Source organism: Desmodus rotundus, chromosome 2, assembly GCF_022682495.2.
Source record: "Desmodus rotundus isolate HL8 chromosome 2, HLdesRot8A.1, whole genome shotgun sequence".
NCBI classification, from domain to species: Eukaryota; Metazoa; Chordata; class Mammalia; order Chiroptera; family Phyllostomidae; genus Desmodus; species Desmodus rotundus.
Genome location: NC_071388.1, coordinates 65,211,128 through 65,355,306, shown reverse-complemented (window position 1 = coordinate 65,355,306; position 144,179 = coordinate 65,211,128).

Sequence of the window (144,179 nt, the reverse complement as noted above, 5' to 3'; positions counted from 1 at the left end):
ATCAGGAAATATCTTGGTGGAACTTGGTGGAGTCCCTGTCATTTTAGTTTACAAGAGGATTTCTCTTTCTACAAAATTAAAGGTCAGAAAAAAGCATGCTGAACGGCTTTAAGTTCATACATATTAAGATCCAGCTCTTCTAATTTTTAAGGTAGCTGCTTGTAATGATGATGTACTGAAGTGTTTTTTCACAAATACCATATTTCACATTGCCAGTCACCATAGGCCTGCCTCACTGTAAATCTCTTGTGCCAATTTGCATTACTAATGGGCCTGCAAAAAGAGAAACTGTAAAAATAAAATGTGACAATTAATAGCAAATGCTTGACATATTATGACATTACCAGCACCCTTAACTTGATTTATATGTCTCCTGTCAATATTCAGAAATAAAATATTTCATAGTTTCTTAGTTTGCAAAATAAAAATGATTCCCAGGGCATTGTCATTGGTAGCATTTTTTTCACGGTAGCGTTTTAAAAACATATCCCATGTTTTATAATCAGTACACCCATATTTTAGCTTCTACCATTTTAATATGTTTATATTATTTGGAATCGCCTTGCATTTTCAATAATAAAATCAGGTGCTGTTTTATTTAAGTAAGTGAAGTACAGGCGTATCTAAATATTTCCTGGATTTATATCAAAATAGTGCACAAAAGAAGGTTTTCCTGCCAGAAGTATGTGTAAATTTTCCTCGGTGGCGGGGGGTTGGGGGGATGTTCTTTTTAAAGCCTTTGTATTTTCAAAGCCACTCTCACAGACAATTAAAAGCAAATATGAAATGATAGATCACATGACAGGAGTTTAAATATGAGGGGTTTTTCCTCGGTTAAACATCGCAGCAAGCATTACAATACCAGAGGTAACGAATCAATTAAATCCATTTTCCCCTCCGCGCCTCCAAAGCTGCGTGCGTAGTGTTGCTGTTACTTTAGGGCTGAGCAGTAGGACCCAGGGGCCTCCGCTGCCACCAATAGTAGCGCGCACTTGGACCTATTTGCATGCAATGCCGTCTGCTCTGCGCATTAATAGTAATACAGATAACGGGTTTGAAAGAATTCTGTACTGAAGAAGGCTTGGGTTTTTCCAGCGTGCTGATACTGAGAAGAATCGCGACTTCACTCTCTCCCTATTTCCCCATTCTTACATTTATAAGTCTCAGACCGCTTTCGCCTGCTTTAAACTCGGGAAGGTCTCTGTGCACAGCAAAGTTGGAGGGCTGCGCCTGCACCACCGAGCCGCTAGATTTCTGAAGACAGTCTTAGCGAAGGGTAAGTCGCCCAAATGTTTGTAAAGGATGCGAGAGCCGGCTTTAGAATTGTCCAAAGGCACAGGCTTGGTTGTATGGCCGTGGTTGTTGGGGTGTAGAATGGGTGCGGGAAGGACTCTGGCACTTGTCAAAAATTGTGCCTGGTGCATTGGGTATTTTCGTGAAGAATCAAAAACCTTCAGGCTAGACCGGAAATTGCAGCCCCACGCTTGGGCTGAAATCAACAAGTTTCCCTGCAGGGTTGAGACGTTTATTTCTTTGCAAGTTATGCTGAGTGTCTGTTCTGGGTGGGCTGAGCCAATTTCATAAAGAAGTTTCGGAATTTGGGTCTGTTGCTTAAGGCTGATTTAATCTTTTTGGAGGAGGTTATGCAGCACCTTGGGGCTTCCCGCGGACATTCTTAGGATGCTCCGGTCACCAGCAGCCTGCTGGGTTTGTGCTGAGCAACTTTGCCGCGTAATCCCGAAGTCTTGGACCGTGCTGGGGCTCGGGATGTGGACTGAAGCGCAGAAACCACCAATTCACAGGCCATTTGCGCCTGCAAACTTTGAAAGCGTTCTCCAAGGAGGATGAGAATGGAGCTTAGAAAAGAAGCATCACTAGATGCGTTTTGTAAACTCTTGGTGATATATATGCGATGAGGGTTTTCAAGACATGCGTTTCTATCGTGCACCTTTTTTGCTGGGAAAGGTAGAGCTGTTATGGAGAAGGTGTAGTGCTGATGTGGAGACAGGGTGGACTTGCTCTGAGGGAGAGGCAGGGGAAAAGAGAGAGAAGATAGATGAATGAACAAGGCGCGTGCCATCTTCCACACGCAAAAACCACACGCGTGGGACGTGACAGGAAGCTCTCCAGTTGGTGGCGTTTAGCTGCAAAACGTGATGCAGGGAGGTCCAGGATCCTCTGAATTACTGCTGAAGCGCCATGACCTTTTGGGGTCTCTTCTTGCTCCTTCTCCCTGCCCCCTCTTCCGTCCTTCCCTCCTCGAGCTCCGGGGTTGGCGCGGGTGCGGTGGCGCGCGCCACTTAGTCCCGCAGTGCTGCGGACACAATGGGGAGAGGGAGGCAGAGCCCTGCGGGCGGGCGGAGCTGGGCGCTCTGCTTGGCAATCCCACTCACTGCCGCAGCCCCAGTTGCCTTTCCGCCCGTGGCTGCAGCGCTGCGGAGGCCGCTTGAGCTCGGTGTCTAAGCGCGTGGACATGTCAGAGGACGCCCACACCTGGCCGCAGAGGTCCCGGGCTATTCCCTCTAGGAGCCACTGTGCTGCAGGCAGACAGGTGGGATGGGCAGATGGAATGCTGAGGCATTCCATTCCAGCCTTGGGTCTCAGAGGCTACCGCTACCCAAAAATCCCTAGGGTGCATCCCAAATGTTTTAGGAGACCTGCATCCCCAAAGGGGAAAGGGGAAGAAGGGAAATGCTGATAAGGCTGAAAGAGGAAGAAGCTAGCAAGTAATGTGGGCCAGTTCTGGTCATCTGCCAGGCTTTCCGTGGATCTTTTAAGTGGGCTGCTTTAGATGCGTCTTTGAAATGCGCTTCCTGGCCTCTCTGCGGCACCGAAGGGGCAGGCTTCCAGACGCAGGAGCTCACTAGAGACTCCTACAGATAAAGGAGACTGCAGGGCAGGGGTCTTCATTTCAGTGTCATTGAACCCTGACCTCAACACCTCCCACCTATTCAGGCTCTCACCGGGGAGTGCCCTGACCTTGCAAACTCCTCTGGATTATCTGTCCTGTTTCTTTTTAAGTGGTTTTTATCACACCGTGTGTTTGTTACAAAGGTCTGTTGAGGATGATTTGTGTAGTCCCAAGTAGTGACGGGCCATCATTTAATTTGAAGGTGGATTACCAACCCTGCACAGAGCATTTGGAGAAAGGCTCATAGATGCAGGACCATATGGAATGGTCTACTTGGGGATGCTGGTTGCTTAAAGGGGACCTTTCAGAGGAAATATACCCCTCTAAGCATAAGGAGAAGACAATATCATTGCATTCTTTTCCCAGTTTCCATTTTCCCCTTCATTGTGGGAACTAGGATGTAATATTAAACAGAACATATTTTGAGTGTCCACCTCTTTATTAGGAGGCCAACTAGAAGCCGGGCAACTAGGTTTTTAGGTGTAAACTTAGGAGATCCTCAGACCTATTATTTAGAGAGACTCAGTTTACCACCCCAAGACGTGCATCTATTTTGTATCTTGAAGAGGCACAGGTAGCTCTTTTGAAAGCATTCTGGAAGGCATGCAGCATGTTGATTTTATTAAAGGGGATTATTAAAAGATTGATGGATGTTTATCAAAACTCTTCTCTCCCGCAAAGGCGGGGGGAACACCAGACACAGCAACAGCAGCAACCCAGAATAAATAAATATCCAGTTGGTAGGAGGACTTTGTTTCTTAGGAATCATGTGCCTCCCAATGGGAGGGGAGAGTAAAGCTGAGAAGGATACATTGAAGGAATGAGGGCATCCACCTCATATTGTTGCCATGGATTTTGGACTTCCTTTAACGTTTCTCCATGCATCTCCCTTCTCCTGGGTCTTCCCATTCAGCCCTGGATGATCTGCAACACTGAAGCACAATGACACAGCTGCAGTTTCCTGCTGGAAGCTTGCTCCAGCAAACAGCTGTTAATCACATGTTTGCTGTATTTCCCCACTTATTTCCTTTTACTTCCCTTCCCTTCTCTTGAACCAGTGTTACCATTTTTTAGGCTGTATCCTGGGAAGGGTTAGTGATTTCTAGTGATAGCGTACATTGCTGAGTGTGGGAGGAGGGCAACGTGTCAGTAGCTGCCTAGGGAGTCTCACAGGCCTAAAGCTGACTTTCTCTCAGACTGTTCTGCACAAAATAAAGATAAGTATCCTAATATCTCCCCAAAGAGAACTGTGTTGGTCTATATAATTGTCTTACTTTATGTTTTAATAGAATCAAATCAAATGCAAAATAACTTTGGTCAGAGATGAAAGGGAAGCTAAGCACTTGCAACAATTTGGAAACTAGTGTATTCAGCTGTGAAAGCTCACCTTTTGACATCCATCTATACTTGATACATTAAGAGCTCTTTTTTTATTTCAGTGAGATTTAATATGTTACTTTCATTAAGAGGCTGAGCAACTCAAGGCATGGTAAAGATGTGACTTGTAAAAGAAAAAAAAAGGAAGCAAAGAGAACCTTTGGCAGATTGATGAATGAGCAAGTGCAACACACCATTTGAAATGTAACTTAAAGAAGAGGTTCCCACTAATCCACTAGAAAATGAGAAAATTAGTGTCTCCTTATCACCCAGAAAACTCACCTGACTGACCTCTCTCTCTCTCTCTTTCTCTCTCTCTCTCTCTACCTACCTATCTATATATCTATCTATGTCTATGTCTATGTCTATGTCTATGTCTATGTCTATGTCTATCTCTATCTCTATCTCTGTATCTCTGAGTTCAGAAACAAAATCGTAATAGCATACAGTAGAATACAATTATGGCCTGGTCACATAATCATTTTTCTCTCTAAACTTGCTGTTGAAGTGAGTGAGTAATATTAGTATTCTTGTACTCCTGGTTGTGCGTACAAATATTAGTGCTAAGTGAGCCAGCCAATGCTCCCAATTCTACAGGAAATAGAGGTCCTAGAAGAGGGACTGACATATCCAAGGCCACAGAGGAGAAAATAGTAGACACAGTGTCAGGTGCCTTACTCACAATAGATATTTCACTCCATCCTCACATCACGTGTTTGGAGTAAGGCCTCATTAGATTTCTTTAATGTATGAAGCTGAATATACATAGCTATTCAGCAAATAAGGGGCAGACTCACAGCTGTAAACAAGGTCTTGCTCGTGACAATGCATGTTTTTCCAGATGACATGGACCTATTTTCCCCTCATATTTAAGTATAGATTTTATAATTTTTTGAATTTTGTTTGAATATTCATAAGTTTTGAATCTCCTAAATGCCCTTTTCACATCTAAATCGTTCTTTTCATTTCCCCACACTGATCTTCTATAAACAGTGACTCTCCAAGGATGATAGAACAGCCTCACCTCTAACCACCACACTAGTTGCATCAACACCTTTGGGGGTCAAAGAAGAGGGGGTGAAACTTAGGGCCTTTGTCACTTGTTTTTCAGGTTGGACCACGTTGCCAGGGAGACTGGGAAGACTCCATCATGTTACTCTCCTACAGAAGTTCCCTTTACAGTATACATTTACATCACATTTCTATGCACATGACTTATCTGATTTGGACATTTCTCCTCTTTAATGGCAAAAGCCCTCCTTCTGTCTAGACTGGTTCATGTTCCTCCCTCCACCATGAAATTTCTCTCACTACCCTAATCCTCATAGTTTTTATACACCTCTGAAATTTCCAGTCGATTATAACTTCTGCCATTTAATTTGGTCTTTATTTGGAGGTTAAGAGGAGTAAGCTAACTTTTCTTGAGGATGATCTCTATATTCAATCATTTTACATATATTATTTGTCAAATTCAATGTTCTATTTGTTAATTATATTTCTTCATTTACCCATTATTGTCTTCTTACTCTTGTCAGTTACGCCAGATGATATATTTCCAGAATTTCAGCAATGGAATCCAAATTAGATATCTGTAGTCCCTACATTGCTCCTGAATATCACACATATTTCTAAAGGACTTCTTGACATCTTTCCCTAGAAATATATTGCAAATATTTTAAAGGGAAATATAGTAAAGGAAAGTGTTCAAAGCCATATGCATATTTTTTTCTGCCAAACTTACTCTTCTACAATCCTTGGATTTCCAAGTCATCAATAGCCATCATTCATCCAGGCAAGTTCACTTTTGACATATTCCTCTGCCTCATCCGCTCTAGTCAAGCAATGGGGAAAAAAAATATAGTGTTAATTTTATTTTTCTTGAGCCTAGCTTCTTCGCACAGACAGACCGGCCCCCAACTCCTACTTCTGTTTTGTGGGATCACCCTTCTAAACCATCACCTCACCTGCATTTTCACCCACTTGAATTCACATACATCATGTCTGCCAGAGACTTTTTCCTGGAGGACAAATACTGGAGTCCAAATTCCTTATCATGCCATTCAACGTGCTCTATCATTTGGACCCAAATTTCCTTTCTTCCATCTTCAGCTTTATCAGTTACCATGAAAATCTACCTGTATTTTCTCAAATATTCCATGGAATATTTCATTCCTCCTCTTTTTGTTGTTTATTTTAGAACTTCTCCTCAGAATAGTTCTTATTTCTTGACCTTTGGGTGACCTTCAGAGCACAAAACAGATGTCACTTCTATGAAAACCTTTATGTGAAGCTAATAAGTTTAAACATTTCTCCCTCTGAACTTATATGTACAGCCCATGGTCATGAACTAAAGGGAGGGAATTGGGGTTGGGAGGGGGCGGGCAGGGTGGAGGAGACTAAAGGGGTGGGGAATGGGACAACTGTAATAGCATAATCAATAAAATATATTAAAAAATAAATAAAATAAATAAACAAATAAATATTTCTCCTGATCTTTTCATTTTTTTTTATTGTTGGTCACTTAGAGTTGTCCACATTTCCCCCCCATTGCTCTCTCCTGCCCTGCTCACCCCCTCACAATTCTCACTCCCCCATTGTCCTTGTCCACGGGTCTTTGTACTTGTTCCTTGACTTGACCCTTCCCCTTCTATCCTTTATTATCCCCCTCCCTCGCCCCTTCTGGTCACTATCAGATTGTTCTTTTCTTAATACAATAATATCTCTGAAATTCCATTGCCTTTATTTATTCATTTCTACTGTGATACTATGAATTTTTGAAGCAATATTTCTCAAACTTTGGTCATTGAACCAAGGAAAGCCCCCAAATCAACAAAAATAACACTGACGATCACACTCCCTGGACCCCTTCCCCCCAATAAAACATTAGAATATGTTGGGGGAGTCTGAAGACCACATTTTGTCAAGCAATTCAGGTATAACCAGGCCCTTGGAACTTATCACAACAGTTGCTTCCCAACTCAGCCAGGCCAATCTGGAGCTTAATTTGGCAGTGTAAGGGAGTAGCCATTAGCATCGTTTCTTACATCTCACTGAGAGCTGTGAGCATGTCTTCCTTGATTACTGTGCTTCAAAGGAAGATTTGATCTTCAGACTACAGCAAGTTCAATCACACAGTTCATTTACTGACGAGAGAGAGGTCTGCATCAGAAAGCCACGTGTGTCAAGAGCACAATTTTGACAATCACATAGAAAATGGCTTTTCGATTTGAGGTGCTGCTGGACTTGGAGCTTTTAATGACTCTGACTTTGTAATATCATGGTGCGTTTATTTGGCAAAGATAGAAAAATTAGTGGGATAAATGTCTAAATTACCACCCAAATTAAGTAAGAATATGTTAAACAAAATTGAAGCCCTCTTTGTATTCTTCCAGATTGCGTCTCCTTCCAAGAGGTGACCAGTGTTTTAAATTTGCTATTAGGATTCCCATGTATTTCCTGTTGATTTTTACCATGTACATGTACACTTCTCAATCATGTGTAGCGTTGTATTAAATAACTATACCATTTTTATAAATTGTAACATCTTATGTGCATTCTTGGGACTATTATTTCTATATGATTTATTCAAGCTGGTTCAGAATGATTTACTTCATTTATTTTCATACTGTTTAGTATTCCATTATATGAATCTACTAAAATTTAGTCTTTCCTTTCTCATTAATAGGCATTTCCTGTTTCTCCCTGTGGCAATGATTGTTTTTTTTGCATACGCATCACTGTGCTCATATCCAGTATCTTTTTAGATACATGTCTAGGATGGAAATTGATGAATTATGTGGAATTGACTTCTTTCTGTTTTTCAGGTATTGCCTAAACCCCACACCGTGCTTGCAGCATTTATAGTTTCCAAGCACATTCGTGAGAGCTACCATTCTATCTATCCTTGTCAACATTGAATATTGGCACGTTTATTTATTTTACCAAGTCAATGGTTTTCATTTGTCTTTTCTGATTATATGTTCAGTGAGTATCCGTTCATTGAGAATTCAGGTTTCCTCTACTGTTAATTGCTTAAACAAATATTTTACTCGTTTTTCTACTGAGACACTTACCTTTTTGTTACAGATTTATGGAACTCCTTTATATATTCTTCACCCTAATTCGTTTTTGGTGTATGCATTGCAAATAATTTTTGTAGGCTGTATTCTTTAGCTTTTTTTCTTAAAACAATGTCTTTTTTTAAAAAAAATTATATTGTGTTTCATTAAAAGTAATACAACTTTTTCATTATGGCTCCTCTTTTTTAGATCTTGTTTTAGAAGTCATTCCCTATGTTGAAATCATAAAATATTCTCATATATTTTTCCTAAAAGTTTTTACATTTTACTTCATATAATTAGGTCTTTGATCTATCTGGAATTGATTTCATTTTGTGTGTGTGTGTGTGTGTGTGTGCGCGCTGAGAAATGTGACTGTTCCACATGTGGGTGGATTGCTTCTTTTTTTTTTTTTCTTTTTCCTGTAAGAATACTTGGCATCTGTCCTCATCTGAAACATGACTTTCTGGCCATTATGGACCTTGCCTGGTTAATATGTGGACCATCATCTCATCGAACCGTCACGATGTTAATGAACCAGAGTGAAAGCATCAATTAAGAGTTTAACCCAAATAGGTTTATATTTAACCAGAATAAAAGATCAATGCTTTTTATGACAAACTGTATATAATCTCTTTAAATGGTATGTGAGTTGCGTTCATGTATAATGAGTCTTTAGCTCTGCCTAATGTCATTACCTTCATTTTAGTTCTTCACAGAGAATATTAGCAAATGTCCCAAAGACACACTTAGCTTTTTTATAGAACTTAGGAAGGGTAAACCTGAGAAATGAATTTCAATAGATCAAAGGAAGAATTATGACTCACTCTAGGAGTGAAACATAATGACCACTTGCCAGGTGAATTATAACCCTTGGGCAGAACAACATTTCAGCATAGAGGCCAACAGCTTCTGATCAATGTATAACCCTTGAGCAAGCACTCCAACATATTAATCCAATCACCAAAAGTTTAAAAAGGAAATTTGTGTTTCAGTATGACTTACATATACTACCTTTTATTTTAAGTAATATTTATGTGTCACTTCTATTGATGGTGCTTTAACTAGGACAAAGATCATGAGCAATTTCTCAGTGTACCCACCTGAATTTATACTAACACTCTAACCACTGCTTGTATCTGTGTCTTGAGCACCCAAAATATAGTTAGTATGACAGAGGTATCGAATGTCTAATTATATGTGCATTTAATTATTTTAACTTCCAATTTATTTTGTGACATTTTTATTTCATTATTCTATTTTTCAGTTATAGTTTACATTCAATGTTATTTTATATTTCAGGTTTACAGCATAGTTGTTAAACAATCATATACTTTACAAAGTGTTCCCTCTGATGTTTCCAGAAACCAAATGACACCAACATATTTATACAGTATTATTGACCATATTTCTTATGCTGTACTTTGTAACCCCATGACTATTTTGTAACTACCTATACTTCTCAATCCCTTTGAATTTTTCACCCAGTCCCGCAACCACACACTCACATTGGTAACCATCAGTTTGTTCTCTGTCTCTAGGAGTCTGCTTCTCTTTTCTTTGTTCATTTATATTGTTCTTTAGATTCCACATACAAGTGAGATCATATGGTATTTGTTTTTCACCCACTGGCTTATTTCACTTGACATAATAATCTCTAGGTCCATCCATGCTGTCACAAATTGTAAGATTTCATTCTTTTTTAATGACTGAGTAATATTCCATTGCATATACATACCTCTATTTTTTATCCACTCTGTTGATGGGCACTTGGGTTGCTTCCATGTTTGGGCTATTGTAAGCAACACTGCAAGGACCACAGAGGTGCACATATTCTTTCAAATTACTATTCTGGGTTTCTTCAGATATAAACCCAGAAGTAGGATTCCTGGGTGGTAGGCAGTTCCATTTTGAATTTTTTGAGGAACCTCCATACTGTATGTACAGTGGCTGCACCAGTCTGCATTCCACCAACAGTGCATGAGGGTCCCCTTTTCTCCACATCCTCACCAGCACCTGTTGTTTATTGTTTTATGGATGATAGTCATTCTGGCAGCTGTGAGGCAATATCTCATTGTGGTGTTACTTTGCATTTCTCTGAAGATTAGTGATGTTGAACATCTTTTCATATGTCTATTGGCCACCTGTATGTCCTCTTCAGAGAAGTATCTACTTAGGTACTTTGTCTAGTTTTTAATTGGATTGTTTTGTTGTTGTTGTTGAGTTACATGGTTTCTTCATAAATTTGGGGTAGTAACTCCTTGTCAGATGTATTGTCAAGTGTGTTCTCCTATTCAGTAGTCTGTCTTTTCATTCTGTTGTGCAAAGAACTTTGTTTGATATAGTCTCCTTTGTTTAATTTTTGTTTTCCTTGCCCAAAGTGATATATCAGAAAAATGTTACTCAAATAAATTCTTTGAGATTTTACTACATATGATTTATTTAAGGATTTTTATGGTTTCAAGTGTTACATTTAAGTCTGTAATCCATTTTGAATTTATTCTTGCATATGGTGTGAGAAGGTAACCTAACTTAATTTTTTGCTTTTATCTGTCTAATTTTCTCAATACCATTTATTGAAGAGACTTCTTTACCCTGTTGTATGTTCTTGGCTCCTTTGTCAAATATTAATTGACCATATAGATGTGGATTTATTTCTGGGCTCTCTGTTCTGTTCTATTGATCTATACATCTGTTTTTTGCCTGTATCCTGCTGTTTTCATTACTATGGCCTTGTAGAATAGTTTGATGTTAGGTAGCATAATTTCTTCAATTTTGTTTTTCTTCTCAAGATTGTTGTGCTTATTTGAGATCTTCATTGTTCCATATAATTTTTTGGATTGTTTGATAGGAATTGCATTGAATCTATTGATTGCTTTGGGTAGTATAGACATTTTAACAATATTAATTCTTCCTATCTGTGGGCATGGTATAAGCTTTCATTTATTTGTAACTTCTTCAATTTCTTTCTTCAGTGTCTTATAATTTTCCAAGTACATACTTTTCTCTGCTTGGTTAAATTTATTTCTAAGTATTTTTGATGCAGTTATAGGTGGAATTGTTTTCTTAATTTTCATTTCTGGTTATTCTTTACTGGTATATAAGAATTCATCTGATTTCTGGATATGTATTTTGTATTTTTGAGTCAGGATGTCTACGACAAAGGGGCCTTGCGGTGGTGATGGTGAGAACACTGATTTGTCTTGGTACTGGAAACAAAGAAGCAAAAGTCCCACCCTCCCCTCCTACATTTTCTTTCTTTAGTGTAATGATTTACTTTCTGACATAATATTGCCTTAACCCATCCTCCTACTCCATTACCACCAAATTTTCTAGGCAGATACACTTTGGCATCTTATAGATAACTCTTCAAGGATGATGATCTATCAGACTTAAAAAGTGCCCTGAAATCTACTACTCTTTGTATGTTACACAAAGATAAGCCTGTTCATGTCCATGCTAAGGACATGAGCTGTGAATTGTTTGTTTGTTTTTTTCCAAGAGGGTAATACAGTGGGTTGTCTTGGCCATGCTCTTTTACCTGATGATGCAGGTGTTTTTCCACTGAATTAAAAGCAATGTAATAAGTTCAAGAATGTGGAAAGATGACTCTAAATGTATTAGTTCATTAGAAAATGTTTTAACTAAACAAGTTGATTAATCACTTTCATTCTAAGCATTGTAGAAGAATATGGAAGTATGAAAAACTATTATTGAAATGGCATGAGGGGATGAAAATTTGGGAAGAAGTAGAGGAAAATATTAATACAGAATTTGCTTATTTTTACTTTTTTCTAGAGCTGTAGCTATAGCTAATATACTAATGAAAATATTCTTTATTTTGACTTTGTTGCAACTTCCAGAGCAGCAAAAGAATGCTTTTGTCAGAAAAATGTAAAACATTGCCTGTCCTTCTACAGTCCAGGGAGTTTGTTTGTTTGTTTATTTATTTATTTATTTATTTATTCCTATTGAGATATAATTGATATGTAAATATCATTGTGTCAGTTTAAGGTGTACAAAATGTTGATGTGAAACATTTCTATATGCAAATGGTTAACACCTTGATCATGTCACAAAATTAATTGTGTGTGTGGTGAGAACATTTAAGATTTACTCTCTTAGGAAGTTGCAAATATATAATACTGTACTATTAGCTATAAATACCATCCTGTATATTAGATCTCCACCAGACATTTTCTTTCATCTTTTCTTCTTCCCCATTATTCTTTCTCCATCAATTTCCTTCCGTGTTCCTGGGAGGGGGAGGAATGTAAGAGAACATAAAGAAGATATAGAGCTATGTGCTACTGATATGTCCCTGTGTTCACAGGCTCTTCCCTTCAGGTTCTATAGTTTTTCCTTGATTTCCTGTGACATTCTTGTCTTCCATTACTTACTCTCCCAGAACAAGAGTGGTTTCTGATATGAAAGTCACAGTTGACTTCATCAGGCATATATGAAATGTCAGTCTCTTTATAAGAGAGTGCTAGACACTGGAAGCATGGAAGTGAATATAAGTGGTCTCCTCCTTCAGGAAATTCAGGTTACAACATAGCATGTCTCCAGTCCAGCATTAGCTGTGAGGTTCTCTCTCTGCTTCCCTCTCCACTTCTCACACACTCCTATCTCAGAAATATCACTGTTTCTTCTCTTCTGAGATGAACATTTTCATTGGGGCCATAGCTCATTAGTTTTCCTCTTCTATATCTTCAACCTCTTCATTAACTAGCTCCTTTACTTATTTTTATAATTATTTCTGCTATAGAAAAAAAGTACTTCAAATTTTCCATCATACTTCTTTCTCTTCAAGTATCCACTTGAATCATCTGCTAACCCCCATTAAAAAAAACAAACTTCTTGAAATAGTCTCCTTCTCTTGCTTTCCCTTGACTGCCCCTAATTATTCACCATCAGACAGTGATAGATTTGTTCAGCCTTAATCTGATCAAATTTAGACCCTGCAGATTTGGAATTTACCAAATCAATAGACAAGATGTAGACTTCATCCTACTTCAAATATTTGTGACATTTGAAATTTATCTCATAAATTCCAAGACACCAATCTCCTCTAGATCTCTTTCAAACATTTGACCTTTCTACTTTCTCCTTTAATGCCTCCTTCTCCTCTACCAGTCTTTAAATGCTGCATATTCCCCAGATTCTGCCCATAGAGCATTTTCCTTTATATTTTGTGAATTTTTTCCTGCCATCTCCTTTCGTCCTATGACTTCAACCTTTACATAATGGAGAATTAGATGATATTATATTAATAATAATAATTGATGATACTTACAGATGAATATATTTATAGATGCTCGTTCCACATCCTGAGAAGCACCGTTATACTTTTTTTTTTTATTTTTTGCATGCAATCCTACAAATCATTGAGTAGATCCTGCCTTGCCGATAAGGAATTTGTAACTTTCATGTGCATGGTTTATTAAAAAATAAACTTGGCTAAATTGGCAGAACTTGCATTCAAACACTGTTCTGTTTGACTTCAGAATCCAGGCTTCTAATATTAAAAGACCTCATGCACATATGTCCCTTGATGGCAGAGGTTTTCAATTTGGCTGCATATTAGAATCACATGGGGAAAATTTTAATCCTTCTGTCCAGCCTGCACCACAAATCACTGAAGTTGAAATCTCTGGGGATATGAAACAGGCTTTGATGTTTTTTAATTGATTTAAGTGATTATACTGGGCAGCAAAGATGAGAACCATTGCTGTAGTAGATATTTTGATAACACTCAAGCATATTTCTCCAGCACAGGTCCCTCTCTCCAGCATTAAACACATGTTGCCCAGGGTTTATCTTTTCATTTGTCTGTTCTCGTTCCCACCCACCATGGGAGTTCTCATTTTCCAGAATGAACTCTTCCTCGTTTGATCACCCTCAAATCTTTGCCTTCTAGATCCCCAACATTCTTCAGTTCTTCCCCGCTCCTAACGGCCCCAGGTCATTTAAGTGAAACCTGTGGTGAATCCTCTCAGTTTAGGACTTCTCTCATGCCTCATATCTGAGAATCTCTTATTTTTCTTTGAATTTCAGAAACGTCTCTCCAATATTCTCTCTTCTCTTCATCACCTCTGTAAAGTATTACTCAGGCTACCCTCATCTCTCATGTGCAATTTTGCACTAGACTCTGTTTCTATAAATTTTAGTTTCTTTTTGATTTTTTCTTGTTTTATACTTGCAGTGCTACCTTTCTAGTAGAGCAATCCATTGTGCCACTTTTTGATCACAAAATTCTCTTCATTGCCTGCAGAATCAGTCCAAACACCTTAATTTATGAGACCTTTACCTCCTGGACGTACCTATCCCCTAACCAGATTTCTGTTCCCTTGACTGAAATACATTCTACAAGCTTCCCCTGTGCTCCCATGGCATCCGTGCTTTCTTTTTTTAAGAAAAGATTTATCATGATTATCCAATGCCTGTTTGTCCTACTAGGTTGTCAGCAAGAGTGGCGGCGGGGGAAAGCTGGGCATCTGTATGGCAATGTTTTCCTCACTGCTAGCAGAGTGCTTTGCAACATAGGAGTTACTCCAAAGATGTGTGTTAAGTGTGTACGTGAAAGGACGTGTGCAGGAACTTTTCATAGTTCACCCATGTTCCTCTCTGAGTGAGATGACTAAATAATCTGCCTCTCTCTTCTTGACCTGGTACAGTGATAATTTTTTATGTAACACACATGAGAAATATTTCTAAAGTTTACCAGACAGAAATAGTAGATTTCTCCTTTTTGGTTTACAATGCTTTGTTTCTAAAACTATAATAGAAGTTATGTTAAGAATTAATGTATTGGCTTTTTTCTCCCTTCTAAATTAATACTGAAAAATTGGATTTACATATTATTTCTATCTGTTACCTCTGAACATATCATAGTACCTGGCATACAGTTGATACTTAAATTCTTTGTTGAATGGATGTCTGTTTTCATATATTATTGAGTGTATTCAAGGATTCTGGTCAGTGGTATTCTATCTTGTTTTAATGGTAAGCTTGCACGTATTTCTTCTGCAAAAAATATAGCAGTATCTAACACTTTGTGATCATTCTTTAATAATTCTATGAGTAAGAAAAATTGTTGAATTTTTAACTGAAAGATTGGATTTTCGATGCTTTGGAAGTCCTTGTTTCTATTATTGTAGACAAATTTTCAGGTTAATGAAGTGTGATTGGTGTCCTTAACTATTACAGAAGAGTCTCCAGCTTCCCTCTTGAGAGAGGAATTATTTTTATTCTTTGTTTATACCTTTAAGAATATATAACAGTCCTTTACAGACCTCAGGATATTGTAGACATATACTTTATTTAATGGCCTTTAATTTGTGCCCCTGAATACCTTTTAGGTTTTTTTTTCATTTTAGTATATATCATACACACAACATTTTGCTCTTCTATATATAATTTATAATACAGGGTCTGGCAGAAATAGTGCCTTTTTATTACATAAAAATCTTTTATTACAAAATCATAAGCATGTAATTCTGTAACATGATACTATCACACACACACCATGTGACATTTTAGGTGAAATGTTCAAATTGCTGTCCATCTCGTGTGAGACATTCACATACCCTACTAACCACACTCATAGGTGTTACTTCTGTGGGACCCTACATTTTTACATAATAACACAGCTAAATTATCAAACACACATAAGGGATTTTAACTATTGAATTTACTAATAATTTTCTTTCACTTCAATGATGACATACTGAAAAAATGAAATGTTATGTTGCTAGTAGATAATAAATTGAATATTTTATATTTAGGTGGTAGAGCTATAGGATTATATTTTAATGTGCAAACACCTTTGTATCTAATAGTGAATTAAATTCTGCAGCAATAGAATGACTAAATTCACATATAATTTGAGAATGAAAGACAACATGAATAATGAACAATCTATAAAATTTGTATGTACGGAGAATTGCTGACCAGCTTAGTTTCTCCTTGTGTACTCAGCTATAAGATATTGAATGAATTCAAAGAAAATACTACAGTATTTAGATTTAACAGCAAGAGGCATTTTCACGTGATGAAAACTATAAAACCAGCACACTGCTCAGGGCACAGTATATTTTATTTGCCCTTCCTCTCGTGCACGGAAGATAAAACCAGTCCCACACTTGTGTCTTCTGTCCTGTCAGCCAGTGTTTCTGGGCAGAAAGAAGAAATATCCCAAGGCTTAGACCATACACCTACATACGAAAACTCATCAGAAATTCATTTATTAGTGGTACTCTAGAACAATTGAATATATGGCACAGTGAATTGATCATTTCAGCCACATAATTTTTGATACGGTGCACAAGTAGTTTTATAATGCCTGAATGTTACAGTAGCCCTAATACCCAGAAAATGCAGATATTTTAAGAAATCAGAAAAAGACCTGAAAAAAAATGCAAACCTTTGCCATTCAGCAACATATCTATTATTTCAAACTAAAATTTTGGAATAAGATCAATTATATTTAAATAACATAATTTAAACATGCATGTGGAACCATACTAATAATATAATCCCACATGTAATGACTACAAGTCCTAATAATCGATCTCTTCCATGTATACAGATAATAAAATTATGTTTTTATGATATGAGATCTATTTTTAAAAATATTTGTAACAATATATTGTTTCTTTTTTATACACTACTGTTTTATAAACTTTGAATCTAAATATTCAAAACATAATTTTGCTAAGTGCATAACTTACTATCAGATAACTATTTCTTGAAATCATTTTAACATAATTTGAAGATCTATTTAAATTTATACTATTTGTTTATTTGAAATAATTCATGTAGGTAAATTTATACATTAAATTTTAAAAATTGAAGTACTAATACACTTGAATCTAAGAAAATCTGTGATAGTATACAGCAGGTCCTCAAATAACATCATTTTGTTCAAAATTGTTTCTTTATAACATTGATGAGATTCTGTAGGAACTTAACTCTTGCTCATATCAAAGAGCCTATTGTAAAATTGGTTTTGTAATATGTTGCTTGGTTTAATGTCATAGAACCTACCAATGACATTATGTGAGGACTTGACTCTTCATGGTTATTGAACAGCTACATATTTAATGAGTATTCAGAAACCCAAGTAATAAAGTAAAAGTAAAAACAGAGGACAAAATCAAGGGAGAGGGTGGAGGCGGGGGAGGGAGGTGGGTTTGGCTGGGGTGGGGTGGGGAGGGGTGGGGAGAAAATTCGGACAACTATAATTGAATAACAATAAAAATTTTAAAAAATAGAGGACAGTTTTTCTAAACGTATTATCAATAATTTTACTTAGTGTTCATAGTTTTCCTAATACTGATAATTTAATATTACTTCATCTGTTTTTCTTACTATTTTTCTTTATAGTGATATTACCATTTATCCTGTCTTCAGTTTCTGTCCTATTATTTGCCTCTAACTGGTAGATTTTATTTTTTTCCTGAAACAAACTGCAATGTGCCTTGCACATTTCTGAAATATTAGTTCAGTTTGACATTTAGTTATTTTTATTATTCTCAGTTTTTCTTGGATATCTTTTGGGTTTTGAGCTGATGATGAATGAATAGATTACTCTATCTGTGGCAGTGAAGAATATCCTACTGAGCGGAACTATGATCCAGGATTCCATGATCCCCCTGTTAAACGTTATGAACTTGGCCTTGTCTTTCTGTCATAATATATGCACTATCAATTTGTACTTTTTCAGTTTTAGCTCCCTGAGATTTGTTTCCTCCGTTTCTTCCTTCTGTTACATATTTTGGCTTTTGCTTAGTTGTGTAATGTTTACATGTAGATAAATCATAAAGTTTTCCCTATAAAAATATGCTCTAATTTCTCCATGTTTGTTAATATAGTGTTTTAAAATCTGTATGTGTTTATATACACATACAGAAAAGTAAAGAATCCCTTTATTTCCATGTCCATACTCCTTGTATGAGTCCCAATATCCTATATAAGTCCAAATAAACATATTTCCTAAATAAATGAAATTAAAGGACCGAATGCTCTAAAATTCCTTGAGCACAGTTTGTATCCAGCTCACAATCTCTCTAATCAAACACTGATGTCTAGAAATGCATATGCAAGAGAAACATACTATGTTAAAAAAACAAATTTGTAGAATAGAAGTGAGTTTATTTTTTCATACTTAGCACTGTATGATTTATGGGCTTGAGTACTCCTTTGTATTAAGATAATAATGCTTAATATGTAACAGAAATTAAATAACTATTTATTTTATAAATAAACTTCTTTATTTAGGAAAGTATAAGTGATGGGCCAAAATACTGCTTCGCATAAAGGAAATAATATGAAAGTAATTCATAAATTAGAATTTATGTAATTTATCTAGGATTCTGTATGATCATCAACTATGCCTTATGCAAATATAAGCTATCAGAGCTACAAATGTGTATTTATTGAAGTTAATACTTCAGGCTATTTCCAACTTTTGTGAAAACATTAAAGCTGGAAGAGAATCTGTGTTGTATTCTTTTGTTGTCCAGTTGCAGTTGTCCTGCCTTTTCCCCCATTGCTCTCCTCTACCCCTTCCCCCCACTCCCACAGTTAATGCTGTTTGTCCATGCCCATGAGTCCTCTACTCCTGTTCCATATTTTGCCCCTTCCCTTTCTTCTCCCATTATTCCAATTCCCTCACCCCTCTGGTCACTGTCAGTTCTTTATTTCCAAGTCTCTGGTTCTATTTTGATTATCTGTTTGTTTTGTTGACTAGTAGTAATATGATCTGACCACTTATAGGTCAGATCATACGGTATTTGTCTATCACTGCTTAGCTTATTTCCTTAGTATGATGCTCTCCAGTTCCATCCATGCTGTTGTGAAGGGTAGGAGCACTTCCTTTCTTTCAGCTGCATAGTATTCCATTGTGTAAAGTACCACAGTCTTTTGATCCATTCATTTACTGGTGGGCACTTACGCTGTTTCTAGCACTTGGCTGTTGTAAATGGTGCTGCTATGAACATTGGGGTGCATAGGTTCTTTTGAATTGGTGACTCAAGATTCTTAGGTCATAGTTCTAGCAGTGGGATTACTGGGTTGAAAAGCAGTTCCATCTTTACTTTTTTCAGTAAGTTCCGCACTGTTTTCCACAGTGGCTGCACCAGTCCTCACTCCCACCAACAGTGCACTAGGGTTCCCTTTTCTCCACAGCCTCGCTAGTACTTGTTGTTTCTTGATTTATTAATGAAGACCATTAGTTTATATATTAGAAACTAGAGGCCCATAAATTGCAAGTGACATCAAGGGAGGAAAACTGAAGTAGAAATTGATGTGATATAAGCATAAATGTATATTCTGTACATTGATGACTGAAATGATGTTTGTTTTGAAAATATCTTCTATAAACATGTTCTTTTAGGAGTAGATGTTGGAAGAATTCCAAATTGAAAGATGGACTGTAAAAATTTGTGGTTTAGTATTAAAGCTGTAAAGTGGCCAGGATTTGACATTTTTATCACAAGTTAGTTATTTGTATTTTTCAGTAAGCCATATTAAAGCAGCCTATTGTTTTCTTTCCAAAACTAAATGTAGATTTTTCTAACCTTTTAGCCCCAAAATGTTAGTATTTTCAAGGATTGAAGGGAATATATGAATTGCATCTACATTATACAAAAATGTACAATTTCATTTCTGGATGAATGGATAAGTGTAGATTTGAAATTTTTTTTTCATAAAGTTAAGCCATGATAAACACTAAAAAGGGTGAGTACAACCAAATGTTCCACTTTCTTTAGAAATAGTAAAAAATTATATGGATTGTCTCGATTGTTTGCAAATATTTTCTTTTTAAAAATATTTCATTTATTTTTAGAGAAGGGAAAGGGAAGGTGAAAGTGAGAGAGATAAACACCAATGTGAGAGAAACACATTGTGTTTCGATCTGTCACCTCTAAAATGAACCTCAACTGGGGATAGAACCTGCAACCTGGGTATGTGCCCTGACCAGGAATCGAACAAGCCACCATTTGCTTTATGGGACAACGTCCAACCAACCGAGCCACATTGGTCAGAGCAAAACGTGTTTTTGAATTGTATTGCCAGTGCATCCATATAGTAGAAAAGCAAACCTGAAGCAATTTATAATATTGTGCCCTTATATCAATTACAACTATGTAAAGAAAAACATCTAATAACTAATAGAAGAATGCATGGATTCACAGTCAAAAGCATTTTTAAGAGGAAAAAATGCCATAGATGAAGAAACAAATCAGACAAGCTTGACCTTAAGCCAGTTATATGCAAGTATACTTTTGAGATATTGCAGATTCAGTGCCAGGCCACCACAAATATCGAAAAAAGCGAGTCACATGAAATTTTAGTTTTCCTAGTGCATGTTAAAGTTATACTGTAGTCTATTAAGTGTGAAATGCATTATGACTAATAAGCATCATCTGAATCTTCAGCCAGTCATCTCTTTGCTCAGGGTGGTGAGTGCTGAAGGCTGGGGTGGCTGTGGCAATTTCTTAAAGTAAGACTGCAGTGAGGTTTTCAGCACCCATTGCCTCTTCCTTTCATGGACAATTTCTCTGGAGCATGCAGTGCCGTTTGATAACATTTACCCATATTAGAGCTTCTTTCAAAATGCAGTTAATCTTCTCAGCTAACCCTGCTGCTGCTTTATCAAAACTCAATTTTTGTAATATTCTAAATCCTTTGTTGTCATTTAATCATTCTTCACAGCATCTTCACCAGGAATAGATTCCATCTCAAGAAACCACTTTCTGTGTTCATCAGTGAAAATTTTATCATGAGATTGTAGCAATTCAGTCACACTTCAGGGTGTACTACTAATTATAGTTCTCTTGCTACTTCCATATCTGCAGTTACTTCCTCCACTGAGGTCTTGCACCCCTTAAAAAGTCATCCATGAAAGTTGAAGTCGACTTCCTGTAAATCCCTGATAATGTTGATATTTTGACCTTTTTTTCTTGAGTCACAAATATTCTTAGTGGCATCTAGAATGGTGAATTCTTCTCCAAAGCAATTTACTTTGCCCATATCAATCAGAAGAAGCACTATCTATAGCAGCTATAACCTTATGAAATATAGTCCTTAAGTAAGAATTAAAAGCTGAAATTACTTGATCAGTGGGCTGCAAAATGAACATTGTGTTAGCAGGCATGAAAACAACATAACCTTGTTGTATATTATCAGAGCTCTTGGGTGACCCGGTGCTTTGTCAATGAGCAGCAATATTTTGAAAGGAATCATTTTTGTTTTGAGCAGTAGGTCTTCATTTGGACTTCAAATGCCAGTAAAGCATGTTGTAAACAGATGTGCCGTCATCCAGACTTTGTTGGCCCATGCACACAGTCTCATTTTTACAGACCTCACATGCAGCGTACATTTAACAATTCTTAAGGCCCCTAGGATTTTCAGAATGGTAAATAAGCATTGATTTCTCAAACTCGAGTCACCAGCTGCATTAGCCCCTAACAAGAGATTCAGCCCATCCTTTGAAGCTTTGGAGCCAAACATTGACTTCTCCCTTCTACAGAGGAAGTCCCAGATGACATCTTATTCCAATATAAGGCTGTTTAGTGTGCCTACCTTCATTAATTATCTTAGGTAGATCTTGATAACTTGATGCAGCTTCTACATCAGCGGTCGCTGCTTCTCCTGAACATTTATGTTGTGCAAATGGCTTCTTTCCTTAAACCTCGTGAGCCCAGCTCTGCTAATTTCCAACTTTTCTTCTGCAAATTCCTCACCTCTCTCAGCCTTCACGAAACTGAGGATAGTTGGGGGCTTGCTCTGGATTAAGCTTTGGCTTTAAAAAAAAATGGCTGATTTGATCTTCTATCAGGCACCTAAAACTTTCTCCATGTCAATAATAAGGTTCTTTTGTTTTCTTGTTGTATGGGTGTTCACTGGAGTAGACATTTAGTGTCCTTCAGGTTCTGGGGTTTTTTTGTGTGTGGTGTTTCTTTGGGTTTTTTGTTTTTTTTTGTTTTTTTTTTTTTGCATTTACAACTTGGCTAACGTTTCCCTCAAAAAGCCCCGCTTTTATCCTGTCTCAACTTTTGACATGCGCTTCTCACTAAGCTTAATCATTTCTACCTTTTAATTTAAATGGACTCTTCCTTTCATTTGAATACTTAGAAGCCATTGTGTCATAATTAATTGGCCTAATTTTAATACTGTGTCTCAGGGGAACGGGAGGCCCCAGGAGAGTGCGAGGGATGGGGGGGATGGCCAGTCAGTGGAACAGTGAGGACACATACATTTATTGAATGATTTTGCCACCTTAATTGGCACAGTTCATGGTGTAACAAGACAATTACGATAGTAACATCAGTGAGCACTGTTCTCAAGTCACCATAACAAATATAATAATGATGAAAAAGTTTGAAATGTTACAAGAATTACCAAAGTGTGACATGGACACACAAAGTGATCAAATGTTGTTGGAGAAAGTGGCATCGATAGACTTTCCTTGACACAGCGTTGCCACAAACCTTGAACTGGTAAAAAAAACTCAATATCTGTGAAGTGCAATAAAGTGAAACATGAAAATGAGGTTTGCTTGTACATATGCACTTCCAATGGACCTTAATGGACTAACCTATTTCTTTATAATTGTAATGATATTCTAATTAACTATATATATATATACACATGTATATGTGTATATATAATGTTAAAAAAGCAGAAGGCACATGACGTTTGTTGGACTCTTGCTGTTTTGCGCAAAGGTTTCTACAGTTACCTTATTGAATTTTTTCCTAGGCTGGTAGAATGGATATTATTTCACTCATTGTGAAATATAAAGAAACAAAGGTGTACAAATGCAACCTATAAGAAGCACAGGTGGCTCTGTTCCTACCTCTGTCTTGCTCTGAATTCTCTATGCCAGACGCCTTTGTATTGCTTCCATCGACAGTGAACTGGTCTACTTCACAGACTGCTCTGACACATTGGGCTGTCAGAAACAACTGTTATAAGAACTGAAGAATTACATGAACGTTTTTAGGATGTTTAAAAAAACAATAACATAAAACAAGAACCAGCTCTTATTTTTTTCCAGAGTTGGTAACTGATAATAATGTACATGAATAAATTAATGACATTATTTTCCTTTTTAAAAAGAAACGTCTTATAAGGAGTATTCTAGTTACAAGTTATATGTCATAGATGCCAATGTGGTGATTGAAGAATTTGGTCTCATCTAGAATATTCTGAAGCAGAGCAGTGAAAACCCATGACAGTGGGGCGATAAGTACCATCTCTGTGACTGACTGTTTGGGACGATGGACAGAAGCTGTATTCAAAGAAAAAAACACTCGGAACATTTGCAGGGCCTCCTTTTATCTTCCCAAACCACAAGGACCTTTGACTAACGTCCTCCTGGATGAAACAGAAGGTTTGAACAGGAACAACTGTTGTACAATTTACACCCTGGGGGAGGAGATATATATATATATATTTCAAGAATAATATAATTTTTTCTTATTGATTATTCAAAAAGCTAGTAGGAGGTTTAAGATGTAGCAATTGTATACATTTTTAAATAAATGCCTCCTTGCTAATAGTTATTTTTGTCCATGTGCAACTCATTTTCTTTTGGAAACAGAGAATGTAAATTTTCCTTGAGGATGGAATTTAATTCTTGTCAGCCTTTGAATACCCATCACCTCACACATGTACCTGCTCCCAATAAGTACTTCGTATATTGTTCTGTTAAACAGACACATGGGTGGAAGGATGGTAGCAATGAAACACAACTCTACCTCAGGAAGAAAAATTTACTTTGGGGGAAAATACTTGCTGAAAACATGAAACAACAGTGAAATCAAGAGATTTTTAGTACCAGGGAGTTTTCTTGATTCTGCTTGACCCTAAAAATACCATTGCCAAGGGTGGGAGGCAGGGATGGGTGGGGTAGGGGGGAGTAGTGAGGGGAAAATGGAGATGACTGAACTTGAACAACAAAAATATGTGAAAAAAATAAATAAAGTCACTTGGTATCCTTTAGCACTCATCCCCAAACCCAGCAATCACTCAATGGTTTTTCTGTCATCAGTGCTTAGGATAGAGAGCACTTCACCAAGCACAATTGCTTTTGAAAGAAACTCTTGTAAGTTCTCCTGCTAGTGTTGCAATAATAATTAGAGAAGGAAATAGCAAAGGAATCACAGAAATAGTTGCCGAATTCGGCAACACTCAGAGAATTTACTGTTTACAGGCTTTTTTTTTTTTTTTAAATAACTAGGGAACAAATCTGAAATCTGATAACAGGAAGCAACCAGTTTGGTTTGGGACAGAAGATAAAAAAGAAAAGAAAATCCTGATCAGAGACACAGAATTAAAGAGAGTTAATTAGAAGATCTGGATAGAGATGTAGCAGGAGGAGAAACCCTCTATAGCCGTACCCCACTAAGGTTTGCCAGTACGCATACGAAGCGAGTTTGACCTTTCATACCAGAACTACTGAACTGCTGATGGGTGGGGCAGACCCATCATGCATCTTTAAAAAGAGGATTTAAGAAAGGGAGGAGATTACTAGGTCTAAAGGAGTGCCATAAATGGATGTAGGACCTCCGCAAGTTCATTCAATTTTAGAATTTTTTGCAATTTACTATTTTTATATCAAAGTTAGTGATTAGGACTATTGTAGATGTTAGAAATGTTTTGTCATAAGGGAGAGAAATAATTTAAATCATGTAATTGGTCTTAGAGTTATTGGCGCTGTCGTTCTGAACTAGACATATCCCCCCCTCCCCCCCACATAAAGCTAATTTCCATCTGAAGGACTAATCTGAAAACCTGAAATCATTAAAGTTGAGTGGCTTCGATAATACCCCTGATTTGATTATGGGTGCGTTGCTGTAGCCATCTGTCCTAGGAAAACGATTCACGTGCCCTGGGCGGCGGGCCTCCCGCGGCGGGTACGACAGACACAGCGCACTCCATCTCCAGGGCTTTGAAGAACAGATACACTCCACAGGGTTTCCTCGAACATCTTCCAGAAAAATTATCTTATCTTTTCCTTACTTTTCTCTCTTTTTACCGAAGTCTTTTTGTTTTTCGATTTTGTCTTTTCTATACTCAAAATTAATTAATGTGGAGTGACCTCAGTTTTTCAATTGAATTATTTTATTTTGAGTTTTGTGGCAGTTCATTATATTAACGTCATTCACCTACTATTTCTATTGACTTGCTTATAATTTCTTTGAGTCCTGGAAACTTGCACTCCCTCTATGAACTCAAACTCCAATGGAGACCATATACAAGGACAAGTTAACAAGGGGGCAGTGTTTGCAGAACTCGCTTCAGGACCGCCATGCTGAGAGCACGTGCTTTATTCCATCTCCTTGTCTCCACCATCAAGCTTAACCCTTCTCTACACATACTGATTAGGTGCTCTGGCGTTGGCCTCACTAACAATTGACTATTTTAGCAGTCTTGACTTTAAAGTCTGTTGATCATCTCATACATGTGACACACATACAGACAAATGAGCTTAAAACTTCAGGGAAAAGTTAATGTTTCTTATGCTTATGTTTTCCTTATAAAACCTCATATTTTCCTGCTTTGATTTTATAAAGTTTCAGTCACCAAACCATCCTACTAACAAACTTACATCTATCTGCATAAATTTATTTTCCTAAATGCTGTGTGACTGTGAGAAAACCAGAAACAATTTGTGGGCAACCCGTGAAGCCACCCCATATAGGTGGTCTCCGGTGCATTTACACAGACGTCCTGAGTAAACCGGGACATAATTAGTTGTGTTCCAGTAGTGGCTGGTGCATGTCATTTTATACCATGTGTTCCCTTGTACTGACCCTACCTATTTGGGGAGTCTGTCTCCTCCGGCAAACATGAGTCACTTGTGTTTGGTAGGAAATAAGGAAGGGAATTTATTTCTCAGGATGTATTCTGCCAGAGATTGCTTACAAGTGAATGAATGAAAATTCTAAATGATAATGAAGATAAAATGTAAGAGCTTTACTCTTTTATTAGAAAACTCTGGCAAAATATCATGTCATATTTCCTTTGAATAATTCCCTCCATTTTTACTCAAAACAGAAAAATAAAATTAGCCAAACTTGTGAATAGATATCCTGCTAGTCACAAACTGTTTGCTGTTTCTAACGCTGAAGAAAATGATTGCAATTCTCACACCTATACCTTTTTCCTCTGAGTGTAAGTACACCTGCAGACCTTTTATTATTTTCTAACTGGAGGGCTGGCGAATAGGCTCAGCATGGCTGAGCAGATAATGTTGGGGGATAATTGGATCTGCAGGCTAAGGTGGTGGGAATATTAAAGATTTTCTGTGCAGGATTTATTTGTATCAAAGACTAAATTATATTTGAGAAAATTCAGATTCATTGTGGCATTTCCATTTTAGATTTTAAACCACTAGTTAATTCCTAATGCCTTTCTAGAGTCCCTCACCTCACATTCTTTAAATCTTGATAACATATTTCTTTTCCTTGTGGGGACATCATTTATCATAGATGCTGGGATTTTGAAATACTGCACTACTGAATTGAAAGGAGAAACCACCTCATCATTTTTTTTGGCATTAAACTTAATTATTCTAGAGAGTCTGCTGAAAAAAATAAAATTGGCCTTGCAAAACTTTTGAGCATTCCCCAGGATCAACAGTACCCTCTGGCTTATTTGAAAAAATAAATTGTCAGTCCTCAAAGGGATCCTAGGTCATCTTTGACCAAGTAGATGGCTAACAGGCTTTTTTTCCAGTGGAGTGTGGAAATTGGAGGGAATGAGATATAGAGATAGGTGGCAAAAGGTATATTAATTCAAGCCATCAAAGGAAGAAAAAAGATCCTAAAAAACATCCTTAGTATTGTAGAAAGACTCCAGGGATAATTAATTAAAGCAGGTTTATTCCCTATGACATTCATCATTTGGTGAGCTGGGAGCCCTGACAGCCCCATCATATGTGCTTCATGTGCTTAACTCTGTCAGGTGATTTTATGAATCACTTATTTTGTGACCGACCTGTTCAAAAAACTATAGAGTGTCCCATAGGTGGAATGTGTTGATAGAACAAAGAACATCTGTTACATTTTTACATTTCTGCCTTTAAACAATGAACTAGGAAAAAGAAGTGACTCTTTGTCTATTGTCTGCCTTCCCTCCTCCCATGCCCTCAGGAAGTTTTTTTTTATTAAGATTTTATTTATTTTTAGAGAGGGGTAAGGGAAGGACAAAGAGAGGGAGAGAAACATCCATGTGTGGTTGCCTCTCACGCACCCCCATTTGGGGACCTGGCCCACAACACAGGCATGTGCTCTGACTGGGAATCGAACTGGTGACTCTTTGGTTCACAGGCCCACACTCATTCCACTGAGCTACACCAGCCCAGCCAGGGTGCAGGAAGTATTTCTATCGCTCACTTCTGTTTTCAGTTACTAGTGTCCAGTATGTGGCAGGTGCTCACTATATGTGTAAATAATATATGAGTTAATTTTTGTCTCTGCTCCTGCTTCAACACAGGTATCAGCCATCTGACTAGTTGTGGGTTGTCATGTGTATATTTAGAAACTGTGCATGGTGCCACAATATCTTTCAATTCTGGTATTGTATTCTTTCTGTCTCGTTTGCTCTCTTCCTTTGTCTCGTTTATTATTTACTTCACAATTGAAAGTCTCCTTTCTATAGGGAGCCTTCCCTAGATATCTTTGTGTCACATACACTCCCAAAGCACTATGTGTGCCCCTATTGCATTTGGTTGAGACTGTATTCTGGGTTTATCCTCTTTGTCAACGGTAAGATCTGTGAAGATTATCATGTATGTGATCTTGGTCACTGAATTTTCTTTAGTATTTAGTTTGGTATCTGGATATAATAGCTAATTAATAAGTGGTTTTAAATGAACAGTGTAATAGTATTTTTAAAACAAATTGATTTTTAAGACTGGAAGCAAAGAAAATATTATATATATATATATACATATATATATATATATTCAGTCAACAATTACAATGAATATATGTTGCTTAAACAGCTCTACAAATTACTTGTGAATGAAATTAATTAATAATTCTGGGACGTTGCCATTAGTGTAATGCCTGCTGAGTCACAAAGACTGAACTATATATTTAGAGAAACATTTTGAGCTCCACTATAAATCACCCAGCAATTATTAGGGCATGACTGTATTTTAGTCTGTTTTTATGGTAGTTTCTCATAAGTAGATCATGTGAAGGAAACTTGGATGACTCCACGAGGAGTCTGATACGAAACATCACTGACCTGCTGGACGATAAGTCATTTGTCACCTCGAAGAGGTACTTCCAGGGAGCACACAATGAAAGACAGACATTGAAAGTTAGCATTTCCTGCTTGTCTAAGTTATCATCATTTCTCACTTGTACGGTTATAGATAATAATGTTATCTATAACATTATTATAGATAATGAGAAATGATGATAACTTCCGAACTGGCTCTAGTGTTTCCATTCGGGCTCCTCCCCACTGTAGTCAATTCTAACTGCAGCCAGTACGATTTCTTAATAATGAAAATAAGATCATATCTTAATTGAAATGCTCATGTCTCTCCTTTTCAATTAGGATAAAACGCAAACCCTTAACCATTTTCTCTGAACCCCAAATGATGTGGGTTCTTCCCAACCCTCCAGGCTCACTCCCACTACACTCTCCTCTCATATGCTATCCGTCCCGGGGCCACACCAGGCTCACTTGTGCTTCAGAGGCTTTGTGATCACTCTGATGTCTACCTAGAGTGCTGCTCCACAGATTTTTCAAAGAGGTGATTATTTTCCATATCATTTATCTCAAAAAGGATTTTATTGAATTCTATTTGTAAATTAGATTCTCACACTCCAAAGTCTTATGTATCCCCTTATGTTATTATGGACACATACACATACACATGACTGCGAGCACTATGAAGTCTTTTTTTTTTTTTTAAAGATTTTATTTATTTACTTTTAGAGAGAGGAGAAGGGAAGGAGAAAGAGGGAGAGAAACATCAATGTGGAGTTGCCTCTCACATGCCCCCTACTGGGGACCTGGCCCGCAACGCGGGCATGTGCCCTGACTGGGAATCAAACCAGTGACCCTTTGGATCACAGGCTGGTGCTCATTCCACTGTGTTTTCCAGCCAGGGCAGGGAACACAGTCTTGTTTTTCTTTTAAACATCTGTTAACTTAATTGTAACATTAAGTGCTCACTCAACAATTGTTGGATGATTAAATAACTGAATGGACCTATGGACCTTCAATATGTATCAGGCATTTTTACAAAAGTTCTCATTTAAATTCACAAGATATCCACAAGTATCTATTCCCTTTAAAGTTAAGGAAAGTAATGTGCACAAGGTGGTTGACTTTCTCAGAATAATAGAGCAAAGCAATTGATTTGAATTCAGGTATGTCTGCCTTGAACACTCATGCTCTCTCAGCTACACAACGCTCCCTCCTCACTATTTCAGTAGGAATCAGCAGGCATTATAACAAGAAAAAGGAATAATTTGCATAGTATGTTACATACACCTAGACGAAATTAGTAAAGGAGTGACTAATTAGGCTACTAAAGTTATTGCCTTTTACCTTGATATTATTTTATATTTTAAACACTTCTCCAAATAAGGCATAAGTTACAAGATAAGTAAGTTCTGGTGATACAATGTATGGCATGATGACTATAGTTACAGTGCTTCTCAAGCTTTGCTGTGTATTAGATTCACCTGGGGAGTATTAACAATTCCAGATAAGTAGGATCCACCCAGACCAATGAAATCAGTGCCCAGGGAGTGCTGTTCTTAAAACTCGCAAGGTATCCCAAGACACCTTGGGATCCACAGACCAGCAGTTTTGGCATGGGAGTTTGTTAGAAAAGCGCAATCTCAGGCCTGAACCCAGACCCACTGAGGGCATTGCTACAGTTCAGCAAGAAACCAGGTGATTTGTGTGTACTTTAAAATTGGAGATTTAAAGTGTATGCTTTAAAATACTGATTTAGAGCAATATGTTTTTGTTTGTTGGTTGGTTTACCAAGCTCTATTCCCAGGCATAAATAGTGATGCAAGAATCCAGTGGAGCTTCTTTATGTTTATTATATGAGAGAGCTGTATGACCCATAGCCAAAATACTGAATGCAAATGCTCACTGTGTTGCCAATGGTAGTCATGACTTTCTGCAAACTGGCACAGTGTTTGAGTGGAAATGAAATTACAGTCAGAGAAATATTCGACGTAAGCCAATATAAATAGAACCAGATAATTAAAATTCTCAGGAGACTTAGCAGGTTGGTGGTACAGATTGGGCACTGGGTTGTGTGTTTTCTTTTGTTTCTAAGTTTTTAAATGAGAGAGACGTATATATTTGAAACTAAGTAGATGGGGTCAGAAAAAAATGATTAAAAGTCGAATGGAAGGATTAAATGATAGTGATGATGGGATCTTATCGTGAGGTGATTAACCAGTACTGTAGTGCTAAGAAAGGGGAGGGGAATCTAAAAACTGGGCACAGGTATGAACAAGATAGTCATGGATTCTGCTTAATGGGGAATACGAAATGCGGGGAAACACTGTAAAAACAGAGGCAATCACACAGCAGTGCGGTAAGTAATATAATGGGGTAAGTACAGAGAATGTGATAATACAGAAAAAGCAGTTTTATAGCATGATTGGGATTGGTTAAGGAGGTTGTCTGCAAGAAGTGAGGTCAAAATCTACACTGGAAGTGAAGAGGATGATGGGAAGGAGGGATGCAACCAGAGAAATGCATAAGGAAGTGGTCTGGAAGTGAGAAAGAAGGACTTGCACTAAAGGATTGGAATCCGATTCAGCCCACCTTTAGCACTGAGTGCCTAAATGGGTGAGGGAAGAGAGGGCCAAAAAGGGAGAGGAGGTGGGTATGGTGAAGGATTAAACTGAAAACAAGTGAGTGTATGGGGAATTCTTCAAAGTGACTAAGTATTTGGGTATTTCTCTTCAGGAAAAATTTTGTCGTGCTTCTCCCTGGACAAAAGCATCTTAATAGCAGTGGAAGTAAGAGTATATTTGCATATGAGAAAGTGTTTGTAAGGGTAAGGTTATTTCCATGTGAAATACAGATGATAAAGAGAAAATCTGAGTTCTGCAGTAATTTGGGCAAAGGTCAGGATAGCCTACACTAGGTGGTGGTGCAAGCTGGGAAGATGATGAAATGATTTCAGAAGGTTAGGAAGTAGAAACATAGCCCTTGTAAATGGATGGATGGGGGGGAGGATTCAAGAATGACAGGTGTCTAAATCGACACATGGAATACCATACACAGAACTTTGAGTTCATTTGTTTGGTTATTTGGGGAACTGGCAGGGTGGTACAGATAATTTGATTTCTGGAAATAATGGCATTCAGTGGGTAGTAACATGTATGCTCTGAAGTTCATCACAGAGAAATGGGAAAGAGAAACAGATTATGAGTCTTCAGCATAAATATAGCTGTTTAAACCATGAAAATGGAAGCACTAACCCAGGAGGAACACGTAAATAGAGAGAGAAAAAAAAGTAGAAATAGGATAAGGCCTAGAGCAAGATCTTTAGGAATATCACTTTTAAGAGATGACTAAAATTGTAAATTGAGTGGAGGAAAGTAGAAGGAAAACATAGATAACAGTGTCATAGTCAAAGAAAAAGTTTGTCAGCATATTGAAATGTGAAATCTAAAATGTGAAATAAAAATAATAAATAAGTATTTATTATTCTTATTTAAAATTGACTTTTAAATAAAGGAAGTTCTTGACCAGAGACAGAGATTTTCAGAGAGCAGTGAGAGCAAGGACGATGAGATGGATTCGCGTCTGCAACTTGTGGACCCTAAAAGTGGAAAACTTTTTGCCGTGTTGTGCCTAACAGGGAGAGTGAGAATGGAGGTTTGGGAGGGTGTGCGTTCATGGGAGAACAGCCTAGGGCATTGCTTTGGCCCCTTTTGTGTGTCTATCATTTTTTTAAAAACTAATATTACATAAAAAATATTTCAATATTTATTTTATGTTAATGTAATTTATATAATTTTATATATGATATTTATATTTAAATAGTTCTTCCAGTCAGATTTTAAATATTTGTTTTGGTTTCTCTTCATCCACCCCCCTTAGGGATTTCCTAAGATTATGAATCTTATTTCATTCACATATTTGTTTTCTAAACAGCTGAACAGATATATTTTATACTTCTGCAGGGCTGAATTTTACTGAAAACAGACATATTAGAAACCCTTTAGGCAGAGTTTATAATTACTGTGTTGTGTGGGTGTACTAGCTGCTACATCTATATTATATTATTATATAACAATGTAGCTTGTAGCATAGGTCTGGCTAATATTTGTTTCCTAGATATGTAGTGGTTTTTTATTGGTTTCTGTTTGCAGCAGAGATTACAGACTGTGCAGTGACTAGGATGCTTCAAGATGGAATGTGTTGAGTAATTTTATTTGCATCATCTCTCCCTTACTTTAATACAGTGCCTTCTAACCGGGGGTCAGCATCCAAATCACATAGTCAGGCTTTTTAAAATTTAAGTCCCTGGACCTTATCTGAGCCTTGGAGGATTAGTTAGTAGGTCTAAGGAGACCAGGGACATACTTCAGATGCTTTACAGATGATTCTGATGCATATCTTTTGTTGCAAAACAGGAAGATTCCCTTAAAATACCATACAATTAAGTATCTTGTATCTTTCTAAGCATTTGATTGTAGAATAACAGAAATCATGAGCATTTAAACATTCTCATTGCCCTTCCCACATGCACTTTTTAAGATATCACTTTCTTTCATTAGTACCTGATGTCACAACTTTATTTCACAAGGGACAAAGACATATTAAAGAGGAAACATTATATAAAATGAATATTACTGGCTTTTTAAAATTCACCAGTGTAGCATGTTTTCTGATTGTAAAATGTGGAAGAGGAAATGACCTAACCTTGAATATAGGAAACAGATATTTTCACATTGATTACAAATCATATTTTTAACTGCTAGTCTTTGGAAAATAGAAGTTTTGATACATGTTTCTGCCAGATGTTAGAGATTTGATCATTTAATTTCTGAAGAAATTAAGTGTGTTTTGAAGAAAGCATTTTTAGATCAAACGTGTCTACCTCTTGGCTCTTTTTGTACCGATATATACATTCCATGTTAAATTTCCCTATTGGCCACAATAGGTGGGATGGTGGGGTAGCGAAACTTGCTTTGTAGATATCACAAGAGGAAATGAATGCCAAATTCAAATATAAATTGTTTATGTGTAATTGGTAATTTCAATTATATGCATCTGTTTTGTTGCATTGGAATGATCAGTGGGTGGCTATAGAATTACATAGGAAGTACATATCTTTGATTTTGACACAGTTTCCTCTCTTGTTGATTCTTAATTATCAAGTCTAATAGAAGATGAAAAAGCAATGATAATTGAGAAGGGTGTACTCTCTAAATCATGTCTCCCCTCGCCTCCTTTAGATAATATGATTGTAAGAAAATATATGTGTTTATATACACCCTAGAGGAAAAAGTATAGAATTTCCTGGATTATGGTATATATGATAATGTATATATGTATAGAAGATATATATTAGGAAGACTTTTCAGAACCATGATGGCTGGGGAATGATCCTTAATACACACTAGGTAAAAGAGCAAAAATGTGAATTTTGGATTAACTAGAGAATCATCAATGTAGATAATACACAGGCAAATGTTTATTAATTTGCTATTTAATTGTCTCTCTAATGAATTTGGCAAAATATAGCATTATATAAAGGGCAGTGGTTAGCAAGCTCTCTCACAGAGATATCATTGGTCATAAAATATGTTTCTGGGAGGTGCTACCACTTTATTAATTTCAATCACTCCATAATTAAATGTACACATGCAGCAGTAAAATCTACCAAATCATCACCTGATGCTTACTTAGCCTCTGGACTCAGTGACATTTAATTAGTTAGCAGACCACCAAATGCCCACCTTTCTTTTCCAGTGGCAGACGTTTCTTCTTCACAATCTCTCTCTCATATAATAAAACGACATAATTTCGACAATGATGCAACACAAAATGAAAAGCAAGTTATAAGTAAAACTCTGAACAATCGAACGTGAGAAAAATGCAGAGGCGATACATGGATATAAACATAAAATAGCCTTCTGAATTTTCTCTAATTTGCTGAAACACTGTTATTGGAAGCAGTCAATATGAAACTAATAAGCATTTTTCTTAGCAAGACTGTTTTTCTCAAAGACATGTATTAACAAGTGTTAAGTGACCTTTTACCTCATATGGGGTCTTTAATTAATTTTATAGGAATTTCCATACTCTCTAATTCATGAAGAGCTCAGGAAAATTATGTCAGTGTGGCCTTTGATACTGGCTTTTACTCACAGCCTTCACTCTCCCTCAGTCACAGGCCGAAGACTCTCCCAGCAGGAGCCCAGGCAATGTTGTTCGAATGAGGGCGAAAGGAGAGGGCTACCAGACTCCCTGTTAAAACTTAGTTCTAACAAGCAAAATGTTAGTATTTCTTGAAGAATTGATAAAAACAAAAGAAGATTAATTTAGAAATGAAAATAACAGCAGCATTCAAAGCTAAGAACACTGCATCATTATTAATTAAAAAGTAAAATTTAAAAAATTCCCATATAAAATGCACTGTGCAGGGAATGTGATGAAAATCAGAAATATATCTGATATGTAAAAGGTTTCACTTTTTCTATGGCTATGAGTTGAGTACATACAGGGTGGGGCAAGAGTATGTTGTGAGTACACGAAACACAGTTTATTTTTGTATTATTATTTATTAATTATCCTATTATTTTCCATACAAACAACTGTAAACAACTTTGCTCCACCCTATATTTCTTATATACTTTGACATTTTACCCGATTTTGTAAAATTTCCAAAATAATAACAGCTGACACTATTTCCTATTACACTTTTACATAATCTAGGAAGCTTTTCAGTCAGAAATAAAGAAAATCACAACAAATTATGGTGCATTATTGGGAGAGAACTTGCTATATAAAGATTTTAATTCAATCTGAATATAGAATTTAGAAGAAATCAGTAAAATCATGTCTTTTAACCAGAAACAATTTGAAGTGAGTAACATTAAATTTTTTAAAGGTAGATGTTATTGAAATGTGATTAAAGAAATTAGAGTGTATGGGAATTTTGTGTATACAGGTTTTTTATACCAAATGAGGAAATGCAGTCATATTTTAGAGGTAATATTACTCTGATAATGAGTAATTATCCATATTAAAATTTGGTTTATTTTTTAATGTTTTTAGGTTTTTTAAATTGTACTTATTGGGGTAACATTAGTTAAAAAATTATACAGGTTTCAGGTATACAGTTCTACAATTTATCATCATATATGTATATTGTATTGTGTGTTTACCACTCTGAGTCCAGTCTCCTTTCATCACCCTTTATCCCACTTTGCTTCTACCTCCCCTGACCTCCCTTCCCTCTGGCAGTCACCATGTTGCTGTCTGTGTCTGTGAGTCTCTCTTTCCTGCTTGTTTTTCTTAATGCCCCCACCCTTCTCACCCAGCCCCCATCCTCCTCCCCTCTGACCGCTGTCAGTCTGTTCCATATACTCGTACCCCCTGTTCTATTTTGTTCATAGGCTTATTTTGTTCTTTAGATTTCACACATATGTGAGATCATTACGGTATTTATCTTTCTCTGACTGGCTTCTTTCACTTAGCATAATAATCTCCAGGTTCATCCATGCTTTAGCGTAAGGTAAGAATTCCTTCTTTTTTCACAGCTGCATAGTATTACATTGTGTAAATGTACTACAGCTTTTTATCCATTCATCTACTAACCCGTTCATCCTGCTTGCTTTATAATGTTTTTACCTTTTTAATTATAATTTTATACCTTTTTAATCTCCCTCAGTTTGTAACAGTAAAGGATAACATTAAAGTCATAGATAATACAATGAAATAAAGAAATATAGATGAAATGTGAATAGAGGATGAAAATAATTTAGAATTTTCTAAGATGTGACATTAGGTGTGTTTGTATTTCTTATTAAGTGACAACCCAGTATAGGCATGTTTTCTAGCTTTTGACATAGCTGATTCCTCATAAATGTAACTGTATAAACATGATAAGAACTTGAGGTGTAATTACTCTTTTTTCATTTTGAAGTCACTGAAAAGTCTTGTGAAACACTAGCCTAGCAGTGGCTCAGCAATTTTAAAATATGTTTGAAACTAAAAGTTGGCTACAATATAGAGAGCTTTGCTTTACCTAAAAATATGTTACTATATTTTTGTGGATAACATGTGTCTGTCTCTAAAATGTGTTTTGAAAAGTATGGTTATTTTCTTTGTAATAGGAGTTGCGTGTTGCATATTAGTTATGTTAGTAGAAGGAATCACGGCCAGTATTTTATCCTTTCCTGAGATGTGGAAGAAAGGAGTCGGGGGTATAAGGGATTATTTCCCAGGATGAAGGATTAAAATACATTTATTTGTGTGTGTATATATATATATATATATATATATATATATATTTAATGGAAAAGGTTTTTTTTATATCTTGTTACTGAGGCAGGTTGTAGAAAATCCTTTTACCTATCTGTGTAGTTAGTTGATGTTTATTTAAAAAAACAAAATGACTAAAATTCCTTACAGACATAGAAACACAGTTTCCTTTTTCGGAGTAAGCACTTAATAAATATGTGGTCCTTGATGAGTAATATTTACATACTGGTTGAATTTGAATTTTAGTTTTCTAAGTGATACCTGGCCAAGTATGAGCTGCTTAGAAAAACTCTACTTAAAAACCATGTGTTTTCATTGTAATTTCAATAATGCCATTTCTGTTTAAAATTATATAAAACTAATTATATTACCTACACAGATATAATTAAAAACTCAAAACTAATATTCCACCTACTTTAGGTAAAAATGTCTGAATGTAGTAGGCAATTAATGGAGCTGCAATTCCTAGCTTTTCTACCTGGTTTATTGATTGGCTTCAATGAATGTTTCCCATCAAGTAAATTAACATAACACCTGAGGCATAATTCTCTAGTGGATTGTGGATGCTGAGGTCTTTCCATCCTTGCTGGTTTAACTCCTCCTGAGCACATTGCTAGTAGGTACATTTTAATTCAATCGAGATGCGGACATTACCTTGATTTTAATGACAGGTCCTTTACAGCAAACTCATGTTTCAATGCAGAGATGTCTCCTTAAGTGACATCTTATCAATAGCAATTCAATTAGTCAACCTTAAGACTATGAGATGGAACTTACATTGTGTTACAAAGCTCTCTTGCAATTTGCATTTGAAATGACCTTATTAGTCTTATTTTCCCCTGCATATAAAAATAAATACTAAAGTTTTAAATACAGACAACCCCTGTGTGTATTTTACTCATTTCCTATACTTTCTTGTCATAAAAATAGATATCACAGAAAAATATAGTTTGTCAGAAATATAAACACAAATTATTTTGCTTGATTAAAAACAACATCAAAACCTTGATGTTGTCAAATAGAATGGAATATTGTGAAAGGTCATTTTTCCAGCCATATATCAACAAAACAATTTTAAAGTAAAATACATGAGAATGATAAGGTACAGAGTTAGTGTATAGTAAAATTGACTTTATCATTTCTTATTTAGTGGAAATTTGGAATTTGGACAATGCCATAATCATAATGGGCTAACATAAAGCTTACTCTTTTTCATCTTTCAGTACCAAGTATTTGTTAAAATCCTACTATGTGTTAGGGGATTATATTATAGATTAGCATCCTTATCCAATGTTGTTACAAAATGTACTTTTGGAAAAGATGGCTGTATGAAAGAATTTTATACATAGCCTGAGCCTGAGAATAGCCAGGGGTGTCCACCCTGCGTCCTGCAGGTCACATGCAGCCCAGGATGTCTGTGAATGAGGCCCAACAGAAAATGTAAATTTACTTAGAACATTATGAGATTGTTTGTGGTTATGGGTCACAGTGTATTTAATGGGTGGTCCAAGACAACTCTTCTTCTTCCAGTGTGATGCAGAGACGCCAAAGTTTGGATTGGACACCCCTGGAAGAATGTTCCACTGTTACAGGTTTTGTCAGAGATAGATCAATGGATTGGAGGATGGGGTAGAAAGTGTAGCTGAGAAACTAGGGGATTAACAACCAGAACACTGTTTTACGGCTCTGTCTCAAGAAAGATTTAAATCTGAGTGCCTGAGGGCACCTCTTGTCTACAATGAATTGACTTACCTCCTGGCCTGGCAATAGTGCAATACCTAAGTACCACCATCATCCACAGAATTAATGCAGTGGTCATTCACATCACATTCTGTATTCTGAAATTCAGATGAAGAGCCAGTTAAGAAAGGCTGTTAGATTCTTGTTTGAGTTTAGCCTACCATTCCTGTTTTGATTACATGAGATTTTCTTAAAGTTCCAGAGGTCAAGTATTTTAGTGCCAGATATAATTTTGAGGTTTTAAGAAAAAAATTAAATACGAGTATCTGTATGTGAGCTTGGTTGTATTAAGCGGTGTCATAAAGGCATGGTACCTGCCTTACTTTTACTCTGTCTTGGTACCTGAAAAGAAACTGCATATTTTCAGTATCAGTTAAGTCATATATGCTAGCAAGTATATTAGTGCAGTTATAGAACACCCCTATAAAATTAACTTAATTGTGGCACACAAAAAAATTCTGGAAGCATGATGATTCTAGAATGCTTACTTTAGTGACATTACAAAATCGTAAGTATGATATTCATCTTTTTCGCTACTCTCGAAATAACAATAGCTCTGTTTCATTTGAATGATGGCTGCATCAGCCGCAGGTATGAGTGAGAAGAGAGGTGTTTCTTCCTGCACATCTTTTTCATTGTTTTGGCACACCATTCCTGTAAGCTCTCTAGTGGACTTACACGTAGATTTCATTGGCAAAGATCGGTCCGAACACCAGTAACTGGTCACTGGCAGGGAAACACAACCTACCCACTATGAAAGGGTTCCACCCCTGCAGTGTAGGACTGTAGAAACACTTCAGGCTTTTGAGAAGGGAGAGTAATGCTAAGTAAATAAAGTCTAAGAAAGTATATTACTTGTTCACTGATGCATAACAAATCACCCTAAACCTAGAGGCGTAATACACATTTATTTGTCTCTTACTCTCTGGGTGTTCTGGGCATATAGGCCTGACCTTTTGGTCCTCTGTGTCTTGTCTCCATGAGGCTGCAATCAAGGGGTCTGCTGAGACTGGGGTCTCATCTGAAGCCTGAACTTCTAAGCTAACTCATGTAGTTGTTGGCAGGTATTAGTATATTGGACTGACAGCTTCAGTTTCTTGTTGGCTGTTGGCCAGAGGCTCTCAATTCCTTGCTGTATGCACCTCTCTAGCGTGGCTGAATGCCTCACCACAGATACAAGCCAAGAAGGCAATAAAGACAGTCTGCTAGCAAGACCTAAGTCCCAATCTTATGTAACTCAGTCCTGGGCATGCTACCTCAACCTTGCTCCATTTAGTTGATTAGAAGCAAGTTATTCAAGGGCAGAGAACAGTAAAAGGCCAGGAAAAATGGAGGCAGTCATCATTGGGGGCTATTTTAGATGCTGCCTAAAATGCTTTGTGTAGAAACAGATAATAGTTTAGAATAGAAAGACATAATAAACTAAAAGGAGTTTTGGGTCTTTTGGTTGCCTATGATTTAGTGCATTAACTATGAAAATAAAATTAAAAAAGTTTAAAATGATTTTTAATAGTTTTAATGTTCTGTGCTTTAACTATAATCAAGGAGATGAAATAAGAGGAATTTCAAATACTATTATAAGCACAGAAGGCCAGAATTAAGCCTTAGAAATAATATCAAATGTTAGTGACATGCTAAAGAAAAAGTGAGAAATGGAGAACTGTGAAAGATGAATTTAGACCTAGGGCAATTATATTTTAAACCAAGATTCCTTATTACTACAATTCATTAAAAAATAAGCATCACTAGAGACATCTTATAAAAACACAACATAGGTTGTGGGTTCAATCCCTGGTCGAGGCATATACAAAAGGCAATTGACTGATGTTTCTCTCTCAAATTGATGTCTCTCTCTCTCCAAAATCAATAAAACATATCCTTAGGTGAGGATAAAGGGCAGTTAAGTGCTCTTTGTCTGTGTTTCTGAGTGTTGAAGTGACTTACATCATATTTCTCATATAATAATTTAATTCTAAACTGAATATGGTTTATAACGCAAAAGATTAAACTTAATATTTATCACTGAAAATAAACCTCATAGAAAGACATTTAAATTACTTTTAAAGTTTTAATTAAATTTCATATTATGGAGGGTTGTTTTGTCTTTTGGTTTTTTTGCTTCTCGCTGTGTAATTACATGAAGTAATTGTTATTCATGTGATTTTGATATAATATTATTGTCTTAGATGCCGAAGTATCAAATACCTAAAATAATGCAGCTCGATATGACCTATACATTATCTACATGTGAAATCTACAAAGGGTTGAAACATATGAAGCACAGTATATCCAATTCTCTTAAGTTGGAAAGGCCTCTTTTTAGAGGGCAGAGGGCTAATTACATTTACCTAATTGCATTTTCCATTATCTTAAGGATCTGGTAATTATCAAACACATCTGATCTTCCTTCATATTGTCTGTGACGTATTGTCAGTGCATTTTGTCATTCCAGGATTCTTTTTTTTGTTGAAGTGAATCTAATTAAAACATAATTTCAAGGGAACATCAACTCACATTTCAAAATCATCATATGATGCAGAAGAAACGTGGCAGAGGGGAGGGGTCCTGCCTGAGAGCAAAGAGTTAGCATGGAAAGTAAGTTCACCTTTGATCCCAAGGGAAAGAAAGATGCCTTTAGGTCATAAGTAAGAAGATGTCCACAACACATTCCATCAGTTTAATCCCCGTACATCCCAGGAAATGGTGGGGGTAGTGGCATTGGTATAGATGGGCTTTATAATGAATAGGAAAACTAATAATACTAATTATATTTTCCCCCACATAGCTATGGTTGGTTGTTAAAAAATATTAATTATTGCCCATTAAGTATCACTATTTTTAAAAGTATATTGACTGCATCTCAAATACAGTATTGTGAGCGGCACCTGTGATGATTATAAACAGAACCGCTGGCTCTTGTTCTCCCAACTCAGAGCACAGGTGACCTCCGCTTGGCATTGACGGTCATCCAGACCCAAGTGGCTGCATACTGTTGCTCAGGCAGGAACGATATGAGCCATCCAAACACTACGGCGATGAACCAAAAAAACTGTGAAGTAGAGAGAAAAGGAGACCACATAATTTAACGAAAATCAGCTGCTGATTAAATTGCTTTGATTCGTTTGTTACTAATGCTTCTGAAAGCTTAAGGAAGTTATCTCTGACCAGGTAAAGGGTTGAGTTGGGGCTTTGACTTTGCAGCAGGAGCTTTTTCTGAAAATGGTGATAATTAACTTGAATGATCAGTCACTCGGGGAAAACAAAATATTGGCTAAAAGCAACAGTTGGCACTTAAACTGTGATGTCTTCATTAATGCCTGTGGACCTCTAGAGTAAATCATTAAGTAAAATTTATTTGGTAAACTCTTTTTGTGCACAAGGCATCATTGCTTTTAACTCTATATCATGGTCAATTGGGAATGAAACATTTGATAAAGTGATAGTTAAGAAACTTGGGAATTGGGGAAAATAAGAGAGAATGAATTTATTTCTTTGACAGCAAAATTAGATTATTGAAATTGCCAGAGAGGTCATTTTATTTCACAGTTTTCCCTTAGATACTTGATCTTCTAATATATACCAATGGATTCGATTTCATCTATAACTTTTAAAATTTTGAATTAATTCTCTAAAGATATCTCATTCTCTTTGTTTCTTGAAATATGCTGCCATGTTACTTAAAAAATACATGTTTCCTATAGTTCAATATCCTAATGGATAACAATAAAAATAAGTTCTCTCTTGGCCACTGATTTAACCTAATTTTAAATCCTCTTCTGTAAAGATTATGAGTTTGTATGTGTTTTGATGAAAAGGTTGTAGAGGGAATACTAGAATCACTGTTTACTCACAGTCTGTTTTCAATGACATCTTAAGCTAGCCTTACCTTGATAATTTTTTGTGTTGGAGGGACATTAATTTTCATATTTTTAAACAATGGAAATTTTGTGAAAGCTTCTACCCTTTGCCCTTCCAATACACATGGAAAATACTGATGGTTCAAGCTGTTATTCTTTCCTGGGACTCTGATTTAGTCTTTACACCCTTAACATATATTTTTAGATTGATACCACTAATCAGATTCAGCACTAAAGAACCATACTTTTTTCATCATGCAGCTAAACTATGTAGGGGAAAAAAGGTTACACACGTGGGAGGATAGAGATGAAGATGTTGTATCACTTAATATTTTCAGGGAAATATTTTAGTAAAATTTGAAAGTGGACATAGAAAAATATGGGCATATGCTAATCATATGGATTTTGTTATTAAGGTTGGTGACAGTAATGTGTCAACCTAGAACTTTTGATATTTAACTATTTCTGAAGTAAATATTTGAACTGCTAATACATTAATTATCCCAGACCTTTTGATGGAGGATTTATCATAAAAGTTCATATTGATACATTGTATAACTTTTAGATTTTTTTAAGTCATATACAGTAGTCTCATAGTTTGTTTTTACATTTGGATCAATTATACTACTGCAATTGTTTCTCCATTTAAAAGGCAATGCCTATGTAATGAGTAAGAGTAATCCCTTTCAATATCATAGCATCACAAAACAAAGTTTTAGCAAAGGTGTTGTTAACTTGGAATCCGTAATCAAGCTTAGGATTCCAGAGAATCTGTGAGCTTAGATAAAGAGGAGAAAAACTCATCTTTATTTCCAAAAATGTCTGAATAAATTAAGCATTTTATTAATTATTTATGTAAACAATAAATATCTGTGACTTTAGTTTAAATGGAAATCTCAGATAAGTCCAAAGAACACTACAGACATAATAAAAATCTTGAATATTTTTATGCTCATCACTGATTTGAAATTTCTGAGGTTATTAGATATTGCATGGTCTTATTACTTAGTGTATTAAGAAACACTTCTCCAGTTATGTATGGCTGTCAAATAAATCACTCAAGAATTCAGTAGCTTAAAACAGTTCATCATTTCTCCTACTTTTGTGGTTTGACTAGATTTGGTTTTTCTCGTGGATAGCCCATGAGGCCCCAGTGAGATCTCAACTGGGGATCCAGAGGCTCTCCTGGACTGGACGTCAGCTGACGTTACCGACAGTAGGCTGGTCGCTCATCTGGTGCTGACAACCAGAGCACCTACACGTAGTTTCTCTTGGCCTCATTTTAACTGAACGCAGTTCCAGCTGCCCACCGCTTCGAAAGCCAATACTCTAGAGGCAGGTGCTGATGGAAATAAAGGAAAGTGTTTTTATTCAGGTGTGGGTCACCTGGAATATGGGGGACTCTTGTCATCTCAAAGCCTATCTTAACATTTCAGGGCAGGCAGGGAATTTTATAAGGAGTTAGAGGGGTGAGGAGAGCAAAGAAATCAGGGGAAGGGCTGTGGACGTGCAGGCAGTATCCTCGCTGGTCCGGATATGGATCCTTAATGTCAGCATCCTGCAGCTGGTCAGTGCCAGCCAAGTCCCTGCAGTTGGATGATATGCATCACCCGACGTTGTGGCCACAGCCCATTTGTGTACCAGCAGAAACTGGAACTGCTGGCACTTGCAATGTGCTTACAAAGAAACTGTCAGTCTGTGAGTTCTTTTCATCAGTTTGTTAGTACATTTTATTCTATTTCTATTGTATGGTATGTCAGAGTAGTATGAAGTGTTTTTTCCCTGTTACACCATGGTGTTTCAGTTCCAAGAGGTTCCTTGGTCCAGGAAACCAAGGTTAGAAGCTGCAAAATTTCTTATGACCCAACCTTGTTATTTCCACTAGTCCAGATTCAACGTAGGGGGAGTCTACACAAGGGTGTAAAGATTGGGAAGTGCGATCAACTGAGGGCCTTATTTGAAGAACAGCTAGTGGAGATTATATTAGTATAGCACAATTAAAAAAATTGAAAACTGTATTTTGATGTTGCTTTCTTTGCAATGTTATTTTTTAAATATTATATATTTATTAAGTTTATTAACTTGTCAGAATAAAGTTAATCCAACTGTTAAAGGAACCTGTGCTCTCCCTTAAATATTAAGAAGTCCAGTTTTAACAGAAATATGTTTCAATAATACAGTATTGCTTTCTTTCTGAGTTGTACACTAGAAAAGCTCATATCAAAGTCATTTCAGTAATTTTTAATAATCCACAAGTATACATTTTATTTAATATCCATCTAGTGATCACTTGATTCGTATAATGCTTTTGACAAATGTTAATTATTATGTTAAACTGTTTTTCCTTTTGAAGGAAATGTACAATAAATTCTTAGCATTATAGTTAACAAATTTTTTTCTCTTAGTTAACAAATTTTTTTCTCTCTATGAGTTCATGTGTCTTTTAAATATGATATGACAGCAACATAAGCTCAAATCTTCATATGCCCTTTATTACTTTGGCTGCTAGAGAAGTTAGACCTATATGTCATGGTCAATTGCAATGACCATCTCCAGACGTATGCTGAATAACTCTTCTATATTAACATTATATGTACTATAATGTTTACACGTTTTATAGAACATTTATTCCTTCACAAAAGTTGTGTTATTGCAAAATTGCATTACTAAAAATTAACTCTGTCTTCTGTCTTCACATTTATTGCATGAATAAATATTTCAGAAAAAATTTGTCTGACCCAGGGAGATTTAATTATTTTAGCCTATCATATCAGTGGGATGTGACTTAACTTTGTCCAAATAGTTTTCATGAAGAAACACTTTTTAAATACTTTTTTAAGATTTTATTTATTTATTTTTAGAGAGAGGGGAAGGGAAAGACAAAGAGAGGCAGAGAAACATCAATGTATGGTTGCCTGTAGTGTGCCCCCTACTGGGGACCTGGCTCACAACACAGTCATGTGCTCTGACTGGGAATCGAGCCAGCAACCCTTTGGTTCACAGGCCCATGCTCAATCCACTGAGCTACACCAGCCAGGGCTGATAAAGAAACATTTTATTAAAATGGAACTAAATTACTGTTTTTGAATAGTAGAATGCTTAGGCATAATTGTGCATGTGTAGATAGTCTCACTTAAAAGGAATTAGAATTTTTCTACTCTTAGTCATGTGGCCCCAACTAATTCATTTTAGACTAGTTCCTTAGAATGCCCCTTAAACTCTTAAGCCCATAAATCATCTCTTTTTGATATTTCTTGCCAAAAACCATTCTGGAACTGCCATTGATTATAAATAATATCTCCATTTTCCACACACATTCAGCAAGACACTCTTATTTATGCTTGCTGCGGTGGCTATCAATATTCTTTCTCTCACAGATACCTTCTGCTTCAGCATTTCTTTTAATTCAACAAGTAACCAATAAAAATTTAATGGAGATCTAGCTTAAAGAATCTTTTAGCTGAAATTACATTGGAAGAAATATTAACAACATCTTGGAGTTTTAGCCATAAATATAAAATTTCATTAGCTCCCCTCATGAAATGCAACATTATCATTTAAGACAAATGGCATTATTTTTCTTGTACTGTTTAATAAGAATATTTCTATGTTTTACTTTTAACCTCTTTCAGTAAATAAGGAATATTTTATTGCCATGACTATCTAATATAAGTGGTTCAGGTTATTTAGCATCCTTCACTTATTCAACTAATTTTTTCTTTTATTCCTTAGATACAGTATAGAGGAGACAAATAATTACACAGTGGTTTATAACTGTGTCTGATAATGATTATAAACTACAATAGTATAATTAATGAAGAGAAAAAATATAAAAAGTGGGAACACATCCTATTGTAGCTTGTTAGAACATTCTTTCTTGGGTATAGTTTATGATTATTTATCCCCTGGCACAACTTAACACTCCCAATGTCAAAGCTAAATGTAGGAAATTATTTTTTATGCTTCTATGGAAATTTTCTGCAGATAGATTTAGTTTGTCTGAGGTCACAAAAGGAAAGAAAAATTCCATGTTTTCTCTGATGATTCTCTTATTTAACAGAGTTTAAAATATCTTAAAGCTGGATACATTTTAGGATGGGTAACAATGTTGGAAAATATTCTATTTTAATGCTTAAATTGTGTTGGTAAAGATTTGTAACATATCTCTACTTAATAGTAATTATATTATTGACTTAAAACAGCTTCTGGTTTTTATAGGTAATAAAATTTAAATGCATTTAAGAGGAAGGCAGTTTTCTGAATATCAGAATTTCTTTTTATACAATAAATTGAAATTAGTAATAAAGTAGTGTTATTAGAGACTTTTGTAAGAAGCTTGTTTGCTGTTGACCATCAGGACCTCCCTTTTGCCTGCCGATCACCTATTCTCTGGCACTCCTTGACTTCTCCATTTCTCCCAACTTATTATTGTCTTTGTTTTGTCTCTTTTTGAAGTTCTACTTTATCCTTTCAGGTACAGTGCTTCTTTAAGAATTGGTGGGACTGCCTAAATGTCAAAGGGCATTTAAATATGTTCTTCTCCCTTTATTTTCCCACTCTAACTCACAGAACAAACACAAACGCACACACAGGCACACAAATGCACTCACATGCAAACACACAGTCTGGTGTAATTATCTGCTATTTTTTCTTTAAACTTCTGCAATAGAGTACTACTACAACGAGGAAAAAGTTAACATATATTCCAAATATATGGGCATTATGTAACATGTACTAAATAGCTGTTGACAGAAAATTTTGTAGAACAGGTACGGTATTTTTCAGACTATAAGACACACTGGACCATAAGAGGTACCTAGGCTTTAGAAGAGGAAAATAGGAAAAAAAAACCCGCTCCACTGCCGCTCACCCCCACCCCCAGTGAGGCAGGTAAGCTACATTCGGACTATAAGATGCACCCCCATTTTCCTCCCAAATTTGGGGGGGAAAGTGCATCTTATAGTTCGAAAAATATGGTAATACCTTTGCCACTGATGCCACCATTTCTTGAGTATACAAAGTTGTATAAAACATATGAGAAATAAATATTATATAGTATCTTTCTGAATATGTGCCTTTTCATTTCAATGAGAGTTTGAAAGTAAAATCAGTCAAACATGCTTGCCCACTTAATGTTTATTTTCTGAGCAATATGTTTTCCCAGTTCATTGATGTTTTTCAGGGTTTACAGATGGTTTTAAACGTTTTCATCAGAGAAAGACAAAACTACATGATTTCGCATATGCAAATAATTAAAAGTACCATTTATTGAGTGCTACTAAATGTCAAACACACCTGGCCAGGTTGTGCAGTTGGTTGAAGTGTTGTGCCATACACCAAAGGGTTGCTGGCTTGGCTCCTAGGCGGAGCACAAACAAGGTTACGGGCTCGGTCCCTGGTCAGGGTGCATATAAGAGGCAACCAATGAATGTTCCTCTTTCTCTCCCTTCCTCTCTCTCTAAAATCAATAAATATATCCTTGGATGAGGATCAAAATAAAAATAAATGTCAAGTACCATGTTAGGCACCTAACCTATTTTGTTTCTAAGCTATACAACCATATATGATCTGAGATATATAGTACTATCTTAAATTTTTAATTTTTTTATTCTTTTAATTTTATTTTCCAGTTATGGTTTCATTACTTTTCTCATCAGAGTACAAACAAAATGTTTTATTACTATTTTAAAAAATGATTTCTCAGATAAAATTATCTTTACATATAATCTGTGTGTATAATAATAGTGCTTTACTTACTTAATGTCTTCAGTGCTTTTATAACTTCCTAAACTTTTTTGTGTACATCAGTTCATTAGCTTTTTCATAATAACAACTTCATGAAAAACCAAGCTTAGCTACCTAGTACCCTGTATTATGGACAAGAAAACGGAGACATGGAGAAGTTCAGTTACTTCCATTGCAGAGGTATAAATGAATTCCACGTCTTCAGAGGTCAAGCTGAGTGCAAGACCCACTATGCCCACAAGTAAATTACAGACATTCTATACATTTTTACATAAAGTAAATGAAGCAATCTTATTCTCAATGGTTTTATAAACAAATTACTGACTTGTGTGGTAATACAGGAATGCCCTTAGTGTCCATCCACTTTATTCACTCATCAGTTCAGTGATCTCATTTATAAGCCATCACCAGGTACTATTTCTCAGGGTTGAGGAGTCAAACTGCTTTCACACTTGGGCTGCCTTTACCTAGTTCAAAGTCCAGAGAAGGAAATATTGATTTGTTATAGAGGCGATATTTGTAATAACTTTATAAGATTTACTCACATTACTGTTATAAACATACCAGTTTATAATACAGAGGAGTAGATCCATTAACAGCTATACCAAATATCCACTGTTGAATATATACCTTAAGACATTTCACCTAAAATTCTATGTAAGTATTACCTAGTTTTTAATTTTATATCTTTTAACACAACCATAGGTATCATTATAATAATATCTCACACATACAATATTTCTTTAGTTTTATTTAAATATTAACTGATTCCTTGGTACATGAACATTCTATCTTAAACTTTTCTTCAGGGTCATATTCCTTCATTACAAGCATATCTTTAAAGGTTTCCTTTAGGTTGTCTTGGGGTGGCAGTGCTTCCACTTTTTGTTTATTTGCAAAAATATTCATTTTGCTTTATTTCTGAAAAATAGTTTTTCTGGAAATATAGTTTGATTAGACTGCTTTTTTGCTTTCATTTTTACCATTGAGTAGTAGGCTGACATTTATATATAAGGTGACCTTAATTTCTGCTTTAAGGTTGTGTGTGTACGCACTGTAAATTTCACTACAAGATATGTAAGTATGGATTTTTTTTAACCCCATGACTGGATCAATAGGTATGCCAGTTTAGAAAAATGCTACACTATCACGTCCTTTGCTTCTTATTAGGTCTCTGCTAGGGTTTCCTCAAGCTATCTTCCTTATCCCTTTTCCTTTCTGTACTATCTTTCATCTCCTTGCCTCTCTGCTATTCTCTGAATTTCTTCAGTTCTAACCGATTCATACATTTTTATTTCAGTTCTAAGTTGATTAAACCATCTATTTTTATTTCTAAGATTGTATTGTTATGTTTTACAACTGTGTATTCTTTTGTAATATGCCTGTTGACAACTGTGTCCATGTGTGATTTATCACTCTCAGCTCTTTTGCATGTGGTGTTTTCATTAGCTCCTATTTCATGTCTTGGCTTTTCCTTTGATTTCGCTGATTTAGTAGAGAATTTTCTTACTCCTATGGGTGAGCAAAGCCAACGAAAGGGTTTTAAGGAAAATCTATTTATTATGGAGTTGGAGTATCTAGTAAAAGTAGATTTCTGATCCACTGGTAGTTCACATTTCTTCAAATATGTATCTTTATTATATTAATGGCATTTTCATGTGTGTATATATCACTAACCTTGTTCCTGAAGCATTAATAATTTTTAATTTTTAAAATTCTTTCTTTCACTGTATTTCATATCCAAATGAAGACTATTTGTTCAAATACTTGCTCAAATAATTATGTTGCTGCCAATTTCTCTGTTCTAAACCCTGATATATTTTTGGAAGGTAATGCTTATATATTAGATTATATTTATATAATCTCTAAAAATTAGTCTCCAACAAGTTTACAGTTTTTCAGCTATAATGCAATGGGTTGAACCATTTGGGGGAAAGAAGATCTCAGGAACCGATTAGATAGGACACACTGACATAGGACAGTTGTTCCCACGTATCAGTCACACGTGAGCTACTGCTCTGCATTTATCCACTGTACATTGTTTAATTTAATTTTTATATAAAGTTAAAATTTATCTATTTTGCCTATTACTGATTTCTAACTCTTTTATGTTAAAAGGATTCTTTTCTCTGTGTGTTTCAATGTAAATCCTTCATTAATTTCCCCATTTATCTTTGGTCTATTTATATAAATTACTAGAGTTTTGACTGGCCCAGGGGATTTCAGCAATAAAAAATTCTTTTAAAAATATAAACATGGTTTAAAAAAATATAAATGGCTTAATGCTATTTATAAAAGCCACCTACGGGTGGTAAGGAAAAGACTACAAAAATTATGATTGCAGGTGTCACCATGCACAACAATAAAACTGGCCAACACAAAAATATTTGCTGAAAAACACCATCTATTCAAGTCTCTTTATCAAAGCTCCTCTTTGGACTAAGAATTTCAGTAACATAAGGAATGTTTTTGCTTTTTAGCTGAAATATACCTAATAAATTTCCACCATAGCAATGAATAAAATATCATTCTAAATCTTCCATTTTTCATACTGGTACAGTGATATACAGAACAATCTCAGAGTGGTCCAATGAAACTCTTTCAACGATCTTTAAAAATTGAAGTTCGTAAATTTGTCATCTAGCTTTATCATAAGGAAAGGCTCAAAGTAGTTTCATTGTTCAAAGATGTCTTTACTGTTACACTCGTGTAAGCACTGGAATAAAACTCAGTTATCAAAGAAGTATGTTTTAGTTCCATGTTAACTCATATAAGCAACCATATAGGTTTTTGAAAATGAAACTTTTCTAAGTAAAAATTGAGAGATATCGTATTATCAATATACATGCTAAATATATTGCTTGGCTCCCTTACTGTAGTGAGTTATTTAAAATTACAATAATGGTAAAGTTTTTTCTTAAGTAATGGTCCATATCTTTCCAGGAACACTATATTTTAACACAAAATATAAGTAATTCCTATTTTTTCCCAGATTTAATAAAAATAATTATTTTTACTCAAGATTATTTTAAAAGTTTATCAGATACACATTGCACAAAAAGTTGTGTTTAAGAGGAGAGTTATATTATTCTGAAGTACTTTAAGGGAATTAATTATAATTAATATTTAATGAAAGAATAATGTATTTATTCCTATAATATGGAGATGATTTATGATAGAAATTAAATTCTTAGCTGTTTGAATGTTTGTGGTTTTTTAAGTCTTTTATGCTTTGGCTTCCTCATCTTTAAAAAGTGACGATGATGATAAATTATGATGATAATGATGATGATAATTTCTCTTAGGTTTGTGTGAAGGTTAATTGAATAATCAATACCAAGGACTGAAGGAGGAACAGGGGGAATGGTTACTGAATCCCAGTAGCTGCGTATACAGGGGCCAACTGAGAGAAGCAGTGTAGTTTATTAGGTCAAAAAATAGTCATCATTAGCTTTAAGTTTCAAATATAAGAAACAATGAGAATGAAGAGAGAAAATGTAGTACATACATATAATGGGATACTATTTAGTCCTAAAAAGAAGAAAATGCTGTAATATTCAATGACAAGGCTGAACCTTGAGGAAATTATGCTAAATGAAATAAGCCAGTCACAGAAAGGCAAATACTGTAAGATTCTAGATTTAGCTCCCATTTTGCCAGGGAGCTAAAATGGTCTAATTCATACTTACAGAATCAAAGAGTGGAATGGTGGCTGCAGGGGAAAGGAGGAAATGGGAAATTACTGGTAAATGGGATAAAACTTCAGTTAAGCAAAATGAGTAAGCTTTAGAGATCAGCTCCATAATATTGTATAGTCAACAATGTACAATTGTATTGTACATTGAAAATTTTGTTAAGAAGGTAGAAGTCACATTGTGTTCTTACCATATTGAAAAAAAAGCAGCAATGGATTATAAGTTTTTGTTAGAATTACATAAAAATTAGTTAACCTAGTACTATATAAGTTCCTTGACTGTTTATCTCTTAGCATCTTAATTTCCTGTCTACCTGAGCAAACCATACCCCTTTATTGTACCTAGACATCCACACCACCTCAGAGAAAGTTATCTTTCAGACTCTACTCTCTGACCATCCCAGCTGTTTCTTGTTCTGCAAATATACATGTTCTGAGAGTTGTTCACATCCTTCTGACTTAGGCCTTTTTAAAAATTAGGTGAAGGTATGATTTTTATGTTGCTAATTTCAGTCCTAATGACTTCTACCAACATAACCCAGCTGCTCCTTTTGCCATACGGCAGAGGCAGTATGGCCTGATAAAGAAAGGCTATCACAAAGAGGTAGAAGTTTAGATAGCTGGTTTACTTTGTACCTTCCAGAACAGTTCAGCCCAACATAAATATAAACTAAGCCATACAAGTAATTTAAGTTTCTAGTTATCACATTAAAAAGGTAAAAAAATGCACACATTATATGAAATTAGTTTTAGGAGTATATGTAATATAATATGTCCTACATGTTACTGTTTTAGGTCTTCAGAGTATTTTGTGTATTTTACACGTGCAGCACAGCTCAGGTAAGACTAGACGTGCTTCAATTGCTCAATGGCCACGTGAGGCTGGTGGCTGCCATGTTGGGCAATAAATCTCTAAAGGCACTTGATATGTCCAGGCTTGGTCTCTCATCTGTAAAGTAATTGAATTAGATTCACAGTTAGCTTCACAAATCTAAAATAACAGTGACTGAGAAAAGGCAGAAATCTATTTCCTTCTTTCATAAATGCCTGGACATAGGAGGTTAGGTTAATAAGTTGGCTCTATCCCACAAACTTGTCAGGAAGCCAGGCCCCTTTTAACTCACAATTATCAAATATTTATGGTGTAACCCTTGGCATCACTGTCCAAAATGCCAAAATCTATGTTTTAGACAGTAAGGTAGAGAAAGGATATCACAAGAATGGTCTAAAAGCAAATGGCAACTTATCTTCCAATGAATGTTCACAGAAGCTGCACATATCACTTCTACTTACATCCTACCGGACAGCACTTAGTTTCACAAAATTAGTCTTTACTATAGTCAACCAGTTGGTTAGCTAAAAACTGTGAAAGAAAGGAAGGCATCTATTTGAATAAATAATCACCCCTAACTTAGGCTTTCTCTTGGGACCCAACCTATGGACTCAGGGCAATTGTATGTTTGTATGTGTGGTAGATGTACCCTTGCAAGACACTGCAGGAGGAACCAAGATGTCTCAACAACTTAATGTGTTGCTTTTTCCAGAAAAAAATTATATTTAAATAGAGGTCAATGCCTCAGTTTGATTTGGAATGTTACTGTATTTATGACAATTCAAGATTTTGAGGTGCCAGAGAAATCTAGACTGCACACAAAGCATCCTCTTTTGCTAAGTAGTAGAGTGTCTTTGCTTTTACTGTGCTGTGCAGTAATATACCACGGAACCCCATGGGTCATGGGGTTCATGTCCATGGGCCAGACATATAAGTTCTTTGGCTTCTCCATTTCCCATACTATTCTATTAAGAAGCATAAACGGTAGGTACAAAATAGACAGGGAGAGGTTAAGAATATATATCTTCTTAATAAATCATCTTAGTATAAGTGCTATCTATACCCTTTCTTTGAAAAGCATATGATTAAACATTTTACATATACATAATTGATATTATGAACTTGAAGATTTGCTATAAATATACAAGTGTTTCTTAAACTTTCGCTTTGTGATTTGCAAGTGTTTAGAGAAATCAAAACAGCCTATTATTTTGAAGCTTATCATCAGCACTCTCAACATCTCCTCAGCAGGCTTTTTTTTTTTTTTTTACTCTTTTGTGGTCAAGAGTCAACTCTTTGGGATTTGTATGCTGCCTTACATTATAAATTATTAATATTCTTACTGCCTGACTATACACTCAGTTCCTCAAACACTTTTGATCATGCCAGCAACACTTTCTCTGTTACTGTTGGTCTTCCCTTTAGGAATACTTTTGGATTGAATTAAATAACTTCCTTTTGGTGGTTTAGCTACAAATCTACCTCTTGGTTAAATAAGTGGAAAATGATTCCGGAGGGAAATGCAGACAAAATCAACAATTGACCTTCTAGTATTTTCTCAATAGCAGCATATTCTGGGAGAATTAAACCATATTAATTTTAAACCATATTAAAAACAGTCTAGAATTTACTTTAAATTAAACTTTTATCTGTTATATGTTTACCTATATGTGTTATATATAGAAAAAAGAACATATTACACAAGGTAAATTTATGTGCCTTACCTATCCATCTGTCTATGGTTGTATATTTTCCCAATAATAAAGGCAGAATGAGCCTATATAAAAAGTGTATGAAAGAAAAAAATAATTATAACTTCATTAACTAATTATGCCTGACATTAAAATTCAGATATATGTTCTTTACAGTTTAAAAAGTTTAAATAGTTGTCATCAGAATCTACATATTTAGAATATTGCTTTCTATTTGACTTTGTGTCAAACAATATTTTTGTGCCACTTTAGTTTTCAGAGTCCCCATATTTAACTTGCTGCACAGTATTTCATTGAAAGGAAGTAGTATAATTGTTTCCTAATTGATTAAATTCAAGTGGCTCCTAATTTTTTATACTTAACACCACATGAACATCTTCATTTTTTTCAAATATGTTGTATTAATTTCTTAACATAGTTTATAATTAAATGGAACGAGTACATATTAATGCTTGTTTTATATTAACCAACCTTTTCCCCCAAAATTGTTGACAATATTTGCAATGAGGCTTTCCTCTTAAAATTAGGCATAATTATTTCCAAGTGTTAGAAATTACTCAATAAAATGGTAGCTTATTCTGCTTAATGTTAAGTAAATTTTTTGTGTTTCTGATTAAAATTCAGTCTTGGTTGTATTTCCTTTTTTATAAATTTCATCATAAGACAGATTTTATTTAATATATGAGCTCTTTGTATGTCATATCATGACATAAAATTTTACAATATTTGTCACACTATATTTTGGTCTGGTTTTGTTCTTAGTATTTGTTTTTTTAAATATTAAAGTCCTTTAATTTTAAGAAATAATATAATTCTATGTCCACTTTATCATTATTTATAGTGTATATTTTCTTTCTAGATGATCCAAAATAATTGAATAATTTTACCCTCCTTAAACTATCTTAATCATTTCAAAGTAAAATCTAGTTCACTGATATATATATATATATATAGTTATATAGTTATATGCTTGGGTAATGTATGTGTCTAAATAATTTTTCTTAAAATTATGTAATTCTTGAATTATTATCACTAAACTACAAAACGGATAATGAATTCATCTATTCATCTCATCCATCCAGTCATTTATTTATTCCTTTTTTAATAAATATTTTTCAATGGCTATTCTAAACTTTCTCATTATACAATGAGAATTATATGTCATTCTGAATCATTCTTAGTCACCCAGATTTTCCCAGTCCACCTCCCTGCCCAACACCAGTTGCAGCTCGTTGGGTGCACTCACCCAATGAAGGAAACCCACCTGGAGCGTGCTGAGAGCTCGGAGCCTTCATTTTTCTGGTCATTTACCTCTGCCTTCTTCCTGCTTCTAGCACTTGCATGTCATTAGGTCCCTTGGTTCTCTGCCCAAAGAAATGAATCGGTTTTGAGACAGTATATCTATTTGTCATTTTTTTATTCTCTAAGGAGGGATCAGAATAATTTTCAGAAAAAGAAAAAACAAAATTTGATTACTTCGTCACTCAAAGCACTGGCGGTGGTGATGACTTCATGCAGTCTCAGCCTGAAGATGCCTCTGACACTACCGCAGAGAGATCTTGTTCTCTGTCATCTTGAAGTGATGGTAGCATGTAAGATAGACTTGGAAAGAGACACTAAGTCAGGAGGCAGCTTACCTAGGAGCCATTTTCTTCTACTCCTGCCCCATTTTTGGCAATCACCTTAGTTAAAATATCACAGATTTCAGGATATCATCCTTTATTCATTTTAATTAGACATGATGAGAAAAATTAATATTTCAGTGACCACAAAAGGCACATCTCTGTTAATTTCTCATCTTGATTCTGATATTCAAGAAAGAAGGTAACGTTCGTTCTAACATACAAATGTCTCCTCAAATGACACAATGATACTATTTTTAAAATCTTAAGTACATGGAAAGTATACCAACCATGTACACTTAAATATTACTGAAACTGAACTCTCCATAATAAAATTATTTACCTCTGCTCATAGTGTTTTAGATTATAAATACAATTACAGCATAACATGTCATACATTTTGTTTGTATTCACACTACATCATTCCAGATCTTACATTTAGGGATATTTCCACCTGCAATTTCTCGTTAATAGACTCCTAATCCCCACTCCCTGAATCACTTTAATGGTGTTCATTTTCAGGCTGCTGAAATTTTCTGCACTTTCCATTCACAAGATATTTCGTACTCTGTTCTAGGTTTTAAGAGTTTTTGTTTGTTTTCATTAAGAAAAGCAAAGACAGAAAGCCACTGTATCAAAGGGGTATGTTACATTGTATTCGATAGTACACATTTGATTCATGTAATTAAATTGGAATTCAAAGTAATGTTCTTATAATTGTGGATCAGACACAGAACAAGGCAGAGCTCAATGGGCTTGTTTAATGCTGCACTGATTTGTTTTACACTGTAAATAGCTTAAGTACTTTATTGGTTTTATTTTAAACATTTTTTACTTTTAATAAAAGAAGACAATGCATACTGTTCATCAGATGTTCATGTTTTCACTCATTTGCTTCGTATCTCGGAACACAACATAGTAAATAGGCAGTAGCGTGACTCAGGTGATTCTGTCTCCTTCTTTCTGCCCCGGAGATGATCAGTGTACTAATAGTTCTACAGTTTCAAAAGTTGTCATTCTTCCTTTTATTTTACAGTAACTGATTTCTTTCAAATAAGTTGGAAATAAATAAAAGTATCTATATTTTATTACAATTATTTTCATAAAATATAATCCTAGAACAAATATGACATGGTCAAGGTTTGTAAAATGTTTAAGCCCTTAATCTCTAGTATGAAATTGTTTTACAGAAAAAAATAAAGTTATACTTTTAATTTTATACCGTAAACAGAATTTTCACGATTGTGTTTCTAAATGTATGTTCAGTGAAGAAATAGTTCAGATGAACCACATGTTCTTACAAATATTACTGCTAACAGCATGTTGCCTAAGATAAGTGCACACAGTTTTAAAAACACAGAACCAACACATACCCAAGTATGTGCAAGGATTTACTAATCTCCCTTCAAACATTATTCTGATAATGATATTTGAAAGCAATTTCTACTCTTTTTTCTCTTTTAAATTTAACTTGGAGAAAAATGTGAGTCATTCATTTTATTAGTTTGAAGCGTTTTGTTTCAGGCAGAAGGAGAACTGTGAAAACAAAACGTCTTCAGAGAGACGAGAATGGGTGATAAACCTGTTTTCAAGCTATCATGAGACATGTCGCTGTGTCGGTAATACGTCTGGTTTAAAAGTCTTTAAACTTTGTTAAGACATAAAAATGTAGACATAACAGAGAGATAAGTGAACGGGCTACTTTTGTACCCTGTGACTAATATAGTGTAAAACAATAAACAAATGCTGAATATATATCTTGCTATCAAAATGAATGTGTCACTGAGTCATTTTTATTACATTAAATGGCTAGAATGCATTTGTAAAGTCGTCCTTAAATCTGGAGAGCTTTTTCCCCTGATGACTTTGTGATTGTTAAAGAAAATATTCTTTGATGTTTGAATGATTACATAAAAATTGTTTAAAATATTCATTTCTGAGTCCAGTTCAGGACTCTACTTGTTGTCAGAACTTTCCTGTGTTAAAGATGACATGCCAGTTGCAAATTTTGCCATGTCCAAAAGGTTTAGGAACAAAAATGGTCTGAGTTTTGATGAAATATAATGGGATTTGTGTACCCATTGCCTGTGACACAAATTCTGGAGGTAACGTACAAAAGATATTTGAGAAAACTAGTCTGCAGGTGGTGCAGGTTGGTTTTGTTGTTGTTGTTGTCCTTGAGGAAATGGATGTGCAAGTCAACTTCTTCACGTTAAATATTGCGCACTGTCAAAAAGCAGATCTCTGCGTACTCGATGAAGAAGATGATCTATATACATTCTTTAGCGAATCCATTTTCAGACCAGTTTTCCTGTATTTTTATTTTGGAGTCCAGTCACTGAAATGGTCACACGGGGCCTTTCAGCGCCACTCTACCACTACCCCACCACTCATGCTGCCGTCCACTTCGGTGTCCATCTCAGCATCCCAAACGGTTTGGTCAAAACCATTGTCTAACTAAAGCCAGCTTAGAGAAACAAATCTAATCGTGTTACTCATAGGTTTTTAACTTTGTAAAATCTTTTATCTTTATCCAAGGTGTTTCCATTCTCTTAGGACAAACACGTATGGCCTTGGGGAGCCCATCACTTTCCGATCTATGCCCACCTCTAGAGCCCGGCCTCTGGACACTGCCCGCTTTGCAGGCTCTGCTCAACAAATCACAGCTCCTTTCATTTCTCCTGAACATGCCGCCACCTCTCCTGCTCCTTTCCTGAGCTGTCTTCTATCTCCCTCCCCAACCTATTTCTTTAGATAATTCCTAATTTTTGTTCAGTTATAACCTTTATAGTCTTATCCACCAGCATGCTTTCTCTCACCCAGGAGTAGCACCCTCTCCTCTGATAAAAATTTAATTATGCATGTTTTCCAGACTGGGAGGCACCCTCCATGAAGGCAAGATTCAAAACTCTTTTACTCTCTCTGATGTTCTGTGGCTAACGGCACTGAGCACACTAGGCACAAACATATTTTTCATGAATGAGAAATCAAATAAGCAAATGATTTGCAAGTTAGTTCATTTGAAAAAGAAGTATCAGGTTTGTAAAGAGTGATTTTAAAGATATTCTAGAATATCAGAATTTGAACCGTGTTACCTTTGAAATCATAATAATGTGGAGTTCTTGGATAGAAATTAACTCTGTATTCATTATTAAAAGGAAACTTACTAACTTGCTTATCATGTATATGAAAATACTGATAAAGTAGTTAACATAATTGTGAAAACAATTTCCAAAAACTACTTAAATTTGTATTATCTTCAAGTTGGTCTTAAAACTGAAAATAAGTTTGTTAATTTTGTGATTTTATCTGTATTGAAAAACAAAGTTCTCCCTTTTATCTGAAATAGTAACAGTATATTTTTCCATGCTCAAATTACCTGTCTTTCTCCCTCCCTCCCCATGCCCACTCTATATATTTGTATTCCATGTGTAACTATATATTGTATATAAATGCATATATTTTATAATTTATTATGGAATGGATAATGTTTCACCATTTATCTGCTATTATCATGTACTATTATTTCCTTGTAGATTCTGAGAGTTAGGCTTTTCACTTTTTTTTCCTGTGGGACCTAAGAGACTTGGATGATAGTTATCTTTATAAAGGGGCAGAGGTGCTGGTATTGATTCTTTCCACATCCTGTTCTATGAGTGTGAGGGTCTGACTTTGGGAGTTCAAAAGCTATGTAGTTATATTTCTTTGGGTTAGAAATCATCTCATTAATACAAAAATTTGAAAAAACATGGATTTGCTTTCAAGGGAGTTGGAGATTCATAGACTTGGATTTAAATCCTGTATTTAGCTCTTACTGGACAAGGACAAATTATATCAGTTAAAGCCACAGTTTTTATACTTCAAAGATGTTTATAATTCTCATCTTACAATAGACTATTAAAATAGGAAATTATATATATAAGGTACCTGGAACATAGTATTCATCTTGTAAACAGTAGCTATTTTTCAAATGTCATCACTAAAAGTTTCCTCAGTTTGCATTCATTTATCTTGTGACTGACAACAAGGTATGTGATGGCATTATTTTGGATTCAATGGAAGAAATGAACAAGTATGTCAAAGATGTACCCTCTGAGACCTTACCATTTGGGCAGATATATATTAAATGCGTAAGAAAATAAGTGTAGAGACATTGAGGTAAAAAGTTCGAGGTAATGGCCCTACCTAGAGGGATTGCTGGTACATGCGGAGTGGAAAAGGTATATTTGTATTTATTTTCTTACCACTGTGAAAAATCACCACAAATTTAATAGCTCAAAGCAATACAAATTTATTATGGTGACGTTCCAGCAGTCAGAGAACTGACAGTCTCAGCAGGTCGAGATCCTGGTTTTGGCGAGGCTGCCTTTCTGTCCGGAAGCAGTAGAGGAAAATGTGTCGCTACATTTTCTTGTTTCTGGGGACCCATTCTTCCATCTGGAAAGCAACGGCAGGCCGAGTCCTTTTCACACTGCCATTTTTTGGTCCTTTCCTCTGTCATCACATCTTCCTCTCTAAACTCAGCTTGGAGAGTTTGTCTGCTTTTATGGACTTACACAGTTAGATCATATTCACCTAGATAATTCAGGAAAATCTTTCCATCGCAAAGTCCTTAACCTTAATCTCACTTGCAAAGTCTCTTTTTCCATATAGTGTAGTGTATTAACAGGTTCCATGGATTAGGACCCAGACGTCTTTGCGTACATCACTATCCTCACTAGGGCCCTTGAAAAACTATTTGGGAAAGATCAGAACAAACAGGTGGTAATGTAATTTTGCCAGAATCCAAATAAAACATTGACTAATAGTAGGTGATGTTATGATTTAAATCAATTCAGTTTGTTAGGAAACTCATTTAGTAATTACTTCACTGCTCTTTCTACAATCTGGAGAAAGGAAATGATTATTTTATAATTCAGAAATATTTTAACTTGATACAGAATATCTTTCATCCAATACTAAGTTCATGATATTTTAAGTTTGGAATTTTATTATAAAATATTTGTTCTAAAATTTGTTACTACAGTCTAGCCATTTTGTCCTTAAGTTGTATTTTAAACAAGGAACATGTGGACCTTGATTTCATTAACTTCATAAGTATAAGGGTAATGCTACACTGGAGAAAAAATGTTAGCATATCATTTCATAATAAATTGGAGGTATAATTTTAGGAGACAGTACTGAGTTTTTTGTTTTTGTTTTTGTTTTGGAACAGCTATTCCCTCCCGCTTCATATCTTTTTTCTTTTTAGTTGATTAGCAGCTATCGTCACAGCTGACTCTCTTCCCTCTTTGTCTCATTTGCCTCTAGGGGAAAAGGAATGGTAATTAATGTCTATGTGACCCTGCATTGGACCATATAGCTCAATTCTTATGGTAACCTTATGAGGCAAATTTCCTTTTAATTTTTATTTTTAAGTTACAGTCGACATGCAATATTATATTAGTTTCAGGTGAACAGCATTGTGATTAGACATTTGATAACATATGCAGGGATCATCCTGATAAGTCTAGCACCCTGTGACACCACATATAATTATTGCAATATTATTAACTATATTTTATACACTGCAGGTTACATCTTTCTAACTACCGATTTGTACTTCTTAATCTTTTCACCTTTTTTGCCCATCCCTCCAAACCCCCTTCTATCTGGCAACCTTCAGTGCATTCTCTGTATCTATGACTGTTTCTGTTTTGTTCATTTATGTTCTTTGGATTCCACATGTAAGTGAAATCATATGTTATTTGTCTTTCTCTGACTTATTTTACTCAATACTCATACAATACCCTGTATGTCCATCCATGGCAAATGATGAGGTTTCCTTTTTTATGGCTTACTAATACTCCTTTGTGTGTGTGTGTGTGTGTGTGTGTGTATACGCACAGATATACATATATACACACATATCCCTTTATCCATTCATCTATTGATATATACTTAGGTTGCTTTCATATTTTGGCTATTGTAAATAATGCCAATAAATAAACACATAGATATATGTCTTTTCAATTTAGTGTTTTGGGTTTCTTTGTATAAGTACTCAGAAGTGGAGTTACTGGGTCTTTCTTTGTCTCTTTTTAGCCTTCATTTTAAAGTTTATTCTGCTGGTATAAGTATTGTTACCCCAGGTTTGTTTTGTTTTTTTTTTTTTTTTGGTTTCCATTTTCATGAAATATCTTTTCCATCCATTTACCATTTATTTTCAGTCTGTTTGTGTCTTTCAATCTGGAGTGAGTCTTCTGCAGACAGTGTATGTAAGGCTCTTGTTTTGTTATCCATTCAGTCACCATATGTCTTTTGATTGAAGCATTTAATCCTTTTGCGTTTAAAATAATTGTCAAGAGAAATGTTATTACTACCATTTTATTATTCATGTTTCTTCTTCCTCTTCTTCTCCTCCTCCTCTTCCTTCTTCTTTGTTGATTGTTTGATCATTTCTTGTAATACTGGTTTGGTTGTGATAAACTTTAGCTTTCTCTTATCTGGGGAGCTCTTTATCTGTTCTTCCTCAATTCTAAATAATTGCTTTGCTGGGAAAAATGATTAAGGTTGCAGGTCCTTGCTTTTCATCACTTTGAGTACTTCTTGCCGGTCCCACCAGACCTGCAGAGTTTCTATTGAGAAATCAGTTGAAAGTCTTATGGCAGCTCCATTGTAAATAACTAACTGCTTTTCTCTTGCTACTTTTAAGGTTTTCTCTTTGTCTTTAATCTTTGTAATTTTAATTATGATAAATCTTGGTGTGGGCCTCTTTGGGTTCATCTTGTTTGTTACTCTCTGTGCTTCCTGGACTTTTATGTCTATTTCCTTCACCAGGTTAGGAAAAATTTCTGTAATTATTTTTAAATAGTTTTCAATTTTTTGTTCTCTCTCTTCTCCTTCTAGCATCCCCATGATATGAATGTTGATACACTTGAAGTTGTCCCAGAGGCCTCTTACACTGTTCTCATTTATTGGATTCTTTTTTTCTTTTTGCTATTCTGATTGGGTATCTTGTGTTTCCTTATCTTTTTAAATCACTGAATTAATCATTTGCTTAATTGACTCTGTTGTTGATTCCCTATAATGTATTTTTAAACATTATATTTATTGTATTTTTCCATTACCATTTATCCCCTTCATACCCTCTTCCACCTCCAACTACTCTACTCCCACCCCCACGATCATCACACTGAGCATATCTGTGAGTCCTTTTTCTTTTTTGGTCCTTCCATCCCTAATCCCCACCCCCAGGTTCATTTCAAATAGTGTATTCTTTATTTCTTACTGGTTCTTTTTTATGGTTTCATGTCTTTTTTTTATGCTATTGAAGTTTCCACTAAGTTCCTTGAGCATTATTATAACCATAGTTTTGGACTTTTTATCTGATAATTTGCTTGCCTTCATTTCACTTAGTTCTTTTTCTAGAGATTTCCCCTATTCTTTCATTTGGGACCTGTTTCTTTGTCTCCTCATTTTTGCTGACTCTCTTTTTCTATGTATTAGGTAGTCACTACTACACCTTTCATTCTTGAGAGAGAAGCCTTATGCAGTAGGTATCTTGTAGGGCCCAGTGGTATAGCCTCTCCAATCACTTGACCTGGACACTCCAGTTGTGCACTTTGTGTGGGGTGTGGGCTGTGTGCACTATTTTGTTACAGTTGAGCCTTGATTGCTGTTGGCATGTCACTTGGATAGATTAACTCCCAGGCTGATCAGCTGCAAGGACTGGATGTGACTACCGCAGAGGAGCTGCTGTGCAGGGGCTGACTCCTTGCAGCAGGACGCACTGCATTGGGGCTTTGGTGCCCTCTGAGTCTGCTCCTTGAGTGAGTTGCTCATGGAGATAGGTGGGTTGTAAACTGGCATTGTATGAAGCTGTCCAATGAGTGCACTGCCTCTGGGGCCTTCCAGGAGTTATAAGTCAAGGTCAGCCACTGCCTGGGCCAAGCCTGGGACCACACAGCATGAGCTACAGAGTGATCCGTAGATAGCTACTGCTTGTGCTGGACTCGTATGTACCCCAGAGAGGCTACTCTGTGAACTGAGGCTGCCTGATGCTAATGCCAGGCCTAGGGTCAGTTAACAAGAGAAACGGGGTATGCAGAGACTAGATGTTGCTTGTGTGAGCGATTTTAGAAAAGTCTGAAGCATGAGCCAAGAGAGACCCTTTATATGGGAAAGCCACTGGAAGTGACTTGGGTTGCCCCACAAGATGGATAGGGCAGAGACTCAGGGAATCACAAGGGCAGGGCAAACAGCCTTAGCCAATTTGGTGGAAACTCAGATATGCCACCTGCCCCTGAGCTCTGTGCAAGGAGAGCCCAGCAAAGGAACAGTGGCCTCTGCCAGCACTTCTATCTTGGGAAAAGCTGTTCCCTCAGCCCTCCTGACTGGAAGGCAGAAAATTAAGCTCTTCCCCATATGTCCCTGACCCCATCCCCCACTGTTGCCCCAGCACTGGAGTTCAGAGTGAGTGAACCCGAAAAAGTCCATGCACAGGCCTTTTAAGAGGAACTCCTGGGACACCTTTGTTTCCTTCAGTCCCAACCTCTGCTGCTTTTTATGGCCTGAAGCTATGGGGACTTATCTTCTGGACACTGGAACCTTGGGCTGGACGATATCCCTGCAGATATTTAAGCCTGACACATGGGTGAGGGACCAGCCCATTCCCAGTCTCTGTCTCCTAGAGGTCTTGATGTGGTGTCTTCTCTATACTCATATTTATAGGACTTTGTTTCAGCTTGATTTCAGGTGGTTCTGAATGATGATTGTTCTCTAGTTTATTCATAATTTTCATGTGGTTATGAGTACCGCATTTACCTGTGCTACCATCTTGACTGAAAGCTTGCACATTTCTTATTCCTCCTTAAATAATGAAGAAACACTTGGGGAAAATGATTCATTCAATATATTAAGCTATAAGTAATGTCATATGTCAAAACGCGAATGATATAGTTGACATTTAGCTCATGTTTGTAAGGTTCCCAAGACTTAGTGTTTCTAATAAATCAAAATAACTAATTACTTCACAATATAATACTTCTTTCATACTGTCTATGATGTCAAATTGAGTTTTATGGAACATTTATTAATTTTAAGTTATATATAGTTACTTTAAAATAAAAGGTTTGAGATCATGTTTTAAATTTAATTGGTTTTTACAGGTTTCATCTACTTTTTTCTAAATTAATAGAAGTAAATCCAAGTTTTTGATCATCATCATGTATAACACAAAAGTTATACATTCATTAAAGCAAAATTTATAAAATTAGGAACTTGAAACTATACATAATTAGAGGACAGGATAGCTCATAAGAGAGTCATATTAGAAACAAAGATAGCATTTCCAAATAATGGGGGAATTAAAGGTAATAAAATAAATATTGACAAATAGATGCTTTATTATTAGTTTTTATCTTTTTACCTATATACATATATATACATGTGGATATATATAAATATATGTAGTATACATTCACAATTACATTTCAAATGTACCATAGCTAAATGCAAAAAAAAAAAAAGAAATCATAAATTGAAGAACATATAATTTTTTAACTTTAGGGTTATGGGAAACTTTCTTAGTCATAAAAATCTGTGGGTCAAAAAAATCATAGATAATTTTGACCACTGAATGAGTTTGAACTGAGTCAAATGCAAACTTATTTCTTATAAAGTATAAATATAGGATTTTATAAACTTATATTAAGAATTTCATGTAAATATATAATCATTATTAACCTGCTTATCCTTTAGTGCTTTGGAAACAATACTCTGGGCTGTCGGTGAGAATAGTGGATTAAGGCATTCCAAAAATCCACTCCTCCAATAAAAGCAGTCAGAACTGGCAAAAATTATCAAACTCACAAATTTCAGAACTCTGAATATTAATAAAGGCTTGCAAAAAGGAGAATGTTTATTTAAGAAAAATGTCTAAGTTTCAGAATGAATGAACTTTGTGGTGGTTTAAGTATCTCTATTTCCACCTCCTTCCACTGATCCCTATAGTAACCTTAAAAGCCAAGCAATAGAAATCAGTCTCTGTGAAGATCAGCAGACTCAGCCATGGGAGTGGACAGAATAGTTGCAACTTGCCAAAGACCCATTCCCAGAGAACTGCCATCATCTGACAACCCGTATGGTAGTTTCCTGGAAACCTGAACACACACTATGTGTTTTTATTAGACCTGACTCAGAGCTTGCTCACCACAGACAGTTTATTCCAGTGTGTCGAACAATCAGAGGCAGTCGTGTAACATCACATCTGCATCAGACAATAATAAAAGTTGGGACAAGATAGAAGTTGACTAAAATACTTAAAAGTAAAATCCAGGTATTGAAGTGTCCTCTAGGGGCTTTGGAAAGCTCCATCATGTAGTTGTGCATTTAAAGGGCCACACTCGTTTTCAGGTTGTGCATGTGCCCGGGAAAGACTGGTACTGTGCACAATCAGGAAATGAAAGTTAATGCAAACAAACAAGCAAACAAACATACAAACAAACAAAACCTGTCAAAGCATAGAACTAAAGATAAATATCAACACAAATAGATATATACCTAAACATATAATAAAACTCCTGAAAGACAAGGAGATAATCATGTAAGTAGCTAGAGAGAATCATTCATAACTTACAAGGATCTTCACTGATGCTGAATAAAGTAATCAAGTTAATGTGGTACTGCCATAGGATACACATATAAATCAATGGAATAGAATTGAGAGTCCACAAATAAACACATCTATAGTTGATTGATTTTCCCCAAAGATAATGTGGAATGGTCTTTTCAAATAATGATTCTTGGATAACTGAATTAGCAACATGCAAAAGAATTAAGTTGGACCCTGACTCACGTGATATATACAAATTAATTCAAAATGAATCAAACATGTAAATGTAATAGCTAAAACTATGAAACTCTTAAAAGAAAGTGTAAGCATAAATTTTTATGACTTTGAAGTAGACAAACATTTCTTAGATATGACAAAAAAACACAAGCAACAAAAGATAAAATAGATACATTAGAGTTCACCTAAATGGAAAAAAATTAAACCTCAAAGGACATCATACAAATCTAAAAGGACAATATATGAAATGTGAGAAAAAATTCCAAATTTTATATTTGCTAATGCATTTATATCCAGAATATATAAAGAAACTATGACTCAACAGTAAAAAGAAAAAAAAAACAACTCAGTTAAAAATAGCCAAAATATTTGAATAGATATTTCTCCAAAAAAGATACCAATGCTCAAAAAACACATAAAAAGATGCTCAAAATCAGTACTCATTAGAGAAATGCAAATATAATCCACAGTGAGATACCAGTTCAAATCTACAAGGTTGGCTACAATCAAAAGCTAGACAATAACTAGTATTGGTGTGTATGTAAAATAACTAGAACACTTACATATGGTTGGTGGGCATGCAATCACTGGAAAACAATTTGGTAGTTTCTCAATATGTCAAACATAGAGTTATTATATGACCCATCAGTTCTACTCCTAGGTATATACCCAAGAGAATGTAAAGTGTATGTCCACAAAAAACATGTTCATGGATATTCATAGCAGCATTATTCACAATGAACAAAAGTTAGAAACAAACTAAACATCCATCATTTTATGAATGGATAAAAAAATGGTGTATTCTTAAAGTGAAATATTATTCGGCCCCAAAAAGGAATGCAGTAATGATATATGCTTCAATTTGGGTGAACCTTGAAAACTTTCTAAATCAAAGGAAACCAACACATAAGGCTAGACATTGGATGATTCTATGTAAATGAAATACCCAGAACTGGCACATCCATAGAAACAGAAGTGGATTAATGATTTCCAGGAGCCAGAGTCAGGGGAAAATGGGGAATGACAGTTAATGGGTATGGGCTTTCCTTTTGTAATGATAAAAATGTTGTGGAATTAGATCATGATTATAATTACACACTTTGTGGGTATACTAAAAACCGCTGAGTTGTAAACTTTAAAATGGTGATTTTATATTTTGTTAGCTATATCTTCATAAAAATAATGTTTTGATCATCTGCCTGATTCCACATATACTTGATCTCATTTTTGCATATTCTGGTTAATGTAAAATTTTGTTACCAAGATTTTTTCAATTTTATGAAATTATCAAATATCATCAAATAAATTATATATGTATATGCACATATATAGCCATTATGTAGGAAGTTTGTCTTATGAGAGGAGGAAAGGAAAAGGGGGAGAGACAGGGGCAAGGAAAGCTCACCAAATTTTCTCAGTTTTCATGTGGATAAGAAATGCAATTTCCATTAAATGTGGAGAAATCAAACTATTATGTTTACCTACTTGAAATTGAAGGGTTAAGGGTTTGTAGGTTTACCAAGATAAAACATATGAAATCATACTTTCATGTTAAATCAGTAAATAAATGAGACAGGATTACATGGTATTATTTAAAACTATGGCTGATATGATATAAATAATTCTAAAATTCTTACTATTTATATTATAGTTTTAATATAAAGCATTTACACATTTTAAACAAGACCATAACTTTGATTCTTAATTTCCTTACTCACTTTCTTCAACACAACCACAATGCAATAATTTGAAGTCATTCTAAACTTAGAATTATGTGACTTAGTTGTTTTTATTTTTTAAGATTATTTATTTTTTAGAGAGGGGACAGGAGAGAAAAGAGAGGGAGGGAAACATCAATGTGTGGTTGCCTCTCACACGTCCCCTACTGGGGGGCCTGACCTGAAACCCAGGCATGTGCCCTGACTGGGAATTGAACCTGTGACCCTTTCCTTCACAGCCCAGTGCTCAGTCCACTGAGCCACACTAGCCAGGGCTATGTGGCTTAGTTTTATTTCTAGGTCTTCCATTGGCTAACTTCATAAACATTTTTAAATATATTTTTTCTAATTTCACTGTAATTAATCACTACATAAGTTTAAGGTTTACAGCATGATAATTTGATTACATATATCATGAAGTAATTACCACAATAGATTTCATTGACATCCACCTTTTAATATAGATACAATAAAAATAAAAGGAAAAAAAGGAGAAATATTTTCTCCTTGTAGTAAGAACTCAGGATCTAGTCTCGACAACTAACCTGCATATGATACAGCAGTGCTGGCTACAGCCATCATTATGTACATTATATCACTACTACTTATTTATCTTACAACTAGAATTTTGTACCATTTGACCACCTTCCTCCAGTTAACCCTCCCCCCAACCTCTGCCTCTGCTAAATACAAGTCTGATGTCTTTTTCTAGTAGTGTTTTTGTTTTGTTTTGTTTATCAGATTCCTCATGTAAGTGAGATCATACATTATTTCTCTTTCTCTGCCTATTTCATTTAGCATAATGCCCTCAAGGTCCATCCATGTTACCACAAATGGTAGGAATTCCTTGGTTTTTTATGGCTGGATGATATTCCATTGTATACATACCACTACTCACTTATCTAGTCATTCATCGATGGTCACTTAGCTTGTCTCCTCATCTTGGCTATTGAAAATGATGCTGCTATGAACATAGGGGAGCAGATCATAAACTTTCAAAAGTATCTCTTAATTTTGAAAACCTAAAATATTTAAAAATTAATAGATATCGTTATGCCCATGTAAGGGTGTTATAAAATAAGTAATTAGCTAATTTTATGTTTCTTCTTTATATTTGGAGTTACATGCCACAACTTTCCTGTGTAGTTGGGTCTGTGTATGTGTATGTGTTTAAATGAAAAAGGAGACCATGTTTGGGAGAAGTACTTTTCTAAAATTGACAATTGACATTTGAAGGACAAATAATAGCGCTTTCTGTACAAATGATGAAGAATAATGCTATTTATCCTCATATTGACCATTGGTAGATGGATCTGGTGATTCCTGGAACCTATGAGGCAGAATCATGTCCATAACCTATCTCCATTAATGCTTACCTGTGAGCCATTTCTTGGTGAAGTAACTAACCAGGTTAAAAGCAGTAAGATCAGAAACTGGAGAAAGCCTTCCCTTATATTTGAAATCATGGTGTTATTCATGTTCAATTTAGGCAGCCACTGCCATTTTTCAGAGGCTATGCTTTTTAACTTTCTTTTTAATTTCAGAAAGTGTATGAGTTATGTCCATTTTTGAGTTAAATTTTTTAATGATTTGAGGCATGAGAATTAGTACATTGTACTTTTCCCCTCCATTGAAAATAAGTTCCTGCAGAGTGATGTTATCTATTCTAGATGCCCTTTAGGAATTTGTATGTTTAACTGAAGATACAATATTAGTTTTTTTATTTATTGGATAGAAACTCAAGCAGAATACTCATTGCCTGAAGCAGAGTCTTACTTTTAAAGAAGAAAATTGCATTTTCTTTGATTGGATTATGTTCTGCTAAGTGCTTAAAAATATAAAAGCTTCTATGTTTGAATTTTAAAATACTGTCAGGATAAAAGGTATTTATATGTGCAGTGTCAATATAATGCAAGAATAAACTACTTATGCTTTACTTCCAGCAGGCACATAAATATAACTAAATAAAAATCCATCATACAATGTAGTGTTCTCAATGAAGTAAAGATCTTTGTTCATTGTCTGTGAAAACACTATCACCCCAAAGTTTTCTCGTATGTGTTTGAAAGAGTCCAGAGGCAGACCAGTGCCCATGGGGTAAGTCCACTGAATCTCCTTTCCTCCACATCTCCTGTGAATGGGGTTCAGGTTCCAAACACGCACTTTTGCTTACTCTCCAACCTCGGTACCACTGTGTGTCATAGGAGCAGCAGAATTCATCTGATTATACCCTTCAGCTTCCTGATGCCAATTTACACCCAAACTCTAGCCCCTCCCTATTTTTCACTCTGTAATTTCCTTGTGACTTCACATTTTCCTATTCTACTGCTATCTCCCACAAATATCCAACTTCTGCATTATTTTTACAGTAGCCGCAGGCATTTGTTTACCATTGTCAACAATATTCTTTATGTATTCAAGTGCTTCTCAAAAAGATCATTTTACTTTTCTAGCTATAATTGCAATATGGACATTCCCTGGGGTCGTTACAATGGGCTTTGTTTTCAGTCCTGCAGCTCTTATATCAGTGAACTTGGACATGGTGTAGGAGTCCTTTTGGCTGTTCTTTCACACTTTTAAAGTCATTTCTATTCATATTCATACCACCTACCTCTACTTCATCAGTTATCAATCAATCCTTATTTCTTGATATTTTTAGCACCTTCTCCCTATCATCAGTCTTTCTTTTACTGCCTCATTTCTACCCTTAGTGATTGTGGCATCCACATAAGTAAGGGACTCTTTTAATACACTGTCCTTTCAATTTCTTGAACTCGTATCCTTCAAAGATCCCTGTATAGCATCCAACCACTGTCTCCCCATCATTCCCAATAACGAATAACTTCAATGTCATGCATGTCACTCTCTGGCAACCATTTCTACCATTTCCACCTCACTTTCTCTGTGACCTCAACACCAAAAATTATTTCGCCCCCAGGTACCTCAAAATCTTTCTTTTTAAATTTTTTACCCTTCTCCTCATGCATTTCTCCCCTCTTTCCCTAGGTTATTTTCTATGCACTATCATTCAAAATGTACAAACTCTCAACTTCATTGTTTCCTTCTCCCTTACAAACTCGAAGAGCTGGAGCCTTTTTTACATACAACTGTCCCCCTTTGTATCAGTTAAATGTAACTGGGAAAAACACACACTTTAGTTAATTGTGTCCATTTATGGTTGTTAATAACAAGTAGGCACTTTATCCTGACAAAAATTGTAATTATTTCTCTAGTTCATTTACCCCACTTTTCTGCTCTGTTCTGTCTTTTCTTCTCTTATTTAACTCTTCATACTTCTTCTTCAATCTCGGTGGCTAATCTTACCTTTTATAAAGCAATCAGGAGAAAATTTCCATTAGCACCCACCACCATATCTACACTTGTACCAGTGTGTTTATTTGTTCTTTGATATTCTTCCTGTTTAATAAGTTACCTACCCATTGCGGTAGTCATTAATAGTATTTTCCAAGGATTCCATTCTCTCTCCATTAGGCACATAGTTACATTGCACAGCCCCTTAGGGTTGGGTGGATCCATGAGTTAGTGTGGCCAGTGAACTGAGAATGAAAATGATCATGTGTCACCTCTAGTCTAGACCACTTAAGGACAGTGGGCATCCTCAGAGATCCCTTGTTGTGTGATCTGGAGAGAGGTGATGTTCTAGATACTGGCTGTTCTGTGAGTCTAGTCATGACAAAGATACACCCTGAAGCCATCTAGTGTTAAACATAGAACATAGACAAGAAATAAAGATTTTTTTTCATTTTAAGTCACTGCATTTTGGAGGTTTTTGAAGTATAATTTATGCTGAATTGATTCACCATGTTTTTTTTTTTTTTCCTAATGGGAAACACAACATGTTTTAAGTCTAGTTCCATTACACTTAAGAACATCGGCACTCTTGCCCTGCATCATTTCCTCACCTTTCCTTACTTATGGACTATTCCCATAAAGCAGTTTATGTTAGAAGATCTCTCTTTTGTTTGTTCCTCATTCTTGAGAAATATCTCCCATCAGAATAGAATTCTAGGTTGATAGTGGTGTTCTTTTAGCACGTGGAATACATGATTTCTGTGTCATCACACCAGCAAGGAGAGTCTGAAGAACAAGCTGGCCAGCAGGACAGAATCTTACATAATGTAATGTAATTATGAGAGTGATGGCCCTTCATCTTTGCCTTATCGTGTGGGTTAGAATAAAGTCCCAGATGCTGGTCACACTCAGGGGGAGGGATTACACAAAGGTGTGACTTTCAGGAGTTGGGAATCATGGAGGGCTAACTTAGAGTCTGTCCATCACAGTCTGTCCTCTGGACCAAAGTGACTCATGTCTCTCTCACATCCGAAATAAAGACACCCCTTCCCAAGGTCCCCAAGAGTATTACCCCATGACAGTGTTTGATCAAAGTCCAAAGACCTCACCATAAAAGTCAGGTCAAGGTATGGGCGAGGTCTTTTAGGTGTGGTTCCTCTTGATGGTGGTCAGAAGCTGAGTTAACTGCCCCCCATCGTCTCTGCCTTTGATATTCATGTCCTTGTAGAGTGACCATCTTCACAGTATGAGCAGGACCTGTAATTTGCTTCTAAACAATAAAATAAGGCAAAAGTGATGCAATGTTAGTAATGAGATTGCATTGCGTGATATAAAATTATCAGGCTGTCAGACTTGCTCTAGAGACTTCCTCTCCCTAGCTGCGTTCGAAGAAGAGGCTGTGTTGAGACACCTATGGGGCAAGATGCTCAAGGCAGGCTTTGAAAAATAGGCAGCATGAAGCCAGGACCCTCAAGGCAAAGGAAGTTGCCAACAACCTGAATGAATTTAGAAGCAGACTCTTCCTCAGTTCAGGTTCCAGATTAGAATGCAGTCTGTCAGACCCCTTGATTGTAGCCTTGTGAGAACCTAAGCAGAGGACCCAACTAAGCCGTGCCCAGACTCCAGATCCCTGGGAATTCTCAGATAATAAAACGTTTGTTTTAAGTTGCTAAATTTGTGGGAATGTGGTACACTGAAGTAGATAAGCCTACAATATGTATTAGCTTCATTAATTCTCAGAGCATTTGATCAGGTAAGATCCTATTGTTATACCTATTTTATGGTTGCAATAACAAAGGCACAGAGAACATTGAGCTGCTGCCTCAAACTCATCTAGGCAGTTGAAACAAAACTGGGATTTAAACCTACTTAGTATATCATTAAAGTTTGCCTTCTTTGTACTATGCAGGTATTTTTCTTTTTCTTTTTTTAACTTCATAAATACAAAAGAAAAAGATTCAGTCAACAGTTTCTACTTATTGATATCAGTCACCTGTGACTACAGTGCTGTAAGATTCAACATCTTTTCCCCCCTATTTGCTCAGCAGTCAAGAGGAATGATTTCAAAATATTAATTACAAGTTACCCCTATATTTTCTCCACCAGATGCCTCTCCGTTAGGCAGTGCTGATTATTCATACACAGATTGCTCAGATCACCTTGGTAGTTCTCTTTACCCTCTAGCTACCTGCTATTTTGTTATTTGTCTTCTCCCTTGGAAGCTGTCCAAGTTCATGGAGAGGAGGGGGACTCCAATGGATCATAATAGCAGCTCTTATAAATGCAGCTGTGAGGGAAGAGTGAACAACGATTGTCTGACATCTTTATCGTCTGTGAATTTCAATTATCCATATGATCCCACCCGCCATCACACTAAATATTTGAGAGTTGGATTCTATGCATCTTAGAGATATTTTGTGTTCCTTAATATTTAAAACTAAGCTAATATAGTTATAAGTATGTAAAATTCTAAAATAAAACCAAAGATATATATCAAAGAAAATACTCATTTTCTCCTGTTTCATCCCAATTCCCGTGGGATTTAAAAGCTCTCCCACACAAAGCAGTTTTCTAATGACCCAATGCAATTTTAATGTTTTTTTTTCATAGCTACTTGAAATTTTGGCTCAAACTTGAGATCATTAAATAGCTGTAATGATGTCAACGGAAGCAGCATGCTCAACCAAATGCAAACATAATTAGAATTTAAATGCCATTTAATTTTTTGTTACATAATTTAGCAGGAATTAGTTTGAGAATAGTTGCACATCAAAATTGCAACTATATGAATATGAATATATTGAGTATGAATATATATCCATGTAATCAATTTTTTCAACTAAATGCATTGCTTTGATTAATTTTTTTCTTTTCTGTATATTTATTTAAATGCACACCAAAGATAGATAATGTGTATTTTTTAATACTATTTCAGAATGCACTGCAGTGTGTTATCTTGTAGAAAAGAGTATAAGATAGTCTTTAAATCACTGGATGGGAGATAAAATAATTACATATAGACAGAGTGAATTCAAATTTTATTTTGCTCTATACAAAAAATCTGTTTTATGACTTTTAAGAGATCATATTCAGATTGATAGTTTCTAAAGTGGATCAGGGAAGGAGAACAAAAGACAATGTAACATATGGTAAATAGTTTTTCATCCCAGTGTGGTATGATTATAGGTTATTTTATGTTTCTCTATTTTATAAAAAATATTTCAAAAAATATAATAATTTCTAAACCAAAATATTATTTAAAAGAACAGTATAAAGATCAAAGTGGATTTCTGGCTTGATAATAGTAAGTACTTACATGTGCTGTGAACAGTGAAGTGATATGCCTGGTGTTATGTACTTTACAACCATTCAACCATTTCCTCCTCTCAACAACCCTATAATGTTATTTCCATTTTAGATGAGGAAACTGAGGCATAAAAATAAATTACCCTGCCCAAGTTCCTAGAGCTGTCTGTCTCAACTTCATTTTCTTATTGCTCTTATGCTTGGTAGAAACTTTAGCCGCCTGCTCATCTTTCAATAAGTTATCAATATGTATTTTCAGGAAAAAAGTGAACTATTGTTATGGGAATTTTATTTATTAGTAACTGAAAGAAATTTCTGGGGTATTGGATTGATAAATATTTATTCCTCATGAAGAAAATTTTCATTTTGTTGGTAATAAAGTCTCCCCCTATAGAAAAGTTGAAAAGAAGTGATAGTTTTGTGTCTTTCTTCACAGCTGAATTTACAGTAATCCGGTTACTAGTGTGTAGCCCATAGAATGCAGTAGAACTGGTGTCTTCAGCCCCTGAAGGAGACTTTACTTACTGAGGAAAATGATAAGTACCTTCCAATGCAGGAAATGAGACCACTGTCTGCAAGAGACTTGGACTCAGAAATAGTTGAAGTTCTCAAAAATTTTATAGTCAAAGTGCAAATATGAGATGTATCTAAGAATAATGATAAGACAAAGGACTTTTTAAGACTCAAAGAAGAGGTGCGAACGATACCCGTCACAGGCACTCAGAGCAGACTGAGGGACTGGAACAAGGGAGACTCCATGGTGGCCCTTGCACTGAACACTGAACAATGGGGAAGATTTCCAATAGAAAGAGATGGCAACTAAGCATTCTAAGCAAAAAAAAAAAAAAAAAAAAAAAAAAGTGTAAAACTAAAGGCACGAAGCTGAGGTGCACAAGTCATATTCAGTAGTCCACAGATTGGGTCCAAGAAGTCTCAAGATGACAAGTCACGCACTAGATCCAGCCCACAGACATGGTTTGCTTGTTATCCTTCATGTCATCCTTTTTAAATCAGTTGACAACATTTAAAAATGGGTAAATTTACATAAAAGTCCAAATACCCAAGATCCAAGCACAGTCAGCAAACATTTTCCTGCAATCAGCTGGAGCTTAGCAGAAGCATTTAGACCCCCTCCAATTTACCGCAGCACCACCCCCCCCCACAAAAAGAGAGAGTTGAAGTAAAAAGCCAAATATGCATCAGATGAAGAAAACTTTGTCTTGTGTTGTACTTCACAAATAAAGAACCGAATGTCCTACCTAATATGATCTCCACAAACAAAGCCATTCATTTCTCTAAATGCTGTACTATTTTGCCTCCCAGACACAAACTCAAAGCTCAAAGGAAATTTGGCTGGTTCTTTACTTTAAACTATTTGAACTTTTATTGACACTAGCTCAATTAAACTTGAATTGAGCCCATGAGGGGGTACCCCAAAAAGGAATTCATTTATTCAAAACTGAGTATTTATTCTCACTTGTTTAAATTGCAGTCACATTCAAAGTACTCTCCATTTAATGCAATAAACCTATCAAGATGTTTTTTTTCACTGCTCAAAAGAGTTTTTGAACTTGTTGATTTTGATGCCTTTTAGTGCTTCTGCCTTTTTTTGTTTGCCTCTTCCACATCTGCAAAATGTTTCCCTTTCAGGACTTATCTCATCCAGGGAAACAAACAAAAAAAGGTTGGTCAGGGCAAGATCAGGTAAATAGGGAAAACGGGTCATGGGGCCCATGCCTATTTTGTTCAAAAACTGCTGAACATTCAGCCTGGTGTGGGCAGGTGCACTCGTCAATCACTCATCATAAAGTAGGCAAACACTTTGAAAGAGTTCAAAAAATTCACTGAAGCCGAATCTACCTCTCACAACACCACCAGTTGGTAGGCTGATACAGATAGGTTCCTAGAACACTCACCTAGCAGGGGGAAGCCTGTACTACAAGGGGCCTGCCCTCCAGAAGACAATTCCAGTTTTAGGGGGTTACCCTCTCTTATACCTGTTACTTGCCCATGACACCTGAACTATGTAAGCCATTTCTAGAGCATCACACCTTTCCACTTCCTTGTGTATTAACTACTGAGAAATTTGCATCTACCTCTATGCCTACCTGCACACAATCCCGCATACATAAAATACTGATATTTTATTCCCAGGGATTTCTTGATGAACATATATAAATTAGTACTTTATGATTAACATTTTCACCAATTATTACATGTACAATTTAGCAATGATATTAAATAAGAAATTTAAAGAAGTTGTCACATGACACAACAAATAAAAATGTTTTTAAAAATGTTCCTATCACTTTTTTTTCCTTCATGCAAAATGACTAGCTATCAGGCAGATTGAAAACAGGAATAGAGGAGAAAAAATTCTTTGATGTTATGAATGCCCACCAGCAGCTGTGAAGGCAAGTAATGAAGCTTTTGGTCCTCATTTGCCATTGCTTGGCTATCAGGACAATTTTCTTACAAAAGATCAGCTATTTGATGTGTTCCATAAGCTATCACTTTGACTTCTGCATATTGGCATCTCTGTGCTGTTAAAGCTGACATTCCACCTTCCACATGGCACAGTGCTCTTGTCGCAGATGGGCCCAGGTGTTGGCATGGAGCACAGAACATATCGTCCTTACATTCAAGTACTAGGCTTCTTTTCTTTAGTGTCACATTGCAATTTTTGAAGTGACTTTATTATTGTGAGGCATAATAGTAGGCATTATTCAGGATTTCGTACTGCTAGAAGGACACAAGAGGTGACAACTATAGAATTATTAATAAGATATTCTTATGTCTCTAGATTTTAAAGTTTGATAGCAGAATGAATTATCCCAAGGTCAGTTCTCCACTAAAATATAAAAAAGGGTTTATATCTAATCTGAAATTTATGTTTTGTGCTTTAGCTGCAAAATTCATTAGAATGCAGACCTTTCTTGAGTTAAATAAAATCTAAGAAATGAAATTATTAGATAAATTATTAAGCATTGGGTAAAATGTTAAAATTCTGTCTGAAGGCTGAGGGAGACACTTAAACTAGTTTTCCCAATGAAGAATATATTTAACTGAAGGAGTCCTCAAAGACTGACAGGGAGAACATAATCCAAAGTCATTTTTCATTACTAGTGCAGAGTGCCCAGCTGTGTCACTGGTAAGGTAAAGAGCTGTTAGCCTGAGCACCTTTTAAATGAGCATAGTCGATGGAAGTGAACAATTGGGTCAGAAATTTGGCTTCCTATCTGTGCATGCTGTGCTTTCCCATGGTGTCGCCAGCTTCTCTGAATGGAGGTACAAGCACAAATTAAACAGCTTTGTGAACTCAGAGGGGGACAGTTGCTCTAGTGGTTTTCCTACAAATGTTTAATTAATCCTTGAAGTATTGCAAATTGTGGGGTTTGGGGGTCGTTTGTTTTTGTTTTTTTTTGTTTTTTTTTTTTGGTGATCTATGAATGAGAATCTAAGACAAAACCTGTGCAGAAGAAACTAAGCAAAAGGGGGATTTTGTCATTAGCTTGCAGGTCACTGTTTGGTGGCCAGCACAATTTTGTTATTCTCCTTATTAATCTTACATTAGTAAGCTAATGAAAACATTTGGGTGAATACATTATGAGTAATAAAGGCATTAATTTTAGTTTTCTGAACACTCAATTATGCTAATTGGCATCTGTTATTGCTTAGTGTATATATTTATCTATGAAAATTAAGAACAAATTTCGAACACACAGATGATTTTAAATACTGCCAATACAATAAATGGTAGTACTTGGTATATTTTTGTACTTTTGATATTATCACCAATTAAAAAACTTAACCATATTTAAGTTATATTTCCATTTAAATATTACTTATTTTTTACTTAAATATAATTTGGTTCTTCTAACATTAAACATAATTTTCTGTTATAATAAATACCTTTGTCTTCTGAAACAACTCAATACAACATAAATAGTATACATGTAAACTATTTCTAAGCATGAGCTGTGTAAATTTGCTGAAGTCTGAATGACTTTAGGCCTTTATAAATTACCCTATTAGAAAAAAGATTCCCTTATATATTCTAGCAAATATTCTTATATTAATTTTTTTCAGGAAGTCTCTATGGTTTTTCCTCTTTCACAGCTAGAGTACCTCTCTTCAGTGTGGATGTCTACCACAAGAATTTGTTTCTGCAACATTTTCCCTGTCTCCCTGTTGTAATGTTCCTTCAAATGCAGAGACATTGCATTTAAACTTTGTTGTCTAAAATAATTTATGCAATTAAATTCATATCACCAGGTGAGTGTGAGTTACAGGTGGTAAATCTTACACACTGTGTAACAGCATCTAATTTCTATACCTGCCAATATGTTGACATATAAATCCATGCTCTTTCTTCATTGCTAATTAGGACTCAGCTCTTTCCCTCCTACTCACAGCATATGTACACATGATATAAAATGAAGCACAGAAAGCTAATTAAACAATCTGGGTGATTGAGTTGGTTGTCAAAACCAAACCAATTAATTGAAGAAGTTATATTAGTTTTTCCAGTGTCTTCCTCCTTGAAAATTATTGAAACAATATAATTTAAAAAAATAATTCAGTAAATTACAGTACAACCCCACTCCAGGAACTTGAGTCATAAATAACATGCTACCATTTTCTATAGACTATTTTTTACTTTTGTCTGACTAGTTTAAATGCTGCATGTGGTTTTCTGTCCTAATTTTATCCAAATCACTTCAGTTTGAATGGTGAGGCTTGTGCTTCTGCATGCTTTTCTGTGCTTCTAAATTCATAATAAAAAGTGTCAGTATTCACCTAGAAGGTCAGCTAATTAAGTGAATGTGTGCCATGCATGTGTTTTGCTTTTGTCATAAAATAGAGACCAACAAATCACATTAATAGTCATGTGACAATTTTGAAAGTAGTGTCTATAAAGTTACCAATGATCAGTGTTTTTGAGTAAAGATTAGAATGTGATATGATAGACCATTTTGGATATTACCACCGGTTATTTGGTAACTGTTATGGTCATCTGCATTACAGTTTGAGATGGTGATTTTTTTGTGAGGATAGAATTTTTGCTGAAGATGCTGCTGCCCATTTTATATGAAGGATCATTAACCATACATAGTTCTCTTATTTCACTTTTTCTGACAGGTTTAAATCTATTTTATGTACTTATGGGAAATAGAAAAGGCACACATTTGTGAAAATTTCCTAAAGCAGATGAGTGTGAACTATGACTTATTTATATTACTGAGATGCAGGTAAATCAAATCCCGTGAGGCTATCCTATAACTCACTCACAGCATTTCTATTGTTAGCAACATGAAATTTATTGTTTCTTATGATGCACCATTTTCCAAAACTTTTAAAGTTCTACTCATAAGTGAGATAACATTTTTGAATTTGTTATTGTTAAACAACTAGCAAGTTACATCTCCTTTGAGTACTTTATATTCTGAGAGAATCTCTATTCTAAACCTCTTCCGTTGGGAGACGTGAAATGAACAAACCACAAACTGAGGTAAAATAAATGAAAAATAAATAATTATTTTCTCCAGCTCATGCCCTATTCTGTTAAAAATTTTAAAAAGTGTCAGTTAAATTTAGGAAAATCATTTATTTCAATAGTTTCTCATTGCTTTGAAATGTCATTAGATCAACTAAGAATTCTTTTTCTCTTCCTCTTCTCTTTTTCTTCTACTATGTTTGATAGAAATTAGAGTCTATTCATATAGCACTAGAATTGTACAAAAGGTGTCTATTCCCCCATTGTAGCATTTGTCTGTAGTGGATTCACCATTTGTCTTTGCTTGTCAGTGTTTATCAGACTATCTGAAGCTGAAATGCCCATGGCTGCTTCATGCCATCAAAATTATAAAACTTCAAGTACAGGTGGGGATGTGGAGAAAAGGGAACCCTAGTGCACTGTTGGTGGGAATGCAGACTGGTGCAGCCACTGGGGAAAACAGAATGGGATTTCCTTGAAAAAACTAAACGTGGAACTGCCTTTTGACCTGGCAATTCTACAGCTGGGATTATACAGTAAGAATCCTGAAACACCAATCCAAAAGAACCTATGCACCCCAATGTTCATAGCAGCACAATTTACAATAGCCAAGTGCTAGAAACAATCATAGTTCCCATGAGTAAATGAGTGGATCACAAAACTGTCATACATTTACACAGTGGAATACTACGCAGCAGAGAGAAAGAAGGAACTCCTACCCTTTGCAACAGCATGGATGGAATTGAAGAGCATTATGATAAGTGAAATAAGCCAGACATTGAAAGACAGGTGCCATATGATCTCACCCATAAGTGGAACCTAATCAACAAAACAAACAAGTGAGCAAAATAGAACCAGGGACATGGAAATAAAGAACAAACTGACTGTGACCAGAGGAGAGGGAGGAAGGGGATAACAGGAGAAAGAAGGGGAAGGGTCAGGTCAAGGAACATGTGTAAAGGACCCACAGACAAAGACAACAGGGTAGGGGAGGATAGAATGTGGGAGGCAAGTAGGGCAGGGAAGAATAATAGGGGAAAAATTGGGACAAATGTAACTGAACAACAATAAAAAAGAAAAATGATAAAATTAAAAACTCAAACTTTCTTCTAAAAAGGAAATTTGGGCTTTGAAGTGACTCCAATAAAGAATGTATATTATTTATTTAAATATATAGTTATGTTTAACATATATCTGGAGAGATATATTCTAATCTAGTCAACTATGTTAATATTAATTCAGAGAACTATGGAGTTAAAATACAATATACAGATAATATAGTATAGAATTGTACACTGAAACCTATATAATTGTATTAACCAATGTCACCCCAATAAAGTGAATAAAAAAGAAAAAAACTAACAAAACAGATACATTGTATATATTTTTTCCAAACAAAGAAATGAATAAAAAACATGCCTTAAAAGTTGTGCAGAGCTGTCCTTTTTCAGTGACGTGGTCATGCTTTTCAAATGGTTGAATCCAGTTATACCTCAGCTTTTAATTTCAAGCAACTTCCTACACGTAGAAAGTCAATTTTAAAAGATTTTATACCAAAACCTACAGTAGTGTATCAAATAAGGCCATGTAAATATTTTGTATTGAAGATTTTCACTGACTTATAATTTTTTTAAAAAAAAATCATGTTTCTTGCTGGTTCATGATCCATAATGTCATATAGGCCCCAATTTGTCATCTATGAATTTACAGAGAAATCGGCCACATTCATCCTGAAGGTGCTATAGAAATATCCCCTAATTGTAACTGAGCTCAACAGGAGCGGGAAAGGCACTACCCTAATGCACACCATTTTTCTCCTAATGTTATGAGGTTCCTCTTTCCCTTTCCAATGAAAACTATCTTTTGAGGAAGGTAATTTTTAAAACTACAAGTGAGTTTTAGGAAATTGGAAATTTTTACTTGATAATTAATTATGTAGAAAGGAATAAATATCAAGTTTATATTCTAAGAAGTTTCAAAACATGCCATAATGGCAATGACTGATTCATTATGACACCACTGATAATATAAACTCTCATATCTGAATATTCCAGTGTCTTATTTATATCAAATTATCTCTGGAATCAAATAAGGCCTACATAAATAAACACATTCATTTTGTCTCATTAAAATAGTCAAAAGTAAAAAAACTTTTCATGTCTTTCAAATGGTTCTAACATAGTTTAAAATGATGTACAGAATTAATGCTTTAGGCTGTGTTAGTATTCTTTAAGACAATTCTTTTATTTATTTTTTATTTATTTGCTTTTAAAAATGTATACTTTACTATACGTTAGAATCAGTTCCCTTTCATTATCTTTATTTCTTTTATTGAAATATTTGTGGTGACATTGGTTAATAAAATCATATAGGTTTCAGGTGTACAATTCTACAATACATCATTTGTACATTGTATTGTGTGTTTACCACCCCAACTCAAGTTTCCTATCACTGTTTGTCCCCTACTCAGTGCCCCATTTTACATCCTTCTACGTCCCTTTCCCTGTGGTAGTAATCACCATATTGTTGTCTGTGTCTATGAGGTTTTGTTTTTTTCTTGCTTAATACCCTCACCTTTTTCACCCAGCACCTCATCCACTCCTGCTCTGACAGCTGTCAGTCTGCTCTCTATGAGTCTGTTTCTCTTTCATTTGCTAGTTTATTTTGTTAATTAGATTGCACATATGAGTGAAATCATATGGTACCTGTCTTTTTCCTGATCGACTTATTTCACTTAGCATAATGCCCTCTAGGTCCATCCATGATGTTGCAAAGGGTAAGATTTTCTTCTTTTTTTATGGCCAACAAGTATTTCATGTGTAAATGTACCACAGCTTTTTTATCAGCTCGTCTAGTCATGATCACTTGAGCTGTTTCCAAATCTTGCATTTTGTAAATAGTGCTGCAGTGGACATAGGGGTGCATATGTTCCTTTGAACCAGTGCTTCGGGTTTCTTTGGATATATCCCCATAAATGGAATTGCTAGGTCATAAGGCAGTTCCATTTGTAAGTTTTTGAGAAAACTCCATACTGTTTTCCACAGTTGCTGCACCAGTCTGCATTCCCACCAACAGTGCACAAAGGTTCCCTTTTCTCCACATCCTTGCCAACATTTGTCATTTGTAAATGTATTGATGATAGCTATTCTGGCAGGTGTGAGATAAGATCTCAGTGAGATTTTAATTTGCATCTCTCTGATGATCAGTGACATTGAGCATCTTTTCAAATGTCTGTTGACCATCTGTATGTCCTCTTTGGAGAAGTGTTTATTTAGGTCCTTTGTCTATTTTTCAATTGTGTTGTTCATTATTTTGGTGTTGAGTTGATTGAGTTCTTTTTAAATTTTGGATGTTAACCCCTTATCAGATGTGTCTGTGGAATATGTTCTCCCATTCAGTGGATTGTCTTTTCACTTTGTTGATGGTTTTCTTTATTTACTCCAGTATTCTATGGAGTAAATAAAATTTAAAAACCTAGAATTTAGTGGTTGATATACAACAGGGGTATCAAACTCATTTTCCCCGGGGGCCACACCAGCCTTGCAGTTGCCTTCAAAGGGCCGAATGTAATTTTAGGACTGTATGAATGTAACTACTCCTTAACAGTTAAAGGAGAGCTCCATGCTGCCTCTGGGTAGAAACAAGGTGCCCGGCTGCATAAAACAAGGTGGAGGGCTGGATTCAGCCCATGGGCCTTGTGTTTGCCACCTGTGACCTACATTATAAAACAGAATTATGTAACATTAATGCAAATTATTTTTATAAAGAAATGTCTGTAATTATTGGTTCCTACTTGTCAGAATTATAGCTGCTGAGTTCTAATAGCAAAAACATATATATCTGTATATTTGTATATGTATGTGTGTATATACATATATTTTATTCTTCTGTTGAGTGTTTCTAGCAGTCAATGCTAAGAACCACCTTTTAAACCAGGATGATTTTAGTTATTTGATTTATCTTGCAGTTTTGCTAAAACACCATGTTATTTTCTTGGACTCAAGACTTCCTTTCATATTCTCCCACAGGGCCCTAAGTGACAGTTTTGTGAAGACATGTGTTCCTTCCACAGCTGCCTGGAAGCTCTGAAGCACATTTTGCACCTCTATTCCTATTCCTTGACATTGTTCCAAGCAACCTTACTAACTGAGCAAATGATGGTGGTAGTGGGGCTCCCTGGGAATCCACGAGGCTGAGGGGATAGGCCAGAAAGAAGAAACGTAAAATGATGATGTTTATGAAGTCTCTTTGAAATGGTGTGTGTTTGATCCTGTGATTCTTATTATACCTGGATGAAGCCTCCTGAGTATTGGTGGAAGCCAGCTTTCTTTACATGGTAGGAACTCCATTGAGGAGGAACTGTGGCAAGCACTAATTAAAATATGACTGATTTTTTTACTTCCCTCTTGCTTTTGAGATTTCATTTTTTAAAAAAACAGGATTCTAATAGTCAAAGAATGATGGTTTAATTATACGAAAAACTTTATTAATGGGCATTGATTAACACAATCAAATTACCTATAATGCAGACAATTTGCAAGAGACTGAAGCGTTTTGGAAGCTGCTGTTTGGCATGAAAAGCATTAGAGAGCTCAATTCTGAAGAATAACCTCAAGTTCATTTTTCCGCTTGCTTTGATCATTTTTCAATGTGAAGGTAAATCTTTCAAAACTGCTAATTCTCATTCAAAGTGCAGAGGAGTTCCAGAGAATTTAAATCACATCTGTAAGTGTGTGTAATAGCATCCATGGTTATTTCACAGTAATTTAGAAGGCCACTTTCAGGATGAGTGACTCATTCTAAGAATTATCATGGAAAACCTGTAAAAAGGGAGGACTGCTCTCTGCATTTTAAACTTCAGAGGCTTGCTTAGATTTTAACTGGCATTGTAGTTAGGCACTGAAACAGACAAAAAGAAAAAATATAAACAAAGCACAATGACAAATTTAGTAAAAATAGATTCTGTATTGTTTCTTTACTGGAGTGTTTGATACATTCCCTGCTGTTAACCAACTGAGAGCATCTAAGTTATTTTCAAAGACATGAAATTTCAATACGTAAAATGTAATGTAGAAGACACAGTGCTTTGAAACATGGAATTTTGTAGCAAGCAAAACAGATGTCTATGCAATTTATGGTGTAATATTTTAGGGCATTGTAAAATCTGTGTATGCACACATATTTCTGTAAAAATGGATATAGGAAAAGGAAAGAAAGAAAGAGGGAGAAAAAAAATCAGAATACTGAATGAAGGAAGGCTGGTTGTTGATAAAATAAAGAAAAATACTAAGGTCAACATGGAAAGAAAAAGGGGAAAAGGATGGAACCAGAAAGAAAAGAAATAAGGATAAATAAAAGGAGTGACCATTGAGTCAAATGGGCAGAACTCTTGGATTGCAATCAGCAAAAAGTACTTAAAAAAGTCTAAAGCAACCTGTGATATTCTTGTCGTGCTGTACTGTAAACTGGTTTCCCTGGGAAGCAGACTCCGAGTCAGAATATGGTATGCAGGATGCTTACTGAATGTGCTGTTCACATCAACAGCTAGGGAGGCAAGGAGAAAAGAGGAGCAAATAACTAGAAAGAACTTTATAACCTCTGCAGCCATCAATCATTTGATTTGTGTAACCCTAGCAAAGTGCATGACCTTAGGTGAAGTGGATCTCGGATATTAAGTAATTCCTGAGGGGTTTAACAGCTGAAAGCAATCTTCTGACAGCGTTCCCAGGAGGGAAAACAAAAAGTCCTTCAAAGAAGGGGCATATGTATAGGGAACACATCACATTATCAACCAAAGTCCAGCCCTTATTCTTCTCTCTTTGCTTTTTAAGAATAAATTTCTGGAGCAGATATTTCAGGGTATCTGAGGGGCTGTCTTCATGGAGAAAATTAGAAGAGGAAGGATAGAACAATGAACTATAGCCCCCGATGCTGAAGTTCCTCTTGGGTCTACAACTGATAGTTATCTTCTTCCTGCTTCACTACTCATTCTAGAGTCCCTTCATTCCTTGGCAGCAGCTCAGATAGCCTTTGCCTGATGGCAGGACAAAGACCCTCATGCCAGAGGAGGCATCTCTGAATCCCAGGTCACCGTGCTCTTTTCCGGGTGAGGTCCCTGCACTTGTCTGTTTGGGATTGGAGTATCATCGAGGCTCTCTGATGGATCACCTAGGTGCTGAACACCTTTCTCCCTGCCCCTGCACATTATAACAGATTTAATATTTTGATAGTTAAGGTCGGTTATCCCCCCAGATGGAGGATTACATTTTTGCCAGGTAGTCCCTTAACAAAAGGAATCTAGAGGTCCCAGGTGACACTCGTCGCTGATAACACTTAGATGATTACTATATCCCTGGGTGAAATTGTCCCCTTTCTAGGGAAGAGAACATCTACAATATTGGGGTTCAGATTTGGTAGAAGAGAAGGCACAACTTTGAAAGGGGGTCACGGGAGTAATTGCCGTGTTTCCACTTTTTGGTTGAATTCCTTGGTTCCATGACTCATGTGCTTTACCTTTTGGAAACAAATTCAGGTAAATGTCTCTGATTCTAAATGGAGACTACTTCTGAGAATATGGTGCCTCATCCTTTTCAGGATGGTTTTCCTCGGTCTGGCACTTGAATCATGTCTGTGGCGGGCTGTTCTATAGCTCTCTCAGGCCTGCAGCTTCTGGCTGGTGTGGTATGCGATCCCATGTTTTCTGGCCCACTCTCACACCTCTTCGCTGTAAAGTAGGCCCCCGTTCTGATGTGATATGATATGGGAGTTCATGAGGGTGGATAAAACGTTTGGTAAGCCCTGGGATAGTAACACTAGCTAAAGACGATTAGGAAAAAAGTGAAAACCCACATCTGATGAAGTATCTCCTCCTGCTCGAATGTATGCTCTTCCACTGTAACCAACTTCCCACTAATGGGCATGTGGTCTCTCTGAGGGATGTGCCATCCTGGGAACTGAGCAGCGGTCTCGTTCTGACAGGTTGGGCCTTTGTCAGCAGTATTGCTGGATCAGCTTTAATAAACATGTCATGTTGGTAAGCTTCTGCATAGCCTCCACCCATCATACTCTGATCCCTTTATTTATACGTGCTATGTGCCAGCACTGTGGTGGCCAGTGACAGTCTAGATATCAACTGGCCAAGTCATTCTATTTAGTGGTTTAGTGCCTCTTTGTGGCAGATGCTCTCATGGTATATATTACCATGAAAAACGGGGGTGACCACACTTTCTGCCCACTCCCAGATGTGCATCCACAGGCGGTAAAGTTAATTTTAATTTACCTACCATATAAGTACAAAACATAAGCTACTATTTCTCTTTTTTATTGTATTATCCAGCAATAGTACCCAGTTGTTTCCCGTAAGGTCCGTGAGACCAAAAAATATTGTTTATTTCTGAACCCTTGTAGCTGTTTGACGAATGCTCTTTGAAGCCCCTCAGATGTAACTGTTTAGAAAATGGCTGAATGGACCTCATCCAGTTTAGGAAAATGTACTTGCCTGCTGAAAATCAACAAATCATTTTTATGGGTGAGTGATTCCAAAAGAAACCAATTTCTACACAAGTAAACTCTACATTTGTTTATGTTTCATTTGAATTTTTAAGTCATTAAATCTAAACCCCGAGAACCAACTTACAGTATTACATTTAATGATTAAAACTCCTCATTTAATTAACAGTCAAATGGCTAAGTCACTGCAAGTTTTGAAGGTGCCTGTGTTATAAAATGTTCATATCCTTGAAATCTCAATCATAATTTTGAAACATATTTTACATTATATGTTAATCTTTTTAAAAAGATTTATTATTTATTTATTTATTTATTTTTAGAGACAGGGGAAGAGAGGGAGGGAGAGAAAGTGGGAGAGAAACATCACTGTGTTTCTCTCGAGTGCCCCCTACTGGGGCCCTGACCTTCAACCCAGGCATGTGCCAGGATCTAGGAATCAAACTGGCGATGACCCTTCGGTTCGCAGGCCGGCACTCAATCCACAGAGCCACACCAGCCAGGGCTATATGTGAATCTTTTAAAGTATAAATATTCTTTGAGGAATCTGGATGATTGTAAACAAGATCTATAAAATCTCAGTTTTTAAAGTTGCTGATTATATTACAATATGCATATATAATAAAATAGCATTTTATTAATGCTATTTTATTAAATTCATTACTTCCAAGTGAAAAGTAAATGATACCATGATATGCTGTATATAGGAAAGCAGTAATATGAAGATAGAAGTTAGTTATATTTTCTTGTCACAGAAGTTAAAAATATTTGAAGTTCCTGCAAGCTTAGAAAAATAGTTACATGCTTACACTAACCTCCTCATTGGCTCCTTCTGTTCCCATGATTACCATCAAGGAATAATTAACTCTTTCTTCTTTAATATCAGGGACATTATATGCTGGAGAATTATTCTCTCACAGTATGGTCATTCCATCAGCGGCAAATAGATACTCCATCAAGACATCTAGAATTATTATATGAAATGCTCATTATTCAAGCTGTCAAATTTGATCTAAACATTATCTTTAAGATGAGAGATTTTCTCTTTTCAATCAAGGAAAGTAAATTGCAATGGCTGAATGTGTATATTTTTACTTTGACTATCATTTTAAATAATTATTTTTCTTACCTGCAATTGTCTGCGACACTGTCATTACCATATATCTTGTTCCTGTATTCAGCCACCTGACATTATATACATTTTTTTCCTTCATTGCCTGCCATCACTGATAGATGTTTTTTATGGCTTCCTCAAGTCACAGAGGGTAGATTGACTTACTAATTCCATCAATGGGGCATAGCTGCCTGGAGCAGTGTTTCAATATATAAGCTTCAAACCAGGTTTTGAGCAGCAAAGTGCCAATTTATTCTGCCAGCATTTGTATTCACTCAAAGCCTAGGTGTGATCCTTTTTATCTTTGAGAATATAAATTATATATAAAAATAGGCAAAAGGAGGAGTGTCTCTAAGTTATATTTGCAAGTTAATCTTAAACTTAGCACCTTTTTCATATAGATATCATAATGAAATCTTAAACATTCATAGATGGTAACATTCTGTCCTTGTTTTGTTCACATTTATTCTATGATTTTCAGTTATTCAATATCACCTGGTTTATTTCTTAAAAACTAACATATAAAAATAAGGTATGCTGTTGTTATAGGAGTTTGTTTTTTATTTTTCTTTGTATTCATATAGGTGATTAGAAAGAATAGTTAACTTTCTTAAACATTTTAAAGCATTCCTTAATACCTTAAAACTTCAGTAGTATCTTTCCAATGTGGCATATCTTATCAAGTAGGAATTTCACTATTATTATTTCAAAAAGAAATAATCTTTTACCAGACTTAATATTTGTCTATATCATTTATGAAAATAAAGTTCAAAACCAAAATACCATCACCTCACCTTCTCAGTATTTATCTACATGTGATAGAAATGCTTAAAATCATTGTAGAAGATAATGGGAAATTATATTCTGTGTGCTTATTGTTAAACAGTCCTCCTAGTAGGGGTTCTTCCTATGCTCTTTTTATAAATAGACTTTAAAAATGTTGAATGACATTAGTGAGTATACAAGTCATTGATTCAGTTGAGATCTTCCCCCTCCATAAAAAGTCCAATTCTCACTTTATGGGTATTATAATTTATTGATGCATCAAATAATAACCTTAACAACTTAAAAGGGCAGCTGCTGGAATGGCTGGATCAGATATTGCAATACTGTAGTGGACACATCACTGCTAACAAAACTCCATCAGTACCTGCCTTGCTTTGGGACAAATCCCTTAACTCACTTTCCTGCTTTGTAAAATAGCAGGAAAATAGGCCTTTACCAAAATAAATAAATAAATAAATAAATAAATAAATAAAAAGGTTCCCAACCAGCTTTGCCATTCTCTAATTTTTAGTTATGGGAAATAAAAGCCCTTATTTCTAAATAAAAAATACATACATTCTTTCTATTGCAGCTAGTCATACTTTTCTTAGTGATACTGCTTAACAAAGGTGAACTTCTACTCATGGGCCAAATTATTCTGCCTCTCTTCGCTCTTCCCAATTGCAAGAAACATCAAACATTTAAATTGGGGTCACTGGCATAATTTCATAAACTAATATATTTATTCATTCTGTCATATAGAATTTATCAAAAAATGTAGATTTCTTAAATCCTTAGAATGAGATGTTGTGCTTCTTTTAATATTAGCTAAGGCAAAGTAATTTTTTATCCACCAGTCAATGGAAGAACTATTTTTGCTAACACATACAACACCACACAATATATGCCAGACAGAAAGCATGTTTTTTGCCATCTTCCTATTGGTTTTCCCCTGGCTTCGATAGATTAAGGCTCAAGTATTCTACAGTGAATATCTTTTGTAACATTTAACATTTGAACACATATTTCTCTAATCCAAAGGAGGATGTAAGGAAGCCTGCCTACTTAAATCTATTTTGCATATAAAATTCAGAATTACCTATAAGAATATCTGTTGATTGTTTCATTTCACAATATCACTTTTGTGATGGGTATTAACAACCAGAACTTTTGTGTTTATTTGAGGAAATTTTTTTTAAAGATTTGTACTTATTTTTAGACAGAGGGGAAGGGAACGAGAAAGAGAGAGGGAAATATCAATGTGTGGTTGCCTCTTGTGCACCCCCTACTAGAGACCTGGCCCGCAACCCGGGCATGTGCCCTGACTGGAAATTGAACCTGCAAACCCTTTCTGTGCTCAATCCACTGAGCCACACCAGCCAGGGCTATTTGAAGAACTTTTAAACTTTATATTATTTTGCAATTCTGTATTAGAAAAGGGAAACTTTGAAAATTTGCATTGTAAGTATTTTTACTTCATTACTATAAATTAAATTATCTGTGCCTTGTAATATAAATAGTATTATAATATGTATTAAGTTCTTTAAAATCCTACCATATTACAAAACTTGACTTTTTTACAGTCTACTCTGCTTTAATTTATCAAAGAGATAAAGCCTATTTTTATGCCTGAAATTTATTTTTCTACAAATAATTTTTGAACAAACACTTTATTCCAGGTGATGTTCTAGGCCCTGGAAAAGCAACAATGAAAGGAACATTAATCCCTTACCTAATCATGCTTAAATATAATCAATGGAGGAGTATAATTTCTTTGTTTTCATATTGCACAAAATCCAAAATCCCTAAATAATAGAATCCCCCTTGTTAATATTTTTGTCAAAATATATAATAAATTCTAGATTTTTAAAAAATGTTTACTTTTTTATTACAATTGACATATAAGATTATGTTAGTTTCAGGTGTATGGCCCAGTGATAGACATTTCCATAACTTATGACCTGATCAGCCGATAAATGTAGTACCTGTCTGACACCATACATAGTTATTACAATATTATTAACTATATTCTCTAGGCTGTACTTTACATCCTGTTACTATTCTGTAACTATCAATTTGTACTTCTTACTACCTCCACCTTTTTCTCCCACCCATTCCTAATCCCCTTCCATCTAGCAATTGTCAAAATGTTCTCTGTATCTATTGAGTCCATTTCTGGTCTGCTTGTTTAGTTATTTTGCTTTTTAAATTCCACACATAAATAAAATCATATGGCATTTGTCTTTCTTTGTCTTACTGATTCTACTCAGCAGAATACCCTCTATGTTCAGCCACGTTGTTGCAGGTGGCAAAGTCCATTTTTTTCATGGCTGAGTCATATTTCATTTCATAAAGGCACCCCTTCTTTATCCGTTCATCTAATGGTGAGCACAGGCTGCTTCCATATCTTGGCTATTGTAAATAATGCTACAGTGAACATACGGATGTATATGTCTTTTCGACTTAGTGTTTTGGATTTCTTCAGATAAATAACCAGAAGTGAAATTGCTGGGTCCTTCATTGCCTCTTGTTACAACCTTTGTTTTGAAGTATTTTCTGTCTTGTATACAAGAATTGTTACTCCAGCTTTGTTTTTTCATTTCCGTTTTCATGAAATATGTTTTCTCAATCTCTTTACTTTCTGTCCATGTGTGTTTTGAAATGAGTTTGCTGTAGAGAGCAAATGTATGGGTCTTGTTTTGTTATCTATTTAGTCACTGTATGTCTTCAGACTAAAACGTTTAATCCATTTGCACCTAAAATAGTTCTTGATAGTTATATATGTATTGCCATTTTATTATTCATATTTTAAAAACCTTTTTCTTCTTCTTAAAGAAAACCCTTTACTATATCTTATAGTATTGGTTTGGTGGTGATGAACTCCTTTAGCTTTTGGGACACATAGTGCAAACAAATGAGGAGTCAGCAGGAGCTGGGGTGGAAATGCTCAGGAGAAAAAGGATTAGCATCCCTGGACTGAAGGCTGGAGATCAAAGAAGTAGTTAAACAGAGAAAGTAAGTCTTGAGCATGTGATAGTTCTAATCCCTTTCTTATCCACGGTATCAAGAGAAAGGTAGAATATCTAAGGTATCAAGAGAAAGGTAGAATATCTAAGATATCAAGAGAAAGGTCAAATAATTTAATCTAGGGGACAGCTTGGATAGGAAAAGACAAAAGAATTGAAATATCAGGCCAACTAGCACTACAAAAACTAACTTGAAGAATATAAAGAACAGATACCAGCTGTCCAGAAATAGGGATATAAATATGATGTAAGAACAGATACATGTTTGTTTGACTTCATCCATGAATGTGTGAGGCCTAGATAGGAAACTTGTGTGGAAGGATTTGGTAGGTAGAGGTATGCTAGAGAGTGGAAGGTTGGGTGATGTCAACAAAGTTACATAGCAAGTGCAGGAATAGAAATGAGGTTGTCGTCAATAGGTGTATTCAGCCCAGGATCTGACAAATGTAGAAACCTACAGAGTGTGTGTGTGTATGTGTATGTAGGGAAGTCATTTATAAATTTGAATAAGACAGTAAGAAATTGCTCCATTCCACTGAGAAGATAATATTTGAAGAATACAGGGTAGGAATCACACAGCTATTCAGAGAAAAAAAAAACTTTTCAGGATAGAAGCACAAGTCTAAAGGCCCTGAGAAGACAATTTGGTTGATGTGTTCTAGAAACAAAAAGGAACACAGAGTGGTTGGAGAAAATATGGACTGCTGTAACAAAATACCATAAACTAGGGGCCTTAAACAAGAAACATTTATTTCCCCCAGTTTTGCAGTCTGGGAGGTACAATATTAAGGTGTCTGGTGAAAACCCTCTTCCTGGTTTGCAGACAGCGATCTTTCTCATTACATTCTTACATGGCCTTTTCTTGGTGCATGAATGCCTATGGAAAAAGACAGGGTGAGACAGCTTGTCTCTTCCTCTTTTTATAAGAATATATATTCCCATTATGAGGGCCTCACACTCTGGCCCAATTTAACCCTAGTTTCCTCTATAGGCCCCACCTCCAAATACTAAATAATGAAGGATTAGGGCTTCAACATTTGAATTTGATGGCAGGGGCAGAGTTAGGGGGCGAGAAACATTGAGTCTATTGCAGGCTGCTATAACACTATATAACACTATGCCATAGACTGGGTGACTTAAAGAGACATTTACTTCTCACAGTTCTGGAGGCTGGAAAGTTGAAAATTAAGGATCCATTGTGTTCAGTTTCTGGTAAGAATCTTCTTCTTGGCTTGCAGACAAGCATCTTTCTCACTGTGTCCTCACAAAGAGAAGAGTAAGAGAGTTGTGGTCTCACATCCTTTTCTTATAAGGATACTAATCCCATTATGGGGCCTCACCCTCACAACATAAGTCTAATCACCCCCAAAGGCCCTACCTGTGAATACCATCACATAGGGGTCTAGGGTTTCAATATATGTATTTTTGAGGGACACTAACATTCACAGAATGGCAGGGACTCTAAGAATCTCTGAGACATAATATTTAAATATGGTGGATAGTATTATATCACCCTGAGACAGAGAAAAAAAAGAGAATTTACTATTCATGTTAAATTTGAAAAAACAGCCCGAGTGATTCATTTATTTTCTTCACCAATCACCACCTCCCATTTTTCTTTGTTCAGCTCTTAGAATTATAATTCTACATGGATTGTTTTTGATGTGTGCTTTAGATCAGAGGACATAATAACTTTTTCACTCTGTTAAGTCTTTGAAAGGTAAAAAAAAAATTAACCTGTGCAATAGTTAGGAACCATTTTATATTACATTTAAGAAATTTCAAGTTAAACTTGGCTGTATGGAGAAGAACATTGTAAATGGGGAGGTGGCAGGGGACGAATCAGTGAAGTCAGGTAGAATCGGAGCTTATATATATATAAGCTTAAATGTTTTTTCCTTACATATAGAGGTTAAGTAGAGGTTATAATATGTAGATTATATTTACCTTTACTTAAACATTATAAAGTTAAATACCGATTTTGGAGTCAGACCACCTAACTCCGAGGCTTTACTACAAAACTGGTTGTTTTTATGTTTATGGAAAAATGTTTAATACCTGTGATTTATCTTCTACAACTATGTCTGTCTCAAATAATTCTTGTAAAGTTTAAATGCAATATACTTTTAAAGTTGTGGTACATGTTAAGCACTCAGGTATTACCTGTTTCCTTTTTCCTTCTCAACTGTGTTCTAGATAGTTGACATTGCCATATGGGTGAACTTAAGATAAACGTGGTATTATGGTATGTCTCTGCCTTTAATGTTGTCCAAAACTCAATTGAACATTTCATCAGAGTCTGAAAATTGATTGAGTGTTTTTTATACTTTAATATGCAAAACTTTGCTAGTCTTCCATGTCAGGGCCATAAATGCTTTACAACTTCCTTTTTGATGACGGATCGTTTTCTATATTCCCTTGTGTCAGAAGAACATTCAGTTAGACCACTGTTTTGCTTAACAGTGGTCTGCCATTTATACTAGCAAAATCTCTGTTGATATTATTGAAGGTGAGGGTTGGACTGAGCAAGTTTTAATATATGGCATTTGTACACATGATGGTATGATCCAACCAGATAGACTTAGGTCAATTATAATTTTAAGCTTGAATATGCAACAGTGTCCTGGGTTCACTTACATGGTCTAGTGACAAACTGTCTAAGTATACATACTCATATTTTTAAGTAATTGGTCTGTTATTAAAGGAGAAGGAGCCCTAATTATATAGATGGACAATTAACCTCAAATTTTCCTGTTAGAGCTGACAGTTTAGAAAGCAGTGTGCTATTAATGTGATTTCTGTTGGTTTCCCAAGTAATAAAATACCAGTCTCACTGCTCAAATTATACTCTAGGATTGAACCGTGAGGGAAAAACTATGAAGGCACTGCACACCTCATTACACAGACCTCAGAGGTGGTGATGTCGCAAAGGCGACAAAATTACTGTGAATCATCAGAGCCAAACAGAAGATGATGAAATAGAAATAGTTTATCAGAATCAGTCAATCCAAGAAAGCCAAAGATTTAAATCAAAATGATCAGATAGAGGCCAAAAGAAAATGTGTCCTGTGTGAGCAATGGAAAAAATGTCATTAAAGGAAAAGGTAAACAGAATGTAATTCATACATTAATGAATTTATGAAATTCGAAAGGCTATCTGGAAGTATGTGAATGTTAGAACTTTTATTTTTGTATTCATCTTTTACAAGGAAAGTTAAATAGATAGAAACATTAAAGTTCCGTTTAATGTAAGCTTTAACATATATCCCCAAACATAAGGAAAGCAATTTCTGCTTTTCACTGTAGTTGTTCTGTGAGCAAAACAAAAAAATTATGTTATTTCATTTTGAAAGAGCAGGTCACTTTTTTCTCTGACATTTGTTTTCTTTCTTATGTAAAACAACAGCATTGGGATAGACTCCCATCGTATTTGCCTCCAGTTTCATTTCTGCATGATTCCATAAACACAGTTTTCCACTGGAACAAAATACCTTTCTATTCTTCACAAGAATAGTCATTTTAAGTGTTTTATTTTGTAATTTGTCAGAACTTTTGGTAACGTTTGTTTATGATGTTGTATTTGATTTCTCATTTTTCTCTGGTGATTAATTATATATGTAAATTATCATTAAATCTCAAGTTATATCCATAAACTGAAGACTTCCTGCTCTCATAAATACATGTAGTCATATATTTACACTTATAATAAATATCTTATCAAAGTTCTTCTTATTATTTGTAGGCCAATGTCTGTACTTAAAACAGATCTGCAATGTAGAATTCAGTCCTTGATAAGCAATGCTGGCTTTAAACTCAAAAAACAATAGCTTCAATTTTAAACACAGAGGCTTTATGTTTTTTCATGAAGCAAAATATACTTTTCCTAACCTTTGTGAAAGTTTGGGGAAATCCTCGCCCCCCCCCCAGTTAAAATGTTCAAACTTAAATTATCATATTGATATAGCTATCAGCTGTCCCTTTTGATAATACCATATAGATGAATAGGAACAGAAAATTCATTCCATTGTGTCAACATTAGCAGAAAATAATATGACAGAGGGCTAGACTCAAGGGAATTGCCTGACATTATCGAACAACCTCTTACCCTAGGCACTGCCATTTATTTACTGGGCCTTCTCCAGACCCATTCCACAAAAGAAGATTTTCTGACGGCCTTTGAAAGATCTGAGACACTGATCTATGCATTCTGGCAAGAATGCCTAATGCGAATGCAAATAATTTCATCTGGAAATTGTAGTCAAAAGCCTGAAAAAAAATTTTGTACAATTCTTTGAAGGGTCTTTTACAACGACCATTCATGTCAATGCCAAATTCTTTGTCGGTGGGAGAAAAAAATCTTTGATATGAAATCATAAAATACAAATTAACATCCTATTATTCAATTTAAATGGCAGTAAAATATGGGAGAGGTTTTAGCTTTCTGGAAAATGAACTTGAACAAGAGAAGCAAAATGTATCCAACTAGTAGATATGGGCTTTTTGCCTCTAAAGAGATAGGTTTCTTTGTCAAGAGTTTTATTTGACAGGACAATTTTCTATACTAAAATTATCATTTGTTATTAAATAAATTTATTTATCATTATTTTTCATGAACTAATACTGAAGTAGTAATTAAATATAGATATACATGTAAGATATAGAGTATATAATAATTTTACATATAATAATTTTAGTAGGTATTATAGGATATAGAATTGATTTATTTCAGTATTTAAACTTAAATAATAATAAAAATTCCTATCTAATCAGGATTATTTTTAGTGGTTTCTTTTGTTAGGTAATGTCCATATTTAGTAATTATTGGGCTGATATGCAAATCTACTTATTCCAGCAGAAAACATTGCTATGGTGAGAGCACTAAGCTTTACCATTTTCGTTAATGAAGATTATCTGTTCCTTCATTTATGGCTATCCATTTTGAAATTGAATATTTGAAAGAAGCTTTTAGAATAATTTCAAGTTTGCCAAGGGAGGCAACAACACAAATTTGTGATTCCTGTGGGGCAGTTTGTTTCACAATTTTCTCTATTTGTTGTTAGTATCGCATTACTTTTAAAACAATAACAAATACACCTTCCGTCTCCACCACTACTACTGCTTCAACTACCAGCATAAATACCACTATTGCCACAGCTGCTTCTAAATTTAACACGTATTGCATAGAAAATATGTGCAAACCACAAGCTAAAGTAACCTACATAGGTTATTTTAATGAGGCTTCATAAAAGTCCTGTGTTGTAGACACTACTATTAATTTTGTACTATGATGCAATTGTGATTGTACGAAACCCAAACAAAATTCCCAGAGTTAGAAGCTGAATGGTATCAGGGACCATAATAGTCTAATTTTGCACATAGTTTACATATTCATGATTACATTTGTAGTTACTTTCTCTAGAAAATAATATGCTCCCTTCTGAAAGCTACCCCTCCAAAACAATTTATAACTCAATTACATTCTAAATTACATTCTAAATCATCATGTGCTAAAAAGGTTATAGCCAGGAACAAAAATTGAAAAATACCAATGTACTGTTTACTGAAGTATGTTATTTTTTAAAGTAAATGCTTTTATTATGTATTTTATACACTGATTTTTATATATAAGAAAAATTCTCCTTCAGTGAACTTCAGAAAAATTAAATATATAAGTAATTACAAAAGAAAGAAAATAGTAGAATGCTAACAAGTGTAGAAGATGTATGAGAATGGAAAATGTTTTTAGAGAAGGAGATTAAGGGATGAAGTGACCCACTCCAACCATTGATGAAAGCCTGTAAGGACTCAGGCACTTTAACAAGGATTTAAATAATTCTTAGAATTCCCCCTGAAGAAACCCACCAATTTAACTGAGACAGCAAGGGTAACTGTCAAGGAACTTGACCATGTGTGATACATTAAAAATCACAGGAAAAATCAGCTTTAGAATAAAATAATATGATAGTAAATTATTAATATGCAGAAAGACTTGAAGGCTTCATTTGCACCATGTATAACTTGACATGTAAAATCAATCTGTGGAGGAAAAGTTGAGCATTTTGCTATCTATAAAAAATTGGCATTGCAAAGTATAAGTTGAATTGTACTGTGACCTAGATTTCAATCATACTGCAGTAGAAGGCCAAAAAATGTCAGTGAATTATGGCAGAATCAATTTTATTTTGAGCAATATTAGTTTCTTTTCAGTGATCTTTTTGACATTTGATAGACTTTTCAGTCGTGCACATATAGAAGAAGAGTGTAAGTGGATGAAAGTATAATACTTTTGCCACCAAATGAAACATTAAACCATGCCAAGCAGAGCTTCTGGATTTATCTATTTCACCCATGAATGCTTCAGGCTCCAGACCTAAAGTGAAGGGAAGTGGTGTAGTGGCTGGTGTCCCGGGTGCTCACATTACAGACGAGGGCTAAGCTGCACCGCTGAGTTCTGCAAATAAATCAGTTGACTTCAGGTTTAGAAAGAGCGTTTTCTATTTCCCAGCCTGTGAAGCAAACTTGAACAATCATACCTATATAGAAGCTGCTGTTCCAAAATTACCCCACTAACACAATTTTAGTTTCAGGTCCTCCTTTTGGATGTCAGTGCTCTTTACTTTCAATATTGTGAAGTGTCATAAACCTATAAAATTCACAGAAAAATAATTATTATTTATGTACTATCACCCAGCTTTGTCAAAATTAGTATTTTGTCATAATTATTTTGCATTTTTTTGAAAGTATAAATCATGAAGGATACAACTGAAGTCTCCTTCTTTCTCCTAGGCTCTGAGGAGATAATGATGTGTTACTGGCATGCCATGTTTTATTATATATGTGAAATTAATAATGTATGCATATACAATATGTATATTTATTGTGTTACATGTTATCAAATATTTTCTAAATGATGTTATGCAATATGTACCTTTCTTCATATTACTTCATATACTCAAATACTGGTTTGAGTGTTTCCATGTTTATATGTACAGTTTTAATTTATTTTCAGTATTCAATGCTGTTCTATTTTTAGCATGTATCAGAATTTATTGTTTCTCCTATTCCTACAAACTTTAGTTTTGTTCAAGTTTCTCTCTATAAACACAATGCTCCAATGATCTTTATTGTACCTTTATCCTGGGTGTCTATCTAAAAGTTGATATATGTATAAAATATACATTCCTATAAATATGGAATTACCAAGTTGAAAACTTTACATACATGCTACTGTGATAAATATTATTAAAATCTTTCCAAATGTGTTTGAAAACTTATACTCCTTTCAGCAGTGTATGAAAGTTTTCATTGTTTTAGATCCTTGTCAAAATTTCGTATTGTGACAACAGTTAATTTTTGTAAATTTGATAAGTGAGAAATGATAACTGAGTATAGCTTAATTACATTTTCCTGAATTCTAGTTAATATAACCATGTTTTTAATGTCATACTGGCCATTTTTCTTTCCTCCTCAATGTTCCTATTTATAGGCTTTTCTAACTTTGCTTGTCTTTTGCTTATAGACTTGTAGATTTCTTTATATCACTTTATCCTCCTTGCACAGGTTTGTTGTTATGCTTTGTTTCTATTGCGTTGTGTAGATGAACCACAGTTTTTTAATCCACTCATCTACTGATGGGCACTTGGGCTGTTTCCAGCAGTTGGCTGTCATAAATAGCGCTGCTATGAACATCGGGGTGAATAAGTTCTTTTGGATTGGTGTTTCAGGGCCCTAGGGTATATTCCCAGCAGTGGAATCACTGAGTCATTAAGGCAGTTCCATTTTTTAAAATTTTTTGAGAAAATTCTTTACTGTTTTCCACAGTGGCTACACCAGTCTGCATTCCTACCAGCAGTGCAGTAAGGTTCCCTTTTCTCCACATCCTCGCCAGCACTTGTTGTTTGTTGATTTATTAACGATGGCCATTCTGACAGGTGTGAGGTGATACGTCAATTGTGGTTTTAATTTGCACTTCTCTGATGGCTAGTGATGTTGAATGGTTTTTAATATGTCAATGGGCCATCTGTATTTCCTCCTTGGAGAGGTAACTATTCATGTACTGTGCCCATTTTTTTTGTTGGATTGTTTGTCGTCCTGGCATTGAGTCCTATGAGTTCTTTATGTATTTTGGAGACTAAACCCTTATCTGATGTATCATTGGCAAATATCTTCTCCCAGACATTTGGTTCCCTATTCATTTTAATGATGGTTTATTTACAGTGCAGAAGCTTTTTAATTTGATGTAGTCCCATTTGTTTATTTTTTTTCCTTTATTTTCCTTGCCATATGGAATTTATTGGCAAAAATATTGCTATGTGGAATATCTGAAATTTTACTGCCTCTATTTTCTGCTAGGACTTTATGGCATCATGACTTATATTTAAGTCTAACCATTTTGAGTTTATTCTGGTGTATGGTATAAGTTGGTAGTCTAGTTTCATTTTTTTTTTTTTTTTGCATGTATCAGTCCAGTTCTCCCAACAGTTCTCTATTAAAGAGGGTATTTTTAAATTTTTTCCATATTTTTTATTGTTGTTCAAGTACAGTTGTCTCCATTCCCCACACCACCACTCCCCCCACCCAGCCACCCCCAATTCCCACCCTTGAGAGGCAATTTTTACTCCATTGTATGCCCATGCCCCCTTTGTCAAATATTAATTGACCATAGAAACTTGGATTTATTTCTGGGCTCTCTATTCTGTTCCATTGTTCTATGTATCTGTTTTTATGCCAATACCAGACTGTTTTGATTACAGTGGCCTCGTAGTATAGTTTGATACCAGGTATTGTGATCCCTTCAACTTTGTTCTTCTTTATCAAGATTGCCGCGGCTATTCAGGGTCTTTTTATTTTTTAATTGTTGTTTGAGTACAGTTGTCTGCATTTTCCCCCCACCATCCCCCAACACCCCAGCCATCCCCACCCCCTTCCCCTGACCCCACCCCCCTTGGTTTTGTCCATGTATCCTTTATAGTTGTTTTTGGTTCCATATAAATTTTTGAAGTATTTGTTCTAGATCTTCAAAATACACCATTGGTATTTTAATAGGCACTGTACTGAATCTATAGATTGCTTTGTGTAGCATGGACATTTTAATGATGTTAACTTTTCCAGTCTATGAACAGGGTATGTGCTTCCATTTATTTGTATCTTCCTCAATTTGTTCAGTGTTCCATAGCTTTCCAAGTACAGGTCTTTTACCTCCTTGGTTAAATTTATTCCTAGTTACTTTTGTTGTTGTTGTTTTTATAGTAAATGGTATTTTTTTTTGTTTCTCTTTCTAATAGGTCATTGTTGGTGTACAAAAGTGCCATCAATTTCTCAATATTGACTTTGTATCTCGCTCCTTTGATGAATTCATTTATTAGGTTGAATAGATTTTTGGCGGGGCCTGTAGGGTTTTCCACATAACTTTCATGTTTTCTGCAAATAATGAGTTTTTCTTCCTCTTTTCCAATTTGGATGCCTTTTATTTCTTCTTGTCTGATTGCTGTGGCTAGAACTTCCAGTACCATGTTGAATAAAAGTGGTGAGAGCAGACAGCCTTACCTTGTTCCTGATCTTAAGGGAAACGCTTTTAGCTTTTGCCCATTGAGTATGTGTTGGAAGTAGGTTTTTCTTATATGGCCCTTATTGCATTGACTTGTGCTCCCTGTATTCCCACTTTGATGACTGTTTTTATCATAAAAAAATGGGTACTGGATTTTATTGAATGCCTTTTCTGTATCTATTGATATGATCATGAGACTTTTGTCTTTCCTTTTGTTTATGTGATATATAACTTTATTGATTTGCACATATCGTACCATCCTTGTATCCTTGGAATAAATCCTACTTGATCATGGTTATGATCTTTTTAATGTATTGTTGTATCTGGTTTGCTAGTATTTTTTTTGAGGATCTTCAAATCTATGTTCATCAGAGATATTGTCCTATAACTTTCTTTCTTTGTTGTGTCTGTACCTGGCTTTGAGATTAGGATAATGCTGGCCTCATAAAAAGAGTTTGGGAATCTTCTCTCTTCTTGAATTTTTTGTAATAGTTTGTGAAGGATCGGTGGTAGTTCTTCTTTGAATGTTTGCTAAAATTTGCCTTTGAAGCTGTCTGGTCCAGGGCTTTTGTGTGGGGGTAGTTTGATTATTGCTTCAATTTCACTAGTTGTTACTAGTCTATTCAGGTTCTCCCTGAATCAGTTTTGGAAGATTGTATGTTTCTAGAAATCTATCCATTACACCCACATCTCCTCTTTCTTGGCATATCGTTGTTCATAGTAATTTCTTACAATCCTTTGTATTTCAGTGGTATCAGTTGTTACCTCTCCTCTTTCATTTCTGATTTTATTAATTTGGTTCCTCTCCCTTTTTTTCTTGATGAGTCTGTTTAATGGTTTGTCAATTTTGTTTATCTTTTCAAAGAACCAGCTCTTGTATTCACTGATGCTTTGAATTGTTTCTTTTAGTCCCTATGTCATTTAATTCTGCTCTGATCTTGATCCAGAAGGAAGGAAACAATCGGCTCTGGGCTTTGTTTGTTGTTGTTCCTCTAGTTCTTTTAGATGTAAGAACAGATTGTTTATATGACATTTTTCTTTTTTTTTTAGGTAGGCCTGTATTGCTAGGAACTTCCCTCTCAGTACTGCCTTCTTTCATTATCATTCTACTTTAGTTGTTTTATCTTTTCTAATAATTTTATTAATAAATGAGTATTTAGGTATTTGCTTCTGAATTTTTTAAATATGAATTGTCCAAGATCTGATAACACAGAAAGTCTAAAATGTAGACATGCCTGAGGACATATGATGGCAACAAACTTTCAAGCTCAAGGCAAAACACACTAACTTCTTTTTGCCTGAACAGCAGAATTATTTCTAGTTCTTCACTTTGAGTTAGCCTTGAAAAGGTCCTAATTTTGTAATGTAACATATCTGAGTTAAGGCTAATTTTTGGACTTTACATATTGCTGTTAGCAAACATGATATGTAAATAGTATGATATTATTATCCTTCTATATTTACTTTTGGGTATAAATAATTAATGTTTATATTAGATATGTATATATAAAGACATAAATAACATAATTATTGCTATTGTTATTGGTATTATCATTTATATAGGTTCAACAATTACCCTTTTTTTGGTTTTAATTCTCTTCATGCTACAATACTTATCAACTATACTGGTTCTCAACTGCATTGCATATTAGAATCATCTACAGAGTTGTATAAAAACCGGTGACTCAGTCTCACTGACAGGGACCTTAATGTAATAGATCTGCACGTTAACTTAACATTGAGAATTTAGACATCCTCCAAGTAATTTTAATGGCCAGACAAATTGATAACCAAGCTCTAGTAGTTTATTCAGCAAGGAACTTATGGAATTTGTTTCTTACATTTTCTTTGAAATTATCTTCAGGTTAGTAGGATATAGAATTGCAGGTTGACAACTACTTTCTCACTGCACTTCGAATATACTGAGTTGTCTTTCTGGTGCTGTGGTTGAGAAACTAGCAGTTGGAACCATTGTTCTTTGCTGGGCATTTGCCATTGCTGCTCTAGTTGATTTTAAGAATTTTATCTGCTTTTGGTCCTCTGCGATTTCACTACCACATTTCTAGACATATAATATTTGTTTTTCTTTTTCAGATTAGCATAGTATTTAAATCTAAGAACTCATGTATTTTATCAAAACTGAATAAAATTCAGCTATTTACTCTTTATCACCCAAACCACTTTGGTCCAGGTTACCTTTTTTATTAAGTAGTGCCTTTTTTCTTATTTCCAAATCCTACTTTATGTCTTTATTTTCTATGTATATATTGAAAAAAAACAGGCAATGTCCAGAAATGTTGTGTTATCTAAAGTACTCAGGAATGAACCCTTCTGTTGTGTTATCTGTAAACTCTTGCTCATAGTGTAGAGTTAGATGATGAGTTGATTTTCATTGAGGGGCTATTTATGTCTTATTTGGGTTGAAAATATTGTTTTCAGTCCACTTTGTACTTGCTTCTACTGGATTTCCAAGCATATTATCACATGGTGTAAATTTTATGAGTGGGAGTTGTCCAAGATCATATACTGCAGGAAGTCTGAAATGCAGACATGGTTAAGGCATATGATGGCTACAAATTTTCAAGCCCAGGACAAAACACAATCACTTCTTTTTGTATTGATAGCTTATTTCTAGTTCATTTCACTTAGAATTAACCCTGGTAAGGCCCTGGCTTTGTAATGTAAGGTATCTAAATTTTAATTCTCTAGATTTCATTGGTCCAAGACTTTTTCTCCGATCTTGAACTAGGAATTAATATTTAAGCCCCTAGAACAGGATCCCCAACACTAACACCATGGAGAGTGTCGGATGGATAACTGTTTAGTGGTGGTGGCAATGGGACGGGGGTAAGGGACTTGTGTCCTCTGCACTGCAGGAAGTTGCAGCAATGCTACTCTCCACCCGTCAGATCAGAGTAGGACGCACTTCCTCCCAGTTGTGACAACCAAACTGTGTCCATTTATTCTCAAATGTCCCCTTGGGAGCAAAATTGCCCCCACTTAAGAACCACTGCCCTGGATTATTGAGACTGGCAAGCCCTCCAGAGCAGCCTCATGATTATCCTATGTACTTAATATTCTAATTTTCAGTTGTCTTTTATTCATAGTTCCTAGAAATTACTTTTTTGTGAGCTCAGCTACATATTTAATAAGAGGTCCAGTAATATTCTAACTAATATTTGTAGAGAGAAATATTTATAGTAAGAGAATTTTCAGGTATTTAATATTTCACTATTGCCCACACTGAAGTTCTAATTTTTTTAAATCTGATATAATTTGACAAGAAGATAAATTTTAAGCATGGGATAATTGATCATATAAGTGATTCTTATGTAGTTTTTAGATAAGGATGAGTTGACAAAACACCTGTGCTCATATATTTCTAATATAGTGCATGCTATTTATTAGGATGGGGCACAGCTGGAAAATCAGATAACTTGGTTTATAAATGTTAGCTTTGCGTCCAACTAGCTCTGTGACTACAATCACATGAATAGCCTAATTCCTCTATTTTAGTTTATCACTGTGATTTTATTTTTTGTTTATCAAGTACTGCTTGTCACGTATGTAATTTGATTATAGTAAACTTATTTAGATTCTTAGATATGAAAATTTGTCAGATTATGAATATTAAATTGATACTATCAATGGCATACATTTGCTTGTTGATTTATTTCCCCTAAATGAAACCTATAATATATTGTATTATGAACCTGCATTCACTAACTTATTTTCAGTAATCTAATATATATCTTTTTAATTTTTCATTAATGATTTTCATATATAAAAACATTACCTACTGTTTTATTGTCATGGTAATTATAAAGCAGATAATTGTTTATGGTTTTTGTTTTTTTAATATTTGTTTTTATTATTGTTGTTCAAGTACAGTTTTCTGCATTTTCACCCTGCCTCCCACCCCTGAACCCACCCCCCCGGCTCCCTCCATGTGTCCCCCACACATAATCCTTGATGGCCCTCCCCCACTGTCCCCTCCCCAATCCCCCCTGGCTATTGTTAGATTGTTTTTAACTTCAGTGTCTCAGGTTATATTTTGTTTGCTTTTTTCTTCTGTTGATTATGTTCCAGTTAAAGGTGAGATCATATGGTATTTGTCTTTCATCGCCTGGCTTATTTCACTTAGCATAATGCCCTCCAATTCCATGCATGCTGTCGCAAAGGGTAGGAGCTCCTTCTTTCTCTCTGCTGTGTAGAATTCCATTGTGTAAATATACCATAGTTTTTGGATCCACTCGTTTGCTGATGGGCACTTATGTTGTTTCCAGTACTTGACTATTGTGTATTGTGCTGCTATGAACATTGGGGTGCACAGGTTCTTTTGGATTGGTGTTTCAGGGTTCTTGAGATATAATCCCAGCAGTGGAATTGCTAGGTCAAAAGGCAGTTCCATTTTTAGTTTTCTGAGGAAATTCCATACTGTTTTCCACAGTGGCTGTACCAGTCTGCATTCCCACCAACAATGTACTAGGGTTCCCTTTTCTCCACAACCTCTCCAAGACTTGCTGTTTGTTGATGTGTTTATGGTGGCCATTCTCAATGGTGTGAAGTGGTATCTCATTGTGGTTTTAATTTGCATCTCTCTGATGGCTAGTGATACTGAGCATCTTTTCATATGTCGTTGGGTCCTCTGTATGTCCTCTTTGGAGAAGTGCCTTTTCCAGGCCCTTGCCCCTTTTTTAATTGGGTTGTTTATCTTTCTGGAGTATAGTCATGTGAGTTCTTTATATATTTTCCAGCTCAAACCCTTGTCCCAGGTATCATTGGTAAATATGTTTTTTCCATACTGTTGATTCTCTTTTCATTTTAGTGCTGTTTTTTTTTTTTTTTAGCCATGCAGAAGCTTTTTATTTTGATGACGTCCCGTTTGCTTATTCTTTCCTTTATGCCCCTTGCTCTAGAGGACATATCAGTGAAAATACTGCTGCATGGAATATCTTGGATTTTCCTGTCTCTATGACTTTTATGGTGTCATGACTTATATTTAAGTCTTTTATCCATCTTAAATTTATTTTTAAATAAAAATAGGAAGTATTTAAAAATGTGGAAAATTCTACATACTTCAGCTAGGTATTTTAAGAGGTTTAAAGAGAAAGGGATTGGTAGGAGGTTTTGATCAGCAATGGCTTAATGAAAGTAATACCAGTTAAGCTCTCTCTTATAGCATAAAATTGGGTTAGTAAAAATGTAGAATGAAAAGGGCAGTTTAAGCAGATTTTATGGGAAAATAAGGTGTCTAGTCAGCTGCCTTCCTTTATTCCTCTTGGACAGTGGAAAAATTGAGGGCATTGTTTGTAGCTATCCCAAGAATAATAAGACACATCACATCACCATCACTACTGACTTCCATTGTCCACAGAACCACTCTTCAGTATTTTACACAGGATAGAGGAAGTACATCTTCCCTACACCCTTCTACCTGGACAAAATCAATGGCAGGGCTAGTTTTAACTATTGAGGACGGTCTCAGATACCTCAATAGAGAAAACTTGAAGAATGACAGCGTTAAAGATGCAAAATCTAATTGTACATTCTCTGTGGTTATGTACTGGGAAATTATAGTGAACCCAGATGTTAAGCTTTCTTGACTTTCAACACCAATGCCTCCTAGAAGGTGAGAAAAGTCAATGATATGAGATGTGGGAGTCCACAGTGGGGTTTGTAATGGCACCTTCAACATGATTACAATCCAATAGAGGATTACGACATTACAGGAATAATCACAAAATGAAATCTCATATGGTCAATGATAGAATAATGCTACAAAGTAGCATAGGGGCTTAATAAAGTTAGGTCACTTAAGGATAATTTCCTTGAAGTATATGAGTCAGACCTTGAAGAGTATGTATTATTTGAAATTACTTATCATTGATAAAAGATTAAATTGGGTTATTAGTGAAATCAGATGAAAACAAATGCCACTCTTTGGAAAGGGGATATAGGAGCCAGAGTTTTATTAGATTAGAGATAAGTGGTGAAAGAAAAGAAATAGTTTAAGGTATTCATTCTAAATGAAAAGTAGTTCAAAATGATACAGAAGCTCAAAGTATTTTTAAACTAATTATCAGTGTATGTTAAAAGTCATAATGATTTATTGGATTGCCTGAGACAAATAATTTCATTTAAAAATATCTCACTTGAAATAAAATCTAGAATAAATGATTCAGAATCCTTCCTAGGATTCTGAAAGCATTCAACCAAAAGCATTCATTCACTTGTTTACAATGAGCAATTTTCCTCAAAAGAAAAGATTCTAAATGCTAATGTCAGAATGAGCTATAAAAATGCTTTGTATCAATTATCTTTCTGTTGGAAAGTTCCAAGCACTTTCCTGATCTTCTCTTACAAATCTTTGGCAGGGTTAAGTACAGTTTAGAGGAGTTTAGCATCTCCATAGACAGAAAAACTTGGCAGAATATTTTTTATATTTATCATGTGCCTCACTGAATTTTATCCAATTCCTAAGTGAAAGATGAGAGTAAAAATTGGAGAGTAAATGAAGAAAAAATTAAAATGAAACCATGAATTGATTGAGGATATTCTAAAGCGGTCATTTAAAATCCTTCCTATTGTAGGCTTTAACCATTCTTGATTTTATAATTTTACAAGTATAAAAATTCTTGTATGCGCAATCCTTTGTTAAAGCTAATTAGAACTTTATATTTGAACAATAAGGAACAGGAGAAGAAAGTTTCTACTATTAATCTTAATGTTTTAAAAATATAATTTTGCTATTTAACCTTTATATCAATTGAAAATATAAACAAGTAGAACAAATCACTTCTGATAATTCTAAAGAAAAAACCAATCTAGTGAATAATATGAAACTAAAATAAATACTTTTAAGCTAATGTTATGATGATCACATTAAAAATTAATAAACTTCTCTGCTGTATATGAGATACATATCCCCAAAAGTATCATTTTTTTCACAGAAACCTCACCTAACTCTCTCCTTATTACTAAAACACTTGAAAGAGCAAGAGAGAGAGACACATGCACACCCACAGAGAAAGTACAGAAACAGTTATTGAGTTAGAAGTTTTAATAGCATTGACATTTTAAGAATAATCCTAATAATAAAGTATATCATCTCTCTCCCTCCTTTTCTCCCTCCCTATCCTTCTCTCCCACTCTCTCTCCCTCCGTTCTTTTCTCCCTTTGGTTAATGGAATAAAGAGAACTTTAATATTCATTTACTTAAAAGATGAAAGTTCATTTCAACCCTTAAAAATTACTGATGCATATGCTCACTAAATATTAAGAAATCAAATCATTGAAACCTCTGGAAGCATGGATAATAATCCTATAAAAATGGCATTTCTGTAATATCTGAAGAGAAATTAGAAATGATCTCAAATAGCCATGTTATCAGAATGAGAAGAGCACTAGCGTGTAGCCTCATTTTAATACCCAGGCTAGGTTTTTTCTCCTGAAAAATTATTTTTATTTTGTTGATGCATATCATAAACTGATATTTAAGTCTGCATAGGAGACACTATCCTATTGAGTGGATTCAATTTTCTATAGCAAATAAAATGATTTTGTGTTAAAAATAGAGTAAATTATGAGGTAGCAATTCATTCCATTACCTTAACTAGTGTATATCTAACTAGTGTATATCTAGGTAAAAATTAGATATTTTCCTGGTAGAATTAAAGGTGGATAAAATTCTTGCCATTTGCTTATGAATGATTATCCCAACCTAGTTTAATGTAAAATGCTACTGATTTATGCATTTCTAGAAAACATGCTTATCATAATTTACTTAGTCATGAATATTATACTCACTTCATCATAATATAAAATACAAAGCCCTTGTGAAAAGAAAGTTAGTTTTCCACTTTAAGAAAAAAATCAGAAGTGAATGCATCAAAACACTTTTGGAAAATGCATTTCTCAAATGGAAAACCAAGGACACTGTCTGAATCAAAACTTTTAATTTATCTGTGCTAAACCATAACATATTTTACTTCAAGAATATTATTTGTGTATTCAATGCCATTAAAATAATCTGTAAATGTTGCCTCTAGAATTGTTAATGCAATCAGAAACTGATGTTATAATTTTGATATCAAATTTAGATAGAAACTCTCTTGTGAGATTGATGACAGTAAATGTAATATACAAATATATACTTTTTCTGTTCATACACTACTACTTTTTCAATTATACATTACCAGTTTTTAAATTTAATAAATAAAATTTACAGTATGTGCTACAATAGAGGTTCTTGATCTACTGAAAGCACAGAATTTTTCTCTTGAAACGTAAGAGTCTTAGTTATACGGTCCTTTACATGGTGCCAATATCAGGTTATGTGATCCCAGATGGGGAGGAAGATTGCAAAAGAACCAAGAAGTACCTTTTTCTTTCCTACTCAGTGAGTGACTTTCCCCAGGCTGCTGAGGAGGGGAGAGCATTTCATCAGCATCAGACAAGCTCTAAAATTGGAAAGATTTTTCTTGTTGTTTTTTTTTTTTCTGGTTTGTTTTTAAAAATCCTTATTGTAAATTTTCCATTACCATTCAGTCCCCTTATATCCCCTCCCCTCCCCCAGCAATCACTACACTGTTGTCCATGTCCATGACTCCTTTTTCCTTTTTGCTCAATCCCTCCACCCCCTAACCATTCCCCCAGTAGCTGTCATCTGCTCTCCATCTATGAGTCTGTCTCTGTTTTACCTGTTAGTTCAGTTCATTTGATTCCACATATGACTGAAATCATATGGTATTTGTCTTTCTTTACCTGGCTTATTTAACTTAGCATAATGTTCTCCAGGTCCATCCACACTGTTGCTAAGGGTACAATTTTCTTCTTTTTTATGGCCCAGTCATATTCCATTGTGTAAATGCCTCCTAGTTGTAATATCCACTCATCTATTGATGGACACTTGGGCTGCTTCCATATCTTGGCAATAGTAAATAATGCTGCAATGAACATAGGGGTGCTTATGTTCTTTCAAATTAGTGTTTCAGGTTCCTTTGGATATATTCCTGGAAGTAGGATTAATGGGTCAAAAGGCAGATCCATTTTTAACTTTGGGTGGTATCTCCATACTGCTTTCCACAGTGGCTCCACAAATCTGCATTTCCACCAACAGTGAAAAAGGCTTCCCTTTTTCCATGGCAAAGGACCTGAATAGACACTTCTCCAAAGAGGATATACAGGTGGCCAATAGACATATGCAAAGATGCTCAACATCACTAATCATCAGAGAAATGCAAATTAAACCACAATGAGCTATCACCTCACAGAGGTTGGAATGGCTGTCATCAATAAATTAACAAAGAACAAGTGCTAGAAATACTTTTCTTTCTCTCAGAGTTCTTGATTCTGTTCTTTTACTCTTTCTTGGAAAAATAATGAGACTTACCTCCTTATGCAGAAATTAGTCTGCTTTCCAGGTTTCTCAAAAATCATAACATGATATAATAAAGAAGAAATTTGTGGTTGTACATTGGCAGTTTAGAAACTGAGACTCACACTAAATAAATTAAAATTACTGTAGCGAAAATCAGACTGCTCTTTCCTGTATTTGCCAATATAATGTGGCAGATGAGGCTTGTCCAATACTGGATATTCTATAGTACTGACAATGACTTTTTCTTTTAAATGCTGTTAAATATCACTAATACTGTGTTATATGGCCCATGCTTATTTCAGTGGCTGCCTTTCTAGCATTTTAGTCTTTTATATTCCTAATACAATGCCTGAGTCTATTGGGCTATTTGAACTTTCAGGTCAAAATTTAATAAAAAGAATACTTTACCTGTTTCCATTTGTTTTTGTTTAAGTGATGGTTATTTTTCTCCTTTTTATTTTTGTTTTTACCATGATGTAATTCAAGGAAAACTCAACATTTTTCTCATCCTAGCCATATAAAAAAAGATAAAAAATATACTCAAGTCAAAAATGTTTTTTAAAAAGAAGCAGAGAAAATTGCTATACTATTTATGGAATAAACAGAATGCTTGATAGTGTTTTTTATTGCTTCATTTAGAATTTCTAGTATAACTCAAAGACAGCCCTATCACCTTTGGGAAATGGAGTCATTCTAAACTGATGCTATAGTAATAAAGCACTGTAATATGTATTAACCCAGCTACGTGATCCCAGTCCAGTCCCCTTTATATAGATCTTACAAGTACAGACCAGCAAGCATAGCTAAAGGTACCTAAAAATGAGATTGTACATTAGCTCCAAAACTGCAAATGAAAATAACACTAAATTACCACACAATATTGTTTGTGCTGTGTTCAACATATCATATTTTTACACCTTTTCTAACATAGCATATTCAAGTGAAAGTGTACCCAGAGACTTTTTGTTTGTTTTTGTTTTTGAGTTTAAAACTCAATGAAACACAAGTTTCACTTCTAAAAACTGCTTGGGGGCTGGGAGTTTGTTAAGGCAGGTCACATTTTAAGCTTTGTTTTTGCTGTTTATAAAACCAAAGTGTAATATATTTGGAAGTGGGGGGGATATAAAAAGTATGGAATACAGATGTTTCAGAATGATATGTGTTTCGTCCTCCAACTCATACTAACATTTTATCAGCATGCCATATTTTAAAGTGAATTCTTTACTCTGTAGAAATCTGTTGCTAAGTATCACTGACTCTCCCTGTTATCTTTCTATCACATCATGAGCAACTGTGTGTATTTGCAAGGTGGCTGCATAAAAATTGGAAAATTTCCATTTCATGCTATTTATTGTTCTATATTAGAGAACAGAAAATTCCATGATGATGGGAATGTTCACAGTGTTGTCTGATACCATAGCCTGTAGCTTCATGTGGCTGTTCGGCTTTAAAATTAGCATAATTCAGTTTTTAAATTTAAATTTAATTTTAATTTTAATATCCACAAACTCATGGCCCTTCATGGGTTAGCCATTTCTGTGTTCACAGAGCTGACCTTTGTTATTTCAACTCTCAAAAAATTTTTCATTTTTTTCCAATAAGAATGTTTGATATCTGTAAAGAAGCAGCATAGATGTGTAATGAAGATATTCTGCCCTCACTGCTCGGATTTTTATTAGATAGCTAACATGTATCAGTCATCTCTGTAGATCCTAGCCGTGCAGAAGTTATTTCAGTCGCATCCTTGCTCTCACCTTCAGTCTTCCTTTGAAGCCTGCGATAGTGCCTGCTTGCAATACTCGTGTCAGAAGCAAACCATTTGTTGTTGCCTGTGTTATCCACTGAGCTTTCAATTCTTCCCAAAACAGGCTTTTATAGGATAGGGATCAAAAGTGTATGTGAAGGGAGCCTTTTTCTGTCAACATCTTGAACCAGGAACACCTCCCCAATAATGCAGTAAGAAAAAAGTAAGAAGCTGTCATAAGAACCTTCAGAAGAATCATTTTTTTGACAGGATATTGTGATGGGCATTGTGACTGCCTTAGTGAATGTGCCAGAAGGCTAGCAAAGAAGAAAATCTGTAGCAGTCAATTTATTGAAGAACTTTGAGAAGAATACTTAATGTGTCTTGTTAAAATTCATAAGAACACAAGGGTTTTTAGATTCAACATAAATTCAAGAGATCTTGCCCCATTTTTAGGTTGTTGTTTCTCCAGTACATACACACTTATGAATAAATTCATGGATGGGATTTTTTGTATTTGATGAAAGAATGAACTAGACAGCCCTAGAAACACTTTCAATGTTAAAAATATATCAATATCTCTGGGTAAAAGAAAGCAAAAGTACAATGTGGAGAAGTTATTCTGTACTGAAATTCTGCTTCAATTATTCCCAATGCCTAACTGTAAAATACTTATGTATTCATTTTTTTATCCTCACCAGAGGACATGCTTATTGATTTTAGAGAGAGGGGAAGGGAAGGAGAGAGAGAGAAAGAGAAACGTCCATGTAAGAGAGAAGCATGGATTTGTTTCCTCTTACACATGCCCCAACCAGAAATCAAACCTGAAACCTGGGCATGTGCCCTGACTGGGAATCAAACCCTTGAACTTTCACTTTATGAGATGATGCTCCAACCAACTGAGCCAGGTCAAGGGTACTTATTTTTTAATATCTAAGTCTTCTTTAAAGGATCTTCATATTTAAATTAATTAAGACTTGAGAATTCCAGTCAAGATGGAGGTGTAGGCAGACATGTTTTGCCCCCTTGCATAACCATAAGAAGGATTACAATTAACTTTAACACAAAAAACACCCAGAACTGCCAGACAATTGAACTGTACGGATGTCTGACAACCAAGGATTTAAAGAAGACATAGTCATCCAGATAGGTAGGAAGGGAAGAGATGGGGAGCCAGGGTGGAGAGGATGTGGCATGGCTGTGGTGAGGTGGCAGTGCCCAGTAGGCAGCAGCAGTGGCTGACAGACTAGGGGTTTCACATTAGGCATACCCACACAAGCCCAGGGTTCCAGCACTGGGAAAATAAAGTCTCATAACACCTGGCTGTAAAAAATAAGTGGGGGTTGGAGGAGTGGAAAAAACTGCAATTCTCTCAGGAGGGTCCCTTTAAAGGGCCCTCATGGTCCTAGAATGTACACAAAACTGCCTAATTCTGGGAATCACGACCAGGGGAACAGCTGGTGGGGTACTAGTCTCATAAGTGACTGGAAGCAGGGCAAGTGCCCAACAAGCCTCCAGTAGTCAGGCAGTGGCATTGCCCTCTCTCTGACCCCTCCTCCATTTACAAAGCCACAGAACACTGAAGTGGGCTGCATGCCCTGGAGATTACCTAAAGCTCCACCCCAGACAATGTACAGGTGTGCCAAGACAGGGAGTGAAAACAGCTTTACCTAATAGACAGAAATAAATACAGGGAGGCTGCCAAATTGAGGAGACAATGAAATATGGCTCGAAAGAAAGAACAGAACAAAACTCCAATAAAAACATTAAGCGAAATGGAGATAGTCCACCTATCAGATGCAGAGTTTAAAACACTGGTGATAAGGATGCTTGCAAGTCTCATTGACTAGGGCAAAAGCATAAGGGAAGAAATGAACACTACAAATGAAGAAGTGAAATAAAGAAAAATCTACAGGGAACCAACAGTGAAGGGAAGGAAGCCAAAGTTCAAATCAAAGAATTGGAACATAAGGAAGAAATAAACAGTCAACCAGAACAGAATGAAGAAATAAGAGTTTTAAAAAATGAGGAGAAAATAAGAAGACTCTGGGATTTCTCCACACATGCCAACACCTGAATTATAGAGATGCCATAAGGAGAAGAGGAAGAGCAAGAAATTGAAAACTTATTAGAAAAAATAATAAAAGAAAACTTCCCTAATTTGGTAAAGGAAATAGACATACAAGTCCAGGAAGCCCAGAGAGTCCCAAACAAGATGTACCCAAAGAGGACAATGCCAAGACACATTGTAATTAAATTGCCAAAAGTTAAAGATAAAGAGAGAATCTTAAAAGCAGCAAGAGAAAAGCAGAGAGTAGCCTACGAATGATTTCCCATAAAACTATCAGCTGATTTCTCCAACGAAACTCTGCAGGCAAGAAGTATTCAAAGTGATTAAAAAAAAAAAGTCCGACAACCGAGTTTACTCTATCCAGCAAAGCTATCATTATTATTAAAGGACAGATAAAGTGCTTCCCAGACAAATTAAAGCCAAAGGAGTTCATCATCACCAAGCCCTTATTATATGAAATGTTAAACGGACTTATCTAAGAAAAAGAAGATGATCAAAACTATGAACATTAAAATGACAACAAACTCACAACTATCAACTAAATCTAAAAAACAAAAACAAAAGCAAACTAAGCAAAGAACCAAACAGGATCACAGAAATGGAGACCACATGGAGGGTTTTCAGCTGGGAGGGCGAGGAAGGAGAATGGGGAAAATGTGTAGGGATTAAAAAGAACAATTTGTAGATACAAAATAGACAGGGGGATGTTAAGAACAGTAGAGCAAATGAAGAAGACAAAGAACATATATGTGTGACCCATGGACATGAATTAAAGGGAGGCTTACTGGAGGGAATGGGGGTACCATGTGGAGGGGGCAAAGGGGGAAAATTTGGACAACTGCAATAGCATAATCAAGAAAAATATAAATAAAATGAAATAAACAAATTAGTTAAGATTTCAATCCCATAAATAATTAAATGATGAAGGGAGGGACTGCTAACATAACAAACATAATGTAAGTGGCAAAAGTAAGTGAAAGAAAAATCTATGGGAACGAAAGAAGTAACTATGTGCATGTATTTCAACCAACATTAATATATTGCTAATTTTCCTTAGTTACTGGAAAGTATACTTAGAAGAAACAAGTGCAAGTTAAACAATTTCAGTAATTATGAAATAAAAATATGTATGCATAGAAATAAGACTTTTTTATGATATGTAGTGTGTTGTGCCATTTTGTGAGCTGAATTGCAAATGTAGTCATTGTAGTGTGTGCAGTGATGTATCATTGTGCATTAATCTGTATTTCCCTTATGACTATAAGGGAAATAGTGTTGAACTATTTTGCCTTCTGTATCTCTTCTTGCACAATGTGTTTATTCAAAGTGTTTTCATACTTTTTATTGGCTTTTTATTTGGTTTCTTATTCTTGAGTTACAAGAGCTATTTATATATTCAGGATCCAAGTCCTTTATCAAAAATCTAGTTTGACTTTGTCTTTGTCCACATGTCCTTTATACATTTTCCTTGAAGGCAAAGGCGTGGGGGGATTGAATTTGGGAGGTGGGGGTGGGTAGAGGAGAGTAATGGAGGGAAAATGAGGACAACTGTAATTGAACAATAATAATACAAATTTTTTAAAATATTAAAAAGATCTAGTTTGAAAGTATTTTCTCTTCATCTGTAGCTTGCCTTTTTATGTTTTTAATGATGTCTTATGGAGAGCTTTTAATTTTGAAGGAGTCTATATTTATAATTAGTGCTTTTTGTGTCTTGTCAAAATGTTTTCTTAACCAGTGGTCACAAATACATTCTCTCAGGTTTTATGTTTAGTTCTATTACCCATTTCAGGTAAATTCTTCTTTGTACTATAAACATCAGGATTCATTTATGTTCAAATATTGCCTATTTCCCATTGAATTATCTGGTACATCTGCTTATTGACTATATATTTATGAGTCTATACCTGCATGGTCTACTTCTGGGTTCTCTAAACTGTTTCTTTGATCTCTATATTTATCCTTAGGTTAATACAAAATTGTCTTGAATTTTGAAACTTGATATCAGTTAGAGTGATGTTGTACCTCTTTAGAAATGTATTTGTTAATCTAGTTACTTAGCTTTACCTTCAAGGGGAATTTTCCACTGAGCTTCTATAAAAATATAGCAGTGATTATAATTGGGATTTCATTGAAATTACAGATCAATTTGAGAAAAATTGGCATTATAATAAAATTGAGTCTTCTGATTTATGGAATTGATATAAATTCTTCATTTGTGGTGATAATCTTTCTTATCAATATTTTAAAGTATTTAAAGCATACAAATCTTGCACATATTTTGTTAAATGTATCTTTAAGTATTTAATTATTTTTATGCTTTAATAAAGCATGCAGTTTATTATATTTATATTTCTGTTGTTCATTAGTACACTATGTAAATACAATGAGTTAGTACATTGACCTTTTGTCATTGCTAGACCCATTCATTATCTTTAGGCTTCAAATTTCACTCTAAGCACTACTTATCTACATTCCATGAATTTTGCGTGTCCTTTCCTTTCATTAAAAATCTTATTTTCCTTTTGACTTCCTTTTTGATATATTATTTATAAACGTAGTGATTAATTTCCAAATATTTGGGAATTTCCACACATCTTTCTCTTTGTTTTTTTTCTCCTTAAACTCCATTTTGTTTAGGGGAAACATCTTTATATGATTTTTATACATTTTTTCAGTTTGAGACTTGTTTTAGAGCCCAGAGTGAAATATGTCTTGGTGGAGGTTCCATATATAGTTAAAAAATGTGAAGAATGTGTATTCTGCCATTTGGTGGAGTGTTCTATAAACACCAGCTAGTTCAAGTTGATTGATAGTATAGTTCAGATATTTTTTATGTCTTTTTAATAGCCAGAAGGGAGGAGGGAAGGGGTAGTGGGGAGAAGGGTTTTCAGGAACTACTATAAAGGACACATGGACAAAACCAAGGGGGAGGGTGGAAGCAGGGGAGAGAGGTGGGTTTGGCTGGGATGGGGTAGAGAGGTGGGGAGAAAATGCAGACAACTGTAATTGAACAACAATAAAGTAATTTTAAAAATTGAAAAAAAATAAATAAATTGACCTATTTATCATTGTCTTTTTCTCTGGTAATATTACTTGATCCGAAGTTGACTTTCAAGTTAATATAGAGACTGCACATTTAATTTGTTTAGAGTTTGTATGATATGTCTTTCTCCAACCTCTTACTTTTATCTTATTTATATCATTATGTTTAGTGTGTGTTTCTCATAGATGTATAATCTAATTCATTCTTGCTTTTTTCATCTAATCCAACCATGTCTAACTTTTAATTGACATGCTTAGACCATTTATGCTTAATTATATGGTTTTACTTAAATCTATTATTTTGCTACTTGTTTTATTTACTATTTTACTATTTATTCAATTAAAAACTCTTTAAGCTGAAATATGTCATATTAATTATTAGAGCATAACCATCTGTTATTCTTTGTTAATTAGTTATCATAAATGATTCTCAAGTCACCTTATTAGTAATGATATACATAATAAATTATAGGATCTTTAGTTATTTTCTCTAGTAAAATAATATTTTGAAATATGTGAAGAGGAAGTTAATGTATTTTTCCTTTTTCAATGATATGTATTTTGGGAGTTATTTTCAAATTTGCAAAATAGATTATCTATCACCAAATCTAGATATCTTTTGTTAGAATGGATTCATCCATCACACTCATTTCAATTTACCAAGGATATGCAAAGCCGAATGAAAACTATCCAAATGTCCTATTATATTCCATTTGTCCAAGTTTTAGTAAAATAGAATAGTACTCATAGGACATGAAAGAATAATTGCTTTGAGAGCACAAAGAATTTTCAGTGCTTTTTTTCCTTAGCAACAGAAATGAATTTGTGGATTTTCTGTTTTTATACAGATTTGAAAACCTGGATAATTATGATTTTCTTATTTAATCTCTTGTTTTTCCACATCTACAGTTCATCATATAATCCAGCATTGCATACATTTTAAAATTATTGTGGGATGAACTGAACTCCTTCCCTCACTCTTTTAGACCTGTTAAAAAAAATAATAATCATAGACACAGTATGGTGATTCCCAGAGGGAAAGGGAGGTGGGGGGGGTGGGGCTAGAAAGGGGAAAATGGGGAAATAACTGGTGATGGAAAAAGACTTGACTTGTGGTGGAGAACACACAATATAATATACAGATGGTGTATTACAGAATTGTATACCTGAAACTTACATAACTGTGTTAACCAATATCACCCCAATAAATTTAATAAAACAGAAAAAAATTCAACTTAAAAAAAAGACTTTGGGAAACTATGGCACACTTTGGAGAAAAAAAATCCCACATATTTCATTATACTTAACTTATGTGTTTTAGAATATGTATTTCCGCTGACAGTTGGATACTGTTCATTTGACAGCATTTGTATTCTAGAGAAAGTCCTACTTAATCTAATAGGTTAAAATTAATTTGGTTTCTAATTAATGAATTTTTACACATATAGATCTATTGATCATCTTCCTCTTAATTACACATCTTACTTCAAATGGTTATTTAATTAGTTTTTAACATTCATTAAATATTCTTGTCACTTTCATATTATCAGAGAAGTTAATGAGTGTCCAATGTCTGTCACAAACAAAGCTTTTGTTTATGCTAGGCTAGAATTCCATCTTTATGTATAACAGCCTTGCTCTGTTCTCCCCATTAAGTGATGTGAACTTTGATAACTGTACTAGGAGAATAATCATTTTACTACTTGCTTGACGATAATTGATTCTAAACTTTAAAAAATTGTTATTCCCATTTCCTGTATTTTTACTTGTTCATAAGTACCCTGTTTTGAGAAAGGAAACACATTTTTGTTGAACTCTTAAATCCAGAAGAAAACTGTAGGAAGATTGGATATCACAATTCAGGTGTGTGCATCACACACGTGTATGTCCACCCAAACAAATGTTCTTTCCAAGTATTAGAACACGAATTCTGACTGTGAGGTTTATATCCCTCACTAGACTTGGAGAAATGTTCTAAAATAGCTGAGAATAGAAGTGTTGATCGCCAGTTCACTGTTGGTTGCAAAGTGTGCCTGAACGAATGATGCATTCTGGTCTTCTCCTATTATTGCTGTTTCTTTTATGTTTTTTCTTCCACTGATTTTTATTGGATTCCTTTCCAGAAATACAGGCTTTCTGATATAAAAAGCTCTAAGAGTACTGTAGCAGTGTATCAGTGTTTCACATGATAAAACTTAATTACAATATTAAAAATAAAGAACTGTATGAAGCAGGAATAAAACTGAAATTCTAGAAGAAAATATATGTGATATTTTACTATACCTGAATACTATAAATTAGTTACTCTTCATGTGCTTTACAAAATAAAAGTGTGTGTAGTGATTGATGTACAGGGAAATCTGGCATGACTTAGTCAACTTTAAAAAAAGTCACCTTTAATGGAGCCAAAAGAAAGAAAGAAAGAAAGAAAAGACAAGAAGAAGTACTTGTACACAGACAATAATGTGATGATTATAAGGGGGAGAGGAGTGGGTGGGAACAGAATAGAGTGTAAGAGGAATAAGTGGTAATGGGAAAAATACAATAAAAATCAACTATTTAAAAAAGTCACCTTCCAGAAAAGAGAGTTTCTTCTCCTTTCAGACAAACCATCTAACATTAACCCCAAAACAAGTGCTGTGCATTATGAATACAAATTAAACTGTGGTAAAGTCAGTAGGCAACACGCCACGTGTGTTAATACGACCAAATATAGTTTTACAGCTGAAATTACCCTTTAAACCAAGTAGTGCCTTTGCTTGGTCTTCAGTCTATCTCCACTCCTCCTTCTGTTCTGTCTATAATTTTATTCCAGTGTTTCACAAAATAAAAACATACATTGTGTGTTATATGTTAAATACAGATACTTCTTAATAGTGGGGATTTGTCTATTATTATCTAAAATTATCTATCCATATTCTTCATATTCTGAAAATCCAATTATAAAAGTTTGTACTACCAAGTGACTCCCCTGATTCAATTTTTGGACCTGTCAGTGACTAACAGTACCACTTCAATAGTTACACAGCAATGGGAAGGTAATAGAGGAGGATTTGACATAGAAATTATGAATGAAATGAAGGCCAAATAAAAACAAAGTGCACTGTAGAAATGAATTCTGTAGTGTTCATAAAAGATAGTACTCATAATTAAATCAGCATCACAATGGATGTGGTATTATATTCATGAAAACTGACAAACATTGCTTCGTCATCATCAGAATCATATTCAAATTGCAAATAGCATTTTCATTACAGAACACTAACATCATCTATTTCATTTAGTTAATTTAAAACAAATGACTTTAATTTCAATATTATTGGTTTTCTGGCATTTGTGTTTTATTTTAATTGTGTTTTAAATTTTAAGAGCTATAAGCATGATGAGTTTGAATATTTTTGTACATATTTAAATGACATTATAATAAATATACTTTATGTTAACACTGAAGAACCATGAAATTTTTCTTTTAAATGATGCCTACATGTTAGTAAAGATTGAAAACAATTTGTAGAATCCCTGAGACCAGAAATAAAGAAGTTAATATAATTAGCATGGATAAAAAACATAAACTGCAGGAAATAAAATCAGAAACAGTTTTGTCTTCTAGGCTCAGTCCCTCTACATCCACCATCTCGTTCTTCCAGAAATTGTGTCCTTGTGTATTCTATCCATGTGGGAAGTGTGAGGATTTCACAAACATCATGCTTTGGTGACACTAGATTGAACATTAACTTAAGAGCTGTTCACTGGACCAAAGCAAGGCCTATGAACATTTTCTCTTGGACTTTTGTATCTGAGAAGTGTTGACCAATATCTCAAGTGCTAAAAATACTATAATAAGCCAAGCACTATTAGTGGCTATATTTTTGACCATGTGGAGAATGTAGTTCTGGAGGATGAAAGGAAGAGAGGAAGGGAAAGGAGAGGAGAAGAGAGGAGAGGAAAAGAGAGGGAAGGGAAGGGAAGACAAGGGAAGAGGAAAGAAGAGGAAGGAAGGGGAGAAATAAAGCCAACACTCAGAGAATCACATATGGTTGATAAAATTCTGATGTTTTGATACCTGTGTTGAGTGGTACCTGTGTTACAATTCCATCCTTCTTGTAACAATCATTTAATACTTCTTTAGATTCCATGAGCTAGCCTACTATCCTTTCCTTAATTGCCCTTCACATTTAAAGTAGGTCAAGCTGGGCTTCTCTCACTTGAGGCCAAACTATACTAACTAGTAAAAGAGTATAGCTTCTCTTTCAACAGTGAGAATTAGAAGGCTAATCCACAGAATAGGAACTTGTATATTAATTGGAAACTCACTTTGCTTCACAAAGGCCTTTGAAACTAAAGTGTAAATTTTATTAGTGTTTGAATGTGACATTTGTTTTCTAATAGGGTCCAATATGCTATAAAGCTTCAGTCATTTCAAGTGCCTCCATTATAAGAAGGAAATAAATCACCAATTCTTTTTTTTATTGTTGTTCAAGTACTGTTGTCTCCATTTTCACCCCACCTCGGCCCCTTGTCCCACCCATCCTTGCCTCCCACCCCAGAACATACCCCCTTTGGCTTTGTTCATGTGTCCTTTATACATGTTCCTTGATGGCCCTTCCTGTATTTTCCCCCATTACCCCTCTAACCCCACCCCTTTTTGATTACTGTCGGTTTGTTCTTTAACTCAATGTTTCTGGTTATATTTTGTTTGCTTGTTTGTTTTGTTTATTAGATTCCATTCATAGTTGAGATCATATGGTATTTGTCTTTCACTGCCTGACTTGTTTCCCTTAGCATAATGCTCTCCCATACCATCACCAATTCTTTTTAAGTATTGATCATCAAGGGTTTTACAATGATGTAAGTTAGCAATATATTATTCAAATAACCTAATTCATAATTTAGTCCATTAACTAATATATTTTAAATTATGGTAAAATATACATAAGAGAATTTTCCATTTTAACCATCTTTAAATGTACAGCTCAGTGGCATTAAGTCCATTCACATTTTTGTGTAAACATCACCACCATCCATCTCCAGAACGTTTCCATCTTGCAAAACTAAAACTCTGTACTCATTAAATAATAACTCCCCGTTTTCCTCCCCTCCCATCCCTGGCAACCACCATTCTACTTAACGTGTTTGTGAATATGACTATTCTCGGTACCTCAAGAAAGTGGAATCATACAGTGTTTTTCCTTCGTGACTGAATTATTTCACTTGGCGTAATATCTTCAAAGTTCCTTTATGTTGCATCATGTCAAAATTTCCTTCCCTTCAAGAATGGATATTATTCCCAAACACTCACGTATCGCATTTTGTGTATCCATTCATCTGTCAGTGAACACTCTGGTTGCTTCCATCTTGTGGCTGCTGTAAACAATGCTGCTCTAAACGTGGATATACACATATCTCTTCAAGGCTCTGCTTCAAGACTTTTGAGTATATGTTCAGAAGTCAAAGTGTGATAATTCTATTTTTACTTTCTGTTTTGTAAGAATCACCATTCTATTTTCCGTTGTGTCTGTACTATTTTACATTCCCTCCAGCAGTATGTAAGAACTCCAGTTTCTCTACATCCTTGCCTTTGATTATTTTCCTTTTTTCCCTATAATAGTCATTTGCATAACTGTGAAATGGTAGTCCTTTCTTTCCTCACTTCTTTCTCCATTTAGAAGTTTTTCTTTCAGAAAAACAATGGTGACATTTCAGTGATATGAGTCTTTTTTTAACGGTAAAATCTGCCACAGTGCCATAGCTATGCACTCACCAACAAATGAAATGCTTGAAACCCATACGGAAATGGAATTGTTAAAAAAAACCCTGTTCCTTTGTTCAATTTAATTGATTGCGGTTCCATTTATGTGATGCCAAAACAGCAGGTATAGTTACATTATTTAATTAAGGATCTGGTTAATTTAATTAAAAAAATCCAATGAAGTTTATTTAGGGCAACGACCTTTTTAAGACTTGCTTATTTAATATAACCTGTACATATAAACGACCTCTGCCAATACACTCTAGCCCAAGCGAAACTTTCCTGTCCTATGTCACTAATTGCTGGAATATATCTTTCTCATACCCATGCCAGCACTTCCACAACTCACTTCAAGCTGTTTTTTGGTATATCAGAGACATAGTATAAAACTCAAAATGATCACATCTTGGAAGAGATAAAGCTTAAAATTAGAGGGTCTCAGGGCCAGAAAATGTCAGTACCTTGAACAGTGAAGACATTTGAACAATCATGATATCAAAGGAGAATAAGTGGCTCACAACAATTCGAGCCGTAATTTGGGGATAGAGAGGCTTTTGTGGACCACACAGTAAATTTAATCACAACTTCAACAAGAAACAATAACCCAAGTTGCCAAATGAAGACAGTCTGTACTTCACAACGTGTATGTATATTTTTAAATTCTATAAAGAATACAACTCATATAACTATTTGGTAAAATTAGACTAATTGATCAATACAGTATATATATGTGCAGCATGAATGTGATTTAGTTTCAAGATTGTGTTTGGTTGTAAACCCTCTGAGGCTTTCATTACACAGATACCTCTATAATGACTGCAAATATCCAACACTCTGGGTGTGACAGACGTGTCTTAGGGCTGCAAACTCTCATGTTCAATTAGATGCTGCCTCTCCTGGGAAGGCAGGTGTGTGAGTGTGCATTCGAAAAGAGGGCCTGAGTGAGGAAGAATTTATTTTAGAAATTAAAAGCTGTTAAAATAGTTTCCCGTTTTACAGCTTCTTAAATTGCCATGTTTATGTAAATTAAGTTTGATCAAAAAACAATTCAAGGCACATGAGGGGAAAATAAGAAATGGATGCCGCTGAACCCCATTGCCCAAAAAGAAAAAAAATCTATATTTGAAAAAATATGTATCAAATTTTCAGTGAAGATAATTTTATAATACGATAAGAAAGGAAAATCAATACCCTGGAACTGTTTTTGTTACTGAGCAGACAATTCTTTAAAGCTAATATTTTTTACAATATGCTATTATACCCTTAAATGTATCTTATTCTTCCTCTGATATTTCAAATTCAAATTTAACAGTCCATCTTGTGAAGAAAACATTGATATTGAATGGGTAACTTAATACCTACAAGAGCAATAATTGGTCAAATGTAGATTTTTCAGGTCACTGTAACAATAATAGTAATATGAATAGATATTTTTTCTATAGTCTTCTCATAAAGATACATTATGTTAAGAAATTTAAAATATATTAACCATAACAATATACCAAGGAAATATTTGTTTTCATATAGTAAAATTATATGAGTTTTCAATGTTCTTAGCAGGTAAGGTTACTTTTAGGTTCTACTGTTTTTTTTGTAATAATAATTACCGAAAAATAGAAAAGTAATTTAAAAAGTAAGTATACAATATTCAGAATTACATGTTAAGGAATTGCTGTCTGAATCTTTGTAAGGACAATCATAGGATACTGAGCACTAACAGCAGTGACTTCTATCTAAAATAATCTTGATGTGTCTTTTATTGATGGTGCTGCAATAAAGTACAACTAGTGAGGTAATATCTTATTTTAAAAATTCAATATATTTCAGAGACATATTGCCTTTTTTATATTTCATCAATAATTTTTCCTTGAAATGGTTGAGTTGTGAATATTTATATCTTAAAACATATAATAGTACTGATATGAATAAAGATAGTAGCCCTAAATGGTCCAAAAGATAGAGATCTTGCAGGAATGTCAAAAGTGACCATTGGCCTAGTGATTTGCCCCCAGTGAATAGGAGGTGAAGAAGGCTGTGCAGGGGTCAGACGGCTGATGTAGTCGGCTGCAGCAGGACAGGACTGCAGGTTAAGAAGTCCATTGATACAGACGAGGTGGATTTCACAGATGGTGAGAAGACTGATGTAAAGACAGGGTCATGACCAATCTATGCAAAAAATGACTTAGATTCATGACTTATGGTGCTCAAAACAGACTGTTCTATAAAGAAGAATATATGAGGCAGCTGAAGCCTTAGAAGAGAGGCTTAGGTCAAGGGTGAATGCTCTCCAGAAGAGGCCCAATGTTTTAAGTTTATTTAAGAGTTTAGAAAATAATCTGATAATAGTTTCCTCTCCTAATATTCCAATAAGACTATACGGAGGAACTCTCCAGGTTAAAGAATAAACCCATGAAATAGTTGTTAACGTTCCCAAGTAAGAGCTGTTATCTGACACACATAAGTTATAGGTGAAGAGCCCGTGTCTGCCATTGTCACAGGTCTGTTGAGAGGAAAAGTGGCTACAGTAACAGATTGTCTCTCAGTGCGCCTGGTCAGTCAAACCCTGACAGTTGAAACAGTGTCCTCACTTCCAGTCACACTGCTCAGTAGGTTTGTTGCTTCTTTCTTTAATATGACTTTAATTCACATATTTTTACATAATTTTATTGTATATCTACTATATGCAGATAGGGATAAAAAATTATGAATCCATGCATTAAAGGCAAGACAGCTTGGTGCTACTGCCAAGTGTGCACTAAGTTATTTGGGACGTTTATTAAGGTTCTTCATACTTAATGGTTTCCATAAAAAATAAGTGCAGAAACAGAAATATGTACACATCCCACAACATCTTTTTCATTTGGTTTCCTGCACTTTCTTTTTTTTTAAGATTTTATTTATTTTTTACTGAGAGAGGAAGGGAGGTAGAAAGAAAGGGAGAGAAACACTTATGTATGAGAGAAACATCAATCAGTTGCTTCTCTCACACCCCCAACAGGGGACCTGGCCTGAAACCTGTGCCCTGACTTGGAATCCAACTGGTGACCTTTCAGTTCATGAGAAACGACAACTGAGCCACACCAATCAGGGCTCCTGTGCTTTCTCTACATTCTATTTTTCTTTTACCTTTTCTACTATGGCATTAACTGCTGGTGTTTTGCTAAAGTTTTTAACAATCCATAACGAAAGACAGTTGTGATTCCTTCTGATATTTTCAATATTATACAGGGTCCAGCACAAATAATGCCCCTTTCTTCTTACAAAATCATAACCATATAATTCTGTAACATAATAATATCACACTCAAGCACACTATATGACATTTTAGGTGAAATGTTCAAATTAAAACTATAAATTATTACACCCATATTATTACCCTACCAACCACATTCAAGCAGGCCTTACTTCTGTTGGACCTATCTTTTTAATTTCTGTACCTCTTCAGCAAGCATCAGATTTTTGGCAACCTCTGACTGAGTAGCACTTAACATATTATTACTCTAATCTGTGGGTTCCTCTGCATGTTGTCCTTGAAACTCTGCAATCTTCTGTTCATGCACCATTTTTCTGCCAGGCACAATTGCCATTATGATCCTTTATCTCAGCCCCTCAGCATAAGATTGAGAACTGACTACAAGGTCCTGCTTTCTATGGCTGCTTTTAAAAATTGAAGAACACGTGTGAATCACAAAATGATCCTATGTTATTTGATGTAGCTCTTGTTACTATTCAAAACTGCAGTGACATGTAATCTCAAAATTAAGATGCCTATCAAAGTATTATGAAATGGCAGACTTGATTGGGTGAGTTTTCAAACATTAAAAATGTACTTGTATGATTCTATATTATTGTATAGTTTTACTAGATGACTAATTAGTAAATGTAAAATAGTAAAAGCTGAGAATTAAATACCAAATTGGGGTTTTTCACAGGCTGCGTCAGAGGAAATTTCTCAAATTAAATTGTCCTCAGTGATATAGCATGAGGGCCTGGATAGAGTCAAAAGACAGGATGACTGGAATAGGCAGAGAAGGGAGTCCCTGCTTATATCCGAGGGAAGACACAATCGGAGGAAATAAAAAGGGGAGTGTGGGGGAGGTAGTAAAGGATAGAGGAGGTCAAACGTATGGTGACAGAAAGCTATTAGACTTGGATGGTGAAAACACAAAGCAATATAGAGATGTATTAAAGAATTGTACACTTGAAACCTATGTAATTTTATTAACCAATGTCACCCCAATATATTTAACACAAATTTTTAAAAAGAAACAATAAGGGAAAAAAGAGGTAACTGAAGGAAAAATTAAAAACCTGGCCTGAGGGTGAAGGGTCCGTATGCAATACTAGTGGCAAATGAACATGCAGGCATCCAGGACCTCAGTTACGGGGCCTTTGACTGGGCCTCTCAGTTCAGACCTGATGGAAAAAGCATTGAAAAGCCACTGTAAAAAGTTTTTGGAAAGGAATTGGCATATTGAAATTAAGCCTTTATGAAAGTTTTCTTACATTTAAAAGACATATTTTGATGGAGATAGGGCTATAAAGAAACCCATCTAAGAGTCATATATAAAGATAGTCACATGAACTTTATTCATAATAGTCAATAACTTGAAAAACATCCAAATGCCCAACAAAGGAAAAGAGATAAAATATATTTTGGTATATTCATATATTGGAATATTAAATAGTAATAAAAATATACCAAACTACCACTACTTAAAACATCCTGAATGAATCCCACAGACATCATGTGAGACATAAATCATATGTTATTACATATAACTTAGTTTATATGAAGTTCAAGAAAAGGTAAAACTGATTATAAGAAAAGTCAACATTGTGGTTTCCTGGGATGGGGGATGTGAGAATTGTCTGGAAAGGAACATGCAGGAAACATCTGAATGTAGGAAATATTTTATATCTTCACTGAGGTAATAACTAAATGGATATATACATATATAACATGTATTGATCTATACACTTAAGATCAATGTTCGTTATACATATTACATTGAATATGTTTTACTAAAACTTTTTAAAAACATTGTTTTTGGAAAATAGACAGAAGCAAAGATAGAAGTAGAGAAATCAGTTAGGAGGCAATAGTCTTATCTAGACCAGAGATGATGGTAATTTTTTGCTAACAGTAAAAAATTGAAGATAAAGGGAAATAAAAAATTAATAAATAATTTACAGATGGAATCAATAGGACTTGATGATTTGGATATTAAATGGGAAGGGAGGATGATGAAATTCAAGTTTCTACGAATACCTGGTTCAAATTTATAGAAATAGTGATGGTTGAGATATGAAAAGTAGGGCAGGGTAAGATGGTTCTCAGGAATACAGCATGAGCACCTGGATGGATAAGCTGGGAAATACTGGAGAACAAATATATTTAGGCAAGAGATGGAGGCAGGAAGGATTTGATCAAGCAGTCCATTTTGAACATGTTACATTTGACATATCTCTGAGACAAGCAAGTAAGTATGTCAGACAACCACTTGGGTGCATGGGCCTGGATGTCTTGATAAAGTGGTAGACAGGAGAGATACCAACACATGAAAAGTATTTATGGATTGGTTTTTCTAGAAAAATGACCTAGAAAAAGAAAAGGGTCCAAAGCTCTCTCTTTAGAGACTTAACATTTAAGAGTAAGGGAAAGAGAAGGAGGATAAAAAAAAAAAAAGTCCCCTAAAAGTACAGGCCAGATGATAGGAGAAAAACTAAAACTATGCGGCAAAACAGATGCCAAGAGTGGATTTCCAAAAGGACAGGCAGTAAATTGTTGAACATTTCAACAGCTCTTCTTTAGTATAAAGGAGCTCATTGGTTACCTTGGTGTGAAAAATTTCCATGCAGTGATGGGAGCAGAAGCTGGATTGGAATGGTAGGAAAGCAAAGGGAAGTTAAGACAATACAGAGAATGAATAGACAACTTTTCTTAAGGAACTGAGAGCCATGACTGGCTAAAGCCATAACTTTGTGACTTAAGGAATTAAGCAACCTAGACTCTTGACTATTGTCTTTTTGTGTGTTGGTTTTACATCTAAAGTTGTGTGATAGTAGAGCATATTTGAATTCTGGTGAAAATAATTGAGCTAAGTAGAAGAGATACAAAAAAACAGAGATGACATATGGGCTTGAAGCAAAACAAGAAAAAGAGCTGTTTATATTGGGGTGAAATTTTCTAGAAAAAGGACCATAAAATACATTGGCTAAATAATGACTTTTTAGGTGTTATTTTACCTTGCAAAAGAAAATATATAGAAAGTAGAATCTTCCACATACTACTAGAAATGGGGGAGCACTCACAGTGTAAATTTTAATCTTTGATATAATTATAAAAAAGGATCATAAATTTGAAGTTTAACTTTCAGTTTCAATTTAACTGCATATTTGCTTTGCAACAAAGATTTGTTATTTATTCCTTGAAGCTCAAATAATTTTCTGGACTTAAAAACTGACTAAAATAGAATAATAAGTACCTATTATATCTATGATCTTGTAATTGCTAAAATTCACTATTTTACCTTTGATTGCCTTGTAACATATCACTATTTTTAAAAGCTGAACAATCTGTAAATGGTTTAATTTAGTGTGTATGTGTGAATGCAGGCAAGAATTATTTGTAAACAATCATTGTATCGCAATTTTAACAGAAAAATGTGTAATAGATCATTTTCTTCTATACTTCCTATAGTTACTGTTTATTAATTTATTTTTCTCCTGCTACCATGATCAGGCTTTTTGCTTGTGATCCCAAACTGGCTAAAATAAGGTAACCTTGAGGACAAAAACAAATTGAATTCATGGAAAATAGAGAAAACGAAAAAAGTAAGAACAATGGAAACAAAATTGCCTCTGCGGAGTAGTCATCTTCCTAACGTATAGATGAAAATGGTCATTGAAAGAGCAACTTCTACATGAGAAAACCTGATGTCTATAACTTGCAGCGATGCAGTGATCTTTTCCTGCTCAGTGGATGAATCTCTTTTCTGATTATTCTTTGGGAATGAAATGTGTTGTTTTTGTTTTATATTGGTATGTTCCTTTTTTGACTTTATCATTTTATACAAGTCCAGTAATTTTCACCCGGTGTGCTGCAACAATTTTTAAAAAATGCAGCACTTAACTGCTTAGTCAGAAGTACTGATCTCTTTTTCTTTAGATTGCCAAATAAATGACAATAGCCAACACAACAATGCTGTCCCATGCGAATGTCCTGTCTTGAAGCATAAAGTCATAGGTCATATAATATTGTATCTAATTGGTCACATTGAATAATGAGGTTGCATCTGATGGATTACTTACTTGTTGGTACCAGAAATCCTTGCATACAAGTATAGGCACCCAATTTTTTTTAAAGTCACTTTGGAGAAAAAAAGGCAGGTAATTATCACTATTTTCTTGTAAATCAATCAAAATTACACATTCTTTTGTCAGATCAGCAAAAAACCCATATATATATATATATATATATATATATATATATATATATATATATATACACACACACATATATGCATATATATACGCAGAATTTTAGTCATAAGCGTATGTGTGCCATGAGATGCAAAAGGAAAATCATTGTACTAGGCCAATAGGAACTGAGGGTATTGGAGAAAGTGTTCCCCATTTTACTCAGAGCCTCCAGTGAACTTATTTGCCCTTTCAGGTGTCCACAACATGGCATTCACACTAACCAAACCATTCAAGTGGCATATTTATTTAAACCAAGGGTAGTTCTGTGCTTCAGACCAATTTGAGTGGCCCTGTGATGTTTTGATCACCTCATATCCATCCTGCTGGTGAGGGAGGGAGTCTAACCATAGCATCTTGAAGGTGGCTGAACACAGGACATCTAACACTGGACAGAATGAGATGACCAGCATTCATTACTCACACCTACTCACAGTCTCAGGGAAGGGGACCCACATGCAAGGCAGGGTCACACGGAGGCTGCACTCTGAAACTGAGTGAAGGACCAGAGCAAGTGGGAGGTGGTCTTTGTAGTGTCAAGAGGGTGAGGTGTCCTGGTTCCCCTGGGAGTATGTGAGCCCCTTGTAAGCTCCATGTCTGTCTGAGTAATGAAACCTGATACACAGAGATAGCAGGAACTGTGCCTGGCGCCCTTGATAAAGGAAGGTAGTTTGCATAGAGGACTTTATCCACAAAAGAGGAGTGGCAGGGGAAGTTGAGGCCACTTAAGGCTATCTCCATTTCACCAGATGTCAGGGCAGCACATAATATTGGGCCTTAATTTTAGGCCTTCCACTACATAGGACAACACGAAACAGCAAATAAAGGCCAGGAATATGAAGGAATCATATTCAGAAGTAGTTGAGAGTCCAGCTGAGGGTCCAGACATATACATTTGATGGTGAATAGTCCTGCATGTATGGCTGATGTCTTTACTGAAAGAGTTGACCCAAACTGTAATACCCAGATGACGAAGATTTTCCCTTGCCCATCACAACAGACAGCATCAGTGTGCTCACACAATGATTGCCCAAAGGGAACAAATTGCCTGAAATTCCAACTAAACCTATTTTTATTTTCAGTAGATTGTTTTAGGTGGGTTGTGATGAGTATTTTTGTGGCTATAATTGGTTTTATGTTGACATTTCTGCTCTTTTTTTCAAATGATAAATTATTTCTTTAGGATAGTTGGTAAGGTTTTATTAGCCAAGTACATGAAATCCACTACACTCCAACAGCATTTACCTCTGCTGCATTGAATGGCCAGGTCTTTCTAGGAAGCCTTCGCATCAGCCCAGCTCTGTACCTCTAAAATCATTTGGTTAGTAATTAGGTGTTTATCAGATTCTTTCTGAAAGGGCATGAGACAGTTATCTGACACAATTATCTTTGAAAATCGAATCCCCCATTTCTGGTCCTGCTGAGGACATTCAAAGGAACAGTGACTGGTTTAAAGCTAAGTGCCTTTCAAAAACCCTTGCCTTCTAGAATGCAAGCAACACAATTCCCAGTCACAGAAATTTTCTCCCATCTTTCATGCTCAGCCTTTTGTGTGTGAATCTTATTGTAAGTTCTTTGTGTCCTGACCTGCTCAAAGTACTTTAGGCATGCTTTTCTGTTACTTCATTAATATCTTACTGTAGCATTAGTAATATTCAAAATTTTAATGCTTGCTGCTTCTGTACCCTCTCTGCTGCTGTATCTTCATAAGGTAACTCAACCCAAGTGAAGGCAGTTGCTGGGATTGACTAGCCCTATGTTCATTTTGGACAATTATGCTTCTAGAGCTATTTGCTCTTAAGTGATATAAAAATTTGCATCTCATTTAAGTATTAATGTGCAAACTACTTACAGCTTAGAAATTAATATAGAGCTTTATTATGAATAGCTATAAAAACACATAGTTATTTAGACAGTACAAAAATAAATCAAACCCAAAGTAATAGATTTTAATTTAAATGTCATATTCATTTAAAAATGATGCTGTGACTTATGTCCCAAAAGAATTGAACCAATTTTAGGTTTCTATATTTATTCGAGGCAGTGTGTTTGGAATTAATTTGTTTTGAAAATAAAAGGAAATAACAATGAAATCTTAGTATATTTTGTTCTGCCTAATATTGGTGAGTATGTTTCTGTAAGTATTCTGTCTTTAACTACCACGATCTCTTGCCTAATGTGATGGCAATCTTCATGGACATACGGACATCATGAATATGACAGCTTTTGTGTTTGTTGTTCCTTGTGTTCATCTACTCTGCAAGTATATTAGTTCAGATGCATATCACTATGTTCATTAATTCAACAAATATTCAGTATTTACTCCATGGCAGACATGGTGCTAGAATTATAGAATATTACAGTCGTGACCTCTGCACCTTCATGGAATATAGACTTTTCCACTTCAGTCTGTGATTCACAGATTTTATCCTAGAAACTACTTGTTCAATTCGTTCTTTTGCTTAAGCATCTTTTCTACACACAGAGCCCTTTACATTCTGGCCTTCTAATTTATCAGCTTCCTCTGCAATCACATATGTGTCACCTGAAATCTCAGCCAAAGATATCCATTGCCTGTTCATCAAACAGACGCCTTCCCCCATGCCTTTGCTCAGCTGGCACTTTCATTTAGAACTCCATTCCTCTCCAGGGCTGTACTTTGGGCTTGATCAACAATTGCTCTTCTTTAAGATCCACCTGAAATGTTCAGTTCTGCAATGAATATTTTCCAATTGGCCCAGAAGCCTGGTTACTATTTTCTCTCTGTGATCTCATAGAACAGCATTCTATTTAACTGTGGTAGAAATGACCCCCTTGTTTAACTTATGTGAATCTGCTTCCCACTGCCAAACTCTAAGCTCTTGCTGGGTATGGAATACAGCCTATTAATTTTAATCTTAGGATGGTAAACAACAGGTTCTCAAAGAAATATTATTAAATAAGTAAAGTGTAGACACACAAGTATGGTCATTTTAACATACTTTTGGTGTATTCTTGTTTTGTTAGAGAAAATAATCTAATAACTAATGCCATATTTATTAAATATGCTTTTTTTTTAGCTCATCAGATATGTGTATGTATTGAAGCTTAAAAGTAGCACAGCTTGGATTTTCACCTTTAACTTTCAGTGTTGCTGGCTTTAATTGAAGTCTTGGTTTCTAAAGTGAAAAGTCACCAGAATTGCTTTTCAATTAGATTAAACAGAGAAGGGCATGATCACAGCAGCATTCGCTGAAAGCTGAAGATGTTCAGCAGACAACTAACTTCACTTGCTATACAATTGGTTTGTGGTTAATTTCAGGAATTGCCAGCAGAACATGTTTGTTAAATTAACTGTTCAGTTTCTCCTATTTTCTCTAATTCTGTGCATTCTCAGTCTCTCCCCTGTCTCCCACTCTACATTTCTTCCTCTAAACACAAATGTCAAAGCAGATCAGCTTCATCTGTAATCTGTAACTTTTCTTTGACCAATCCAATGCCCAGACAATTTCCTGAATTTTTGTTATCAGTGCTAAGATAAATCTAACTTATTGGAGCCATACTTCTTTGTAGAATAGTGAGGCCATTAATGTTTATTTCCAAGTTACCTTACTTGAAAGATGACATTTTCCAGAAAAATATGTCTGCAACTGGATTCCCTTTCAGCTAGGATGGCCAAGCATCGTGTGTCCCACTAATTCCCATCAGAAAGAGGAAATGAAAAATATGATTGAAGGTCAAGTGAGCATAGAATTGATCTGACTGTGCTAATGTGAGCACTACATTTTAGAAATGGCTTTTGTTTGAAAATTGCTTTCTTTTTGTCTCTGTGTGCATGAGTATACTTTTAAGAAACCATCCTTGTGAATTTGGACATCTATTTTGAAAAGAGCACCTGATGTAGACATTTTTGATTTTAGCCAAAATGTAAGAAGAAGAAAAAAATCCTGGTGAACTTTTTCTTTGTACTAAACCTTTATATTCTACATTTTTATATGTAGAACTTCTTTGTACTAAATCATCTTTTAAAAAATGTTCTTTATTATTAGTACCCTTCCTCTAATATATGAATACAATCTTTTGTTTTTAACAAGTCTGAACACTAGGTTGCCTGAGGCAATCCTATAATTAAAGTGCAAAGAAGATAAAATCTCCATTTTGCTGTCTTTACCCTTGCCTTTACATTAGCAGTACTAATGAACCTCACTGTGTTTTGGGTGAAAAATTGATTTGAACTATGCTGCATTTACTGTTGTGCTTTTTCCCTACATCTCCCTCTAAGGGTTTGTGCAGTTTAATTTGCCATTGATTCTCTCATGATTATGGTGGCTACAGTAGAGAAACTGGTGCTCACCTTCATCATGTCCCATGTTTATTTTAGTACACAACTGCATTTCCATTATTTTGATAACATGGTCTAGTCAGTGGTTGACAACTGTCTTTATTGATTTTAAATTTTAATCTTGAAATGCATACATGAGTTCTTGGAATGCACTATGTTAAAGCATCTAGTCCAAAAGGCATTCCAGCGTAGCTTTAAACCACTGGCAAAACTCCAGGTTCAACATGCTGAAGGGAGGCCAGACGTTCAGCAGAACTTCTGGCGGTCATTAATTTTACCCTCTCCAGGCTGCTCCTACCACCTCATCTGAAGGTGTCAGTCAGCATTTTGAATTCCCCATGTGCATTGTTTTAAGAACCATCCAATGTTTCTGATTCTCATTTGGTGGCAATAAAATAGTTTGCTCTTTCTTTTTGATAATTCTCCTAAAACTGTAACATAGTAACATCTTTAGAACACACAATGCGATTAGTGAAGTTCATTTTCACTACTAGTTGGCATTGTTTCTTTTAATGTTTTCTTTTATTTAAATAAATATTACTAATCAAGTCCATTACTGTGTCTTCAACACTCTAATCAGTGAAATGTTCAGAGCAATCAAACCTTCCAAATGTCGCAAGCCTTAGGAGCATAGAAGACCCCAGCACTAACCACAGCTGTATGTGACACAGTGCTTACTGTCGCAGTCTGTCTGGGCTGCTCTAACAACATACCTTCGACTAGGCGGCTTGGAAACAGCAGACCTTTCACAGTTCGGGAGGCAGAGAAGGGGGCCGACTTAATCCTTGGTATTTGTGTTGCTCATATATAGTACATTATCTACTGCTCTAACGTGAAGAAAGTGATATGTTTCATATCAGTTTGAATCTTCACTGCATGGCCCAGAGCTCTCCATATATTAACCATTTAAAGTATTTATTGATTGTTTAATTATAGCTCCCTCATAAAACCTAATTTTGGATTCTTAATTTTTTCAAAAGAAGTTCCAGAATATGCAAAGACTGACTTGAATAGAGACCTTTAACTTTGATGATTGTGTTTTTTTTCTTTATGAGTTCTGCTTGAGTAGACCAAAGTTCAGTCTATCTCACTCGTGAAGAGGGAAAATACCTTCTCATTCATATTGTGCGTTGCTGACTCATTAGTCTGTTATACACAAAATCCAAATTGCGGCTGGCCTTTTCTGCATCTTGGTCTCACAAAGCCAGTTTTTAGGCACAGCTGTTATTCCACTCGCCACTGTTGTTTCTTTTTTTCTTAGACTAGCACTAAGACAATCAAGAGTTGTTGATTTTGTTGAGCATTTTCAACTCTTCTAACTTTTGAGTAATTCGATGATAATCAGTTAAAAATTAAGCTGAAAAGATGAAAAGTCTGAGAAGACGAGACTTTAAAAATATATTTGGTTTTCACAAGCACTTTTTCTTTTCAATTGAAAAAAAAGGAGGGTCATGGTGTAGCTTAAAGAAGAATGAATTTTAGCTAATGACAAGAAAAACTTTAGTAAATACAGTTTTTATCCTTCCAAATAGTAGGGGCTTGGGGGGAGATGGAGAGAGAGAGAGAGAAAGCTATGCTGAAGAGTTTGAGAGGAACCTAGAAAGAGTCATCACGACTCAGTAGCAAACTTAGGACATGTTTGTGTTCTTTTAAGTAAGACAAAATGTTTACCTGTAGAAGTGTTTATGTGAATGCTTGGTTCAACAATGTCAAAAATTAATTTATTAAGCAACTACTTTGCTTTCCAAAAAAATTCATTAGTAATCAGAGAGCACTATTTTCCCAAAATACAGTACTTTTGAAAACTCTCTGAGACAATTATCCTCCTAAAAGCAGGGAATAGACCAGCGTATTTTTACATTTATTATGAGTTATGTTATTATTTGAAAATGTGCATTACCAACACATGATTAGCAACATATATGCATGCACAGCATCTGTATATAACATATTAGCTTTTAATACCAAGGTCTGAGGGAATGCATTTATATCTTGTTTGGGGTAGAAGTTATATGAATCTAGGTGTTTGTCAAATTTGAACCATATACTTTAAATGGCTTTATTTTATCATGTATAAATTTCATCTTAAGAAAGTTCATTAATAGCCCTGGCTGGTTAGGCTCAGTGGATTGAGTGCCAGCCTGCTAACCAAAGGGTCGCAGATTTGATTCCTAGTCTGGGCAAATGCCTGGGTTGCGAGCCAGGTACCCGTTGGAGGCATGCGAGAGGCAGCCACACACTGAGGTTCCTCTCCCTCTCTTTCTCCCTCCTTCCCCCTCCCTCTAAAAATAAAATAAATTTAAAAATCTTTTAAAAAGCAGGATTTAAAAAAATCCATTAACATAGATCAAAAACCCTTAATGTCTTGTAAGTTAAACCTAAAACAGACACTACCCAAAAGTAAAGCAACATGTAAAGAAAAACACGAGACTTGTTCCATTATCACCCTGGAGGAACCTCATCGGATGTTTTTGGAAACTGGTGTTATGATGATATTAATATTGGGTAATAGAGCAGACATTCTTATAATTGCTACATGCATATTATCTCACCCAATGACGTGGCTATTGTTATTCACTGTTTGTATTTTAGAAAGATGAGGCTAGGAGAGCTTAAACTGTGTGCCCAAAGTCAAACAGTAGCTGAGTGCTGGGGCTGGGATTCACCCAAACAATTTGGTTTTACCATCAATGCTTCTTAAACTCTGCACTGTATTACTTCCCTTCACTAATCGTTCCCAAGTAAATTATATTTTAAAGCATTTAAGTAATCCTATAGTCTCATAGTCAGCCTAAATTTTACTAAAGAAAGGAAAATTGTAACATTTTGCTCTGTTCTCATATACTTGTTAGTTTCTTTAATTCAGAACAAAGGGATATTTTAAAAAATCACTTATTTATAAAGCAATGTGTATTTATTCTTGTATGTTTAAACTACAGTCATCTTTAAAGTACCTTCCATTTGATGCAATACACCTATTGAGACATTTTTGCCACCTCTCAAAACAGTCTTTGAACTCATTGATTTTGATGCCTTTTAGTGCTTGCACTGGTTTTTGTTTCACCTCTTCCACATTGGCAAGGCATTTCCTTTTGAAGACTTTTCATCCAAGGGGGGAAAAAGTCACTAGGGGTGAAATCAGGTGATTAGGGAGAGTGGGACATGGGGGTCATGCCATTTTTGGTTAAAAATTGTTGAACACCCAATGCGGTGTTGGCAGGTGTGCCCATAAATCACCCATCATGAAGTGGGCAAATATATTAGTGTCGTCCAAAAAAGTTCACTGAAGCCTAGTGTAGCCTCTTGCTACAGCTCCCCTGACACAGACAGGTTCCTAGAACCTTCATCTAGTAGGGAAGACTGTACTACAATGGGCCCACCCCTCCAAAGACAATTCCAGGGTTTTGGGTCCACCCTTGTACATTCTTAATACTTTGATAATAACACTGTATAGACACAGGTATGAAGAAATGTGTCCTTATATTCATTGGGATTGTGGTTGTGGTTGTTGAATTCACTGTATTATAATAGAGAACATCTCAACTAGTTATATTGCATTTTTCATTAAAATCAATGGTCTCATTTTTAATATGCCAGAAGGTGTGATTTTAAATGAAAGTTATTGTTTTAACTATTAATTTTATATCCTAGTTTGGGGTACTTTCATTTCCAGAAAAGCCTCAGAAGATCAAAACTTTAAGTATTATGATATATGTGCAAAGCAAATAAGGCAGCTGCCACTTCTGATTTGTGGGCTGTACCTTAAAATCATGTTATATTACTAGCTAGTTAATGTGTAAACTCACAGAATTGTCCTTAGGTAATAAAAATTTGCATGATGGAAATTCATACGAAAACTTAGGTAGAAGTTTGAAATAATATCCTCCCGTTTGCATAACTTGCAGTATTTCAACCAACTATAATAAATCCTTATATTTTCAGTTTTATTTTCTTATGATCATAGCAACAATTCAAAAAGGAGAATGCACATGATTATAAGGGCCTTTATTTTCTCAATAGCTACCAGCTACTGATAAGCTATAAAGAAGTGTTAAGGAAACTATTAAAATATAATTAACCACAGATATGAAAGTCTCAGTTTCATAAATATACTTTAAGTGTCATTCAACTAATATAGTCATTCTAAGCTTCCAAATCATAAGCAAACTACAAATGGCCTCTAAATCCGTGCATGCCTTTGTTCGCATCAAAAGGGGGACAAACCTACTTGTGCACATTTAAGGAATTAGAGGTCTACAGTTTACTCCAAACAGGGACTCTGATGTCTAAGGCACACAATAATCAAATATTAAGGTGAGGAGAGATATGAGAAAATCCCTAGGCAAGCAGACTCCAAGAAGAGAGAACAACTAAAATATCTAAACCCAGTCAAGCAGAAATGGCTAGGAGGCCATACATTTATATATTTTCTCTGGAAGAATTAATAATCTGACCATCACTGAGAAATGTCACTATGAGCCAAAACCTTCCATGGACAATCCTGAAGAGGAGCCTCTGGACAAATTAACAACTGCATAATTTGGATGGAAGAGCAGAATTCTTCATCCAGGTTTGCACTTATCTGAAATCCAGTCTGCTTTCTACTCTCATTTGACACGTAAAACAGATGATGCATAAACAATAATGCCATTTATGACTGATATGTTGGGATAAGGAAAGTTACAGAAGCGAGTTAGTCCCAAGACAAGGGATATAGACAACAGAAACAAGCCTACAATAACCAAGAATATGTCTCTGGAGGCAATCTTCTAGCCCAGACAGGAGTTGCCTGTAGGGTTCTTAAAAAGAAGACATAATCCTCAGCTGTCTTAGGTGAGGTCAGAGGATTTCAGCTCTCTGGAAGATAAGGCAGCTTTAAAGGGGCTAAAGGAAGACTTGGCAATTAACTCTGCAGTTGTTAAGTAATAAAATAACAACAAATCAGCTTAAATAGACAAATTGGTGTTACATTTGTGCAGATAAACCTACAGAACGGACTTGTCCATCTTTTTACAAACTGGCACTCTTGAGTATCAGGGAAATGTGTGATAGAACTTTATTTTTCCCCAGCACAAATTCCATTTATATTGTGCTACATGTATTTACGTATTTTAGACTAAATGAATAAATGCCTTTCCACTTTGCATCTCCCAAAAGCAATGATTTGCCAAGTCCTGCAAAGTATAACTTGTATAAAGTCACCCATCTGATGCCCTCCCTAACATCAGCCATCAGTTCCCACTCCTTTGCCAGTGTCCTTGGTAAACACTCATTGTACATTTCTGCCCTGTTATTTTGGCCTCTGTGCTGAGTGTCCTCAGAATTACTTTATACATCGCATTCCCACCAGAGTTATGTTCTAAATAATCTGTACGATATCCTCTATCATTAACCTCCTGTTAATGATAGTGACCTGTTTTCATATTAAATGTTAATTATATTACCTGTTTTTATATTTTCAGTTTTTATCATAATTATATCCTGGAAAAAATATCATCCAGCCAAACAAATATATATCCACACACATATATATATCTTTGAATATGTATATATTCATATATACACACACAGAGAGATAATACACACAAATGTATTGTATATACATTTTGTATATTGTGTTGTGTGTGTATATATTTGAATATATATATACACACACAACACACATATATGTATATATATACAACACTATATATATTGTGTTGTATATATATATACACACACAAATAATACACACAATGTATATATATTTTGTATATTGTGTCATAGATATACACACACACAAATTTATGTGTATATATATGCACACAAATACATGTGTGTATATACACACAAATACATATATACACACACAAATATATATACACACACTTAGATATATTAGTTGTAAATATATACACACACATATATATTCAAAGATATATGTGTATATGTGTATGCGTATGTGTATTACTTTGAATATTTGGTTATTTGATTTTTTTCATTCTGAAGAGTATTTTTTTCTCTTCTTATGATACATTATCTTGTACCTTAAGTGTTGTTTCTTAAGTATGTTTGGTCAGTTCTCCCATGCAAATCCGATCAGTCCTCCACCTGCCTTTTCTTAGTCATCATCTCATCTGAAGCCACCGCCACTGAAAGTGCTGTTGCCTGCAAGGCACTGTCTTATGTTTCTTGGGTCATTCGTGACTGACACAGAATGCGTTTTTCAGCATAGAAAATCTACAAAAGTTTTTTTTTTATTTGTTTATACATTGATATGAATAAAGTAGCCTCAAATTGTTTACCTACCTGAATGAAAAGAGGATACATATTTTTGTCTTCTGCTGTATCTGCAGAGTAACATACTAATTGGTTCATGAAAAGCCATCTGTAAATAGTTGTTTAGTTAATGACTAACCATAGAATTTTCTAGGTGTGATGAGAGTGTTCCAAGTAAATTGATGGGAAATCAAAAGCACTTATCTGGTATTCCCTCAAGGGTAAAGAAAACTAAGGAATAATTTATTATTTATATGTGAGTAAAAATTCATTTTGAAAATTAAGAAATACTATATTTGTTCAAAATATATATCCCAGAATATATTATGTATAAGTTGTATTCACTTTAATCATTTATCTCTTTTATTATTTTGAAAAAAGACATTCAGATGCATTTGAACTATAATTTTTCACAAAGAGTTAGTATTTTCCTTATCTCAACATAGCTAACCATTAAGAAAATAATTTTCTGATTTCCCCCCTCCCAGATAAAACACATCTGCACCACTGGCTGGGTGTAATGCAAGGAAGGGACAAAGATGAAATGGAAACATGCTCCTTTTTTGGTTATGATATCACTCCTCAGCTTGTCAAAAGATCACCTGCTCCTGTCACAGCTTATTCCAGGTAAGTGCCATGCATTCATTTCATCAAACCTTGACCAGTATTTTGTCTTTGCTTTAAATTCATTTTTATGGTATGTATTGTAAATCAAATTATTTCATTTTCTTTTGAAATTGTAAGTCTGTGTGAATGCTTCCTTAAGTGTGTGTGCTGATAAATTTGGGGGATCAGATATTATTAATTCTCTAGAGAAACAGAGTAAATTCAGAAAAATTCACTTACTGAAACATATAAGAAGTGATTAGACTGGTGGAAGAACAATTGTAGTAGGGATGAAATGTGTAACACAAAAAGAATAGCAACATCACAATGCCTGTTAGAACCTTAGAAAAAGAACATCAAAAAAGTGAAATTTTTAAAACGGAAATTTCTTTAGAGTAGTGGCATGTTAATTAATAGGCTGAACAATGTCAGAATAAAAATGCAACCTGCTGTTATATTGCTGCCATAGTTACTATTGTTTCAGGGAAGTTATAAGCCTGGTTCCTTTAAGTCATCATTTTGTTAATGGTGCATTGCTATAAAAAGCTTTACTTAAACTCTTTTGTGGGAAATGGCCTAAACCCAATGCTATGGTAGTGGGGCATAGAAAAATATATTGAAATACTAATCAAAATATTATTTCAACTTCCCTCTTAGATAAAACTATGGGAACAAATTATCATTATTTGGATGCATTTAATGAATCATAATTTATCCAAGTTACTCATAAAAGAATGGCAAGCGGTGTTTTGTTTAAACAAACTATAAGCTTACTTTTTATTTGTCTGTTTTATTGTTACATATTTTAATATTCAGCAACTAAGTTTAACTTA